General features: G+C 37.2%; 3 protein-coding genes and 1 long non-coding RNA gene across 13 annotated transcripts; 1 reads left to right on the forward strand and 3 right to left on the reverse strand.

Annotated features, from left to right (window-relative positions):
- Positions 1–7,410: 7,410 nt before the first annotated feature.
- Positions 7,411–18,079, reverse strand: aimp1a (aminoacyl tRNA synthetase complex interacting multifunctional protein 1a). Of its 4 annotated transcripts, none has more exons than XM_043240175.1 (7): positions 17,954–18,079; positions 15,640–15,773; positions 14,826–14,939; positions 14,449–14,610; positions 11,183–11,388; positions 9,506–9,674; positions 7,411–7,661 (listed from the first exon to the last, which is right to left on the reverse strand). In XM_043240175.1, coding segments are annotated over exons 1-7 (954 nt in total). In that variant the 5' UTR covers positions 17,956–18,079; the 3' UTR covers positions 7,411–7,494. The 4 variants fall into 4 exon arrangements, with proteins under 4 accessions (XP_043096110.1, XP_043096118.1, XP_043096127.1 ...); XM_043240183.1 differs by having other exon boundaries at positions 17,972–18,060; XM_043240192.1 differs by lacking the exon at positions 17,954–18,079 and adding an exon at positions 17,754–17,929.
- Positions 18,070–57,161, forward strand: tbck (TBC1 domain containing kinase). Its single transcript, XM_043240163.1, has 26 exons — positions 18,070–18,211; positions 18,604–18,822; positions 20,385–20,457; positions 22,252–22,366; positions 22,744–22,817; positions 23,356–23,497; positions 24,544–24,604; positions 24,708–24,769; positions 25,159–25,220; positions 25,990–26,138; positions 26,224–26,362; positions 26,463–26,562; positions 27,275–27,324; positions 27,437–27,566; positions 27,951–28,049; positions 28,338–28,400; positions 28,683–28,809; positions 29,551–29,601; positions 29,724–29,807; positions 30,162–30,247; positions 33,850–33,886; positions 34,610–34,771; positions 45,001–45,176; positions 54,205–54,380; positions 56,602–56,761; positions 56,855–57,161. The coding sequence occupies exons 2-26, from the start codon at positions 18,630–18,632 to the stop codon at positions 56,963–56,965; spliced, it is 2,682 nt and encodes an 893-aa protein (XP_043096098.1). The 5' UTR covers positions 18,070–18,211; positions 18,604–18,629; the 3' UTR covers positions 56,966–57,161.
- Positions 57,162–60,120: 2,959 nt separating this feature from the next.
- npnta (nephronectin a) lies at positions 60,121–105,920 on the reverse strand. 7 transcript variants are annotated; one of them, XM_043241314.1, is made up of 14 exons: positions 105,561–105,920; positions 96,164–96,264; positions 91,302–91,352; positions 86,148–86,240; positions 79,673–79,762; positions 74,800–74,919; positions 71,864–71,983; positions 69,870–70,004; positions 69,241–69,363; positions 65,973–66,398; positions 63,583–63,672; positions 62,141–62,239; positions 61,478–61,737; positions 60,121–61,398 (listed from the first exon to the last, which is right to left on the reverse strand). In XM_043241314.1, exons 1-14 carry the CDS (start codon positions 105,626–105,628, stop codon positions 61,288–61,290), a joined length of 1,887 nt encoding a protein of 628 aa, XP_043097249.1. In that variant the 5' UTR covers positions 105,629–105,920; the 3' UTR covers positions 60,121–61,287. The 7 variants fall into 7 exon arrangements, with proteins under 7 accessions (XP_043097249.1, XP_043097242.1, XP_043097257.1 ...); XM_043241307.1 differs by having other exon boundaries at positions 79,673–79,765; positions 105,561–105,849; XM_043241322.1 differs by lacking the exon at positions 91,302–91,352.
- A 5,603-nt stretch (positions 105,921–111,523) lies between these two features.
- On the reverse strand, positions 111,524–116,576 carry LOC122362739. Its single transcript, XR_006253177.1, has 3 exons — positions 116,546–116,576; positions 114,179–114,248; positions 111,524–112,244 (listed from the first exon to the last, which is right to left on the reverse strand). It is a non-coding gene; the product is annotated as an uncharacterized LOC122362739 (long non-coding RNA).
- Between the last annotated feature and the right edge of the window lie 27,603 nt (positions 116,577–144,179).

Genomic DNA, 144,179 nt, shown 5'->3' on the forward strand with positions numbered 1-144,179 from the left:
ACATGACAAAATTATATTTCCCATGCCATTTGTCACATGTAAACAACATCTTTTTCATGATGGTATATACTTTAACCGTGAGAGTAGTTTGGATGGATTTTAAAAACATATGAAATGGACATTTTTCCTGCCTTGATTTTCTAGTGGCTCAGAAATGGACACATATGTGCCAAACTGTGTGTCAGTGAACAAAGATGGCAGAATTCAAACAGCATACGTCCTTTCATCATTCTCTAGCCAAGCTATCGCCGTTGAGATGAATAGAAATATTAATGGTTGGGTTTCTCCAGGTATTGAAGCTCCTCGCTCCCGTTTCTCCCAGAAGGGATCTGTTTGGGTTTGAGGTCACATTTTGAGAGTTAAAAAGCAAAGAACCTTGAAATACACAAGCTGTAGTTGATTTGTATAGTGTTTGGCTGTGAGACCAGTAGGTCTCTTCTTTTACATGATTTACCAATACATCTGCCATCAGCATGTGGTCTTCATTTGGCTGCACTGTTTGAGGAAGATAAACTGCTAGAAAGCATACTGAAGCGGGCTCTGGAGTGTGTCAAAAGATCTTGATTTTTTTACATTGCATAATTATAATTATAGCTCCAGTGTTGGAAGAGTACTGGAAAAGTACTCCATGTACAAATTCCTCAAAAAAGGAAGCATATTAATATGATTGAAGACTTTAAAATCAGTTACAGATTGTAACAAAACAGAGTCACTTTACTATACGCGTATATAATAGCTCTGTTCCCAAACCTAGTTAGCTGTTTGAAGTCTACTACCTCCATTCTAATTGAAGTGGAACCACAAAGCTGCTGATTGTGAATTTTCTTAAACGTTATACTTGACTGTTCGCAAAGAGATGGCCGATCAGACCAATCAAACTTACCCGACAAACAAATCAGACAGGAGAGTAGTTTAACTTTGGATTTGTCTTTAAGCAGTTGAAATGAAATACCTTTTGAAGCATGTTCATTTCATGCTTTGGGTAAATATTTGACCCTGTAACATTAAACCAATCGCTGGAGTATATTTGTAGCGTTAGCCAACAATAGTGTATGGGTTAAAAGGATAAATTTTTCTTTTATACCAAAAATCATCAGGATATTAAAAATCATGTTCCACAAAGATATTTCTAATGTTAATTTATTGGAGCTTAATTTTTGATTAGTTATATGGACTGCTAAGAACTTAATTTGGACAAGTTTAATGGTAATTTTCTCAATATTTACATTTTTTTTGCACCTTTAGATTCCAGATTTTCAAATAGTTGCATCTCAGCCAAATATTGTCCTATCCTAACAAACCATACATCACTGGAATGCTCATTTATTGATTGACTTATGACTTATCCAGGGTGACATATGACAGGACGATCTGTTTTTGTAATTGAGGAAATACGGTGATCTGTCATGACACAAGAGCCACAAAATGGTATTGTTTGAATTTCTTAAAAAATGACATTCACTAGTTTTGTTAGAATAGAGCTGGTCATACGACATTGTCCTTTCTATACTGAAGCTGTTGAAGACACACCAATGGCAACACTGGCCATGATTTAGCAAGCATGCCGAAAAGGGCAGGTTGAATTCACCCACGTTTTGTCCTTTTCATCAGAGAGGATCACAGGATGATGTAGATTTTCCAATTTTCTTTTAATCATCAGAACTTAATGTACTACAGCTACAGAAACCATAACGGGTCACGACATCTATGACTGTCTGCTTCCTTTCAAACTATCGTCACTCACCGCTACGGAAAGATCAGTGAAAGGACACAGTCTTAAACAGCAAGGATGACTGCTTTCTATTGCTTTGATCACAAATTTCCACAGTCTGTATTCCAGATTCATCACTCCCTTTATCAAGGAGATACAATCAAATCTCAACTGCAATCTAAAGCCCATTAAGAGACTCCAAGATACAGATTTTTGTTCAGAGAATATATCTTCAAATGACTTTTTTTAATATTTTAAGCATAAAAAGTGAGGTTTATGCTTAAAACAAGAAACCCCTCAAAGTCATCTTTAATATAAATATGTATGTATTTAACTTGCTAAGGGGCTTCCCCAAATCATAACAGACAAATTGAAGCAAACAAAGCCATCACTTATGATTTGGCAGTGCAGTGTTGTGGGCATTTATAACTCTGTCTTTGTGTATAGTCAAACCAGATGGGCATAGCAAGTGTAATGTAACACAAAGCTGGATTTACAAGGCAAACTGTACTAATATCACTTACACTTGCCTGCATTATGATAATTGGCCGCAAGCGCATTTGGAAAATGTATTTCATATGTGAAGTATATCTTTGGAAAATCCCGGTAAGAGGCTTCAAACGGTCCTGTAAGAACATAAGACTTCAGGCCATTAGTGCGCTCAAATGTGTCTCAGAATGCTTTTGAGTGATGTACTGAGGTTGTGTGGGTAATACTCAGCAAACCAAAGAATATATCAGGCTAACCAACAGTGTGGTAATTGGCAACCGCACTAAGTGTTGACACAAAAAGGCTCCTTAGACGTCTGGAACCTAAAACTCTAGATTGGTACTGAGTGCTGAAACGACGTTTGTCCAAAGGTGGCTAATATCTGGCCATCAGCCTGGAACTTGCTTGATATCACCTGTGGGACAGTGGAGTGCTTGTCTCGGGCTAATTATGGTCCTCACCTCAAATCTTTCCCCACTGGGATTCCCCATATTCCAAGTCTTCTCAAAATCTGCCCTGTAGTTCTCCTGCGCGCCGCAATCTTGATTCTTGTGACATTTCAGAAACATTGAAATCAGTGTGATTGTGAGTACTGTATGAAATCGAGACATCTTTAAATGAAATTCAAACATCAGCAGATTCGATATATATCGTATTTACCATATGAGACCAATTTGCAGTAGTGTAGCACAGATCTCCTAAGATTTAAGTTGTCCTATTTTAAACAATATTAACTTGAAAAGCCAAAATTAAGTATACATACACACACACACACACACACACACACACACATATATATAAAACAAGCCAATTGTCATACTTTTTTGTGCCATACGTTTCAAGAAAAATAAACTTCAATATGTTCAATAGTTCTTAATAAATTATGTGATTAATTTACCTAGTTAAAATATGCTTGAATATGTTTTTTTTTGTCAACCTGTACCAATTAGGCGGTGCTCTGCTTTGCTTGATTCACCCAGCGCAGTCTTTATTGCAGCAGACACCATTAATGGTTAGGCTCTGCCCTCCTGTGGTCGTCATGGCAACTCTTCATCATCACTCTCACAGGGAACGTGACTGTCAGTGACACACTCACGAGCACAAACCCCACCAAACGCTCTGCCTTCCGTCATGTGCAAAGGACCAGCGACGAGTGTTGACTAATTGAGAAACACTTCCGGATTTGTGTGTGTACACGGGGCAACCGGACCGAATTGCGTTACACAATTGGTCATACCCTCTGCTTTCCAGCTGCGCGACTCCTCTGAAGAGGGTCACTGCAGCACATTCTGTGCTATAGGGCCGGCCAGTGATTCTTTGATTCGCCTCATTCTAAACAGAGACGAATTCAAAAGTGTTATTTAGTGTTTGGATTAGTGAAGCGCAGCAATGTCAAGTCTTTTGTTTCAAGGCATCCCTCTGTTCTCTTGTTTGTTGAGTCTGTCGTTGCAGATCTCATGCAGAGGCGATTTAAAGCCTCTGTTTAACTCGTCATGGTGGCCCCAGGAACGCATGAGCTCCTCACATAACGTCCTGCTGTGAACATGGGCCTGGAATTGAGCAAAGAGTAATTGAAAACTAATTCAACTTTTCGGATCTTTTCTGGATTGTTAAAAACTGTGACTGATAGCAGACTTCAAAATGAAGGCATGTATAGGAAACTTGCCAGGGTTTAACTAGTTTTCTGGTCGGTCTCCTGGTGGTCTCATTCATCGCTCTTTTTCTTGCACGATCTCCCAGTTTGTGAGGACGACCTGCTCGCGAGCACTCATCAGCACCATAATCTATTACTCTATTAAAAAACAAAAACAAAAGAGCTTGTACATCCTATTTACAATTTGGAAATGAATGGGGCTAATACAGAAGAATCAATGCAAGCGCTTTTTTTCTTAATGATTAGTTTCTTATTTCTGCGGAACGCACACACGCAAAAAGAATTTAAAAATGTCACATCGTATGATTTTAATTATGCGGTGAAAGCCATTGGGGTCCAAAATACTGGAGCTCGTCGACATTCACTGTACAGATAAAACACAGCTGAAGCAAATAACTAAAAATATTTAGTTTTCCCTTTAAGCGGTAACTTGTGAAGGCATGTTTAGGATCGCGAAATCCCCCGAAAACGCTAAAGGCACTCCTGTCTTTAAAGGAATAGTTCACCAATAAATGAAAATTTGCTATATGATCAATTACAAATTGTACTGATTCCAAGTAACTACAAAAACTGTAGTTAATAACATAATCTATCTGACCCTCCGTAGACAGTTTTGCGTTGCTAGAATACTAGAAAGCAAAAATAACAGAATTTACTCAACTATTTTTCTCCCCCGAGTTACGTCTTCCACCATTTTAGAGAGCATCATCATATGGTTGAGTAAATTGTCACTTTCGTTTTCTTTACGTTTAAAAAGTATTCTCATAGCATCGCAAAAGTGATGTTGAGCCGCTGTACGTTTCTGAATCAGGGATCATTTCACTTGTGTTGCTGTCTACGGAGGGTCACTGGCTCTCCCATTTCACCAAAAATATCTTTAGTTGTGTTCCAGAGACGAACGAAGGTCTCACGGGTTTGGAACGACATGAGGGTGAGTAATTAATGACAGAATTTTCATTTTGGGGTGAACGAACCCTTTAATCACGAGGAACAATTTGCATATCCTGCATAGGAACAGAATCTCACTCGAACGGATGTTGTCTTTTAAGTAAGTTAAGTAAGGAACAGCGTTGGTTTTTCACATGGCTAATAGATTTCCTATGCTTTCATTGTGTGCTGGTGAACTATGAAAGCAGCAGGCTTCAAACATCTCTTTTAACGGCAGCCAGACACCCAGAGAACGCTCGCCCTGTTGCGTTTTTTTCAGTCTCTCGATAAAGATTATTACTTATAAAGATAATTCCCATGAATAATTTTTTACAGACCCTTCGAAGGCCTTTACAGAGTTTTTATGTGACCATATAGTACATTTCAAGTCAAGTGTGTAGATTTTCATTACTATACGCACATGCAGGCCATTAAACTTTTGTTGGTCTCGAGCTGTTAATTCGCTTTGAAGCGCTGCCTAAAACATCTTTGCGTTCTCACATATACACGTTCATCGATCCGTACAGTATGTATGTCGCAGCTATGCTTTGATGGACAGATGGAGTCCAACATCTTCAGTTTTGCGACTAATTAATTCAATATCATTTTGGGAAAGAGGAATTCCAAACAATGGATTTTGTTTGCTGTTGTTTGTATTGGGTTTTAAAAGTGATATGGAAAATTCTACGTAATTCTAGGATATAGCCTTATTCTGACTGGGTGTTGTCACAACAGTCAACCGCAGAAAGGCACACAAATGTGCAACAAATCTGCGATCAGAGAGCGCTTCATGTTGAGTAAAGGCATCAGAATCCTTGAGATACTTGACGAGCATCCTGAACGTCTGAAAGCCATTTGATGAAAGAAAATGCCTCCTCTTATAACTCGAGAAGTTCATGTCATGAAATCTACGTATAAATAAGTCAGTACGGCTTCAAATAACAAAAAACAGACAATACATTGATTAAAAATGAGCAAAATGCACAAATCACTAAAATAGCAATTCCACAACAACGGTGCAAAACGGCTCCTAAATAGCTTGATTAGTGAAATAATATTTATGTAATAACCTTTATTTCTAACTAGCTAAAAAAAGGTTTCAATAAAAAAAAAACTAAAAAAACTCTTATTTTATTTCAAGAAATATGGTTTTTGTTAACTACCGACCTAGATTTCGGCACATGCCAAATAATACATATTTGTTATTTATTTATCAGATAACTGTGGATCTCGAAGTATTTTTCCTAGAAAGTCTTGTTTCTGGAAATTGTAACCCCTAGGGTAACACTAATAACTGCATGCCATAAATCATCAGGTAAGCAGTAGTAAGTAGTCAGTACATCCTTTATAAAGCATTATTCCCACATTAATAGTCATTAGTAAGCAATTTATAAATGCATCTATAAAATGCCTTGATTTACAAGCATACCCATTACAAAATACATTTAAAGGCTCAGTTATCTTTCTAACAGAACAAAAAATAAGCAAACACAACACATACAGAACTGTTCAAGATTTGAATAGTTTTTTTGTTTTTTGCAATAGAAATATATCCGTGTTCTGTATCCCTCTGTGTTGTGTTTGTTTAACTTTTCAGTTCTCAATCACAGGCCTTTCTCAATCTTTCTCTCAGGGTAGGGCGGGCTCAGTATATAAAACAAACAATCATGAATGCAGCACTCACTCGGATCATTACGCCCCATGCATAAAAGCGTCCATGCCCTGAAGACACGTCACTCTTGACTTCTGAGAGCACCTCAGCAATTCTTTCATTGAAAACCAGTCTTCAGACAAGAAATCTCCTCAGAGACCACCACAAACAAACACAGCTAATTTTAAAAGAACTTTGTTTAATGAACTGTATACTTTACCTGCTTGGTAACACACTTTATGGCTCGCCGTTATTTCAATTACAAAGTATTAAATCAGTCAGCTAGTGTCAATGTTAAAGACGCCATGGCGGAACAAGAGATGCATAACAATGCAAAAGTGAATAGTTATTATTTTTTTTTTTTTTTAGATGACAATGATGTTGAGTTCTACTCATGGAGTTAATTATTTTTTGACAGAATGGGGTTGTATTGACCCATAAATCCATCAGTTTAACAGAACAGAGCAGAATCTGTTCAGCAGGGACACTTCCTCAAAACGCCTGTGATGTTCCCTTTGAGGGACCAATAAAACCCAGCAAATCAAAATGGCTTTAAGAAACAAGCTCAGATAAGATTAATTCAGAGGAAATGAACATGATTCACCAACCTCTTAAAAATAATTATTCCATTCTGGATCTTAACAACCAGACGCCTTATATGAGAACGGAGAAGGAACAGACTAATACATGTTTCTGGGCTGCTGATATCTGACTCGACGCTGCGGTTCAAGCTGTATTGTGTTTCACATTTATTTATATTTTCAGTTTAGATCATTATTAACTTTTTTACATTTTTTTGTAATATACATCTGATCTGATTTTATTGTACTACTTTTAATTGATTTAATGCAAAATGTTGGCGTTTAATGAATGTAGGGTAATCATTATATATATATATATATAAAAATAAGCATCTTCTGACAGGTCAGTGTATAAGCATATTACCAAGAACATGCATATAAAGACGCATCCAAAGAGTAGCATTCAAAAAGACTTTATTCGTCTTAAATGTATCCCTTCATTGAGCGCAGTTAAAGAGGTCCTTCTCACGGAAGGAAGTTTCTATTTGATTCCACTGTTACTCATCGTCTGAGCTTTGCACACTCCTTTGCCGGTGACCTCAAAGGCGGCTCCTTTGTAAGTGGCCACACATTGGTCATCGGTGCGCAAGTCCGGCTGGACCTGCTCCCACACTTTCTTCTTCGGGTTCAGCTCCTTGTCGGGCTCACCTGGAACAATAAACAGAGAAGCGGAGAGTCTGAAGAACTGATTAGTTTTTCTTCCAACAGCTGTAAAATGACTAAAACAAAAATCTACACGTGATCATTAATATCCCCTTCCACAGACCGATCTGCAATGAATTTTAGAACGAGTTTGCATAATTTGTTCGAGCCGAGCCGAAACGAGAAGCTCCGAAACTCAAGAACTCACGAAAAGTCATGTTTTCGCTGCTACCTGCAATAAGCGGTCATAAATCAAACCGAAATGAATTCAAAAGCTTGATTTGAATGCAGACGGGGATCCTGTACCCTTTGCATCCGTTCTACTGCTGACCTTTTCACAACCATCATAACTGCTACAATCCAAATGAGACGAGAAATTCACTTGCGGAGAAAGGACTAAGAAAGGTCGCAGTCTGTCTCCAATACTTTTAATGGCTTAAAAGATGCGTGCAGTAAATACAAAATGAAAAATTTGAAATGCAAAAATAGTCGTCATATGAATCAAAAAGACTTACGGGAGAGAAAATGAAACTATTGCGTAGCAATACATGAAAAACAGTAAAAGTAGAAAAAGGTAATAAAAATAATTTAATATCATAAATTGATGGGACCATTGTTTTGCTGCAACAACTGGAGGAAGTTGGAAAACTGCCTCATTCCTGCTTTTTTTCTTTTAACTGATTAACTTGGAAAAAATGAAGTGGACAGCGTTTTGTTTTTTTTTTTTTTTTTGGCTAAATGAAAAGGTGTAAGAGACATTCCTCTCATTGTGTCCAGTGCAGATGCAGATGGTCCTCATTCACACAATTCCTGGGAATCTCCCTGTTAGTTGCTGTGTTCGACTGACCGCAAAAATATGCTACACTGCTCCAAATGGCCAGATCCAGCATATTGTTTCACAGCATGAAAATAAAATGTGTGTTTGTGAGGTTCCCTTAAGCACTGAGGGTTTTGTTCTTTATTTTTAAAAGGAAAATAATATTAGCTCATATAGTGGAACACAAACAACCAGGTTACAAAAACAAGGAACTTCATACTGTTTATTGAGAGATCTTAAAACTTTAACAGGAAATAGTGGTTATATAACAAAATCTTAAGAACTGGACCCCCAAGAGTCCCATAGCAAGACGTTTGACTACCTGCATGAAGTCTGGTCTACATCACAGATTATTTTATCCTCTAAAAAATGCCCACTTAAACATGAAGACACCTTTTGTAGCACAGGTATATATGTAGAAAGAGCCAACAATACATTGTATGGGTCAAAATGATACATTTCTCTTTTATGCCCCTTTTATTAAGGTGAAGATATTTTGTATTTCCTACCGTAAATATAACAAAACTTATGCATTGCAAATGACTTCATAAACTTTAAAGCGATATTCTCAGTATTTGGATTTTTACTGCGCCCTTAGATTCTACATTTTCAGATAGTTGTATCTTGATTAAATATTGTCCTTTCCTCACAAACCGTCAATTTCAAAAAAATGTACCCTTATGACTAGTTTTGTGGTTCAGGGTCACAACTTTCAAATAGCCATAGTGCATGCATAATTATGGATCAATTTTCATTCAATTGATATGGTGTTTCCTTGTCCACATCTCCTTGTTACCATATGCTTACTTCAGCTTGAACGTTCAACTTAACGTTCTACCAAACTGGTTTCGGAACAACCTGAGGGTGAGTAAATCATAGCAACACTTTGATTTACTAAAAGTCTTTCCTTTAATAAACCAGCATGGTGCACTCAGATTGGCTCCACAAAGCAGATTGTAGATGCCATTATACTGCTGGGCAGAAATATTGTATTTCACTGCGGAACATTTTGTGTATAAATATATAACGTTACCTGGGAAGCCCTGGAAGGTAACCCTGTCTCCAGCCGTGGCTCCACTCGGGGGATCCAGGATTTCAACCTTCTCTGGAGAACTGGCACACATGACCATGGCCTGGGATAAGACGCCTCTCATCTTAGCAGGCTTTAGGTTGCATAGAAGCACAGCCATACGATTTTGCATCTAAAGACGGAAAAAATGAATAGAACTAAATGGGCTGCACGGGAAGCGAATGCAATATTTTTAAGCGCTTGAAGAGAAAATTTAATAAAAACTTATTGCAAGGCAGAATGAGAAGTTATGCAATGGACCAAAAACATCAACAGCATACTATATTACGAGGAACAGCTGGGCAACTTTATAATTGCTGAATTATTTGTTTTTATAACCAAGAACCAGGATGTAGAACAAAACAGACCCTTAAGAAAACTAATAAACTGAATACATGCAATGATCATTCAACTCATCTACTTCCAAATCCTGCACAAAATGAATTGTAGACATTCAGAATTATTGCAACTTTACAAATGAATAACCAAAACATGCTTAAAGCAACTGTGATGTAGTCATAACCAGAGGGGGGAAACCCAACATGATTAAATTAAATGAATGAAGGAAACAGATGCGTTTTATGGGTGTAATTAGAATTTCTGACGAGCTGCTAGGAATCCCCTAAACAAATCGTAAACTCTGGGTTCTGGAAAATAAAGCACAAGAGACTGAGCTGTCTGCATGGAGCAGGTTTATGGACCTGCATGAATCGTAGTAGTGCAGACGTTTTATATGAAACAGTAAAACTGAAATATCCCCCTTCTCAATATTCTGACATATAACACCTAATCAACAAGAGCTGCATTCATTTTATGGCAACAAAGATTGCTCGCAGGTACAGTAGCGAGACATATAGACATCACATTCAGACTAATCCAAAACGTTGTCTAAAAGGGGTGTAATAAAAAAAATATTAAAACATATATATGAATGAATAATTAAATTGTTTTGTAAATTTAAAGTATATATATATATATATATATATATATATATATATATATATATAGGAATACATAAAGAGTTCATTTGCATTTTAATTTTCCAACATCGTGTTTTTTTATTATGTTTTTAATATTTTATTGTGTTAATTGGCTGTATTTTTATAGTTAATTTATAACCTAATCAAAATAATCGAACACAATGAAAAACATGATTTTTGCAAATTGTTAAAAACATTTTAAAAAAAGTTAACATGCTATTGCTAGATTTAAAGGTTTAGAATTAAATAATTCTATAAATCATTCAAAACTTAAATGCATTGATTATAGAATGTACTGTAATATTATAATGAATCTGTAATTCAAGCAATTGCATTATTAAAATGTAATTGCACTTATTAAAAGTAAATGTTAATGTAATTAAAAATACAATTATATAAACAAAAAAGTTTCTAATGTAATTCTAATAATTGCTTCAGGTGATTTATACTTTATAAATCACTAAATATGGGATTCAAAATAAAACGGGAAACAAAATAACAGTATAATTAATTGCAAATACAATAATAATAATAGTTTTTTGTGCTTTGCAAGATCTAAACGAATGCTTTAAATGATTTGTTCCATTTCAGTGATTAGTGATCATTCCTATGACTGTATAAAAAAACTGGACAAAATTAGATAGGTTAGACGGGTCAGTACCTGCTCCAGAGGGATGTGTTTGACCAGGCCACTGACAACAGTGCGTGGGGCAGCTTCACCAACATCCACTTGCTCGACGTAGAGGGAGTCGGCGTCAGGGTGCTTTTCAGCACTGATGATGCGGCCCACTCGCAAATCCAATCGGGACACGTCTACTTTTGCCTCTTCCTGAGGAGGAGCCGCAGGCTTCTTTTCCTTCTTCTCTCCTGGATCAAAAGTGCGTTAGAGATCATTAGATGATGATATTAGTAAAAAGCATAATCTGTGTCTGTGGAGCTGTAAGAGACATTGCATCAACCTCGGCACACCGTGTCATTTAGGGGTTTTATTACGGTACATGTCCAACCTGAGGAAATGTGCCTTTAGTTTGTGAGGTGTTTTTAATGCAACTCTTTGAATTATATTTTTAGCTTGTGCGTATTGTCCCCTAGGGAGCTGTTGGGACACTTTTACAAGTCTACAACTGGAAATTCTGTCGGCTTTTCGTCTGTGTTCGGTTTTTGAATTATTCCCAAAACAATTGTGCCAAAAATGGCTTCAGTATGGTGTTTGTTTCTAATCGCTGCAGTCATTTGAACTTTATCGCTGTTTCCGGACATATGGGGTTTGGGGGAAACCGTTTTGGAACACCACTTCACCCCACCTCTCTGTAGTCTATACAAGTATTAGCACTGAACACAGTGATTTCAGGGCAGAGGAAATCAAAGCACTACAGGTCAGAAGTCTAGGGTCAGTACAGAAATAAAACTTATTCAGCAAGGATGCATTCAAATTAATAGCGGTTTTGCCATCAAGGCAATAAATTACATTTTAAAAATGTGCAGTATTGTAAATACCATAGTACACAATATTCCAATTTCACACTAATTTTGAAGAAATAAAGACAGTCTTGGTGAGCATAAGACATTTTTTAAAAACCTGACTCCAAACATGAATGGTATCCTATGTTTTTCCTGAGTAGATAAATTCACTTTAGTTGAAGAAGGTCAAACATCTGAGAACAAAATGAGATTTTTTCATGCCAAGTTCAATTTTATATTAGCTGTATTTTGTCAAACATACTAATGTATGCCTGTAAAAGGAACACTCCACTTTTTTAAAACATAGGCTCATTCTTGAACTCTCCATTCATAAATTGAGTTTTTGTATCCATTCAGTCGATCTCCGGTTCTGGCGATAACACTTTTAGCATAGCTTAGCATAGATCATTGAATCGGATTAGACCAGAAGCATTTCGAAAATGAACAGTTGTAGTTTTCTAGGAACGATACTCTCATTCCGGTGCAATAATCAAGAAAGTTTGCTGCCGTACCATGGCTTCAGTAGGCGCAGTGAATAAGAGTATAGTTCTTAATCATATCTGCCTAGAAAACCTCAACTTTTCATTTTCCGTCGGGCTTAGAACATGATATAAGAAGAGAAGAAGAGTTTTAAATGGGAAAAATAACAAAACCCTTTGGTCATTTTTAAATGAGATGCTTCTGGTCTAATCAGGTTCATGATCTATGCCAAGCTATGCTACAAGTGCTATCGCCAGCCCCGAAGATAAGCCGAATGGATAGAAAAATGGTAAAACTCAACTTTTTAACTTTGGGGGAGTTGGAGAATGAGCCTATTTTCAAAAAAGTGGAGTGTTCCTTTAATACTTGTAGTCATAGGGTACCAAACTGCACTGCATGTGAAAAGCACCAGTCCTATTTCCTTTCATAAACGTTCATTTTCACACACCACTGCAAGGTGGTCGGGTCAAAACTTTATTTTCTCAGAGTTTTTGGTAAAGTTGTCAATAGCTGTTAAATTTGCTTTGCATTTCAAACATTTAATAAGGAAAAAATTGTGTAGTAGACAACCCTTCACTTTGAAGCATGCGGTGCATGCAGACTACGTGTCTAAGGGATTCAATCAGCCTTTTGTGTTTTAATAAGCACACATGGGTAATGTGAATTCAGTGGTGAATTTGATTAATCACACAGCTCCGAGTTAAGAAAATGTTGGTAAAAATGTTCCAAGAGTCCTCAAAAACTTCGACATGTGAGAAATCAAGAGGTTCTGCCAAGAATAGATACACATGAACTTCAAGGGTTCTAAATCCACACCAAAACGCAGCATTCATCAACAATACAGGAAAAGAGACCTATTTGAAAGTTATGAAAAGTGCCCCTATATTATGGCTAATGAAAGGTTCATATTTAGGTTTTGGGAATCCCCAACAACAGGTTTATTATAATATGCATTTATGTTTACATTATTTGCTCAACAACTCCCAAACAATTCGCTAAATTATAAATTTTTGCACTAATATGCTGTGATTGGTCAATTGGTTTCATTTTCATTTGATCATACCCGTAAGGCCTAATAAAGCAGCGTTTGTGAGCACAGTGTTGATTTTGTGTTTGGCGTCAACATGAAACGGCTTAGGATTCCTTTAAAAATGACTTGCCTCAATGACTCAGATTTAAAGTCAACAATAACTTCATACACGGTTCACTTTCAGATTTAAAACTGAAGAATGTTTTCATTGAGCTGTGTTACGCACCGCTTGAAAGGTCATTTTCAAAAACCCTTAATAGGTGCACTTTAACATCTGGCCCAAAGAAAACACACAAGCTAACTTGTTTTTCCTCAGTCTATAAATGCACAAAAACAATCTGCGATCTGCAATCTAGATACGAACAGAGTGTTCCCAAGTTGAAGGGATTTAAGTGATTGGAAATGAAAATCATTTTCATAATAAATAACCATGAAAGGAAATCAGAGCCATTTCAAACGCTCTATTCTGTAGGGCAGGAATACTTAGAAATGAAACCCCCAGAAGACATCAGTGAGGTCTTTAAATCTGGTTTGCTTTCAGATCTGGTTGTAACCCAAATGAGTTTGACCTGCATCCACAGCTTACATTCACTCATGGCCTCTTCTCAAACTCTAGCAAGCTTCAAATGCATTCATTATGCAGCAATGTTTATAAGAGCGGGACTGTGCATTGCATTAGTCAAATGTTTTTCTCGTTTGTGTTCCTATTTGTAACTGAAGTGAAAATCAATCACAGATTCCAAAAAATTCAATTAACCCCTGGACATGACACAGCCTATCGACAATTTCTTCTTCTGATTGCAATTTACAGCATAATTAGATATGAAAGTTTTATATGCAGCTTAATTTCATTCAGTGGGAGTAAATTTTGATTCTGACAAACGTATTGGACAAAAAAACGCTGCAAACTTCGCCACGGCAGACATGAACTCTTATAGCCTCAGAAGTATGCTTACCCTTCTTCTCGGCTTTCACCTTCTTGCTGTCATCGTTGTTTTTGGCTGGTGGGTTTTTTGCGGCTGGAGCAGAAGGGGCTGCTGGGGCAGGTGGTGCTGAGGCTGTGGGTTTAGAGACACACTGGATGCTGGGCTCTGCTGAAGGCACGGACACATCTTTCACTGTAAAGAATAGAAAAAAAGTTTTGTAAAACTTTACTACTGTTTTTGTGAACGCCAATTGGTCAACACAATGTGAACTTCATGGGATTTTCAAGCCAATTTTTAACACAAAGTGAAGGACTATAGGCATTTTGAAATGTTTTCAAGTAGCATCTTAGTATTTAATTATTTCAAAAACATCAGCTACAATACAGTATGTTGTATTTTTATTATACCTCCTCTACTCTTTTCCATTTCCAGAAGTTGTTTCTTCATTTCCTCAATGTCCATCCTGAGCTTGGCGTTCTCCACCATTAGTTTCTTTTGCTCTTTCACTGTGGCCTGCACAACTACACCAAACATTACAGCCATGAAAACAAGACAAGCACATTGATTCAGAACTTCTCAACTCAACTGTCTACTTTTTTTATATTTCTTTAAAATTACAAAATATACAACACTGTTCAAGTTTAGTGCCTATTTGTGTTGAAAAAAAGTCCCTTACACTCACCAAAGCTTGATTGCCTAGTGTGAACTATTACTATGATTTTAAATAGCTGTTTTCTATTTTAATATTTATTTTTAATTTAGATTTATATTTTAATGTTTTAAAGAGGCAAAGCTACATTTTCATCATCATTAATCCAGTCTTCAGTGTCCTTCGGAAATCATTCTAACATGCTGATTTGCCGCTCAAAAAACATTTCCTAATATTATAAATGTTTTTAAATATTAATTTCAATACATTTGATGCATCCTTGCAGCATGAAAGCATTTATGTCTTTCAAAGCAAGAAATTACTGACCCCAACCTTTTGAAAGGTTGTGTCAAAATAAAATTTAAATATCTATTAATAACACATACATAATATTTTTTTCCTTCTGAAATTAATACTGTTTTGGTAGCAATGGTATAAATGTTTGAAACGTCTATGAATGCATTCATGTAGATTAATAAAATATTGCTCTTTCTACTTTTCATCCTCTCAGACAGCCTCATTGGTCATTGACCCGTGATCAGCACACATGCACGCCTCACGCATCCACTTACTGGCTTTCTCCTTCAGCAGCTGGACCTGCTGCTTGAGATATTCGATGATCTGGTCAGCCTCCGCGGCCTTCTGTTCCAGTCTCAAGAGCGAGGGTGTGTGGCCTGACATCTTGAACAGGGATCGTAACAGGAACCTGAAAAACAAGCCAAAGGAAAAGATCAAACGAGGTAGGAACTCTTAGTCACTCATAAACATGTTTTAAAAAAAAAGAGGATCCACAGAGACATCCTATCCGTGTTTGGGAACATGCGAGACTTGAGAGCACGACCTCTTTAAATGAGATCTTTTTAGATCTTTGGCGCACGTAAACATGAGGTGTTTTGGCAAACTTTACACGGTGCTTTAATTTGTAATTTATACCGATGTGTGGCCAAGTTTCTGTCCTAATCCCGTTCCATGAAGGAGAATTATAATGAAACATCTGACACCAGCCAGATGCTCAACAATAGATCGGCTAGACGCCAAACAACATGCGAAAACCTCATCAAAGCGCACATTCTCCATCGTAAACCCTGCTTTGGGTTCGCACTTCAGTACCGTTTGAATCGCCTCGCCACGTCCAGGTCAACTGCAATATGAGGAAGCGGATGGAGTCAAACCATATGGCAAAGAAATGCGTGCGTTCTCGTGTCCACGAAAAGACATGTACTGCGTAATTGCATCACTGTCCTCTACGCTCTGTGTTTTGATTGAGGAATCCTCTTTGGCTCCACGACGGATCAAACAACGGTTCCCATTCAATCGAAAGACAGCTGGTGAAGAAACATGGACACGTTACACATTTGGCTGGGGCTCATCCACAGCAAAAGGACTAAGGGAATTTTTACAAGGCGTAGGAAAAGAGAAGAACACATCATAACACATAGTGCAGGGTGGTGCTGGAAAACAACAGCTGGCTTGGGATGAAAACAAAGAGTTCAGATGAGGAAATTAGAAACACAAAAAAGCTGGAGTTGATAATATCGTGGATCAAAGTCTCTTGTTTTTGAAGTTCTTGAACTGCTTTAAATGGGCCTGTGGTGGAAGAATTTATGAGCACCATGACAGGACTGTTTTCATTTGCATAACCCCTGAAAACGAGTCCCGGAGCCCAAACACTTCCAAAAAAAAAAAATGTAAAATTCCCCAAAAGCACTGAGCTGTCACCGTTTTTCCCAAAATGCCCTTCAGCACTGGTCATCGACGTCATATGACAGCTTATAAACATGAGCGCTAGCCATGCAACGGATATAAAATTTCTGAAACGCAACCAAAAAACGACGGCTCCTGTGAAAGAAACCTTAAAAATGTTCACATTTGAGGCCAACTGACACCAGTGAATGTAACACTTGCTGAAGCAGCTGTCACTGTCATGCAAGTCTGAACATTGACGAGATAATGACCCCACATTAGTCAGTGCTTCCATTGGTTGAGCGTCTGTCAAATCACAGTACACTTCATTCTCTTCTATTCATCTTCAAGAAATCCTAAATGATCGTAAATACTTGCATCCCACAGGGATGTTTTTATGTAACCTAAATGTCCCTCAAATAACTGCAGGGGGACCCAAAATAAAAGCACATGCTCTATCAACATCTACACTATTTTGGTACACAATTATTTAGTTTTAGTTAAATGTATAATGATTATGCATTTATTCATTATTTAAAAACTTAGGATTTAGGTCTAAGGTCTGTAAAACAAACATTTGACCATTTTATGATGACAGAACTGGAGAAATTATTATTTTATCAGCATGTCAGTTATGTCTTACAAACAAATTAAACAAGATTAATGCTTGTGTGTGTGTGTGTGTGAGGCCTAAGAAAATACACTAATTATGCAATTTGATAACAATAAAGCAAGCATGGTGGCATTTTTATCTGTTGACATGAACCTGCTTGACAGACCTCATACTGCGTAAGTGAAACTAAAAGAAAGACAGCAGTTCTTTAAAGAATGAAGCATCTCAAAGGTACATTTCCATATATGTTTAGATAATCATTAAGGGAGAAATATCAATATATCATAATCATTGATGTATTCTTTTCCTCAAAAAATGTCAAATAAATTCACATTTGAAGTATTTAAATCAATTTGTCTACGCAAGGACAGACATTTAACCATACTGTACCCTAATACGATGTTTTTCAGTAGTGATATTCATACAGCAGCTGACTCATGATGATATTTTTAACTTATTATAGATACAGTGTTAACTGTCACTTGACATGTCAGTCGTCATAGCACACCTGTCCTTTTACATCTTTTCCTAACTCACAGACAAACTGACAATACTCGTACATTAAAGCCTCAACGAGCTCTACTACTCACATAAAACTGCAAACGTACGTTTCTCTCCTACAAAGCCACACGCTACACTCGTCTCTCGCCGGCGGCGCAAAATGATGACGCCACGGTCACGCGGCGTTCAGCTGCTCGCTGGCGCGGGATAGACACGTCATCGCGCGCTTCTGCTGTTTACAGTCGCCGGAAGACTAAACTGATCTCTCAAAATCACAAATATATATCAGTGATATTATCAATGGACACGTGAATCAAATGGAGCAGTCTTTCGTTTCAGACAACCGGGTACGTCGCTGGTTTTATTTTGCCTCTGTAAAGCACGAACATGTGTGTACAGCATATTTAAATTAAATATTGTAAATATTATGCAATTTAGTTTATGTCGTATCCCTGTCGGATACAACATCGAGTTACGCTGCAAAATAAAGTATGCACGTTTTAGCGTTATGCTTAAACTAGATTATCTTATTTTTTTTGTATAATATCATATGACACACCTAATGAGTATGAACCACAATCTTGCCGTTGTAACATTAATTACTGTGACTGTTAATGCTGTTTTTATTGTATAGTATCCATGAGATCATTTACAGAAATACTTTTATACAATTTAAAATTTTACAACAACATATCCAATATAATTATATGTTCTGAATGCTATATATTGCCCATGTCAGTGTGTTTGCTGAGCATCAGGGACACCATGCAGCCCCTCAGAGATGCGGAGCTGGGGGCCTCCACCTTCTTCGCCTCTCCTCTTCCTCATGACGTGTGTGGCAGCAACGGGCTTCCTCTCACCCCCAACTCCATCAAAATCCTGGGACGCTTTCAGATCCTTAAGACCATCACCCATCCCAGACTGTGCCAATATGTGGACATCACCAGAGGGAAGCACGGTACGATGGCTTTAATACTTTGTTATGATGTGTTTCTCACTGAATGGCTGGCAAATCATCGGATGCTCAAGTAGCCTAGTCAAGTCAATGGTTCAGCTTCACAGTATTAAACAGGGGTGAATTAATCCAAGCCAGTGATGCAAACTACACAAATGAGAAATGGGAAGCAGCTTTGCATGACAATAGTTTCAGTCAGTTCAGTGTTGGTTCAGTTAAATAAATTCATTGTGAAACTCGAATCAGTTCGGTGTTTATTCAGTTTGGTTCAGTAACAGTGTCCATGTTGCAAATTGAATTCAATTTATTTCATCTTTAAACAAGAAGACAGCATTGTTCAGCTGAAATTCAGTTCAGACTCAAGAGTCAGTGCCGTTAAATCAATAATGTACTGAATATTAAGTTTCTTTTAAGGGTGACAGTTTAAAAACCTAATATCCATTGATAAATTGCAGTAAATGTCGAGGCGTCTAATGGCTATCTAGTCAATTTGTCACAAAATGTTTCAAAATTGTGAAAATGCATTTTTTTCAGAAATGCTTATTGTAGTAATGTTGAACCTTGTAAACCATTTTGATACCTAAAGATTCATAATTGACACAGTTACTGAATTTTATTTGAATCTAATTGAAACTGAATCTGAGCATTCACCAGTGACACTGTTCTTTTTCTGTTTATTTCTGTGAAGCTGCTTTGATAAAAATCATCCAATCGTATTAGAGCTTGTCAGATCCAGAGTTTTTCGTGCAATATTCTTGCGGTTTAATACTGTTTATTGAACACTTTCACTGGAGACCTGAACATCAAAAGAAGTGCGCAGGCCGTCTTTATATTATCATTACACTTGTTTTTATTTTTGCAAAGTCATAAAGTTGAAATGTGTGCTTTTTCTTTTCTTTCGAATACCTCACCGAGTCTGTTTTGGTTTTCTGGTGCTCTTCGGGGTTTTATTGTCTTTTATCTAAGTGATTTTTATCTTTGTGCTTTAATGACATCATTCGTGTGCAGATTCTGCCTGTGAGAATCTTTCTTTTTATCTTTGGTTGCTTTATGACTGCTAGCTCAGTATTTATCGCGCATCTCCTATGAGAAAACTCTCCGAGATCCGTGCATGCGTATGCAAACACATGTGTTTGAAGTCCTTATGACATTTATGCAGATTTATTAGAGTTATAACTTACTTTCATGTCTGAGAAACGACCTTGAATGCAGGTCATCATCTCGCTGGAGGGAATAGTCATTTCTGAAGATAATGACTGGGTTATTAAAGCCAATTTTTAAAAAGCTCATCTTTAGTTTTTGTCTTCTCTATGTGATTCAAATGGGAATAGAATGAATGTTGTACATTTTGGAGTGATTTTGCAAAACAATAGCTTTTTTTTTTTTGAAGATGCTGTGACTTTGTTTTCTGGATGTTGAATGCAGAACGGCACAAATCAAATATAGCATAAATAAATCACAGATACATTTACATGAGATGCTAAATGTTCGGCCAAGAATGGCGCTTGAAGCACCAGGATTGTCGGATGGATTCCCACGAACTCCTAATTACTGACTTTTTGCAGAGCGCCTGGTTATTGTAGCTGAGCACTATGAAAAAAGCTTGAAGGACCTTCTGAAGCAAGGGAAACCGGTCAGGTAATACATGCATATGGAATATAACTGATTGCACATGGTTTTTTTTTTTACATAAGGTTGCCGCTAGAGAGGAATTCTTTAATAAAAAAATGAATCAGCCCATTTTTGCTCAGTTGTAGGCAACACAAATAAATAAAAGCATCAGTTTATTTAAACGACATGGACATTTTTCAGTATTTCGAAAGGTGTATTTGAACAGCTCATACTCTTCACTCAGTGATTACCGTTTTTAATCTGTTCTACAGCATCAGGTCAGCAGACTCATTGCTTTAATATTTATGCCAGTGCTTTTTTTTTGTTACCGCCCTGACATCCATTAGCGGTTTGTATCTTCTCATGTGGAAGCCATTGACACCATCGTCAAATTCTTCATGTGGACAGTTTTTTTTTTGAAAGCATTTGATCGTCGTGTGTGTTATTCTTGGCCTGCATCATTAGGGACGATGTGTTGTATTAATATCGACACAATCTGGATCAGAGTGTAAGAAAATGATCAGTGTTAATAGCAGTTGTGAACTGGGCCAGTTCACTATCACAGACTGTAGACTGACGTGGTATTTTACTGAGTCAATGTTACTAAAAATTGCTTGAAAAGGACAAAAACAACTTTTCAAGACCGGTAAAGCTTTTATTTTATTTTTTAGACAGTGTATAAAGCATTGAGTCACAGTTTCCAATCAGACCTGTCACGTCTAGCAATATTTTCACCACCCCAATTACATATCCAGATTTTTCCAAAGAAAAGTGTTTTCCAACATCCAGACCTGTCTACATGTTTCTGGTCTTAGTCAGAATGTACTGTTTATAATATTTCACTGATAAGAAAACGTCGGTTTCCTGCAAAAGTGCACGAGGAGCACTTTATTCAACACCCTGGTTAAAATTGTTCATTAAATGCAATCATCTTTACTTTATACGTTTTATATTTCAGTTTCAGGATAAGTATGTATTGATTGTAAAACTTCAAAAAGCCTCCAAAAAAGCACTCAAACGACAAATTCACCGAACACCATCCCGCTTTTCTTCATTAAGTGACGTGAACTTTTATATCCAAGAGGGATTTGTTTTTGAGGTCAGACTCACCCAGCAGCCTGAGTTTGCACAGACCGTTTGTCTTAAATTAATAGCAGACGAATGCGATGCCTTTTACTTTCAGCTCATTTTTTTTGTCCGGTTTAATGTTATTAACCACAGAAATACTGTAGCTGTCTTAGCAGAAAACCCATCTAAACCAGTGATGTATTACCAATAACTGATTGATTTTTAGCCGTGACTGAACAGCTTACATTGCGAATTTATGCTACTCTTGTTCTGCCATCTACTGTCTAAATCAGACAATATCAGACAAATTAATAAAAAAAAAAAATTTGATTTTCTGACATGTACTATTAGATTATGCCTTTTATTTGACCCAACAGAACCTGTATAATTATATATATATATATATATATATACATATATATATATATATATATATATGTGTGTGTGTGTGTGTGTGTGTGTGTATAATATATATATATATATATATATATATATATATATATATATATATATATATATATATGTATATGTAAATGTTGTTTTTAGACTATAATAACCTATAAAACTTTACAATTTTAGGATTGTTAAAAAAATACCAATTTCTATACAAAAATCCGTGATTGATCATCCATAACCAGGTTATTATTCGAGTAGATGTGATGAGTAGTTTAACACAGGTATATACGGTGTGTTTGTGATATCATTTAATAAGTTTCATTTTTTACGATTTTAAGATGTCTGTGTGTCTTTTAGTCCAGAGAAGGTGCTACAGGTTGCATATGAAGTGCTGGAAGGTTTGGAGTTCATGAATAAACATGGCATGGTGCACCGGGCCTTGACTTCCAGCAATGTTCTCCTGGACCGTGAGGTGTGTAAAAAAAACCCAAAACAAAACACAGATGGGTATCAAGAACTCACGGATAAGTTGCATGATGTAAAAAATGAGTTTACTTTTATTTTCTTTACTTTTAAACATTTTTGGAGGGCTGACAAATTCCTTAAGTTGCATTTTAATTCAATTTTGCTTTTTGTTTAGATCTAAACCCGTAATCGCTTTTGCTCAAACATTTGATAAAACGTCACAGTTTAAATAAAAAACCTTTTATAGTGAATGTACTGAATTCTGCACGTCACTTTTCGAATTTGTTAAGTCGTCAGAACGATGTCAGGATGAGTGTCTTGCTGTAACACGCTTTCAGCTCGCTGTTAACGCTCTTTCGAAAATGTTCTTTTACGAATCAACAGGGTAAAGTGAAGCTGGCCAAATTCGGCCTGTATCATATGACCGACCACGGAGCAGATGTTGACTTTCCTATTGGGTACGTCGTTCGGCTATAATGTTTTCCATTTGTTTCCTGATCTAACATATTCCTCAAAATGAAACTCACGTGCTTTGGAGTCTGTATAAGGGTACAGATAACATCTCGGCATCGTTATTGCGGAGCAGAAAGTCAGGGCGAGCTTTAAATCTTGTGCGCCTTCTTTTTAAGATGCATCGCGGCTCCGAATCGAAGCGTCAGCCTTTCATGGAACAAAAAAAGATCAATGAGTCACGCTGTGCTCTCATAATAAAGAAAGATGAACTAACATTAGAAGTGCATCAATGTGGCCCATCTTTTTTTTGATCAAAAGCAGATCCTGGATATCAAAGCGGCTTCCTTATGCGCTATCATAAATAACATAGCTGAGTGGCACAACTAGGAACCCTCATGTTCCCAGGAGCCCGTCTTATAATATCCGGTTGTGATTTGGGTTTTGTGGGACACGTCTTTTGTTATCTGTCATCACAACGACCACATCTGCACTCGGCGAGACCTTTTCGACGCCCATGTCTTCTGTTGCTCTGTTTTTCTGTAGGTATCCATCTTACCTGCCTCCAGAGGTTATTGCTCAAGGCTGTTTTTATTCCAGCGGCCCCTCGATCATTGAGGCCCCTCTTCCTTCAGGGCCCAAAACAGACGTTTGGTCTCTCGGGGTGCTTCTGTTTGAACTCTGTGTGGTACGCTTTCAGGGTTTTCGTTGATTTAGCTCAACAAGGACTGAACTGAATTTTACATGAATGCAAATTATTTCTTTTCCAAGATATGAATAATTTATGATGTTAGTGTACGTATATTGTAGGCTTAAACAAAATCACGTCCCCAAGGTTTTACCTACAGGTTACATTTTAAGCATGTTTATATATCAAAGACAGTAAAGTTTATAAATGTTTCTCCTTAAATAATCCATTGGTTATAAATGTGGTTGATGGCAAAATTTCATGAAGGTGATTTTTTTTTTCAAGTGTGCTGAATAACTTTTCCAAATAAAAATAATATAGGAAATAGTATACTTAGTCTAATTATAAATATTCAATAAACTACACAACATAGTTTTTTTTTTTTTTTTTTTTGCTAATTCAGTTTTCATATATATATATATATATATATATATATATATATATATATATATATATATATATATATATATATATATATACACAGTTTTATTATCATTTTTTATCAATTTAGAATCAATTTAATGTATTTTATATTTTTTATATTACTGTTTTTTTCCAGTTTTATTTAAAGATATTTTATTTTCAGCATTTTATGTGGTTATTTTTAAATTTAAACTGTACAAAAACTAATTGGACTTTTACATTTTTTTAAATAACACTAATAGCGTTATAAATATATTTATTTACTTTAATATTTCTTTAAATGTTATTTTTTAAGCTAATATTTTTTTTTTATAGTTGAAATGAATAGTTCAACTTAATTTTAATTGAGTTTATTCATTTTAGTTTTAGTGAATGCTAATAACCGCTCCAGGCCAGAATAAAAAAAAAAGTTTTTAAAAAGAGTTATACAAGGTCAAATCAGGCACAGTGCATTATGGGTTACAGCATCGCATTTAGTATGCTCTGTTATATATTGCACATTTGGCAAATGAAGATGAAAATTAGGCTTAGAAAATATGCATACTGCAAAAATATTCAGACTTTTTAACTGAATGATTTTAACACTAACCATTTGATGTCGTGTGACTTGCCTTGTCCAATAGGGAAGGCAGATACTCCAAAACATTGCTATTAATGAGAGAATGAAGTTCATCATCACCTTAGGCAAGTTCATGCTAATGGGACACAGTTTATCTATTCACACCACATTATTATGTCTATATTCTGTTGTAATGCCTTATTGTTAAATGCTTTATTGTCTCTACAGGATGCATGGATGACATAATTACTGTCCTTGCCGAGGAACACGGGTGCTTAGATACGGTGAAGGTAAGTCGGCTCATCATAATGGATATGCTTTTCTTCTTTGTACTTTGCATTCCTTGCACAGATATTTGATTATGTTTACTTTTTTTGTAAACCTTTTACTGCCGGACAGAAAAATACACAACCAGTCTCATGGTAGGGAATGCTTTATCTCAGTGGTTTCATCTCAAAGGAATTCTACTTTAAAAGGTTTACTTTGAAACCTCTCAGATAAACTCTTCTTAGCTTGACACTGAAGGCCCACCGATCGCATGGCTAACGTTTTCCAAATGTCCTCATAAAACCTCACTTTTCAGTGGAGTTTATGGCATGAATGACACGGAGCGCTGATTTATCAGAGTTTGGCTGGGTTTGATGCTTTACTAATATTTTTGTCTCCGTCTTTTTCCCAGGAGCTGCCTGAAAATGTGCAGGCTTTATTGAGGAAATGCTTGACGTTTCTCCCTTCAAAAAGGTTAACTACAATATTTAGCCCTGTATAGTTTCTTTATTGGGTAAAAACTCTCTCTTATCTTTCATGAAGGTGCAGTTTGGCTTTATACCATGAAATCTCTTGAGCAGGGACTTATTTTACCAATAACTGTATTGTTTAAATCCTTTGCAGGAATGGTTATAGTTATGAAATTGATATTATTCATTTATATTGAATCCCAATATTTGTATTTTTTTAAAGGCACTTCAGAAAGTAGATATGTAGCAGAGATACTATTGTGGCTTTTTATTTATATTTTGAAAAGGTCTTTTATATTTTCAGTTCAGTTTCACTTCATTTTAGTATATGTTACTAAAAAACAAAAATTTTAAATATCATTTTTAGTTATTTTAGGGAAATTTAGTCCGATTTTGTATCAATATTTTTATTGTTTTTCATTTTTTTAAATCACTATTTAGGTTTAATTTACTAAATTATATCGAGAGTTTAATTTAATAATAAAAAAAAGTTGTTAACATTTATTTTATTTTTTTGTTTGACTTAGCTGCAATAATTAATTAATCTATAAAGCAATAAAACATTTTTATGCAGGAAATTTTCCCTACTAAAATATTCCATGTTTGTTTGTTCTGGTCTTATTGCGCACATTAAATCATTTTTTAAATCGATGCACTACTTAATATTAATACTAATAATAATTATTAATACATAGAGCGTGTGAGCAAATGGAGAGGACGAAACCTATGCTTAATTAATAATGACCGAGTGACAGACTGTACTCGTCTTTCAGACCCACTCCAGCCGAGCTTCTGGGAGACTCTGTGTTCGAGAGCATTTCCAGTCAGTACACATCCTTCCAGAGCCCCGTGCGTCTGTTTGCTGCGTCCCCGCGCTGTGCTCATTTACAGCTTCCCGAGGACATCCGTGAACTCTGTAAAGGTTCGGGCGCCCAGATCTCACGCTGTGGAAAAAGTTTGAATGACTCTAAAAATAGCGTTAATGAGCATGCTGCTGTGTTGTGCAGATGATGGAGAGAACTACCTGGCGGAGAGAGCCATAGATGAGGTGTATCATCTGTGGTGTCTGGCAGGAGGAGACCTGGAGAAAGAGTTGACCAATCAAGAGATCATTCAGTCGAAACCTCCCATCTGCACCCTTCCCAAGTACTCGCATCAACACGCAGAGACAGTTTCAGAAGCAGAATAAATCAGCTGCTTGCATTCGTTTAGCTCATCACCATGCTCAAATGTGTTTGTTCTCCAGGTTCATGTTGGAGGATGGCGAGTCTTTTGGCCAAGGCCGGGACAGAAGTTTTCTGCTCGATGACACGACCGTGACTCTTTCTCTTAATCAGCTGAAAAATGTAAGGGTGTTTGATAGTGTAGGCTGCCAAAGCGAAAATGTAAAAAAAAAAAAAAAAAAATATATATATATATATGGGTCAAAGACGATTGCATTAAAAGAAATGAACAAAAATTGTTATGTTCTTAGACAGCACATTAAATGTAAGTGAATTGTCTGAATAGGTTTTAAATATGTTTTTGGATAATAAAATTTCAAAATGTGGTGTAAAGTGGCATTCAGTATAAATAATAATATTCATTTAAAGCATAGTACATAATGAAATATATAAAAGAATAAGGAAGCGATTAAAATTTTTATGTTTTAAATTAGTAAAAAAATCTTACTGATAATGGGCAAAACCTAGGATAGCGGCAAATTATTATTTTTTTTAATTAATTAATATTTTGAAGTAATTATTTAGTATATAGTATTTATTTTTGGCTCCAAAAAGCTAAAAAAATACAAGAAATTTAAACAGAAAACATTTGACTTTTTTTTTTTTTAGGGAAAAACAAATTTTTAAAGCAATATTACACTTTTTTTAATATTTTAATTTCTATATTTATATAGATATAAACATATTAATATATCATATGTAATGATTAATTACAATATATAAATGTATATTTAAATGTCTGTTTACAAATTCAGTTGAAGTTGAAATCTGGACAATATTTGGCAGTGTTTTTTAACATTTGACATTATAAAATATGGCTAATCTCTCATTCCAGAGGCTGAAGGATGTCGCAGGAGAGACCTATTATCCATTACTAGAAGATGAGTAAGAAATCATCTCTTATTCATTAAGTCTCATTTAGTGTTCAGTATTCTGGTGTGTTTGGCAGGAGTCAGTGTGTGTCTGATGCTATAGAAATGTCCCGTGTGTCCCGCAGGCAATCCAGCCTGCCTCAGTCTAACAGCAGTAATGAACTGTCTGCCACCGTCACACTGCCCCTCATTATCCGGGAGAGAGACACCGAGTACCAGCTCACCCGCATTGTCCTCTTCGACAGACTGCTCAAGGTCCTTCACACACACACATACGCTCGCACTTTCTGAAAATGACCACATAAAAATAGCTGATGAAATCACCTCGTGATGGATGTCCACCCACAGAAAAAATGGCTCATAAAGACTCAAAATTATGTGCTGAGTTTTGCCTGAAAATGCCAAAAAGTTGTTTTTGAGGTTTCGGGTTTGAACTTCTTGACATTTTCAAAAAAGACAAATCATTATTGTTGATTTACCGGTCCGTTTGAAGCACTTTTTCGATCGCGGAGCCCTTGGCGTTGAGCGATAATTCGTAGTATATCGCTTTTAACGGACTTCACCAGCTCATAAAACGAGTTTTAACGAACTGCTATTGCTCTAAATAATTCCATAAATCTGTTTCGCATTAATTTCTAGGCGTACCCCTACAAGAAGAACCAGGTCTGGAAGGAGGCGAGGGTTGATATTCCTCCTCTTCTGAGGGGTCTGGCCTGGGCGGCTTTATTAGGAGTTGAGGTACACACAAACACTGAATATAATACAGCGGGGAATATATTGTAATTGCTCAGCAATAGATGTTTTATGACCTTTTTTATAGGAAACCGTGGGCTGATTTGGCAACTAAAAAGCACGCCTGGCGTTTTCTGGTCATTAATGGACTATTGACGCATGAAGTGTGCAATCAATCAAATTTTGACAAATTCGATGCTCATTTCGCTTCACAGCGATACATTTATTCTGCTTTAATATTAAACATGCCTTTCAGTGCAACCCTCCCGCATTCAAATCAATGTGCGCCCGCAGGGGGACATCCAATCAAAATACGACGGCATCGATAAGGACACGCCCATCCCCACTGACAGACAGGTGAGATCGTTTTCCGTGTGTTTAATAGTCTTCACACTGATTGGGGTTATTGAAAAGCTGAATAATTCATCGGGCCTGTTGAATAATTCACTTTGTTTGTCAAGTGCCTGTCTTCACCTTTAAGCCTTGTTAAGATTTGACTAGCCACCGCTGAATATTTCAAGCGATCCCGGAGCAAACCGCGCCGGCGGAGACACGTCGCCCACCTAGCCGCTCGTAGGAGTTCATTCAAGGCTGCAGATTGTACGCGCATCAGCAACTTCGTTATCGTTTGTCGCGCAGATCGAAGTGGACATCCCTCGCTGTCACCAGTACGACGAGCTGCTGTCGTCTCCTCAGGGTCACGTCAAGTTTCGGCGGGTGCTCAAGGCTTGGGTGGTGTCTCATCCTGATCTGGTGTACTGGCAAGGTGATGGAGGGACGCCTGGGTGGGGTCATACGCGCGGTTCCACTTCCTGCCACTAGGTGGCACCAGAGACTCGCAGGGTTTCTGTTGTACAGCCGCTGTTTGATAAAGATGGCAGATGAAATCTTGCTCGCGTGATTGAAGTTTTGAGAAAGCTGTCAAGAACACACCTGGGTCGGGTTTCATCCCAAAGTATCAAGCAGATCTATTTTTATATAGAAAATTCAACTTCTTGTTAGGAATATCAAGGTGTTTTTTTTATTCGATTATCATTAACAATACACATTTTCCACCAAAATTATAACTGTAATGCCATGCAGTTGTTCTCAGTGGTGATTCATTTAGCCTGATTTATTTTTAAACACAACTCACAGCAGTTCGTACAAGTGAATAAATGAACGCCGCAATAAATAGGTGACTGTAGGGACCGTCATATTTTACAGTTTAAATAACAACCCGTCCTTTGCTTAAAGAAAATTGGGTTTTCAAACTCATTTTCACACCGGAATTACTGTAATTCATTATTTGTTTTAATAACCGTCATTACAGACAATACAATAAATAATATCGAAATAGAATTGAAATCGTTTCTTTCTCTCTTTTTATTTACATCTTTCTTGATGTTATGGAAATCGTGTCACAATAGAAAAATCTGATTTATAAATTTATTGTGAAATTTGACATGGGCTTTCCTTTTGGACAGGTCTCATGTGATTGTGTGTTGATTTGATGTTTTTGCTGTAGGCTTGGATTCGCTTTGCGCACCTTTCCTCTATCTAAATTTCAACAACGAAGGTGAGGTTTCCGGCCAATTTGTTCAGTCTTTATTTATTTCTTTTTTTGCCATTCTTCCTGATATTAGCGCCTCCAGCTGAACTAACTCAGTCTTGTTATTATTTTTTTTTTTTTCGTCTCAGCTCTTGCATATGCATGCATGTCGGCCTTCATACCCAAATATCTGTACAATTTCTTCCTGAAGGACAACTCGCATGTGATACAAGGTAAGGTTACTTTCTGTTCCTCCGCAAAGAATAGAACTACTTTATTATATTGAAAAAAAAAGTAAGCACATTTAATCAATTTACAGCATGCCTGATTTGTGTGGCGGTTTGCGTTGCAGCTGTTTCTTAAAAAAGTGTTACACTGCTGTGATTAAAGCCATAAACAATTACAGGATTTCTGTAGCCATGTTTGTTGTTACGTTTGCTAGCTCAGCTGTCAGCACTTCAGGAGCAGAATTGCTTTGTTTTGCGGCCTGACTGAGCTTTAAGCAAAGTGTTTGTCCCGCCATGGGTAAAACGTGGTTATGGGCGCGAGTATAAACACCTGAATGCTCTTACTCTTCACTTCTCCAGAATACCTGACCGTCTTCTCGCAGATGATCGCGTTCCACGACCCCGAGCTCAGCAACCACCTGAACGAGATTGGGTTCATACCTGATGTAAGTGTAAATATTTCAAAGACGCATGAGATCACATCAACATCAAATCAAAACTGCGAGCATCCAGGCCATTTCTGGTAGCTTTGTTTACTCAGAAGAGTGGCTTTCATTGGCAGAACAAAAAAGTAATTGGAAATATTGGGAAATGTTAACCTTTTGTTGTATTTAAAGCTACTTTTCAGTGTTTTTTTGAAAAGTTTTGGAAAATTATTTTCATGTTCTGGTTTGTATTTTAGTTAAGTAGTCTTTGTGTGTGTGTGTGTGTGTGTGTGTGGGTTGGCAATTGTGGTTTATGAGGACACAAATTTGTTTAATAACATGGGTGAAAATCTAAAAATGCCTGTAGTTTCCTGTAAGGGGTAGGTTTAGGTGTAGGGTTGGTGTAGGGCACATACATTTTGTACAGCATAAAAACCATTACCTCTATAGAGAGTCCTCATAAACCACAAAGGCCAACGTGTGTGTGTGTGTGTGTGAATGAATTAAAAATTAATTGAGATTGTTTGAAACTTTCCAGTTTTCAAACTCTGAACCCTTTACATTTAGAAAACATATTCATGCATTTGTTCCCCGTTAAGTAATGTCTCAAATTATATTTAATTGGTCTTTAAAAGTCCTAAATTTACCTAAAACTTGCAGAAACACAGAATTTAATATAATTAAACATTGTTTGTAATTTGATTATATTTACTTCAGTAATGAGTTACTACGTTTGCTAATTTTATTTGCTTAGGTTATTTTCTGCTTTCGTTTGACTTTTTATTTATTATCTTGTTTTTTTTTAAACATTTAACTTTGATATTCTTGTATCAGACTGATAGGATAGTTAGCACACTCAATTCTGAGCCTGTATTAATATTATCGTCTCGTACTAGGATGTTTAAAAATGAATAAATGTAAAAGGTAACATGCTTTCTATTGCATATATACAGCAAAGTTTTGTTTTTGACAGCAGATGCTCTCTAGAGTGATTAAGCGCATCTATGCATTCAAGTCCTGTCACACGTCAGATCCACTGCGGCTCGTGTCATTGATAGGGGGCTCACACACACACACACACACACACACACACACTGCTGACCCTGAGATTTGATCGCTGGCCAAGTTTTCCTCGAGCACGCACACACACGCCGGAACATTCAGCGATTCACAAACGCTCCCTCTTTATTTTTTTAAAATGCCAAGATGATGTCTCTCTACACTGATGGATAGGTGACCTCCACAGACAAATCCACCCACAGCTCTGCGATTGAGGGTCCAAATAAATGATGAGTTGAGGGAATCAACACGGAATTGGTCTTTGATGCAGGAGGAGAGATCCGGCGTCGAGTTCGGCCTCTGCACAGCTGCTGTTATGGTTTCGACCGCATGAATCAAAAGAAGACTCACGAGAGGATGTAACCGCTGCTGAACTGGAGTCTCTGAGAAGACCATTATATACACTTAACCCTGCCAAGATTCCCAATGCATTCGATCTGGAAGTGTATGCTTTCTTGTCAACGCAATCTCAAAGTCACCTTGCGCTCTTTTTAAGGAGCCGTGGTAGTGGAATAGATTTTTTTTTTCCTTTGAAACAAGGTGGACCTTGTTAACGTGGGCCAGAATACCCTAGCAACCGTCTGGTCACGCCCTAGAAACCACCCAAAACACCCCGTTCACATGAAATCTAGTCCATCACCAGATGCTCTTGCGCTGTTTGCTTGATGGCTGTTTGTTCCCACAGTTGTTGTCATTTTAATTTTCACTCTAGTTGGGATAATATTTGATCTTGACTTGACTTATCTTATTATTATCAAACTGTCTTTAAGGCATGAATACATCTTGGCTGATGTTAGTGGAGGATTTGGCTCGGTTCAGTAAAGTCTGCGTGAGTGCTATTATATTTGGCAGCACAAGGCCTGAAATTCACAGCAAAGTGACCTAGTTTTGTGTCCTGCTTCATGTTGGTATTCTGACAATGTTGGATAGGCCAACTTTTTTTGCCAAAGCTAACCGCTTTTGTTTTGATTTCCTTTCATGTCATTCATTGAATTGCTTGGACAAACGTAATTGTGGATGATGCAATCAAGGGTGACGTTCTGTTTCTTTAGAAGGACATTAAAGTGCAACTATTACAGATAATGAAAGGTTCATATTTTAGTAGTGCCCAACAACAGGTTGACATGCATGCAAGGTCAAAAACCACTTTCATTGTCGTGCATGTTTTTGTATTATTGACTCCTAAACGATTCGCTCAACGATACATTTTTTCAAACCCCGCAAATATGCGGTGATTTGTCGATTGGTCTCATTTTAATTTCATCGTGCCTTTAATAGCTGATAAAGCAGTATTTGTTAGCTTTTGTTTTGAGAGTTTCTTGTGCATTGACGTTAACAGATATTTTACCGTTCGAACAGCGGCACCTAGTGGCAAAAAAAGAATGTGCATTTTCATTGAGAATAGTATAATAGTAGGCAGGTAGTTTTGGCAGTCGTCTCTATTGTGGTTACACGCTCACATGGTGTTACTGTGCCATGTTCTCTCCAAAGCGTTTGTTTGCCTATATTTTTAAGCATTGCTGTTTAAAAACAAGTGATTTTTGGGTAGCTCTTAAAGCGACAGCACTCCTACAGTTTTGAAGAACATGAAAAACATGCTGCAGGAATATGGTCTGTCGTTCATATTAATCAAAAGTGCTGCCACAGTGAAGAATCACGGTTTAATCAATGTATGTAGCATTTCTTGTTTTATTGTATTCCTATGTTTACTTTTCTCCAGTGAGTTTTTCTCTCTTTTTTTTTCTGTGGTATCAAATATATTGATGCCATAAAGCCATTAGGTCACAAAAATAACTATATTGTGATATATATTATTACCGTGAATGTCTACCGTGATAAAAGATATTGGTAATATCACCCAGCCCTGTTTCGAATGAAAACTTTGTAATCATATTTCACAATATCGCATCAATATAAATGCAGCCTTGGTGAGCATAAGAGACTTTCAAAAGCATTGAAAACGAACCCAACGCGAACGTTTTGAACGTCACTGTGTATATTGTTTCTGACACCGTCTGCATCGGGTGCCGGGGTGTCACTGGGCCTCGTCCCATCACGCACGGCTCCTCGTTGCCTCTAATAATTCCGACTCCTGTCATGTTTAGCAGCGGTCAGTCTGTCTCAGTCGGAGATGGAGCTCTTCCCAGCAGGGAGCTGATTTGGCTAGACCGCAGCCTGTCTCGCGCTCGTCCTCTCATTTCTCCCTAAACCCCTCTGAGGCCGAGCCACCAATCAACTGCTGAAATGGATTATACATCCTACCCAACCGCAACCGAGCAGAACCATGGGAAAAGAGTCAGTGTTGGAACAGGTGCTGGAGGGAGACGGCAGGGATGTTGGCTGTTCATTACACTCCCACACACGTCCTCTTGTTTCGCAGAAGGCTGTGAAGCAAAGGCCTGAATTACAAATGCAGGTTTCCTCTGATGAATTTAGCAATCGCTGAGGTGTTTTATTGGGAATCATGAAAGGGCCCGTGCTGTTTATTCATATTAATCACATTGCCGCTCATGTAAAAATGGCTTTTTGCGAGAGTGAATGCTCTTTCTTTCTGTTCTTTTCAGCTGTATGCGATCCCGTGGTTCCTCACGATGTTCACACGTAAGTATCAGCGAGTCATTAGCAAGATCGCTAATTTCATAATTATTTTCCAGACGGATTGCACCTAATGCACTAAAGAATAATAAAAGCAGGACCTTACTATGAAGCATTACCGTCCCTTTTCCTCCTAGAGTTGACTGGTTCCTTTTGTTCAGCTTTGTGGAATAAAACATCTTCAGATTAATGTTCAAAAACTGTATTAAGATGATCCAGTTGGTAAAACTATAGGGATGTACAAGCGGGGCAGTAATTACAGTGATTACAGTGAGCGCTGTAGTAATTTATGGCACTTAGTTTGGCGTGTTGAATTGTTCTGATTACATTTTTGATGATTTGTTCTTTTTGTATTTACAAAACAATAAGTACTGATAGACTAATTGTTCATTGTTTAACCATACATTATGTAATGTGTTGTATGTTATGGTAAAACAATAATAACAATAGCTGTCCTTCGATGGTCATGCAACGACAAAAAAGGTTTTTTTATGAGCACAATTTTCTTTAAACGGACAAAAATGTTTTTTTTTATACTTGAATGAATTACTTATTTATTCTCACTTTTTAAAATAACAACAATATATTTATATGCCGTCAGAAATTTTACAATAAAGCAACAGCCAGGATACAGCAGGCCCGCTGACCATATTAATGCGCAGCTGTTACAGTGCAAAGGCTGCAAAACGCACTCGTAATAAGTCATTTCTTGTCCCATTTCCTCCGCAGATGTGTTCCCCCTGCACAAGATCTTCCACCTGTGGGACACTCTGCTTTTGGGAAACTCCTCTTTCCCCTTCTGCATCGGTGTAGCTATACTACAGCAGCTGAGGGACCGTCTGCTGGCCAACGGCTTCAACGAGTGCATCCTGCTCTTCTCGGACCTGCCTGGTAAGAGGAGCACCACAAGACTTTTTTTCATTTACACATTCTGTCGTGGCGTTGTTTCAGTACTACAGTCCATCTGTATTGGTACTTGTAGCGATTTAGTTTCCCGTGACTGTTTTTGACCCGACAAGCTGTTGTTGCTGCACCTTTAAGACTTTGGTATGTAAATGACACTTTATGTTTAGTTAACCCCTGTGCGCCAGTATAGTTCTGACTATTCAACAGGCCAAGTTGCTGAATAATAAATAGGCATTGATATATCAACGGTGATGGTTGCATGCTGATGATAGGTTCTAAATTACTTGTTTTGCTGTTTGGTTAGCATAAATTTGCATTGTGGATTAATATTTCTGCATAGTACACTGAGCTTTCTTTTTGAAAAGCTTAATTTTTTGGAAAAATCCCATTCGACCTCTTCAACCGAGTAAAGGTCCGGTCACATTTTACATAATTTTGCAGTTTTTTATTTACGAAGCACAGTTCACACAGAAATCATAATTTTTAAACTAAGCAGCGTATTATTAATTCATATTATCAACATGAATGCGAGCAAAATATAAGTGATAAAATATAAATGCATTGTGAAAATGCTGCACAAAGGGTAGTAATATTTTTTTTTTACATTTACAAAAACATATTCATAAAAATTATTTAATATTTTTAGAACATTTAATATTTTTGCTATGTATGTTATGTTGAAATACTAGAATTTCTAAAATTTCAAATAAACATAAGTTAAATAGAAATATAACAGAAAACCCTGATACATAATTTTTTAAAAGGCACGCAACAAAACAGATCATGTGGTTTCCTGATGAAATGGCAAAGATAAATATGACCAGTATATGCTGGAATCATGCAGAGCAGGTGCATTGTTGGTAAATCCCCTGTAGGCTATAAAAACGCCCGTGTTTCCAGACCTGGAAGTGATGCACACTTGTCTGGTTAGACGCACCTCTGTCAAACAATGTGCTTTATTCCCCGTAAGCTTCCTGACGCCGGGGCTCAGTTGGGACTTGTTTGCGATGAGCTCAGGATAAGTTGTGCGGCTTATGCCGTTCTTTCGCTGTGGTATGCTGGGAAAGGCAGCTGGCACCGGCGTGGCCTGACGAGTGGCGTTCTGGTCGGGACAGCTTCGTGTGTTTCCTCTGGCATCTGCTTGCTACTATTCCCCGAGGTTGCTGTCAACACGGAGCTGCGTGGCATGGCTGAAGTGATGGACGATGATTGAGTCTAATGTGAGGGAATTAGCTGGGAGCGTTGAGCGCTGCAGAAGCGCCAGTGGTGTGTACACTCAGCCACAATGCAGGGATTACTTCCCAAAATAATGTGGAAAATATCACGTTACCGTGGCAGTTGAAAGCAGGACAATTTCTGAAAGTTGTCGCCGTGTCTTTAAGGCTAAAACACACTGCCGGAAACAAAGGTTAGGGTTAAAAAAAAAAAAAAACCCACTCTGCCTTTAAAAGCGTATTTGAAAAGAAAGGTTTAAAACCATATTTAAAGGGGTAGGACACAACACAAAAACTAAGTTAAAAATAAAATTACAATACAATACAATACAAAATTATCAATTTAGGAAATAAAAAAAAATTTAAATGGGAAAAAAAAAAAAAAAAAAAAAAAAAAATATATATATATATATATATATATATATATATATATATATATATACACCCATACAAAACACAAAATATAGTTACAGAAATAACTATAAAAAAGATAAAAATGCAACAAAAGCACATAAAACTTAAACTAAAATGAAAATAAAAATAAAAATATGAATAAATACTGTTTTAGCATATAAAACAATAACAGTCATATCAGTGACATACAAATAATTTTTTTCTGAAATACACATTTAAATCTACTAATTCTGGCAAACATGTCGTGATCACATGGCCACCTTATTTTTGCATTCATCCAAGCTAAAGAACTGAAAAACCTCAGGGTCTGATCTCAGGTCAGGATCTGACCATGTTGTTACATTAGTGTTTTAGGGAGATGAATATGAAACATAGACACTACTTATTGCACCTTTTTAAAGCTGTAACGTACAGCAAAAGCGACTTGTAACAGACAGTCCATTCAAATGCTTTTTTTTTTTGGTGTTTCCATAGATTATAACTGTCACAAAGACAAGTATGATTTAGCAGGATGCCTGATTTTGTGGTGTCTGTCAGGTGCCAGGGGATGACGCCCCAAAAATAGCAAAAGAAATGCAGAATTGTAAAGAAATCATCTTTTAACATCATAAAAACCATTCCACCAGCAATCACATAGAAAGCTGTGGCAGGGATGTTCAACAGAAGCCCGTGAGACACGCCATTACTCCGTCCTGTCAGGAGACAAATATCCAGCTGGAAGCAAAGCACAAATCACATTTTGACAAAAAGAGGATCTGACTACAAGTGGCTAATAAGCATCTGTCACTGACAAGTCTGGAAATAGCTTCAGAGGGTTTACATGAGGGTCAGATATCGCTGAAACTTGATGGAAGCAGAGAATGCGAGGGATACGCTATGATCAGTTTCTCAAGCCAGATTAACTAGTAGTGCTGTTTCTGAGTCGTCCAACTGTGTCAAAAGCTGTTTCTCAGTGTTATATCATGTAAATCTACTGGCCTGTAGGAGTAGTCTAACACCCAGCCTGCATGTAGCTGACTGGATTATTAGGAATAAGCTGTCTGGGTATGTTTTTTTTATATAAATAATCCATTATAAATGGACTAAATCAGCTCAGACATCCATCATCCATCGTAAATCTGTGCTGTCGGATATTTTCGACTTTGAAAAAGAGTGCTGTACATACTGTTTGATCTCGCATTTTGTAATATTTGTTTTATTTTTGTTGCAATGACATTTTATTACCTCCTCAGGCTAACGCTGTCTCGCTTATTTATTTATTTGTTTAACATGCAGATGATTTTTGATTCTGCCTGTTCTTTCTGTAGTCAAATAAGGATATACAAAAATATGAGAAGGGGAATTTGTTTGCAAATCTAATTTAAAAACTATTTAAAATGTTTGAGCAGTACTAATGAATATATATATATATATATATATATATATATATATATATATATATATATATATATATATATATATATATATATATATATATATATATATATATATATATATATATATATATATATATATTGCAAGGAGAAAAAGTTGCATTAATTGAACGCAATGAAGTAGGCAACTCAAAAAACTTTATTACCATCCGTAGAGTCTCACACCACCTCGTTAAAAATATCAAAATGAATTTTAAATCAGAATCAGGTGTTTTCCAATAATTGCAGTCTGTATTAATTGCATTTTTAATGTAACATCATAGAAGAAAAGGTTATCATCATTGATCCGTGTGTTATCTTCCCTAGCTGTTAAATACCTTGCTTTTAGCACAACTGTTAAGCATGCTACCACGGAAATAGCAACGGTGTGGGACGTGTCCTGGCATAACCTTTGTTTTTTGGGATTTAACATGCTAGCACCATAGTGTTCTTTGATGTTTTTGGGGGGTATTAATGTCATAGCTATAAAAATCACAAAATAGCGCGGCATGCGCTAATCTACGACGACTGTGTCACGGTACAGCCGCAGAACTTCTGCAAGGCTCAGCTAGTTGTCTAGGTGGGATTTTGAACTTCAGAGGAAGGCTTTGTGAGAATTATTTACAAACACGTCACATTATTTCTCTCGGGGAAGTCTGTAAATGTTGCCTGGGGTTTTTGGGGCATATGCAAAGCGTCTGTATTCACAAAACGGGGGATTCGTTTCAAAGCGAAACTTTTGTCAGCTCACAGTAACATTACGCTGCAAAAACCCACGAACACACGAGCTCTCCGAGAATTAAACGGCTTTGAAAGTTTCGCTTTTGAAGCCGAGGAGGGGGCTTACTTTTTTTTTTTTTTTTTGTAGGTTGAACGGAGGTCTCGAGGGATTGTCGTCTGTTCTCTTTTCTGTCTGTAATTGTGACAGCGGTGTAATTAGCACCGCGTGGGGCGGTGTTTCCCGGCGAACGCGGATGAACATGCACGCACTTCTGTTTGAGAAGGTCACGCTTGTCGTTTCTTCCACCACATGCTGTCGGGTTCTCTAATGCATGCCTCGAATGCCTCGTTTTACCCCGCGTGCAACTGGATCTCGCTGGCGGGCGTCCACGATGTGGGCCGTTATCTCGCATCTTGAGATTGTTTCACTTCGTTTGTCTCCAAATCGCTCGTTTTAAATGGCCATTTCCTCGTCGCAGAGGAGCGAGTGGCATTAAACATTTAAAAGCCATTGGAAGGAGACTGGCGTTTCCAAATGGGGTGCAGGTCGATGCTGCTGAGATTTAGGGATTTCATTTTTCTGTTTTGTTTTTTTTTTTGAAGCTAGAGTTGAGGAGAGAACTCCTTTTATAGGTAAAATATGTATCCTCGCTGCTTACCGGCTTCTTCTTGGTTTGCTGCAGCCTTTCAGACTCGTGCATTTCACGTGTTATAGAGGAGCTTTTGGTAACACTTTAGAGCAGGTAACACTTCACTATTAACTATGACTTTTCCCTCAATAAATTCTTAATTTGCTGCTTATTAATAGTCGGTAAGGTAGTTGTTAAGTTTAGGTATTGGGTAAGATTAGGGATGTAGAATAAGTTTATGTAGAATAGGGTATTAATATGTGCTTAATTAGTACTAATAAATGCCTGATATTCTAGTAATATGCATGCTAATGAGAGTTTTTATGCAAAATGATTAAACTCTAAATCTACTGTATTAACAGGCTTCAAGTTAACAGTTAAAGCAAAACATTACTTTATTAATAAAATGTGGTCTTTCTAAGTTAAACCACAAAACCTGCTCACAAATAGTAATCAGCAGCACTTGTTCATCCATTGAGATGTTACATTTTTCCAGACATCCAGCCAACATTTAACAAATATGTCATTGCAAAGAATGATTTGTTCATAAGTCATAAATTTGGGGGTAGGAGGAAAAAAAATATATATATATATAAATAAATAATATATATATATATATATATATATATATATATATATATATATATATATATATATATATATATATATATAATTTTAATTTTTTTTACATTTGCGTTCTCTCGCAAAGTTATTTGCATTCCATTGCAAATTTTTTGCATTCTCTATAATAACCAGTTGAGCTCAGATAAACACTCCTTGTTTACTTCCAGTGGTTCAGACAGCTCTGTACATTCATAATGGAGTGGTTTATAGAGTTTTATTTTGAACTTGGACTGCAGTATAAAGAAATAAGGTCAGTACTTAGATCAAGGCACGGATTTGACATCAGTCAAAGACACCCGAAAAGGATATTAGGCGAAAAAAAAGATTGTCTGTATGGATGCCAACAAAAGCGCGAAGACTCACGCAGACGCCTCTCACAAGAACGCGTGTCCAGAGAGAGCACAACAGGTTTTTGCGAGAGAACGCAAATATCTATGCTAGAGAAGGCAAAGTTTCTCTGGGAATCGCTAAAGTTTTTTGCGAGAGTTTTCAAAAACGTTTTTTTCCTGCGCCATGTCCCTCAAGGGGCTCCCTATGATCCCAAGTGTAAGCAACACTGTTGTAATAAAGGTACTTGCCATGTAGAAGCAGCTTAGTTGTAGCTATATTGCTTCCCAGAATCTCATTTTACATCGTACTCTTTAAAGTGCATTATTTATTTATGCCCACAGCATTCAATAAGGCATTTTTCTATTGAGATGTTTAAGCGCCGTCATCACATTCCTCTGTCCTAACGTGTTTGTTTGACCCACTTGTTGCTACATGAATGTGTTTACTTTACACACTGTTAGCACTAAATATAGAGTCGGTGAATCAGTTCCTTGCAATCCCTGCCTCCTGTACACAAACGTCTCAACTTGTTAATGACATGTTACCATTTTTTGTATTTTTATGCTGTCTCTCAGGTTACTAATTAAACCATAGGGTTTGTGTATCTCTCAGCTTTTTGTTTTGGCCGCAAATGCAGACATCCTTTCCGTTCGCGCAAAAGTTATATTTTATTAGAGAAAAGTCGTGGAGGTGAATTTTCCTCCGCTGTCTTTTTTTTATTCCCTCATAAAGAGGTATTAGCTAACTATCACCTCTATCAAGGGCATTTTTTTCTTCCCTTCTCATGTCTTTAGGAAACTGTGGGCTGTAAAACGGTGGCAGTGATGAAATGTATTCATGAGCCGATAGGTGTTAAATGGCCCAGGTTCACTCTCTTTGCGCTTTGTCATTATTTTGTAGATCCTGAATAGACATGCTAACATTAATCCGTTCTGTCAAGAGAAGCGATGAAGCTCTGGGTGACGTTCGGTGTAGGCCGCTCGGCTGATTTTTAAAGGTCCTTACTGGTGTTGTTATCTATAAAGGAGTGTGGCTGTTATAATGATGACAGGAAAAATAATGTATGTTTGTAATCAAACGTTTCAGCAACAAGCTTTCGTCAGTGAATCATACAATAACAGGAAATTGAGGAAAGTGATCATGAAAATGGATATCTAGGAGTATCAAAAAATGTGAATCTCTAGGATAAGCAGTTAATTTGAAGGTGAAATTAGAGTCCATCTGTTCTTTCATTCAGTGGAATGACTATCAGGTGTTATCCTGTTTTAAAGAACTGGGATCTATCCAAGTATGATCATGTGTGCGGAAGTGAATCATGGCACGAACAAAAGGCGCTCTTCTCGACATTGCTCATCAGGTTACAAAGCCAACACTAAAGAGTTTAGACTCCACGAACCCGCAGTCAAACCGACTGTGTACAAATGGAAGAAGTCCAAGATCACTGTTAACTTCCCCAGTAGTGGACCACCAACTAAGATAACTCCAAAAGCCAGGCCTGTGATGGTCTTCAAGGTTGTGAAAGCAACTAGAAGCCTTTCTCGCGTTGGCTGATGTTAATGTTCGTGAGTTTATTATCGGGAGCACACTGAACAACCATGGCGTGCGTGGCAGATGTGGACAAGACAGAGGGCTGTTGGCGAAATGTTAAATGGACGGATGAGACCAAAATAGAAAGAAACGTGTCCCATCTGTGAAACGTGGTGGTGGTGGTAATACGATAGTTTGGGCCTGCATCTGGGCCAGGACGGCTCGCTGTTATTGATGGAACAATGAATTTTGAGCTATACCAGCAAATTCCGAAAGAAAATGTCAGGACATCTGTCCCAGAACTAAGTCTCAAGAGAAAGTGGGCCATGCAGCAAGACAAGGACCCCGGGCAAACAAGTTGTTTCAGAACGGCCAAGGAGAGCTTAATCCATTTGAAATGTTGTGGAAGGAGCTGAAGCAAGCGGTTCATAAGAGGAAACTCCTGCTAACATCAGAGCTGAAGTGGTTCTGTGCTGAGAAATGGGCTTAAATACCTACTGAATGTTGTCCAGGACTGATCAGTCACGAGGAATGTATAGATGCAGTTGTTCCTACAAAAAGGGGTCATACAAGATACTGAAAGCGAAGATTCACATGCTTTTGCAACACACAGATATGAAGCGCTGCCTTATTTGTTTGATCGAGTTTGCCTGCTTTCAATACAAATGTGAAAATCTGATGACGTTTTGGGTCATGTTTATACAGGAAAAATCTAAAGGGTTCACAGAATTTCGAGCAGTGCATTCTTTTATCAATGAAATATCATATTCGGAATATATATTTTATTATACATTGTAGTTTTCTCTCTCTTTGCCATTTATATTGTTTTGTAAGGATGCATTAAGTTGATCAAAAGTGACTGTTTAGATAATCTATTTAAAAAATAATTTTCCACAAAAATATTAAGCAGCACAACGGTTTTCAGCATTGATAATAACAATAAATTGAGCTTGAAGTGTCATAGGGTAGCGATGCTGAAAATTCAGTTTTTGCTTACAAGAATAGATTACATTTTAAAATATATTTAAATAGAAAATGGTCTCCTTAAATTTTAATAATAAATATCATAGTTGCTACAATTATTATGATTACAAGCATAATAATAACGTATATTTCATACCCATATAGGGCTGATTTCACTCCTCCAACCGTATCAGATGACTTTAGTAGTGTGTCATTTAGTTCACTAAATCTAGAAGAATCCTTCATGCATGTATTTTTCATGCCATCTGAAAGTCTGAATACCGTCTGCAGCTAATACTGTGATGAAAGCTGTGTGTACAAAGACGGGATGTGGAATGCATAGCCAAATCTGTCTTTCGATTACATGATATTTGTCTTGGCTACACTGGGAATTCTGTGCCGGAAGGTGCTGGGGTTTCGTGCAACATCCATGCAATGTGACTGAATGTCTTTACTCATTCCCCCCCCGTGCCACTGCGTGGGGCTGGGACTCGAGAGCGGTGTGGATTGAATGTGGGACACACATGTGGGATGTCAAGGACCCCCGGTGCCTGCCCTGTTCGGTTCGATTAGGAGGATGTTATATTAGAGTTATGGCAGAGGTGACGAGGCTCTGTAATTATGATGTGTGCGTGTCTCGAACCTTCGGATCCCTCTGTCGTTCTTCATCTCTGCCTGTAGATTTGGGTCAGTGGAAGGCGGGACGGGGAGGTGATGGTTGGAGGAGAGGTGGATCGTCTGTCACAGTCTCTAATGCACTGACTGATTGGTGCCTCATCTCTCATGCTGTTTGCATTCATTCTCCTCCTCCTCTCTCTGTTCTAAAGCCTCGCTTGCCATCTTAACTGGAAAAGAGGCTCATAGGCGGTGGATTTTAAACACATCACAGACACAATATCTGAGTGCCACACGAATAGCAATTCTGAAACAAAGCACACTCAAACAAAGCATTTCTAGTTGTAACAATCACATCATGTTTTTGCATTGAGTTTTTTTTATTTGTATGCAAATTTTAAGTCAGACTGAACATGAACACTGATATTCAACAGTAATGATAAATAAAGGGCAGTTTTTTATATTATTTTAAACTTCATCTTCATCCAAAAAATATGTATCATGGCTTCCACAAACCATGTTTTCAACTTTGATTATAATATTATTCCTGATTTGTTTTTGTGTGTGTGTGTGTGTGTGTGTGTGCTCTTTATATGTACACACACACACACACAATAAATATATAGAGCACACACACACATATATATATATAAATTTATGTAAACAAAATCAAAAGCTTTCACATTTGCTATAATGCCGTTAAATGCTTTCTAAGTAGCACACTTGTTTTTTGTTTTTTTTAACAGAGCTTCTCTTTCTCTGTATTGCCTTTATTACTTCAGAGGACAGTAATCACAGCCTCTCTGAAAGTCCAGTGTTTATAATCCAGTATTCAGATCATATCCTCTTAAATAAAATGAAACTGTCACACTCGGCTTGATTTAAATAGTAGGCCAAGCATGCTAAAGCACTTCATTAGGGAGACTCTTTTTTTCACTAACAGGATAGAAAGTGAGTGAGATAGCGAGGAAAGGATTCCTGATTTGTTTATATCCATGTGAATCCCTGTTACTTTAATCTCCGGTTTAAGGCTCATGGCTCAAGAGAACTGGCTTTTCATTTGAAGGAAGCTGCTGAATCTCCTCTTCTTCTCTTCATCTGTGGCTGGGAGAGCGAGAATGAAGTGTCGGTGTCTTCACCGAGTTTGTTTGTGACTGAATGATGCATTGGCAGGGAGTCAGAGACTTTGGATCGGCTGGAGGGCAACTCTCTGGAGAGGCTTTCCAAGGTCATCCAAGGTTAATTAGACAGAAGACTGTGATTCTCTTGCGGCTTTGCCAAATGAGCATAAAGTAGCTGTTCTTAGCTCTCTTAAGATATTAACATTTTTCCGTAACTGCAAGTACTAGATTCAATAGCTTAAGACTTGCTTGTCATAATGAAATAACTGTCACCGTCTTAAAGCACAATTTATGCTTAGTTTCATTACAGATGCATTTAGTTTCAAGCAGCGCAATTTTTTTACATTGATAATAGTTAATGTTTCTTAAGTGTCAAATCAGCATATTAGAAAGATTTCTTAGGGATCGTGTGACACTGAAGACTGTTGTAATGGAAAATTCAACATTGCATTGCAGGAATAAATTACATTTTAAAACGTATTAAAGGAGGAAACGGTTATTTTAAATTGTATTAAATGTATTTTAATCAAATAAAAGCATAAGAGACTTCTTTCAAATGCATTTTTTTAATTTAACCAACCAACCCCAAACGTGTGACTGGTGGTTTGTGTAGTAACGTTTCTCTCTTCTCTGTTTTGCTTTCAGAGATCGACATTGAGCGCTGTGTCCGGGAATCCATCAACCTCTTCTGCTGGACTCCTAAAAGTGCCACTTATCGTCAGCATGCCCAGCCAAACAAACCTGCCAGTGACAGCAACAGCTTCGGGAAAACGCCTTCCTATTACACTTCAGAATATCAAGACCTAACCAAAACGGACCTGGTAAGTGTCCCGAATTGACCTTCATAAGCAGAGGTGCTCGTAACCTTCATCTCAGGAAGAAGGCTGGCTTATAGCATTGGGATACGCTTCGGAAAATTATTTAACGTGACTGAAGCTTGTAGCTGAGAAGGACCAACAAATAACTTCCTCGTAAGAGTTAAGGAGAAAGCTTCTTCTCTCTCATATTACTGTCTGGAGAGTAGTTGCTATCGAAGATGTAAAGGTAAAAACCCTAAACAACAGCGTGACCTTTATTACAGTAATCGCCTTGGACATCTTGCTGAGTTCCTTTTGCCCTTTTGGACTTTTAAAGATTGCAGCTGCGAGAGCTGATGTCAGAGAGTATGAAGGATGGAGCCAATTACCCACTGCTAATCAAATGATCCATGAAGGTTCGCGGTCAAAAGAGTGGTGAATTTAGCCACTGATGATTTCAGCTGCCTAATGTTCATTTCCTAATGAGACGATTTAGCTCGCTGCTAGTAAACAACACTCCAGAGCGAGGGGAAACTGGAAGACCTTAAATAATCAAAAATGAGAGGTTTTATTTCCAATAGGTCTAAATAACATGAAACTATGGGATATATTGCAAAATAGTGCAATTTTCTCAATTTTTATTGTTGTCTTTTATTGATATCTGGGAAAAACTGACCTACATTGCAGTTCACCCAGTAATGAAAATTCAGTTATTATTTTCTCATCTCCCACTGGCGTTACAAACCTGTGCAATTACATTTTTATATAAAACACAAAAGAAGATATTTTTAAAAATATGTCCATACATTGGAAGTGTTCTGCTGATAATCTCTATGATGAGTAAATGAGTACAGACTGGGTAGACTGTGTACAGACTAGAATAGGTCATAGAAAGGAATGAATGCATCCTTCAGGTGTTGAATAAGACGAAAATTTGAAGGTCATAGTTCAGATTTCAGCTCAGTTTCTTTATCGTTTCCAACATTTTAATGCAGGAATATCAGCTGCATTTGCTCTGGCTGTCTGCAGTTTCTTTCTGCTGAAAACTCGCATGTAGGCTACAGGCATCAGTTGACCTCAATTGGCTCGAATGCCGCCATTAATTTGTCAAAGTATGTCATAATGCATGTGAGAGTTCAGCCTTTACCCATAAATATTCCATCCTCTGCTCTCACCCAACCTTTCCGGTGACCTAACCTTCTGATTGTGCTCGTTATTCTTCCTGTCATGTTATGAAAATCTCCTGGATGACATATACTAAAGACCAAAGGTAATGCGAAGACTTTTCATATTCTTATCATAAGCTACTTTTAAACACATATGGCTACTATGTAAGCACTATCATTGAAAAATATCTCTCTCTATAATGTGTGTGTGTGTGTGTGTGTGTGTGTATATATATATATATATGTATATATATATATATATATATATATATATATATATATATATATATATATATATATATATATATATATATATATATATATATATGTATGTTCAATTTATTAAGAATATTTAATATTAATTATTATTAACCTTAATTTAATAATATTTTTAGTAATATGTAGTTAAAAATTTTAATGCAGTTAATATAATTTCAATTATTATTTTTGTACTTTGTTTCACGTTTTGCCTATTTCATACATAATGGAGAAATATTAATAGTAAAGATTAAGCACTGGGCCTTCACATACTTAACATTTAATTGGTGCTTCTGCACAACCAGGATAATAATGAGCAGTTGATAATAATCAGATTGCCAACACTTAATAACCATAATAATCCAGCCAGATAATTAAAACGCTTACTTCAGAAGCATTGCTATATTAACTTATTTATTTATTTTACAGGATGACTTGTAATCATTAAATAACTGATATTAACACTTCTGAAGAACAGTGTGCGTCTTTATTTAGAAAATGCATTTCGTAGCACTGTTATGTATCATGAGGATGTGAGATGTATTTCAAGCCACACACTGAGAGCATCTATCTAACCTTTTACCTTCTTTGCGTTTGGCTCTCAGTTTGAGATTCATCAGTGATGGGCCCAAGGCAGTGCAGAGCTTCACAAACACTCATCTGTTGACCTAATCTCTTTCTATTCTCTGACTGAACACAGCGTGATCTCTGGAAATGCACTGCTTCAGCGATATCTAGCCGCATCCGTATCTGTGAAAGGCTGAGAAACGCTCGTGGTTTCGCATGCCCACGCACTCACATAAACATTTACATTTAATCATCCTGCCGAATGCATTTTTGCATAAGCAATTAACCACAAAGTGTAGAGGGTACACAACTGGGTAGAAAGGGTCTCAAGTGCGCTGTATCTTAAAGGCATAGATAACCCAAATAAAAATGAGCTGGAAATGTAGTCATCGACAGCCAATCTTAAGTTATAGATGAGTTCGTTTCTTCATCAGAACAAGATTTGGAAGGATCCTCTGCTGTGAATGGGTGCCGTCAGATTGAGAGTCCAAACAGCTAATAAAAACATCACAGTAGTAATCCACACCTTTAGAGTCAATCTGTTAACATCTTGTGAAGCAAAAAGCTGCATGTTTATAAAAAATAAGTCCATCATCAACTTTAAAATATAAGTCCTCTGTATTGCTTTCTCATCTAAATCAGGAGATTTTAGGGAAATTTTCTTTTTTGAGATATTTTAATGGTCATGACAGATTATTATTATTGTTTTTAGTATTCACATCACTTTGCACCTCAGATCCAAGACGAGCTGTTTTTGAAGCTTGATTAGATAAGTGTTTGGTTTATAATAAGGAGGGCGTTTTAAGCTATGAAAACCGCACAAAGACCACTTATATGCTAAAAGATCAAGACGAATCTGATTTCTTTTCCCTTTTAAGATTTGCAAAATTTTACACAGCAGCTTAGAAACTAGGATGTCTGTCCAGAATCTCTTAGTATTGTCCTAGCTATGCATTTAAAACAAGCGACTAAATAGTCTTTAGTACGTAGTTTTAAACCCTTTCTTTTGTGTCATATAAGACCGTTTGAGTCCTTATTTCTTTTCCATTCGTTGTACTATTTATTCATCCTTTGTCATGCATTTTTCTCTGTGCAGAATGGCTTGTTTTTTTGTCTAGCTGTGCTCCGGGAGGTAAATGGTGCGGTTAGGCCTGCTGTTGATTGTCATCTCCTGGTCATTAGAGCATGATGTGTCTGCTGAACAAGCTTTCTGCTCTCTCTCTTTTTGTCGGCCATCTGACAGGCGCCGTCACTAAAGCCTGACTCCAACAAGTCGGAACTTGCAGCCAAACCTTCTGTCATCAGCCGTGCGTGCTGCGCGCGTGTGTGTGTGTGTGTGATAGAGATGATGATACCAGTGCCTTGAGCTGCTTCAGAGAAACATCATGTGTACATGGCTGAATGCGTTTTTGAGGAACGCTAAGTAGTTGTAGATGGTCGCGCTCTGAAATTACTGTCATGATGAACGGTAATAACCACAACGTGCCTTTTTATTGCGACTGCAATAAAGTATAATCAAACGGTCATACCTGATAGGGATGCGTAACACACTGAAATGCGTTATGTAAAATAGCGACAGATTTCTGTGATTGAATTCACGTTTCCCATTCGGTGCGAGATGAAAATTTCAATTTAGTAATATAAATTGGCTTAGCCATTCTCTGCACTTGTCTTAACGTTTCATTTAAACATAAATGTCTGTAATTTGCAAAATTGGAATCTATTATCTGAACTGGACTGATATGTTGATGTAAAGCTAGAGAAATGATCATTTCTGCTGTGCATTTCAACCGCCGTTAATAGGTTTGAAATTGCGTTCTCATTCGTCAGTTGTGCTATCATAACGGGTCTGTGCAATTTAGAAGTACTGAGATTGTAAGTATTTTTTATTTTTACAGAGGCTCGGAAAGGCTGCATTTATTTGAGCAAATATACAGTAACAAAAGTAACACTGCAATAATGAATTGCATCCAAAACAGAAGCTGGGTAACACTTAATTTTAAGGTGTCCATAATACAGAGTAAATATCTAGTAAGTACTTAGTAGTAGCCGTTGTAACTAAGTATGTTACCGAGTATGTTACACAGCTACTTATATAACCAAAATATTGTCTTGTATGTGTTGCAGACTTTATTCAATGTAATTCAATTACACAGACAAAAGCTACTTAAAGTGTATCAAGTTTGTACTTAAGTGTACTTTATGTGTATCTATACTGTACACCTTATCCAGTTGCACCTTAGTTCGATTTAACTTATTAGTACACAGCTTAAATACAGGTAATACCTTTCTAATTACATTAAAATGACAGAATATTACACAGGGATGAGCTATTTAAAGTAAAGTGTATCAAGACTGTATTTAAGTAACATTTACGTAATTGCAAACTGTAATTACAGGCTGTTCCGTAACGTAGTTACACAATAATATACATGAGTTATAAGTTGGCATTTGTATCGTGAGGCGTTATTTCGAACAAATCTTTAATTTTTTTAAAACATATTACTGGCCCCAGGCTTTTTAACAATAGTGTGTTTGCATATTATCAGCTACTCTTGATAACTGTTGCACCAAATATTTAATGTTATTATTTAAGATCCATATAGATTTACAAAGGATCCCTGATGCCGTTTGAGCTCTCCTCCTTTCTGAGGTCAAGTTCTTCCACTCTTTCAGACTGTTCTAGCAATTGTTGATTAAAGTCTCTGTCGTTAAACACACAGTAATGTCAGTCCATTTTCTGGAGAATCCACCTCCATTAGTTGGGCTTTACTAGATGCTTTTAAAGGCTATTTATGGCCCGTTAAGTGAATAAGCTAGTTTACTCAATAACTCAATAACAAGGTTCTCAATAACACGCCACTCTAACACAAAGAGCCGAAGAACTGTGGGTAATCCTCTTAAAAACATTCCTTTTGGGCTGTGTACATGGCCTATGTGTCAGCCGGTTAATGATCGATGTTTGGAACGACAAAGTGCAAATGACTTCTCTGGGAACTGAGGTCATTGTCACAACCAAAAACCTTGAAGCGAGTGGACTTGTGCTTTAGTCTCAAATAGTATTGTAGTGGACCCTTTTCAATTAGTTTTGCTGTTCATTTTTGTTGTGTGTATTGGTATATCGGTTACATGACATGTGGCATTAATGCTGTCCATTAATTTCTGGTTGTTTCATGTCATGGTGTTTCGTGTGTTGGATAGGAGCCTGACAACTGTAATGAAGTATATAATCTTCCAGCTCTGTAGAAATTACAAAAAAAAAAAAAAAAACAGCGACAGAAAAAAAAAATTGCAACAAACCACCAAAACTCCCACTGTGTTGTTATTGATATTAGATGTTTATTCTACAGAAAAAATGCATTTTAATAAAAACAAATAATTCTGGACGTTTGTTTGTGAGGAAAGAACATTATCATCTCCGTGTTGTTTGTTTTTTATTTACTAGTTTTATGGCACAATTTTTTGTGAAACTGGTTTGGAATATTTTTAATGAAGAGAGATTATATGTATTCAAATATATTTGAATTTAATAAAAAATGTTTTTATATTCTAATAGGTAGAAAAAACAATACACTGCTCGTCACTTATATTTCTATATACATTTAAATACAAAATAATAAATGTTTTAAATACAAAATATTTATTTATTAAACTTAACTTAATTTTATCCATTTACTGTACATGGAAATATACGGCTGCTTTTATCTTTTAGGAAGGATAGGATTATCATTATAATATATTCATATTTGTGGGTACTGAACATTTTGAAAATACTCTACGCACATTGTTAGGCGTGATCTAATAATATCGACCCAAATATAATGGCAGTGTATCTGGGCAACGTAATTATTTCGCATGCAACGAAATTCATGGTTTTCTTTTTTTAGTGATATATTCCAGCTTTGAGGTGGCATGTGACGCTAGGCTCTGATTGGTCAGGAGAAGTGAAGTAAGCGCACCAGTCTGTCTCAGTCTTAGATCTATATTATTATTCCGGTTCCAGACTTTCCAGACTCTCTGATGTGCAGCAGCCTAAACGTATCACCTGTTCCAGCGCAGCCAGATGTTGGATGGTTAAATGCCTCTCACGCACCACAGGGCATCGTCAGACGACTGAATTTATGCCAGATCTCCATCTTTCATCAATTTTGATAGAAGACAGCATATATCTTTTGACAGCTCCTGTCATGTAGATGTTAAGCCTTTCAAACAAAAGCTTGTTTTCAGATTTGCACTGGTAATCCTTTTCAGACCGTAAATACCCACTGGAATGTTTGCATGGATTTGGTTATTTCTCCATTTTTAAAGCCAGCTCCTTTAAGCTTTGAGACGAGACATTTACCGCTTCGAACCGATCAGACCAGCTCAGTGGCTTTCGAATCTCTTGCCGTTCTCTGAAACCACAGAGCATCCAAACGGGCAAGTTTATGGCCTATTGAAATGTCACCACTGATAATAAAAGGTCAAGACTCTTGCCTGCATTTAGAGCATCTGAACCAGGGCACAAGGGCCTCCTTTAGGCAATGATGAGAATGCCATGGGCCATGCGGATCTAATGCACTTTAATACCAGAATCCATTGGACATCAGCCGCCCTCCGTTCCTCAAACTTACCTCCATTGCTAAGGTGACCTCATAGGTAATTGGCTGCACTCTGTGGGAGGCTGGTACTCCGTGACTGATTGGACTGATTTCATGGGCTACTGAACATTGACATTTACGAGATATCCCCCCACCTAGCTGCCCTTTCCTGTGCCGTTGCCCTTTGTTTCAGAGTCCTGCTCTGAGAAGTGAGGAATTCAGCGATAATGCACATAGTTATTAGGGTTTTTACCGTTTATTCCACGTGGCTTACAATCATAAGATGTCCCTAAGCAATTGCACAGTTCAATGGTTGTTTTGTGGGGAGTCTTCTTCGTAGTAGTACACACTTGTTGCAATTTATAGACAGTTTTCCATCACTGTTGGTGCTTTTTACAGTCATAAGATGTCTCTAAACATTTGGATTTATCAGTTTGCTTTATATATACTGTATTGCTCTGCGGCATTGCTTATACAAGCTAACAGTGAAAATACTTGATAGTAATTGCAATCTGGCAAAGGACAATATAAATATGAATATTAAGCTAAAGTAGCACTACGCTATGATTGGGTCTCTTTTTAAATTTAAATGCCAGTCATGAATATGGAAATAATATTAAAGTTGTTTAAATCTGTAGAGAGTTTGCTATACCGTTCACACTGCGATAGATTAATTCAAGATTCGTTTCTCTGAACTTGCATGCTTATAAATTTGTCTGATCCTGTGAAGTTTTGATTGTCAAGTGTGGCATTATGTAATTTTTCACAGACATTTCAAGTCCCGACAAATGTTCACTGGGCAATACAATTTTTTGGTCATCTAAAGAAGCTTTTTTTTTCCTTTATAAAGAATCTTTTGTGCAATGGAAAGATTTTGTGCAGTGGAAAGACTTTTAAAGTTCTTTTTGGTACCATACAGTACTTGAGCCAATAAAGAACATTATTTTTAACAGTGGCAATCAAACCCACAACCTCAGTTTGATCTTGTGTTTGAGCTCCAGAATGCAGTAAGAGATGGGTAGCTCTTTCTACTTAGAAACAAAACCTTTTTTTTTTTTTTTTTTGTAAATTTACACGTTACACATATTAGACTGGCCATACTGCCCACCCCTCTTTATAATTCACTGGCTGTCGGTGGTTACTGTAGATGATTTGCTTGGTAATTTGGCCAGTGTTGAGGTGTAGAGAGGATGAACAGGAACAGTGATTGTTATCCACGCATACTGTGCCTATTAAATCGGTCCTTTCTGATAAAGATCTAATGTGCCTGAACCTGAAGTGCCAATTAGAGCTAGGATATTGCTGTATTGCTTTTCAGTCGAGTGGGAGAAATGATATTTATGTGAGAATGAGTGGTTTTCATTTTGAGTTCAACTGGACCATTTGCTGCTCTGTTAATAGTTGGGATGTGGCACAGATGGAGAAATTTCCAGACAGGTGGGCTCCTTACATGTAGAGGCTAGATGAAGCTAATTGCCCAGACTGGATTTTGGAAAAATGGTTAGATAATGAGTTTAAGATAGCAGGGGCCCAGGACATCGGCTGCAATGGAAGTGGTTTTCGATTCAGGCAAGTTTGTGCACTCTATGTATACTTCAGAAAAGAAGAGTGAGGAGTTCTGACAAGATTTTCTAACGATTATATTAAGCAGCAGTTTTTTAGATACCCTTGAGGGGTCACGTGGCACATCCAGGTAAAAAAACACTAATCTTGTAGAACTTTTAAGGAAAAGATCATCGGACTGACATCAAAACATCATTTAACACAGTTTGTATCTACCTGTGGTTTAGGGTCTGGTGAATAGTCCCAGCTTCCTCTATCCTGGAAAAAAGTTTTAACGAGAAGTTGAGGTCAAGGAAGAGGTTTTTTTTTTTCTTCTTCTTCTGGAGTTGTGCGTCATAATGCCATAAGACTGTGTGATTGCTGTGATGTGTTCACTGAATGCAGGCTGGTCATCTATGCTGTTATCTAGGGCTTTTATTCACCTCAAGGTAACTGCTGTGCTTGAGAGTCAGAAGCCATCTTAAGAGCAGCTCAGTCTTGACAGGTTGAGCTCGAGGTGTTGATTATTCATTCAGGTTGAGATGTCAGAGAGATATGAGATCACAGAGGTGAAAACAGATAGAGGCATGAAAAGGAGCCCTGATTTTTGTCGACATGGTAGTGAAATAGAAAAGCCATGCATTCGGATGAGAGACTCAAGCGATCTGGTATAAATGGAGAATGGTATAGGACCAAGTAGAGATCCTTGAGGAATACCGATATATCATCAGGGTGCAGGATGCAGGGATTGAACATATGTGTGTTTTCATTAAATGTACTCCATGACTCTTAAGTGTTTTTTTTGCTTAACACTAACTGGCTAATGTTTAATTGTCTTACTTTCAACCCACTCAACACTTGCTCTTACACTTTTTTTTAAAATACAGCTCAGTCCTGCTCAAAATTTGTTGTTTTACCACTTATTTCTTGCACCCTCAGAGCCGCGAGCCACTCAAGCTGAGCGAGCTGAAAGCAGAAGTGTCTCCTCGCATCTCTGTGGAAGACCTCATTGACCTGTGTGAGCTCAGCGGACCGGCTTGCTTTAAAACTCCTGTCAAGAGAGCCAGGACTGGGAAGCCTAAGATTTTAGCAGTGGACATCCGGAGCCTTGAAGAGTATCCTTTCAGTTTTAATGATACTGCAAATAGAATTCTCACACAGCCAAAAAAAAAATCTATTTTCTTTTCTTTAGTCCCTCAGTCTCACCAAGGCTGCATTCATTGATTGAAAACACAGTTTAAATAAACCCTTTGAAATATTATTATAATTTAACTCTTTTATTTACACCTGTCTTCAGTGTCACAAGATCCGTCAGAAGTCATTCTGATATGCAAGATTTCTGGTTAAGAAACGTAACTTCACGTAAGTTCACTACTTGATATGTTTTTTCCGGATCCTTAGATAAATAGAAAGCAACAAGAAATCACTTGTAATCGTTTGCGTTCTGTATGACTCGTGTGGGCTCCAACTAGACCTCAGAACATTAGAAACATCGGAAACTGGTCACATCGGTGAGACCGAAGACTCCAAGAACAAAGGAGGCTTTTTTATAAAAGCACTTGCAGAGTTGCCATCGTTGTGCTTTGTTGTTTGCAAGCTATAATGCAGGAGTTGGCTGTAGTATTAAGTAAATGATTTAAAAGTCAGATCAGTTGAAACTAAAAACTCAAACCTGTGCACAGATTGATGTATGTTTATAATAGTGAGAGTCCAGTGTGGGAATGTGTGGGAGAGCTTTAGTGGTTCATTTGTTGTTTTAAGTAGATGTAAGGGAGCGCATAAGAGCATCCATAATACATGTATACAAGGCTTTCAGGGAAATTAAGCTGCCGCCTAGTAAATATAATGTAAAAGCTGTAGGGCTGGTATATGGATGTGAATATTCATCGTCCTCTCGTTCTGTATTCTGCACCATTTATGACCGTATCAATATTTGATATGAATGTTAGACAAAGACCTTTCTGTTTTAATGCCTGTATAAAGCCTGCATGAACTAAAGATTAATGTGAGCATTTTCTCATCCTCTTGAGAAACGGAGAAAGGTCTTGTTAAATGTTTCAGAAAAGTTCAGCTCCCAATCATATTTGTTGAAAGATGCAGCGCAAAATACCACAGATTGTAACTTTATCTATAGAGGAAGGCAGTTAAGAAGAGTTATTATTCAATTACACTATGCACTCTTTCTCTTTTCTCATCTCATCTTTCACTCCGCTCACCTGCCGCGTTTCATTCAGAGCTCGTCTTTGAGACGCTGCTCTTTGCGCGCACACGTCTTGGTCATATTCGGTCGATGTCCCAGGGGACTCGTTTTATTTTATCTTGTCCTGCACACTTTGTTCTCTTGTCTCTTTTCTTCTGTAGTGCTGCAGTGGATGGAGTTGGACGGTTTCCACAAAGCCGGTGGATCTATGTGGAGTTTGTTCTGTAAATCCTGTGAACTTCACCTGACACAATTACAAACGGCCAGCTCAAGAGCTTACAAGAGATCGCAACGCTGCTTAGATGTCTTACCAGAACATGCGTTCACCAAAGTACCTCTGGGTGCTCGCGTAATTCACCGTGGAGTAGAGCTGATCGTAAATGACCTCCACCTTTTAATGAGGCAAAACCGTAGCAAAATTTAAAGAGGAAATTGTTTTCGGGAAAGTATGAGATTTTCAATTGAATTTAGAGTTTTTAATAGTTTTAAAATATCAAAAGATTAGTTTATTTGCATAGCTCAAGTTAATACACGCAAGTGCTTCACAAAAGTAGCTAAACAGGATATAAAATCACATCAATGTACACAAATAGGAGTCCAGATCCCTTTATAGAGATATTAGAAGATACGATTTTAGCATTGATTTAAGAGGAAGCTATTTAGGACCATCTCAGGAACCCTTTGTTAAGGCTCTGTTACCCTTAGGTTTATATTTTGTCCTGTTAACACAGAATATGCTGAAGATTTGAACCCTGTGAGCTTTGCCATGCTAACTACTACTGCGATGGATAATACAAAATATGGCTTTTCATATATACACAGTTCCGCTACTGTTCAAACGTTTGGGGTCAGTAAGATGTTTTAAAAGAAATCCATATTTTGTTCAGCAAGTATGTGAAACAATAAAAGAATCCTGAAGAAATCCACAAACATATTAAGCAGCACAACTGTTTTCATATTAAAAAAAATGAATATCAGAACGATTCATGTGACACTGAAGACTGGAGCAATGATGCTGAAACTTCAGCTTTGAATCACGGAAAATAAATGACATGTAAAAATAGAAAACGGCTTTCAAATTGCAACTGTATTTTACAATATTACTGTTTTTGGCCCTTGACCATAAATGCGACCAGCTTCAGTCGAGGTCACATCCCAGGCAGCATTAACATCCCGTACAGCTCCACGTTTGGGCCGGAGGGAGAGTTGCTCCAGTGTCCCGCCACCAGCACCCTGACCGGATACAGATTTCGTGTCATTGTGATCCTCAGCAGCATCATGAAGAACGCCACCACGGTAAAGTTATTTGATATTCCTATCAATGTTTGCAGAAAACACAAATGCACCGTCAAATGCATTAATAAGACCAATTATTCTCTTCTCCTGTAGTTTGCAGCTCACCTGGTGAAGGTAAATTTCCCTCGCGTTTGTGTCTTGGATGGTGGCATGAACAAGATGAAGTCCACTGGGCTGTTAACCGTCCCGTCCCCGCAGATATAGCGGGATGCGCTTCTGTTAAAGGGAAAATTTCTAAACTTCTTACATGGTGATAAAGCGAATACGTTGCTTTTCTTCGAAACTATGTTAAGAGTTCCTTAAAGGCATTATGCATGTCAGCACTGAAAAGTTTGAACTTGAAAGTGAATAAAACTTCTGGGACCAAACAAATTAACAAAATAAAGGGTTTTTTACAATAGCTGTTGGCAAAATTATTTGAAAATTTTCTATTATTTTTTGAAAGTTGCAATTCACATTCTAGTATTTATTAAAATTCAAAATTCAAATTATTGTAGAAATGTATTCTCAGCTTGCTCAAAATCAGTTTGATCTTTTTTTCAAAACGGCTTTGCTTTTCCGTTATTGAGCAATGCTGACCAATAGTCAAATATCTTGAATGTTGATTCAATCAATGGAAAGATTGCAGTCTGAAACCCTGTGGGGGGAAAAAACCCCTTTAAACAGGGTTTAATAGTTACATTTTCAAAAACCTCCATAGAAAGTTATGATAAACAGTGGACAGTGTTCTGTGGGTGAGAACGCGTAATGTCTAAACCAATCAAACCTGGCAGAAAGGTCCGGGAAGATTTATATAACCACATTAGCGTGCAAGGGCCTTCTGCAAATGCATTGCGCTGCTTTCACTTCTGTAGGTTGAAAACAGGATGAGGAACTATAAAAAAATGCATAACTGGGCTGGCAAATAGTGTAGTATATGTGCTTATATACAGTAGCTTCATTTCATGGATGCATCATGTTAGATCTAGATGGTGAAATAATGATGGGACGTTCTTGGCAGACATTTAGCACCTTAAATAGGAAAATAACATGCTGTCGTCATTTATTCCCTCTCATGTCGATCCAAACCTGTATGGCTTTTTATTCTGAAGAACAAAAAAGATGTTTGGCAGAATTTGCTCAACTTTAGTTTGGCATTCAGTGCGAGTGATGGGGACTGAAGCTGTTTGTTCATGGAACAGACCGACTGAAATTTGAATCATTATTAGCTGAAAATCTCCTCATTTGCATCTCATTCACATTCAAATATGTTGCCTCAAGATGCATCTTTTCTTTAACGCATAAAAGCGGCGGGACATTCTGCGTGGACTCTTTTGTGCTTCCCGAATAAAAGAAAATCACATGGGTTTGGAAAGAAACGAGTGTGAGTCAGGGATGCATTTTTTATTTATGGTAAACTATTTCTATAATAACCATTTTTTGAAAGCGTGGATGCATTTAGGGGGTAGAGTGGTGTCAGACCTTCACATTATCAATCACGTTACAAAGTAGCTTCCGTGGACACTGGCGGTCCTCAAGGAAAAGATGCAAAAGACATCCTGGCGCAGTGTTTTCCGGGCTGTGCTGGAGGCGAAAGATGGAGTTAATAAGACTACAGTAGGTAAGTGCACCAAATAAAGTTGCCGCTGCAAGTATATACTTCACCTCACGCACAATACACAGCCGTGTCTCTAGAGGTTTCAACAGCAGGTTTAGAGTCAAATGTGCTTATTTTTACTATTTCCCCTTGGGGATCAATAAAATTGATATTTTAGAGTCGAACCTCATTGCTACCCAGCCCAGAGCGTACAGGAGAATATAAAAATACACTCATCATTCACTCCTGCTGGCTGTAATGTTGTGCCTTCAGAGGAACACAACTCTACTCTGACTAATCTTCCGCAAAGGCTTTTTTCAAACAGCCTTGTGTTTTTAAAAGGCAAAATATTCTATATGAATATATAGCACACAGACACACGCACATAAAATAATACAAATAAATTTATAATTTAAAAAAATAAAAATATATAAAATGTTTCCTAAATTACAAAATGTACCAACTAAAACATCATTCAGTGTAAGAGTCTTGTCAAGCACCTAAAAAAAATTAATTTCAGAAACATTTTTAAATATTTGAACTTTTTTTTTTTACCCCTCGGTCAGTAACATACGCATTTAAATGTATTTTAATATGTACAAGTCGGAATAAGCTTGTTTGAATTTTTAAGTGATATTGTGCTACACTGAATTACGATGTAACATTATTTCAACCAAATGTTATTTTCCAAAAATGTATTTAAAAACTTAAAATAGACACTTTACTTGCATTTAATGTGTTCTTTCACGTTTGTCTTTTGATTTGGACATCTTGTGTGTGTGTGTGTGTGTGTGTGTGTATATATATATATATATATATATATATATATATATATATATATATATATATATATATATACACACATTTAAATACCTTCATTTTCATTAATACTATATGTCCATTATTCATTAATGACAATTTCATCAATAATATAAAACATTTGCTACTGATTTACATCAGAAGACCCTTATTTCAGATATGTCCATATAAGCAACAGTCACCTGGATTCAGGCAAAGGTCAAACGAGGCACGATTGTCCTTGAATACTTGAAGAATGCATTTCTTTATGAAAATTACACTTCATTGTACCAAGGTTAAAGCCGAACAGCTCAAAACCGCCACTTCAAAACAATATATTTTTAAAAAATTGCTTACAACGCGACTTGAATTTCTTGTACAGGGAGTTTCACAGATTTCGATCAAGGCTGTGCGATGGTAATAAACGGACCTCGTTCATGCGAGGAAAACGCAAGCAAGAGAAAAATTCCGTGCGAATCATTATTGAGTTGAACGCAATGATTTTACACAAGAAAGCGCTTTTGAACGATTAACACGATTGCGCCGCACGTTTCGTGAATGAGGCCCGATGCTGGTTTTCAGACAGGCTTGTTCTGGCACAAAAAGCAGTGTCTGAAAACGATCTGATAAGATCAATTTGTATAATTGACTCAAAAACAAGCGGATGAATGGCATTCAACTAACCCCTTTTTTTTGCCGATGATGTTTGAGATTAATCATAATAATGCATATTATAAAAAAAGACAGCATATAGTGCCGTGCAGCGATATACAAATAATTTAATTGTCCCGGCCGAACAGGTTCACTAATTGAATTTGACTTTCCAAGACGGGATAGTTTTTGGAGAGCTGCTTATTAATTATTGCTTCTGCTTGCTAAACCGTAAAGCTGTGTGTGCAAAACATGAAACATTTCCCATTCGTTACTGGCTTCTCTGACCTGCTGTCACGCATTCTTAAAAGATCAAGAAAATACAAGACATTTATTTTATGTTCACACCTTTTAATGTCTGGAGATCGTTGCTTCGTCTGAATATTAAACCGAGAGCTTTCATATTCAACACACAGTCTTAAAGGGTAACATGGTTGTGGTGATCACACAGAATGGCTGATACAGCCATTAATAAGTAAAACTCAGAACGGTTTACTGGTTTGTACTTAATATACGTCAATAAAATACTCAAAACTGGGATTGTGTGATGTAAACATTGTCCTGCATCACTTATAGAATTCACGTACATATGCAGCTACAAAGCATATTTGAAATATATTTATATATATATATACACACACACATGTATGAATACATTTACAATAATACACCAAAAATAGTTCGTCACTCGGATTAGCCGGTTAACAAATCACGTGGGCCGAATTTAAAAAAGGCAAATAAACTGGGCAACTTGCATTTACAATGGCGTGACACTTCGACACAAATATTAGAAGTGGGAGACAAACTTTGTATCTACAAAATTAAAATATACAAAAGTATATTTTCCGACCTTTTAGACATCTCGTCCAATAGAGCGCTGCAGTTTTGTATTTTTGTAGGCCGGCCTGTAAACAAACGCGCTGCAACCGTTACCCTTCTTAGTAACACTTTATGATTTGTTTAAAAGACATTTTCCCTGAAAGTTTGATCTAAAATAGTTTAAGAGTGCCATTAAAAACTCAAGGCTGCTAAAGCGACATATGAGTGTTTACCTGCTTAGCGCGATGACGTAACGTCCCTGACAACCGCTACAGACCTGTTCTGCCGCTTAGCAACTGCCTTTTCAAGACGCGTAAGGGCTAAAAAACCACACAAACAATGGGTTTTTACTGATGTATGTTATGCTTTAGGATAAAATGTGAAAATATTTTGAGCTTGCGTTTATTAATAAAAAGCCATCGACTTCAGGACAACGGAAACCGGAGTGCTAAAACGCGCATTCGTTTCCAGGATTTGGCCTACAAAAAAAATATGACATCTCTGCAGCGCTGTATTAAACAGGAACATGCACTTGTAGCCACCGAGGAAGGCCAGAGGAAGCGCACCGTAACCGTGCCGGGACCGACCGGAAGCCACGTCCCTTTCTGTGAGGTGTCCGTCTTCCCAGAGTCCCGTGAGTAAAGCTGGCATTAAAAGTCTCTTGTTGACGGCGTCGTTGGTGTTAAAGTCTCCTCAGATTGTGCTCTTCCTGACAGGAACCCCGTTTGAGACTCATGTCGTCCAGAGCTATTTCGCCTTTACGGCCTCTCCGCCGCTCGCCCTTCACAACCACCTGTAATCACATAAATCACAACGGTGTCTGGTTTCCAGCCGATCCGCTCTCGAATGGTGATGCGAGTGCTGACACTTACGCTTTCTAGCCCGTTGCCCCAGATGGTGATCTGCGTCGATCTCCAGCCGTTTCCTCCCGTTCGACCCCAGACGGCGGGACTGTGCTGCCGTCCCTTCTGGACGAACACCTGCAGCATGCCCACGTGGTGCCCCGCCATGTTGTGTCTGAAGGCCAGGCACAGGTTCCCCTCGTTCCAGGGCGTGGTCAGTGGGAGGATCAGCTGAGCGCCACGCCCGCCTCGCTTCTCTCCGCCCTCCGAAATCGTCAGGTACCGCCCACCTTTTAATGGCACGTCAAGGTTGATACGAAAACAATATTCATGATATTTGAAAAAAAAAAAAAAAAAAAAAAAAATATATATATATATATATATATATATATATATATATATATATATATATATATATATATATATATATATATATATAATTTATATAAAATAATATAAAAAAACCTTGAAGATAATTATACCAAATATTTACCAAAGTTGACCTTTTTAGATTTATTAAAACTTTTTACCGAACTTGACCTTTTTAGATTTATTAAATGAAACGTGAAACATGAATGCTAGGATTGCAGGAACTTTTTAATTATTTTTTTCTTTTTAGGATCTGAGACTTCCTCATTTGTCATTGACCCAAAACCTTTTATAAAAACAATAAATAAATAATAAGATCTGTACCTGAAGGATCTGCTGTTGTCTCCCAGTGAAGGTCTCCCTCTCGGTGCTGGATCCATGCACAGAGGCCGTGGTCAAAAGAGCAGCTCAGATGTCCAGCCTCTGTCGAATATCACACAGTGGAGCAAAACACAGCTGACAACAATTTTAGAAATAATTTTAAATACGAAAAAAAAAATATTAATTTTATATATATTAAAATAATTATTTGATTTAGAAATCTAATTTAAAGTATTGCATAAGAATGGCTGTCAATAAAGCACATTTCATTTTGTTTGTGTAAATTACTTAAACTGAGTTACAAACATATTTCCAGATACATTATAAATAAATAAATGTTTAAAATGTCTGCAAACTGTATTGATTTTTTGTACATTAAACAAATTGTACTTTGGAATAATTAAATTTTATGGAATAAAGAATATTTGTAACACATTACAATAACCTAACAGATCACTTTCGATTTAAAAAAATGATAACTAATGTAAAGTTGACTGTAAAGTGTTACCAAATATACAATTTTCTAATAAAATCTAACCTTAATACTTTTGTACTGCACATTATTTACACACAAGGGGCATATTAGTATTTATATGGCAAACATTTGTAATGTTTGAAAAGAGACGTTCCAGTGACAGCTTTTTTGTAAAAGTCTGTTAGTTTTGAGGAATATGTCTTCAGAATTAAAGTAATTCAGAAATATAAAGTCTTAAAAATAAGGGATAAGGTTCCACAAAAAAACCTTTACCATACATTTAACCTTTTCATTCCACAAAAGGTTCTTTGCAGTAGTAAAATGTTCTATAGATTATCAAAATCTTCTTCATTTATAAAAGGTTCTTTGGGGAACCAACACCGGAAACTCTTTAGAGTCTAAATATATATATATATATGCTTCCAATCAGTTGCCTGTCTTGACTGTGTCTTATAGGTCACCCTCCACAATGCTAGATAAAAATAAAGCATGTGGCTGGTGGCGAGTGTTAATTTCACACCCTGTTTGCAAACAATCAAAACACTGGTTAAGGCTCTAAGCTGCTATTCCCAAAGTTACGGGATCGATTCAAGATGCCCATTAACTGAGATCCTCTATTATCATCATGGCCCTGAGTAACACACCGAACAGATCGCTCCAGGGGAACTGCCCTTGCAAGCCACGTAAGTGAAACTGCTAAATGAAAAGTAACTCAAAACTGCTATTCCTGAATTTCCCACAGGGTTCGGCGAAGCGTGGGTATTTCATGAAGGCCAATAAAAGCTGCTCACCTCACACGGCTGAGCCAATTCATCTGGAGTCACATCATAGTAAGTCAAGATTAATAACTACAAGATGCCTGTGAGGTAATTGCAAATATAGACTAATATATCTACAGACTACAGCAAACATCAAGCGCTCTGAAAATCCATCCGCAGCTTCAGTTAAAATAAAAGCAGTCGTCTCCTACCTGGGTCATCGCTCAGCTCATCTCCGGTGTTGCCCAGTTCAATCTCTAAATCGGTATGAAACATATTGTTCTGGACAGGTTTTCGTGGCACTAGAAGGGAGAAATAAAAGCAAAATTTAGACTACAGCGAGTAGTACAGTATAATGAGCAAATGATTAAAATGCAAAAAAAAAAGATGCAAAAGATGTCTTGTTTCTAGCCAAAATATCTCAACATACTTAAATCAAGAAGAATTTTATAGAGAAGTAAAAATATTGTCTTGTTTTCAGAAAAAAGAAGTCAAAATGAAGTGACTTTTTGCTTAGAACAAGCTGAATAATCTGCCAATGGCCAATTCAATTCAAACAGACAACAAGTTTATTTTGCTTGTCCCATTGGCCTATTATTTTGCTTGTTTTTAAGTAAGAACAAGTTTTTCTTTAAAGAATTTGTTCTTGTCTCAAAAATCCTTCTGGATTTAGGAATTTTTAGATATTTTGGCTTAAAACAAGACAAAAAATCTAGGCGAGAAAAGGTGTTTTTAATAAATAATACATAGTATTTCATTTATGAATTTTTTATATACACTAGAACTAAATGGCATTGCTTAAGTGTTGGTAACTGCATCAGTAAGACAGTGCAGTATATTGTGAATCTAGCAATGGATAAAGCCTCTTGTACGTTATGACTTAGTTGAAACAAATAAATGTTGTGTACAAGACTATTATCCCATCAATTCTTTAACCTATAACCAAAATAACCGACTTAATGGAGTATGGGTGACAAGTTAGAGGGTGTACATCAAATATATGGCAGGATAACAGCTGGATGGAAGTCAAGTGTGTGATTAGTTTATTGATTTCAATTATCCCTCAAGTCTTTGCTTGTGAAAGCACAATGTACAGCCTGTCCTCGAACCTAATAAGAACATATAATAAACCAACTTCACCTCAGGGTTTATTCTGAACACTGCAGGTGTTCATGTTGGGCTGTTCAACTTTGACATGCTTGTTAGTGTTTCTAATTGATCAAGGAGACGTAATTATACTTCATCCCTAGGAGTCTATTTGCTTTATTTCCCCACTGTTATTTTCAGAGGCATCATTATTTATTAGGCCTATTTGAGCCCTCGAAGGCAGTGCAGGGTAACTGATTTATGTCCTGAGGCAGGGCCGACTGCTAATGTAATCTCTCTAGGTGTCTTCTGTTTTCATTAGGTGCTGTCATCTGGATAGGAGGCTTTGGGGTGCAATTTGCTTCCCTGAAAAATATGCCTTGTGGGAAGCCCAGGAGATGCCCAAAAAAAGCTTATGAACACGAAGGAAACAACATAGTCCGTTGGGCTTAGAAGTGGTTTTCTTGGACAGATCCAAAGGCCTTCATGGCTCAGTCCCAAATGATGCACTCAGCGGTTCTCCTCTGAATTCACGCACTGGTTACAAAAAAGCACACTGTTGCGTAGACTAGTGCGAGCTCAGCAAGGAGTGCACTGAAGCGGCGTTTGGGGAGCATGTTTCTGAATCATAAATGACATGGGCTTTAAAGGAACTCTCCACTTTTTTTCGGAAATAGGATCAATCGATCGGGCGATTTTAGCATAGCTTAGCATAGATCATTGAATCCAATTAGACCAGTAGCATCATGTTCAAAAAGAACCAAAGAGTTTCAATATTTTTCCTATTTAAAACTTGACTGTTCTGTAGTTATATTGTGTAGTAAGACCTGCCGATTTGACTAGGATCTATACTCTCATTCCGGCCTAATAATTAAGACAGTTTGCTGCCGTAACATGGCCGCAGCAGGCGTGGTGATAAAGAGCAGTGCCTGTGGAAAATAGTCCCCGGCTTCCAAGACACGCTCCCTGAGCAAATAAAGAGTGTCGGGCTGCTTTCATGTGCTGCGTGATATCACTGCACCTACTGCGGCTTGTTGGACATAGCAAAAGTAACTAGGGAGGTGGGTCTTTTCAGGCTCCAAAGACTTTCAGGCTGGTTCCAATGCAGGGGTGTACAATCTTGCTCTTGGAGGTCCACTGTCCTTCAGAGTTCAGCTCCAAACATAATTTTACCTGAATCAAAGCAGTCAAGGTCTTCAGACTCATTAAAATCTTCCAGGCAGGTGTGTTGACTTTTAAGAACATTGGCCCTCACAGACCAGAACTGGACACCTCTGGTTCACCTTCAATCCTAATTAAAGACCTGAACCATTAAATCATGTTTCAGATTACTAGAAACGTCAAGGAAAGTGTGTGAAGGCAGTTCTAAGCAAAACCTTTTAGGACACTGGTGCACCAGCAACGGGACTGGACACCCCTGCACAGTCACGTTTATTTCAAAGCCCAGTCATTTCAATTGCAATTCAAGTGATTAGGATTGTGAGAAACTGAATATCATTGAAGCAGATTTACTTACTGTGACCGTCCCCTCTATGTTTCTGGGTAATATCTTTAATGCTGTTGTCAACTGGCGTCACAAAGGGGATGAAAGGTCTGCGTGTCGGTATAAAGGGAACCACCGCTGTAACCACCGGGGCTTTTGTGGTCGGCTGCTGACGGGCCGGGAGCCTAGGTTTGGTTGTGACCACCACAGGGCGTTTTGTGGGGATGAGAGGCCTACGGGTGGTGGTCGTTGGGATTCTCGCTGGGGGGGTGGTTTTTTTGGTTGGAGGAGGTTTAGGGGTTGTTGTAGGTGTGATCCGTTTAGCCGTCACAGGTGGTCTGATTGTTGTGGTGGTTCTCTTTTGGTCTGAGCCTGGAATTTTATTGCCCCCTTTGTTGTTATTGTTGCTCGGCGTGGTCTTTCCAGGTCGTGGTGGGTCAATTACCACCTTTGGGATGGCTAAAAGGAGAAAAACGAGGATTCTTAGTTTAACTGGAAGTAAAAACCATGTGTTTTTTTCAATGCATAGGTGTAAATCTGGCATAGCTGACATTTAGATGGTTTACATGGTTGTCAAGTTGGTCTCCGAGCCTGATCAGAAGAATAATGCACAAAATGTAATTATAAGTAATATAAATACAATAATGATAAAACTAGACTAACCTGTTAAAAAACAGCTGGTTTAGGCTGCATTTTATTATTATTTGCATATTTTTCAAAACCATTCATTTATTTATTTTGCACATTTTTTTTGGTTGTATCTTTGCTGTTAATCTAGCATTGTAATTCAACATTATTATGTCAAATAAAAATTCTAATCAAAGTAAAAGACTTCATGAAGTTAGGCTACAATAGAAATTTTACCATTAATTTTACTTAAAAATAAAAAGGATGGTTTCAGCTCATGTGCGAAATGAATGCACGAAAGCCATCCATCACATTCGACATGAATACAAGAAGCGTAAACCTTCATGCTTGTGCCGTCTTTAACACTAAAGGAATGAATGTGACAATGCTTTCTCAGGTTTCACAGGAGCTTTGATATGCGATGCCAAAAAAAGCAGTAATTCTACCCTTTCAGGGCGTCTGAGTCACTCTTGGCTGAAAGTATCTAGACCAGATGCTGAGGTCCAGTCTGCCTCACCGGTTTAACGTTAATCAAAGCAAATCTCAGACTCAAAAAAACAGTATGTTTGTCCGCTTAACAAATAATAACAAGATCGATAATTACACATGGACTACAGCAGTGGACTGAACCGCTGACAGTGGTGTGTAAAAGCAGTGGAGGGATGTCACCTGACGCTCACGGTGAGCCTCTCTTTGTTCACGAAGATTAAAAACATGGCAGCTATCAACCTCAAGTCACTCCTGACTAAAGCCACAGCAGACAAAAGCATTCCAGACGGAGACGATTCGCGAGACGGAGAACTTCTTTAACAGATCTTAAGCATTACTACAACAAGTCCCCTCAGCCGCATACTTTAAGACTCAATTAATCACCAGGAAATTATCGGCAGCAATTGTTTTTGAGTTTTCTATACCAAATTCACCCAGGAGCGCATTTCTTATTTCCAGTAAATCATATTATTAAAAGTAAACTAATGTATATGGTTTAAGTGTAAACACACACGCATTTAAAACTTTCTATTCATGAACAAAAATCACAGTTTCTACAAAAATATTAAACAGCACAACTGTACTGATGACGATAAGAAATGTTTTTGAGCAGCAAGTCAGCTCATGTGATATTAAATGGAAATTCAGCATTGCATCACATAAATTGCTTAATTACATTTTATGTTAAATATATAAAAAAGTTATTTTTACAATATTACTGTTTTTACTGTAGTTTTGATTACTGCCTTGGTAAGCATAGGAGACAAGAAAATCTTACCAATTCTAAACCACTAAACAATATTGTATATTTTTTCATATATAATTTCTTAGCTTCTATCCCTCGTTCATTGTTATCTACGTGGACATGCATTGCAACCATTAACGGACTGCCCAGCTTAATTCACTCCAAAGGTTTTCAGAATAAGACGTCGTCACTCGTGGACATTGTCTTTACTCTGTTGCTTTTGTGCTATGGGATATTATCACGCTGAAAGCCTGTCTACAGTCTACCTGCGTTCAACTTCCTGGCTGAGGCTGCGGCTTTAACCGAGATTTTGCACCATCCATCTTCTCTTCTTTAGTGACAAGTGCACCAATTCAAGGAAAGGGCAAAATATCTACAAAAAGGACACATTTACCACAGTGCTCCGGCTGCATTTAATGGTCTACTGCAAGACCCCACAGGAGAAAAAAATATTATAACTAGGAGATATCAACATACTTCCCCAGTTGATTAATCGCAGCAAATTAAGACGACTGTTTTTCTATTACAAGCTTCCTGAAATTGTAAATATGCAAATAATAGATTATGCACTACTTTGCATGAATAATGCCAGGTTCGAAATGATTGTTTTGTTGTTGACGTGCTAGAGTTTTCACACAGGGGATTTTGGATATCTCTTTTTATCACATAAATCTGCAGATACTACCAACAGCCGAGAACGTTCAGAAAATAAACGTGTAATAAACACCTAAGCATGAAAGAAGACGTAACATTGAGGATACAGTAGTTTGCCGCTAGATCATCAACTTTTTAAAAATGTCATTATTTTGTTGTCACCCTCTCACAGAAGACAGATCAGTGTTTGGCAGAGAAGTGTCCTTCAAAGTCCGTCAATCTCCTGCCAGCGTCTGTGATCAGCCTTTTGCTTGGTTATCTCGACCGTATGCCTTCCACCTCTTAATGATAACCTTGCCTCAGCTCTTGTGCTTGAAAGCCTTTATACTAATGACGCCTGACTTAAGCCTTTCCAAACCGTTATCTTGAAGTGCTTTTGAAAGCACCGTTCCACCTTATTTTACTTCATACAGCTGCTTTTAATCCAAATTAATCAAAATCACCGCAACTGAGAACAGATGGGGGACCAATTAAATTGTTGCCTGAGCTGTAATGTGATTAGTTTATGCATGGAGTGTGTTCGTTTATCCAAATTAGATGTTTTTATTGTCGTGATATTAATTTTGATTCTCCGTTCGGATTTCTGTATCCACTGTAGCCTTGCGGATTGTGCGAGATATTTGCTCAGTGATTTTTTTTTTCTTAGTCTGAAGAACGTTTTAAGAACCTAAAGGATTGTTTTGTGGAACGGATCTGATGTTGTTCTTTATCGACCCTTAGATGCCTATAAAAGCTTTATTTCTAGTTATGATCCAGTTGCAGTAATTCTTGGGTCTGCATACTCACGTTTGCAGTCGTAGCCCACTCCTCTGTAGTCATCCTTACACTTGCACTTGTATGAACCAGGTGTGTTATAGCAGGTGGCGTAAGGACTGCACTGGTGTTGGTTTGAAGAGCATTCATTCACATCTACAATACATAAATAATTGGGATTGTGGATGAACAATATGGTCGTGCAAAAAAGGTGCTTTATATGTACTAATAAACAGATAACAGGCATTTTTTTCTCTTTGCATTAGGAGAATACGTCCAATCGTTTCTTAAAGCCGATGCAAGGTTGCCAATGCTTTTTTTTTCCTGACTTTTTGAAAGCAAACCTATGAGACCAAAAACATGCCTCCTAAGTTTTGGAACAGAACGGATCTTGTTACCTATTTATAAAACAGAAAAACATGAAATGTTGCTTAAAACAATTGCCACTGTATTATTTAAAACCCGTACTTGGCACAAAACGTATGCCGTTGGCAGCAGCGTGAAAAACATTTTTGAGAGTTAAGTTCTAGACAAAAGCAAAGCTATCAGCATTCCAGAATCTTCGAATTAAAAAAATATGACTAATTCGCGTTGTTTGAAAGGTTTTTGGCTCGCAGTGAACGTAAAGACGAACAGCCCTGTGTTTGCTCAAAAGGGCTCACCCGTGCATTGATATTTCCCGTTGATGTACTGCAGGTCGAATCCATCGTGGCACTTGCAGATGTAACTCCCAAACGTGTTGATGCACTTACGGAAACGTGGACAAACCGCTTGACCTGTGGCGCATTCATCCACATCTGCGGAACAAAACACACCGATCCGTCACTTTTCTCTGCATTTTACAAGCGTATAATAGTGAATTAAAGTCTGGTTCTTTTAGGTTTGTCAGTCATATTCAAACCGCGCGATCCGTCAGTGCATATGTTGCTGCCGTCAGGGTTCATTTTCACTGGCTCTCTGTGCATTACTCTTTATATATATATACTTTAATATTTTCTGTTGGCGTATGCTGCATTTACGGTTTAGCTAAATTGCCGTATGCATCAAGCAGCGTGCGGCAAACTCGACACTTTTTGTGTGCATGTACAGACATCCGTCTAACACGAGCTGCCCTCCTCGGAGCAATAAAAGCCCTCTGCTGAAATACCTGAAGAGTTGAACACCTGTGCTGTGAAACATTAAGATGGTCAGTCTCTGATTGATGGTCCTCTTTTAAAAAGCTCACGCTGCTTTCTGCGCTCCCCTCCTTATAGCCTCCAGAAAAAGGCAGAAAGGTGGGGAAAATGTAAAGAGCAGAGCCGTACGTGTTTGTAGAAGAGCCAGGGGTTAACTGACTCAATTTGTCGCGTTCTGTTTGTGATTTAGTGAACGGCGCGGTTAAGATGGGCTTCTCAAAGAGGTGTACGTAAGATGCGGTCTCTGAGACTGTGGCATGTCATTAATGCCGTCGTTAACAAATGCCACAATGAAATTTCCAAGCACTTACGGCATAATTACCGGATCTAAAGACAGAAGCCCAGCTCTGTTGTCAAGGAGTATTGCGATCGCTACGGTTTTGGAAGCAGGAACGCAGCCGCGAATGAAAGCGACTGTTTTGTGTGATACGAACGTAATAGCAAAATTGTGTCATCTCGTCTGACAGCCACAACAACAACAAAAAAAAAAGTCTAGATCGTGTCACATGTTCAAAAGATGACGAGAGCACAAAGAGATTGCACTCTCTTTTCTTTTGACTTAAAGGGGTCATATAGCTTTTTATTCAATTTTTTTTTTCTGAAGTCTACATCAATTTACTGTGATGCAAATTAACAGATTCTTTCATGCAAGGCAATTACTGGAAAGGCCTGGACATGGCATTTCTGGCATATATATATATATATATAATTTTATTAAAGCGTAAAAAATAGCAAATAATAATAGCAAATGAAAAAATCTTTTTTAAAATAATTTTGTACTATTGCATCCACAATAAAATTGTGTATGTATACTGTGTATATTTATTTTGTATATATTAATACACACACATACAGTAAATATTTAGAAAATATTTACTTTTATACATTTATATATATTCATATTCTTGTTGTATATTTATATAAAAATATATTTGTTTTATAAACATAACATATTTTCTTGAATTTGTTTGCATTTATATATATATATATATATATATATATATATATATATATATATATATATATATATATATATAAATAAACACACACACACATAAACCATATTAAATCAACCATTAAAATGTTCAATAAATAAAATAAAAATATATTCATAAAGAAATATAGACATTTTATTAAATGTAACAAACATTTTAAATCACTATTATGCAAGTTCTTTTCTTAATGGTGACATTGCTAATTTTAACAGCTGGAGGATTAAAAAGTATTAATATTAAATAATCAATAATAAATACTACCAAATAAAGAGCTGAACGTGTAATGTTAATTTATAAATAATACATATATAAAAATTCTCTGTATTATCCACTGTTCATACAGTTAAATGACACTTTTCATAACCGTTTGAATAACAGATGATTCTTTTACCAGCAAAATAAGAGTGAATGTTATTTCTGAAGCTCAAGGAAAGCCAGTGAATTGAGATCAGCTGCTGCAGAAATGCATGACCCACGAACACATACCCACACAGGTCCTGGCGTCTGGAGCCAGCTGCAGGCCTGGAGAAGGGCACTGGCAGCGAACCTCTCCTTTCATTACTTCACAGCCGTACTGGCAGTTGGCCATGCTGCATGTCCGGGCATCTGACAGAAACAGATTCAGCGCTTACCATACGTTCACATATCTCCGGCGCTTCCAGCGCAACACAAAAGCGCCTGCTGCAAGTATAAGAGACATACGTGAAAAGCAAAATGCACCTATAGATGTTCCGTAAGCAGACGAGCACATGAGCATAGACCAAAGATGAATCACCGCTAAACGGGGTGCGAGGCCACAGGTCAGAGGAGGGAACACACCGTTCCGCATTTAGCTCCACGGCCTTGAAGGAAACGGGCGCCGGAGCAGATAACCTCGTGTTATTAGATTGTGCAGCGATCTATTAGCCCTGCGGAGAAACACCACTCCACACTCTCTTCTGGTGTCGAGGGGCTCGTCACGGTACTACCCGTTTTTCATGAGACAGAGAGGTAAAAACGGCGCGTTGTTCCTGCTAATGCAGGTGGAAAAACTCAAATAAAACTCCATTATTCCCTAAAGCCTCGACTAAATGAGAAGGGAACGGGTGGATGCGCCACAAAATCTCTAGTACTAGATCAATATACTGGCCCGGGATGGAAATCTGAAATATAGACAATATTAAAATGCAATCAAAATGGCTGTCTGAAGTAAGTGTGAATCACTGTGTCTTAACATAAATGTTTGACAGTTATTTTAAGCAACATTTACTCAAAACTATCTTTAGACTGCCATTATAATTGCATTTTAATTACAATATCTTTTTTTTGGATGCTGTTTTATTTTAAATATCTATTTATTTTAGATATTTCATTCTAGTCTAGTATATTCATTTATTTATATTATTTATTCTCAGCAACTTGGTTTATATCTTGAACAATGACAAGAACAACAACATATTATATTACATATTATTATAATTATTAATTGATATTATAAAATGGTAGTTGACCCAAAATTTTTCTACATTTTCATTGCCCATACCACATTTTATTACTATTGTTATTAATAATATAAATAACAACAATATATATCATAAAATATATTAATATTTTGTAAATTAATTGCTATTAATTATTTTATTACAGGTGAATTATTCTTCTTATTAGAAGTAGTAGTAGTAGTAGTATTAATTTAAATAATAAAATAGATTTTTATTAATATTGTTTTCATTGCTCATACCACGTTTTATTGTTGTTGTTAGTATTATTAATAGTTTTATTATTATAATAATATAAATAACAATAATTGATATAAAAATATAAATAGTTTTCAAATTCGTTTTTAAATATTTTTGCAGGTGAATAATAATAATAATTATTATTATTATCATTATTATAGGAGTGTATTTTAAACAACAATTTGAATAATAACAAAAAATAATACATATGTAAAAAATAATCAGCATGTAAAATAAACAAAAGTCAGCATGTTTGACACTTATATGGTGTTAAGAGCTGAAGCCGATTTTTTTTCATCTAATGACTTGAAGTCCTGAATAAATTGAGTCAGGCACGTAGACCCGTTCAGGCTCTTTATCAGACCAGCACCCAACCTTTCTAAACTATGCAATAATCTGCGATCCCAGCGCTGACAACCACTGTACCACCCACGTCACACTTTGATTAACTCTGTGATTCAGTGCTGTTTGCTGAAGTGTGAGCTGCGGGGAGGTGAGAAAATATTTATCACAGAGTGGAATCTCCAGGCCTCTGGAAGCACATTTAGCGACGGGCAAGCACAGGCACGGGCCACTTGCTGTAGTGAGAATCGCTCAAGGCCAGCAATAAGACTTAGCCTTTACTGGCAGGGTTGAAGTTCACAGCTTTCTCATATTTTTTGTGAGTCATCTGCAAACTCTCTGCAGGGGTGAAGGGACGCCCTGAGCTCTAAGAGTGATTTGTGTATGGCAGAAGAGGCTACAAAAAAAAAATATCGCGGAAAATTGTGATTTTTGTTTTACAGGGAAAAAAAAAAAACCTTTTTAAATGCATGCGTGACCCTCTCTGCGAAATCCTGGATAAAGTCTCCAATTCTAATCATGAGATCAACAAGCAGTTTTGCGTCGTTTAATTTGTGTGTGGAAAAATAAATAAAATAAAATAAATGTTCTTATGTTTTCTTCTCTAAATGAAAAAAAGAACTTTGCTGTCAGCATTACAGAAATATTACATGTTCAGAATATATTAGGGAGAAAATAAAGGCAGTGTTCTTTGTTCTCTTGTCTAAATTAAACATTGCAAATATATATAAAAAAAAATATATATATATATATATATATATATATATATATATATATATATATATATATATATATATATTTTTTTTTTTTTTTTAGAATAGAATAGTTTTTATTTTCAACATGCAATTTTTTGTTATACATCTATGAAAAATTTTATTATTTTGGAAGACCATACTGCTCTTTTTTAACATCTAAATGAAACTCTAAAACTATTTTTTTAACAAGAATGATTAAAACATGGGAAAATACCTTTTAAATGCATCTTCGAACAATGTCTTCTCTACATGAAACTATAAAAACAAAAGCATTTTTTTTTACCAAGAATATTTTTTTTTCCCTACAGTCAATTTTTTTTTTTTTTTAGTATGCTACTTTTTGTTCTCCCCTAATGAAATTTTCCATAAAAACACATACACTAGAAAAAGAAATAAATAAAAACTAGTGTGACCGTACGATACCGCGCTGTACATGTTTCCTTTGTAAAGCTGTTTTGGAACAACATGCAGAAAAGCCAGTGTAAAGCGTTCTGGGGAAACAGTACACACACATGCTGGGAAGCGCCATCATACGTGATGAGCTATTGAACGAGATGGCGATGGACGCAGCTGGACACCACGTGCAAAACAAGGAGACGCGACTCACTTCCACAGCTCCCGTCGGGCAGCAGCATGTAGCCGTTTAGACAGTAGCATTTGTAGCTCCCGTACGTGTTCATGCACCTGTGTTTACACGGACGAGGCTTCAGGCCACACTCGTTCAGGTCTGAGGACAGAAGAACAGAGAGAGGTTAGGACATCCTGGAGCGAACGGGGCGCGAGCTAGGCTTAAACCAGAGGTCAGGTCTGAGAGGTCAATCCTTTCGAAGCTGTGAGGGGTGTCTGCGGGAAGAAGGTGTCTGGACAGGCCCACCTCAGCGCAACACACAAACCTGCCTTCAGCTTCCCACTGACGCGCACAAACAGAACGGCTCGCAAAGGTCAACTTCGCACTCATTTGCAGACTTTTAATATTTAATAATATTCTAAACTTGGAAGCTGTTGACCTATTTTTATCCTTACTGCCATACAGTCGCAACTTCAGTCACAACCATCTTTAAAACAGAACTGAATGAGTGCCAGCGCAGACGGGTGAATCCAAAAATAAATTTGAAAAATCGATATGAAAATTAAAAAAGCAATTACGGATGACATCAAATCTGCCGTAATTTATTTGGTTAATTCTGTCGAAATGAAACTAATAAAAATGAAACTAAAATACTTAAAAGTAGATTTCACGAATAAATCGACAAAATAGAAATAAGTCTCTTTGGCGGCTAAGTGAAAAAAATACTAAAATTGCCGAAGTTAAAAATAAAAAGATGTAATAAAAATTAAGAAAAAAATAAAACAAAATTAAAGCAGAAAATACAACAATAAAAGGATCATTTACATTATTAAAGAACAATAATAATAATACTGTGCTGTATTGTAAAAATTTTATCATTTAAGATTAATAACTAAAAATAAAATGAAAGCAGAAAATATGTAAATAAAAGTACATGTAAATTATTACATAATAATAATAATAATAATGTGTTAAACTAATAAAGTCATTTTATAAGAATATAAGTCCTTATATTCTATTCTAACACAAAATTGTGTGCCATCAAAAAAAGCATGATTTTAAATGTGATTAAATAAACATTCAAAATAAATAAATGAGAGTTTAAGTTTAATTAAATTCATATATTTTATTTACTTTTTTCCATCTATTTATTCTCAATATTAGGTGATAGTTTAATGTTAATAGCTAAAAACACGAATGAATGAATGAATGAATGAATATTCGACAGATTTATTATTTGACCAAGCACAAGGGTCGTATAGTTCGGAGCGCAGAGCTCAACCGTACATCCAAAAGGTCACGTGGGTCATCAGCAGGGCTGCGTATCACTTAGATCTCAATATCGTAAGGTACACAGTCAGGTTTATAGGCCAGACACGTAGCGTGATGCCTGCAGTCTCATTTGCACTGGACTGAAAATAGCTTCTCCTGGCTGCCGTACATGAGTGTCTTTGGCATGGCCCAGTTCTGAGAGAATGGCGCCATCTTTAGCGGTGGGTTATGCAGGGAACGCGGTCTATATTTGACAGGTGGAACGGATTTAAATAGATGAATGGCACAGTGTATATTAACGGTAATTGGCAGCGGTGGGAGGTCAGCCGGCTGAGGTGGGTGAAGACAGCTACAATCACTTCCCAAATCACCTTAGCAAGATTCCACTATTACATCCGAAACAAAGACGACGTAAATCTCTCCGTTTCAAAGTTAAACCGCTTTAGCACAATGGAAAGCTACGCATGGGGAGAAAATGCATGGGCCGAGTCTAACGCCTTCTCGAAACCACGCGGCGTTTCTTTGCAAAACCGCTGAAGCTGTGATTACGCACTCTGGCTGAATTTAAATTCACAATTAGGCGGCAATTTCGTGATGATTGGGGACGTAATTGACTGGCGCTGACCTTGCGTGACACAGTCTTTTCTTGCCGCTTCGGTCTGGCCGCTTGCAACGCTTTGTTGTTAATAGACGCAAGTAGAAATAATTAAAAATGGGGCTACTGCAATTAGTCAAATCGTTAATAACAGTGCAGTCAAATGATCCATCAAAATTAATCGCATCCAAAAGTATTTGTGTGTGCTGTGTGTATTTATCATATATATAAATACACACACATACGGTATATATATATTTAAAATATTCTAAAAATCTATATTTATATTAATATATTATATATATATATATATATATATATATATATATATATAATATATATATATATATATATTATATAAACAATATATTTTTCTGAAATATATATATATATATATATATATATATATATATATATATATATATATACATATATATATATACTTATATGTGTATATGTTTGTATATCATAAATATACACAGCATGCATATAATATGTAAACAAAAACTTTTTATATTTTGAATGCTATTAATCGTCATTATTAAAATTAATTGTTTGACAGCACTATTAAATAATGCACTAATATTAAAGTATTTAATATGAATCATTCTTATATAATAATGCTGATAATGCTGATATTAACACAGTATGAAAATATAGCTTAAAAAGGTTCTGTCACCACTGATGTTACCAGCCATTTCCTATGTACTGTATACGCGTGATGAATAGGGATGTCAGGGAAGCAAACATGATTCAAACAACCTATGCGATGCACACCGAGTCTTCCAAAGACATAAGATGAATTGAATTGAAACACTTGAAGGATTAGAGGTAATTCACACAGCTCCAGTCGATCAAAATATGTCGCTTCTGGCTAAAATTTATAGTCCGTAAAAAAAAGTCCATAATACATTATAAGGCTTCCTACAATAAAAAAGTCCATCCTTTGTTGTCCTCTCACATCAAAGTCCACCTACACATTTATTTAGGACTAGCAAATGGTTCTTGATCCGCGCATATTTCTCTCCTAATTCAGACGAGATAACTTATTCACCGGTAAAAGCAATGTTATGTATTGAGTTATATATATTACAAACGTGCGGCTTTTATAGACTGGAGTGGTGTGGATTACTTTTGGATTGTGATGTTTTTATCAGCTGACGGCACCCATTCACTGCAGAGGATCCATTGGTGAGTAATGCTAAGATTGATGCGATGAAGGAAAAAACTCATTTACATCTTGGATTTACATCAGTTTTAAGCAAATGCTAATTTTGGTGACGTATTCCTTTAAACATCTGCTGTTATTTTCACGAAGATGGGTTGAAATGATGGAGAGTGAATAATAATTTTAAGGTGAACTATACCTTTAAGAAATAACTATTTAGCATGCCGTTTCTAAAAACTATTTAATCAGACACTATATCTCAGAAGTGCATCTACATCTCCACCTTGACTTTTTTTTATTTCTCTTCTACGGTTTTGTGAAGTGTCAGTGTTTCTGGCAGTAACTCAGCTCTCTGAACAGCATGTAGACAAATTCATCTCAGAAAGAGGCTTAGAAAAGCAACTTGTGCTTCTGTCAAGAGAGGTGAAGCGGAGACTAACCCATCACTGAAGACTCATTGGCCCTTTGCTCGCTCAAATAAAGCTGAAAACAGCAGAAATGAAATGTCATATTCCCAGAATAGCCGTACTTGACAAGAGACAGCTCGGAGCAGCAACACATAGTCAACTAACTAATGATATGAAATAAAAAAAAAAATTGGTCTGGTCTGAAGGGAGAAAACGGAGGGTAGGAGGTGTGAAGGTGCTGAAAACCCAGAACAGAGAGCAGGTAGAGGAATAAATTCGCACCGTATGGAAAGTGTGACCACAGACTATTCTGAGCGCTGCACTTAAAAAGAGTGAAGAAACATTTAAAACAGTGATTACAGAGATTATTTACCAGCCATCACGCAAGCCTTAAAAGATTCACCATGGTAACCAATGTGTGAGTCGGATACAACACTTATTGTTAATACTGTAAAAGCAAAAATATATACATTTTTGAAGAAAAGGTGGTGTGAATTAATGTAAAAGTCATTTCTACAATGTTCTGCATGGTGGCTAAGGTAATATTAATCATAATGGTATATAAATTGAATTATAATTATTATATAATTTTAATAGTATTACAATTATGACTTTTTCTTATTACATTTATGCATTACACATACTGTATATATTATACTAATAAAAATCCTCCCCATATATCTGCAATCTGTATATGTATATATATATATATATATATATATATATATATATATATATATATATATATATATATATATATATATATATAACTACACAATACAATCAAATAAAATAAAAACATGAATTAGAAACATAATTTAAAGATATCTTAATATAATAAAACCACAACTAAAAAAAAGTTTCAGCATCACAATGACTTTGAAAACTTTGGAAATTTGGCTACTTTTAGCATGGTCTATTCACTTAAAACTGACAACCTATACTGCAGGTCTGAGTGAAAAAACACGAACAGAGGCAGAAAACAACAGCAATAACACCACAGACACTTTTTGAACGACAGGATATTTGTTTAGCGATTGGAGATGGGCCTGAGATTGACGAGACAGGCAGAAGGTTAAAGAGAAAGAGAGCAGCCGGGCAGCCACTTGAATGCTCGCAGATGAAAGATGCCCTGCTTTAGAAGTTCAGAGGAACTGACAGACACAGACAGGATGTGTGTGTGTGTGTGTGTGTGTGTGAAGGAGAAAGAGAGCAGGGTGAAACAGAACAGCCTCTTATAGGCTTTATGTGTGTGTGTTTCTGCCAAGGCATGCATGGCTTTCTCCGTGTCATTCCGGCCATGCCTGTGGAGGCTTTGGGGATCTGCTGAAGGGAAAGTATTGACTCTCGCTGGGCTAAGCAGACTGCGCCATGCACGTGGGCCAGAGGGGTGGCGCTTGGGGGGGGGGACGCAGGCGTCATCCGGTAAGCAGTCTTACAAGAAAAATCACACACAGAGGATTAGCTCACCCTCCGAAGGCACCGCAATCGGCCGGTGGTCCATGGGAACAAAAACGGGAGGGCGGCTGTGCCATAATGGGGGGCTAACATAGCCCTGCTCTTCTTTAGGAGTGAGGAAAACAGATAACAGATAACAGCACACAGTGGACAAAAACATTTATAAAACACACCTTTGAGCTGTCCTCATTCCTGTAGAGGAGAATAATAACATTATTCGGTAGAGATTATATGCAAATGGGTAGACAAAATGAAACGGCGCTGGCGGTGCTTTTGACTCCGGCGTATGTAGAACTAAAACAGGGCTTGATTGTGAATGCAGGCTATGAAAAAATTCGTTCATATTTTCCCCACCCACACTGCCTTGATCACATCAGAAGGGAATCATTTCGGATGTGGGAAAAAGTCATTTTGCTAAAAAATAAATAAATATACAAATATAAAATAAATGCATATTTTTTAATAATGTTTAATGGAGTTATCTGTTTTTGCAAATAATGTAAATATGTGTATATATATATATATATATATATATATATATATATATATATATATATATATATATATATATATATATATATATCTGTATACTTTCCACCCACCTGTCATATAAAGAGCCATCTTCCCAATTATTCAATTTTCTGATGGATAAGATAAAAACTTTCTTCTCAAATTTCCCGTTTCACTCAAAAATAAAATGTAAATGGGCTGCCAGTGCTGTTTCAGACTGAAAGCACAAGTCAATTTGCTTTCATGATTTCTTTGAAGGAAAAGGTCACATTGCAGGTCTGTAGAAAATGGATAGTACGGATGCTGATCAGATGATTTTTTTCCTTTTGGAGAAATTATAAAAAGTGCATAATTACATGGTGAGCACCGACCATCGTGACTGGAAAAATCTGACCCCTTTTAATTCTGGAGCAGCTGACATTATTATAGGCAATTACCAATAAGACAAAACCCCAAAATAGTGGCGCTTGGTATTTAGTGTTTATAGTCTTCAGCTTTCAAAAAATATCTAGAACGGTGTTCTGTGATTGACACTGGAAAAAGATGAGAAGAGGGAACGTCAGTGTTACAAAACAACGCCGGCGCTTTACAGTTTAATTATATGATGACATGCAAAGAATCCCATATAATCCCTTCAGCTGTGCTTGGCTTTCCGACTCCTAAATAATACACGGAAATGAAGAGTGTTTTTCAAAACACAAAACAACTTTAACCATTATTATGCCCCTGGCATGCCGAAAATCAAACATTTACGATGCAGACTGTCAACTTTTGAGACCTGTGCGTCCATACGGTGGTGAGTTTTATGGTTTTATAACGAGAAGGCAACAAGGAAAACATTAAAGAGACTATTTTACACTTTTTACTTTATGTTTGCCCTGAAGACTACATATAAAGTTAGTCAAGGTTTCTTGCATCAAAAAAGTCATAGTTTAGCTTTACATGATGTTTTTATGCTTTCTACGAGCAGAACTTTAAGACTTAGATCTACATTTATTTATACCTGAATAAGGCGTTCAGAAGGTGCGTCATATAACATTAATATGAACAAAGCAGGTTTAAACTGGTCTCTCAGCCTAAACCAAAAGAAAATACCTTAAATCAGCCAGAATTCAGATCAAACTAAATGATATATAGTAGATTTTTTATATGCGCCAGTGATTACATTATCTTACAATTTTGCCAAATGATTTAAAGTTTGACAAGAGACTATGCTGGAACATCTATTTTAGTTATATCTGTCAGGTAGTCATGACAATTTGTGCATGATATTAAAAATAATCGCTAACAGCACTAGCTCCATGACATGCTCTTTTTAAAGCGATAGTTCACTTAAAAATAAAAACATCTATCATTGTTTGTTACTCCCAACTTGCTTTAAACCTGCTGAGCACAGAGGTAGACATTTTGAAACTGTTAGTAACCAACCAGTAGACATTCCCATTGCTTCGTGGTATTTTTTTTTATACAATGGAAGTCAATGGCTACATATGGCTTTTCATATAATGAAAATCTGACTTTTTCCGTGTTTAAATTATTATTATCTACCAACCCAGAAAACTTTCCCAAAAACAGCCTTTCCTAACCCCAAAACAGCCTTTCTCTGGTGAAATAAATGAGCTGCTCAGATTTCACTCCCCCTTGATCTTATTATAATATTACTGCCCCTGAATCTGCACGTTTCAACCCACAGCGCTGCCATTTTGTTTCACAAGCGACAGCAGTGTACCAGTTCTAACACCACGGTGAAGGTTCAAGCTAATCATGCTATCTGTTCTGTCTTTGGCTGCGCTGACCAGCATAGAACACTGTTTAGAATCCCAGAGGAGACAAGAGAGCAGTGTATTTATTGATTTATTTACTGTATATTACTCTGCTGCCACACAGATCTAATATAAACGTGCCGTTTCTTTCCCAGCTGTTTACCTTCACAGACATAACCGGCTGTTTTTGTAACTCCTGCATGTTTTTACCAAAACCTTGTGTGTATTTGACTAGCACAATAAAACATAAAAGAGACCTTAGCTCAGTGCTCACGTGACAGCCACTTTCTGCGTGTTTGCTTCGGATGTGTGAGCTCAGTATAACTATATCAGAAGTTTAAAATGATATGGTTTAAAACTCACGGTTTCAGCGCGATAGGCGCGATAAGATGTTTCTTGGCAGAGTATCTGAAGTGCTAGCTGTAAAGTCAGCCCTATTCTGGAAAAAGGGGCGGGGAGCAACAGCTCATTTGCATTTAAAGAGACGTGCATAAAAACATAATTAGTCGAAGGTACAGTCAAAATTATGTAATAAATTATCTTTGCGGTATTTGCTGAAACTTCACAGACACATTCTAATCTGGGGTCACCTGAGACTTAAAAAAAATGTAAAAAAGAGGGGGATAATATCTCAATCAAAATGTCTTCTTTCGCGTTCAACAGCTGAAATAAATTCATACAGGTTTACAGCAACTCAACGATGACTAAATGAGAATACATTTTTTCTTTTTATTTACAATGGGCATACATCAACACTGACTATAAAGAGAATGACACATTATTAGATGTGCGTTCACCAAACATTCTTCCTATCTAAAAGTATTTTACGATATTTTTTCCCTGTAATGGATTTCTGTCAGGCCTTGGGAACAGCAGGTAAGCAGATTCTCATTTACAGAGACCCCCGCTGAAAATTAGCATCTTATTAAATTGATTTGATCCACGGAGAGCCGAATGCAGCTCTGTGTCACTTCACTCCTAAATGGATTAGCGCTTTAATGAGTTTATTTGTTCTGGGCAAAGATGCCCATCTGCCTCCTATCATCTCCATGACAGTGATGTTACAATGAAGAACAACTGCTGAAAAAATCGAGCGGATCAAAGGAGCCGAATGCTCATCTAATTGCAAAAAAAAAATATATTATAAATTATATATATGATTTTTATTTGAAATTCCACATATAATTTGACTCATCCAATCAGCAGTCAAACCTACATCATTTTATTAAACCTTTTGTGGCTTCCTGGCATTTTGAAGACTAATAGTTACATGAACTGCTGTCCTACATGTCACCAGGGAAATATGTGTCTGTGAAGATCAGGACGACAAATGTCAGCCAGAAACGTCTTCACAATGCATTTCTATCAAATATACAATATAACTTAAAGGTAAAGTGTGTAACCAGCGAAACCTGATTTGGATAAACAAATAGTTTTGCCCCAAACGTATGCTATTAACGTTTCCAACCTGGTCTCATTAAAATATGTGCACTTTTTGTGCAACTCCGTTTTTACGTACCTTACACGCAGAGTTTCAAAGAGAAAGGACCACAGAGTGGCACTAAAACACAGGTTCAATACGTAAACCCTGGCACATTTTGGCACATTTTTTTAATGTTGATCTATGTATGCATTGCGGACCACCTATACCAAATCCAACCCTAAACCTGCCTGATAGTGTTAGAAAATGCAAAACTGATATAAAAATGCATTTGTTGGTCAGCCATTTCAACTTCCTTTAATGCAGACTTGAACTGTTTTGTTGAACCGTAATTACACGGGATTAAAACTGGAGCTCTCCGTGAGCTACCGAACAAACCTATTGTCTATAAAGCATCAGTTTTCACATATTCCAGCATATTAATATTGTTTTGAAGTCACATGACATTCTTCAAGTTATTAATAGAAACTGTAAATTGTTGTGAAAAGGAATAAAAGCTGTCAGAGTTTTACTGCCTCTAGTGTTTATTTCTTTTGGAAACTGCAGTGATATGTACTCGTTGGTACGTATTTTGTGTTTCACTAAAAAAGGCACCAAGGCGAGTTAATCCCATTAGACCAGGTAGCACAGTTCTCTGTCATGTCGATAATTTTATATTTATTATTAACATATGACATTTTAATAGGACTACAGAGCCCAGTGTTTGCACTTTTGGACCGAAAATAAACCTAAAAATTACAAACTTGTCTTTGCATGTTAAACCAGGAAGGGTGAAAGCATTTTAAGATGGAAACAATGACATGCATCACCTTTAAATCCCGATTTGGTTATTTAACTTTGTGGGTGTTATCCCACCTCATTGCCATGGATTTAGCACTAAGCTCTTTATCATTATTTCTGTTCAGCTCTCCTCGTGGTTTATCTGCACACTAATCACTCATGGCGGATCCTTTTAGCACTGAGACCCTGGTTTATGTATGAAATGTGCAAGTTTCATAGCGCATAAAAGAAAATAAAAGAAAAACATATTTTAAATATAACAAAAAATGTCTTATCTATCTATCTATCTATCTATCTATCTATCTATCTATATATATATATATATATATATATATATATATATATATATATATATATATATATATATATATATATATAATTTTTATTTAATTAGATATTTTTTTAAAAATATTTCAAATAATACATTTCTTTTAAGGATTAAACAATTTATTTAATTTTAGTTTCAGTTTTAGTTATTAATAACCCCGCATCTTAACATGGAAAATCCAACCTATTTCTATGGGTTATTTTTTGCCTGACTAATTTATACTAAATCGCACATAAAATGTATTCATGTAATCTGCTGCAAGCAATTGTGCTCTTAATAAATCAGGTCCGAGTGTGCACTTCCATTTATATTGGTATTTTAACTATATAGATATTATACCGTATGCGAACCACAAACTAGAAATGCTTGTTCTGGAGAGCTTTCAGTAATCATTGCATAGGACCAAACGTCGCAAAGTATCGACTATGATTTCACACAGGATTAAAAAAAAGAATTATGAATAATATTAGCAATTGTTAGATAAGCTCATGAAGTACAAGTGATTGGGCATATTGTGCGCTATAATTGAATTTGCATGCTGATTGTTTTGCTGCAGATAATTGCAATAAACAAAAAGTTGAAAAAAACGTTTCAGTCAGTCACACTGAAAATGAAAGGCTTGATTATTTGCGCTGATGATTTTAATATGCCACCCAGGTGTCCGCGCTAACCAGCACCTGTCAAAGTTTTAAACATGCAAGGCAATAAGCCCTCGGCACGACAATCATCTGTCATTACCTCTAAAAACCATCTGATTCTTTTAATCGCTCTTGCCACGGGAGCCCGCCGAAGCTGATAGAAACGCGCGGAGAAAGAAAACATTTCCACCCGGTGAAGCAAGGCAAAAGAGGTCTCATCGACCTGACATGAAACCATGACGCAAGGGAAAATCGAAAAGATTCTATTCCACATTCCAGAGGGGATTGTTTTGCCTTTCCTTCCCGTCTTTTAATTACACCTTCTCCCTTTGCCTTCCAAGGGCACAGACTCCTCTGTGTAAGTCTCCCAGCCTTCTCCTCTCAAATGGAAATGCGCTGTTTTAAATCAGGGGTTATCTCAGACGCCAGCGTTCTTCTGATGAGACAACTTCAGACAGAATTTAGTCCCCCGGCTCCGTTTTATTTTCGGTGCGGGGTTCTTAGGGCAGTAATTGAGATATTATCTGCTTAAGGGAAACCTCACATCCTGAATCACTATACGACTCAATACAAAAGCCCATTAGTGCCAATACATTGTTCTGTCTAGAGCCAAAGGGTGACATCTACATCCATAGGCTTTTAAATAATGCAAGTGACAAATTGTCGCTTTGTAATCGAGAGGCCGATTTAACCCCTGTATCACGCTGCGGGACAATTTGAGTTGTTGAATAAAAATTTTGTGACAATTTCTCATTTAAGATCATGCATGTTTTTGAATCGATTTTAACACAATTTTAACACGCGATATCAAGGTTAACGGCAGCTGCACAGACCGGAAATAAAATATATATATAAATATATATAAAATATCTATTAATGCTCTACTGCTTATATTTCACGAAAGCACTCGCACACTCACAAAAGAAAAAAAACTAATAAAAACTAAATAAAGTGCTTTTTGTAATATTCTCCCCTTTTTTACATCACATTTTCAAACGTTTATTTTTTTTACTGTTTTAGCACTCACCTTGGTTGCACGTTTTTCCTGTGTAACCTGGATGGCACTTGCATTTGTTGGGTCCTACGCATTCTCCGTGTTTGCATCCGTGCTGACATACGGCTGTAGGCGAAAAGATCATCAGTATCACTTTACACCAAATGTCAGAGTCTATGCAGTAGACATGAAAACGCGTAACAAAAAAGCCTTTAGTTTTCGTGCTAAGAAAAACCCCCAAAAACAACAGGCGTTCTTGCTGTGGGAAATAAGTGTCCGTACAATTAGACCTTGAGGATATTGTGGCGAGATATCCACAAAAACATTATTTTGGAGCGCTCGGCCCCTACATCAATAATTCATTGTTTGCCTTGGTCATTTTAATGAACCTGGGACATGCCGAGTGTACGGTCCACCTCACTTCTGCTTTATGACTCATTAAATCTCACATTTGGATTGGGAAACAGCCCAGAGCTGTGCAGCATCTGAAACCTTTGAGATCTAGGCTGGGGGAAAACATCCTCGGAGTTGATATGGGGTAGATTTAGGATCTGCCGTTTGCAAAATAGAGGCAAACTATGAAAGAAAAGAGCTCAATCCCTTCTCATACGACTACGTTTCCTAACAGTATCGTGAGGAGTCTGTGTTTAAGGCTCTGCTGCTAATTAATGGCGCAGGAAATGGATCTGTGTTATATAGTATACCAGATTAGGATTAAAGCAAAGTAAATCAAATTAAATTGAATGTTGCACACTATAAAAAATAAACCATCATGGTAACACACGACGCTAAAATAATGCAATAAACAACATGTCTAATATAAAACCCTAGTGTACATAATTGAAAACAAAAACTAACATTACCATCAAATAAGATAACTTTGTTTTTACTTCCAAAATATGAACATTTAACAGCATTTTTTTTACTGTAAAACAGGGTAAAATGGGCTAAATAAGGTTGTAGCATCATATCTCAATTTTTTTCGTTTTACAGAATAAATGTACATAATAATACATATTACATGTAACAATCATGTTTTAAGGCAGATAATTGTTTTGAGTTTTTTTTTAAGGCAGACAGGGCAGAGTGTTACATGAAGCTCGTCTGAGAAATTGTAAGGAAACTGAGCCGTAGTAAATTTCATTCATCGCTAATAAGAGTACTTAAGCAATTATAAGTAAGCTTAGCAAGAAAGCAAAGGTGTATGAACATGTCAAAACAGACATGCTCTTTAAATAAAAAGGTTTCATTTATAAAAGAATCTTAAATTTTTGTGAAAAATATCATTTAAGGTATAAATAGCTGGTTAGGCTAAAACTCGCCCACGGTTTTCAGCTAAAATGGGCTGCATACGAGTTACACACAAACACACACTTTTAGACAGAAATTGATGGTAAAAATAGGGTTACAGGTCTAGATATGTATCCATACAAAATGAGTTTATCAAAAGATACAAGCAAACACACACATGCACACAAAAGAGGCCAATGCATGGAAACAAACACTCATACAACACGATCAGTTCATTTCTATTTGCATTGCTTAATTAAATATCCATTCAACTTTCAATTTAATGAAATACATTTATGTATTGTTGCTATGGCACAGTAAAGACAATAGTGTCAATTTTTGTTTTGTTCTCTCTTCTTATATCAGCCCGTTTTAGCTGAATGTTGTGCTGTGGCCCAAGAAGGTATAAGAATACCACTAGATCTCATGTATTCTCTTATATGACGTTATTATAAGTCATTCACCAAAACTTATATATATGTGTGTATATATATATATATATATATATATATATATATATATATATATATATATATATATACACATTTTATTTCAATGATAGGTTAGAAGTTAAAGTTAAAGTTAGTTTGTTAGGTTTTTTTAACATTTTTGTAAAAACTGGGATAAATTTTATATATTTCAATATCTACTGTGCTAGTGCTAGAACTTTTCAAATACGGTTATTATTATAATTATATAATCTAAAATTGTATTTATTTTTTGTACTTTTTTTATTGAAATATATACAATTTATCAGTTTACACAAAAATATGAATCAGCAAAAGCTAACTTTAGTATTGTCAATTATAAGAAATATTAAAATTAAGTACTAATACACCATAAAACATAATTATTACACATTTAATTACACAATTAAAAAAAGGTTTCCTATACAGCCAAGCTAGTTTATCGCCTGCAGTGCAGCACATATTTTCCAGACTTATTTGCAGTGTCAGTCTGTTGGGACTGAGCGTGCACAGTTTGATCTGTTCCCTGCCACACAAAGCAGCAGCCGCTGTACGCCTGTGACATTAGACCGGACCGGACCAGGCTTACAGCACAACACTCAGCACTGCTTCAGAGCCGAGTCTGCAGTCGGCTGAGACTAATTTTCATTCAAAGCTTCATTGAGTCTCCAATTATGGAGGCCTATCAGAGCTGTTAATTTTCCTCACTGGTGCCATTCTCGCAATGAGAGAGGAGCTAAGAATACACCGCAAACATATGACGATACGACTAAGACGTCTTTTCGCAACCTGTGCGCTTTTTGTGGAACACCGTTTTCATGTTCCTTACTGCGTCAAAGAGAAATGTCCACTGGGTGGCGCTGAAACACAGCTTCAATACGTGAACCCTGGCACGTTTTGACATAGTTATGTATTGCGGCGATTCAGAACTGAAACATTTGCGGACTGCCGCTAAATTTTAACGCTCTATCATGCTGTAAATATGCAGTATAAAATCCTGCTCGATTGAGTTGACGAATGCAAAACTGATATAAAAATGCATTTGCTGATGCAACCGTACCATATTAACTATCTTTTTTTTAATGTGTGAAAAGGAATATAAGACTAAAATAAAAGTGTTCGTTTCTTTTGGATACTGCAGTAATATGTTCTTGTTGGTACATATTTTGTGTCTAGCTAAAAAGGTGAGTTTACGCCATGAGACCGGGTAGTCTTTTCAGCTCAAAACCCACTGGACCCCAGATGGTGAATGCAAGACTAGATCCCGCTGGTGTGTACAGTAGATTAAAGACACACACATATCTGCTTTCAATCGGTTCAAACCGCATGAAGGCGGAAAGGCCACTTTGGCAAAAAAAATAGCGCGATAAGAATCAACCCGTCTCATTCTACCTTATTAGACTGAGTAAGCGAATCAAAGGTACACGTTCACCTCGGTTTTAACCTGCGTTATTTAATATGGAGGTATTGCGGTAAGATCAAACCCTGAGGTTAAAACACAAAAGGACAAACACGGGCCCTAATTTGACGGTAAAGCCTAAGCTGGCAGGAGACAAACAAGGAAAGCTGCAAAGTTCTCTGACATTGAGAGTTTATCCGGGCGGCTGCCTTATCTCGGCGGCCAGACAGTTATCAAATGTGATGAAATCGTGGATTAATCCAGGTGGGACGCCGTGTGATCGCAGGCATTGGTTATATTTTTAAGTGCTGACGAATGAAGAGCTTAAGGAAGGGGTTTTAAATGGAAACCTATATCTGCTGCGGTCCGGTTCAGTGAATGCCGGCACTTGGAACGCAAACCACAGGCGAAATGGGCCAAGGGAAGTACCCGTTATTGACAAACCACATCAAACGGTCCCGCTGGCTTCAAAACGTTCAGCACAAGTGCTGCTCCATCCCCGGAAGACTTTCATTCTCGGCATAGCATACCTATCAGTCCATGCGCTCTGATGACGCACGAGAGGACGGCAGCTTCAAAGAGACACGCCAGAATAAGAGTAATTGGAGAATTTTTATGAAAATAAGATTTCCGAATAAGTGGCACTAAGAATTTGTAAGGCTAATAATGATTTTTCTGAGCATGAAATATCAATAAACTTTGCAAAGCCCTAGCCTGGTGGTTTGTGCCATACCTGTAATGTCACCTCCAGATATATGAGTCATTTTAAATGTTGGTATATATATATATATATATATATATATATATATATATATATATTATTCATGAATAAATGAACTGATTGATTATATATTTTGTTTATATAATATATATATATATATATAAATATATATATATATATATATATATATATATATATATATATATTTATATTCTTATATAACATATAACATAATGTTTCTTAAATTTAGAAATGGATGTGTTTGTATTTTATATACACATCACAAATGTACACAGTATACACATAAATTATGTCAACAAAAACTTATTTTGGATGCAATTACTCACAATAGTTTAGTAATATATATTATATATACAATATACGCACTATATACGAATGAGACAACAATATATTTTTTTAAATATACGCTGTATGTGTGTATATTAATTTATAATGTTAACAAAAACTTTTATCTTGGATGCGATTCATCTTTTGACAGCGCTAATAATTAAATGGTTTAATTAAATTGCACTATTTTACTACAAAGAAACATTCTAAAGTATGTATATAAATAAATAAAACATAAACAGACATAAAATAAATAAGAATGTACAGACATGAATAAATATATGTGCATGTGCAATACATATATAATTCAGTCATATTTTTAAATTATATATATATATATATATATATATATATATATATATATATATATATATATATATATACAGTATGTATTATATATTTTTCTTTTTTCCATATAATTAACTTTCATGTTAAGAAAATTCACTACAAAATCTTAATCTTAATCTTCTTTGCAGAACAAATGAGTATTTTCCCCCTCTTCTTCTTCTTCTTGCTTTTGCTGTGGTCATGTGTTATCCATTCTAAGTTACCCACAAAAAATAGATGGATGAAATTTAGCTGGTCTATGGGTGATGCAAGTTTAAATTTGGCTTGCAAAAATTCCTGTTTCCATTCTCCATTTCCCGTCCCCTCTCTCTCTCCTGCTCTAAATAAAAGCATTAAACCGGTCGAAAACACTCTTGATGCGAGATCCCTTGAGGTTTTACGTTGGGGAGCAAACAAATAAGTGAATGTAAACAGTGATATCCAAACATCCTAGAGGGTCCAGATATTCAAATGGTAGCAGGAGCAGGTGTGAAGTGTTCACAGGATATCAGGATATTCTCAAAGGGGCGCGTGTGGAGAACTATAAATAAATGGGAACTCGGGATTCAGCGGATGCATGCTCTGAATGACGCTCGGGCGAGATGATTGCAAAGGAAATATGATGTGGTGCTAACCTTGGGGTTGGCACCTTATCCCGATTACTCTGCGGGTTAAGACGTAGAGAGCTGCAAAACAAACGGCCAGACAAAAAAAAGAAAAAAAAAGAAGCTTGGTCTAAATGTGAGATGAAAACATCGTATGGGAGCCATGCTGATGATGGACAAGTGTTACAAATGCGAAACATACAATAACACGCGCGAAAAGCCTCATGTCACTCACATTTCACATGTTCTCATGCTGTATCCATGTATATGTCTGTGTCTGTATCTCTCTCTCGCTCTCTTTTAAACATTGCACTCGCCAAAAAATCTTTAATAAATAAATAAATGAAAAATATTAAGCAGCACGGCTTGTTATTTATAACGATAAGAAATGTTTCTTGAGCAGCAATTCAGCATGATTTAGTAACCATGCTTAAATTCAGCTTTGCAGCAAAGAACGACTTACTTTTCACAAAATGTGACCCCGGACCACAAAACCAAGCATAAACAGTTTTATGACGATTTTTGAAATTGAGAATCAATCGTCGTCTGAAAATTGAATAAGGAAGCTTTCTATTGATGGTTTTTTTTGGGATGAGAGCATATTTGGCCGAGATATTTGAAAATCTGTAATCTGAGGGAATCACTTTTAAAGTCGTCCAAATAAAGTTCTAATCTGATCATATTAATAATCAAAAAATTATGTTTTAATATATACATATATAAAATGTATACATGGAATAATGATTTTTGGCATAATTTTGATGTATTGTTGGCTATTGCCACAAATATACCCCAGTGACTTAAGACTCCAGGGTCACATATAAATAGAAAACAGTTATTTTAACTTGTAATAATATTTTCCTAATATTACTGTATTTTTAAGCTTTATTAGAGATTTCTTATTAGAGATATTCAGACCCATAAAAAGTACATATTTCATATAATTAATTAAATGCATAATACTGTATCAAAGCACTGTCCAACAGTGTTCAAACTGTTTCCAAAACTTAAAAAAAGGTCTTCAAAGCTAGATTCATTAGTCCACGAAACCGAGTTGCGCTCCTCTAGTTTCTATGTTCTCTTGCCCAAGCGGGACTGCCTCGGTAACAAAGGTTTCTTTGCAGCTCCTCACTCCCCTGCGAACCACTGATGCTCAAGCATTTGAGTAATACTTTGCTGAGCTGGCATTTTAGGAGAAGCTTAGGAACAGTGTAGTTGGTTTTGCAGATGTTTAATTCTTAAGTCCTGCTCTCAGATACTATCCCCCTCCTTGTCCCGCGTGACCTCACCGGTCCTCACGAGGGCCAATTATTTCTAATTAACTGATGCGCTTGGCAACAGCAGCGATGGCCACTCCCACAGCTTACATTAGTGTTGAAAAGATACCACAGTACTTTGATATATGCCGTGTTACTGAATGATTACCATTATTTGGTAATGGAGCTCCAATATGGATTCAACTACTTTAATTGTGAGAAAAGATGTTCGGATAACACGCACTAGCACAATTTTTTCTGTTAAAAAAGGCCCTTTTTGATTTGGGATTACTTTTCTAGGTGGAAGAATTACAAGTGAATTACCAGATTTAGTGATTTAGATGCATGGTTTGTAATATTAGAAATACAATTAAATGAAAAGTTAAAATCTGAGGGTGCGAAAATAAATAAATAAATAAATACATAAAAAATAAAAGTTGTCCAAATGACACTCTTAGCAATGCATATTATTATTTAAAAATTATTTTTTATATATTTACAGTGTGAAATTTACAAAATACCATTATGGAACATGATCTTTACTTAATATCCTAATGATTTTTGGCATTAAAAAAAAGAAAACCGATGATTGTTGGCTATTGCTACAAATATACCCATGCTACTTATGACTGGTTTTGTGATACAGGGTCACATATCTGATTAAATCATGCATTAAAAACGGTAATAATTGGAAACATCATTGCAACTAAAATATCTGTTGTCTGTGTTAATATACTTTGAAATTGAAATAGATTTCTGTGATGCAAAGCAGAATTTTCAGCATCATTACTCTTTTGTTTAGTGAAATCATGAAATGATATGCTTATTTCAAGAAATATTTCTGATTATTATCAGTGTTATCAGTGAAACTGTAATGCATATTATTCAGGATTCCTCGATTAAATATTTGAAAAGGGTAATTGTCTTTAACATCACTTTTAATCAACTGAAAAAAAAAAAAAAATACCCCAAACTGATTATATATGTATTTTAATGTAGACTGTCCTTATTGACGTCCGGTGTAACTATGATTTTTGCTCTTTTTCAACCTGAGGCACGAGTTGAAATGATCTTCTTTGGTAATCCACATTATGCCACGAGAGCCGTTGATAGAGCTTAACTAAAATCCAGCTTTTAGACACAGAATGAGAGAGAGATCACAGTCCAAGATGTCCTAACGCCTTTTTCCTTCAGATATTTCACCACGCAGTATTTCTCTCGTTCCTCTCGAAGGAACTTCATCAAAATTCATCCTCAGCTTGAGATCTTGTTAACTCTAGATGATTAGGGTGTTATGAGTGGGGAATCTAATTTCAGCTGCGCGAGGTTTAATCTTAATCACCAATTCAGCCCACGAAACCCAGGGCTGCCCCCCAAACCAGCTGTTCGGAGAAAGTCAAATATTGCAGCTCCACGTTCCTGTTATCGCGGTGTGAACGGAGCCGGAGATGACTAGCGAAACCTTTGACTGGATGAATATTTGAAAAGCATTTCGGAGCCGAGCACTCCACTCCACTTTCCCAGAGGAGTCCGCGTTCGGGGATGCATTCATTACGGCCTTCATTCTCGATGTGTATCTTCGCCCCGCATGATCGCCGACCGGCCAAAACAAACCGCAGCAATTTCATCAAAGATGCGAGATGCAGCGATCCCGTAATCAGTCATGATGGAGCCCTCGACGTCCCCCCGCGCACTTTCTATTCTCTGCCAAAATTGCGAGTTCAACCGCTGGCAGCCTCGCCGTCCGTGATTGAGGATAGCATCGGTCGCTTCGCCGCCCATTGTGCATATTTATTTACTTACAATTACCATTCTCAGCCATCTGTGTCAGGCGTACTCATATTATACAGTCTTTGTTGGGCGAAGAATACCAAATTTTTTACGAAAGCGGATACCTCGGTCATGTGAAGTGTGAGAGACATTTGCACACAGTCGCGCATTGCTTCACGTTACAAAATACGGTCGAAACGATGGCAATCTTCAAGCATCGAAGCATCAGCGTTAGCTTTCTGAGGCCCTCGGCATGCGGACCCCAGAACAAGCGGCGAAGGCAACAGCTGGGCTATCAAGTGCACAAGCCATGCAGAGAATCTCGCATTTGTCAGGCTGCCCAAGACATTGTCCCGCTAATATCGTCATGCATCACGGAATAGCCCATGAATCATCACTAGGCTGCTTCCATTCGGTGATACGGTCAAACATTCGGCTCAGAAGCATGCTGTATCATTTTTAGATTTGTGGCAAACATATGGAGGCTGATAAATGAAGCAGGAGACGCTGTTAATATGAGCAGGGGAAGCACATCCTCTGATTCCATGATAACGCAATAAAACGAGCTAATCCGTACTTGAAAATCATTATGTGATTAATGCGGTGTACGATTTGAGAGGCCTCATCACTTCTAGTGTGAGATGAATGCACTTTTTTTGGGGGGATCTCACATTACGGATCTGGCACAAACCACGCTGGCTCCAACTTAGGGCACTATGGGTAATGCAATCCTAAAAAAATCATACTTTAACTTGAATAAAAATGAAAGCAGCAACAAAACAAAAAAAAAAAAAAAATGTATATATATATATATATATATATATATATATATATATATATATATATATATATATATATATATAAATAAATAATAATAATGCTGTTGTTATTTTGCATTTACATTTTTGTTAATAATACTAATTCATTTTTTTATAATTTTTAGTAATTGCTTTAGGGAATCACAAACAACATTTAACTTATACAACAGTAATTATAATGTTATTCTTTTAAATAATAATAATAATAATAATACTGCTGTTTTTTGTATTTACATTTTGGTTAATAATAATAATGTGATCTTTTTAATCATTTTGAATTATTTAATTATAGGTAATGCAGTCACAAACAACATTTAACTTATATAATAAGAATAAGAACAAAAATAATGCTTTTTTATGTATGTTTTGCTAAATAACAATAATAGTAATAATAATAATAATGATCTGAACACTTTTAGCAGTTTTAATTATCTTACTTACTTTTCTTAGTTTTTGCTTAGTGTTGTTTTTAAATGCGTTTTTTCCCCCCTCATCAATACATGAGTGGACTTCCATGTCTTTCTTCGACCTCAAACTAATCCTGCAGGAATGTGCTGCTGTTGCAGCAACTGCTCATTGTACCTTTTAATTATTCCAAATGACTGAACCACATAATATTCGGTGTCATGCAGAATATATCAGAAACAAAGCGGACAACTGGCAGGTATTTTCTTACGGCTTACCCAGTTAGTTAGCATGAAATTCAGAAGTGTTATGTCCCGGGAAGTAGTTTTGCTTATTTTCAGCCATGTGACCTGACCTTGCAGCTATCACTTGAGTGATGGCATTACAAGTCACCAATTCATTCTGCAGTATGTGTCGAAATCACATGCATCCTGTAAATCGATATGTTAAACATTTATGCCAAACTTAGGACAGAATACTGTCCATAAATGTTTTGTTAAGCCAATCAAATGTATTTCAAATATGGCAACCGGTGACTTGCTGTGCTGTTGTTAAGTGGCTAAAAGAAGGCATCATGGAAGTCTAGAAGCACCCTAGCTGGCCCCCCACAGCACTCTTCACCCTTAAAGCAGCAGTTACTCACGCTGGCACTGGCCCCAGGAGACACGTGTCCAACCCCAGCAGCAGTCGATGCGGCCGCCGTACCGACACAGCCCATTGGACGAGGCCATCTGTCTGGGCCACCTGTCAGGACACAGTTTGATCAGACCTTGACCAATCACTGCACAGAAATCAGTTACATGGGAATAACACTGCAGAACAATTACCATCCAGTCCTCCAAATACTTGAAAAGTTCCAACATTTTAAGAGATGATTGATTTTTGAATTAAAAGTCAGTTTATTGACCTCATAAGATGAACTGGTAAGTTTTGAACTTTCGTGCAGTACATAGCTATAAGTGAATGAAAACATCCTGCAGTTTTAAATCTGAAAGTGCGCCATTATTGTCTCTCAAAAGAAAGAGTACATTGAAACACATCATCTTTTAGCTTTTTGGCTCTTTCATGTTGATGTCAACATGAAACATTAGCATATTCTCAGCCTACTTTTTCCCTGGTAATGCTGTACACCAAGCAGCACTGCATTCACAAACACTGCTTTATCAGTCATTACAGGCATGATGAGATGAAAATGAGACCAATCGAACCAATCACCGCTCAAAACAAAGGAATGTTTTGGGAAAAATGTATTGTTGAGAAAATCTATGCTCATATACTTGTGGGAAGAATCGCTGAAACTTCAGTAAAGGGTTAAATAAAACAAAACAAAGCAATTCTATACACAATATCAAACAACTTAAAAATGTTTTAAATATATTTAACCAGCTCAGTCAATTTTCTGTCTTGTTTTGTCTTCTCCGTTTAAAAACAGTCAGGCATATTAAGCAGAAGTTTAATTTTAGGCCGTGTGCTGTGCTTTCCCTGTATCTATTACCCATGATCCATTTACGTTACGTCATTTGACCAGTGTCCATTCCCTTTTGCTTATTTTCACAGACCTTAAAAGGTTTTACTTCTTCACAAAAACATTTAGAGCGCTGGAAAAAAAAAGAAATCAGTAATCCCGGTGTGCACTGCCAAGAAACTCTCAGATTCAAAAGCACTTCAGCTGTACCCTTTTTTTCCCCATTTTAAGGGAAATCGGTTTTAAACAGCCTTTCGCTGTTGTTTCCAAGAACGATGTTTTCCAAAAACCTGTCTCGTTCACTCGCATTGTTAGGTCATGTAACATATCTCGTTCTAAGATCATCGTTCTTATTTTCCATAACGTCCCTCTAGCTATAGGCAGCAGGAGCACAGACAGACTTCATCTTATCAGTGCTCTGTGTGTGTGCATCCAGCATCAACATACGAGAACATCTGCCTCTGGTGTGGTACAGCACAATGATAACTCACAGTGGTCTTATCTGCAGCACCTGTGTCACTGAGTACAACGGAAGCTTTGTGAATATAGATAAAACCTCACTGGCTGACTGATGCAATGGATAAGACAACAGCAACAATAGAAGTTACATCATGACTTGCAAATGTGCTAGAATGTGCCAAATTTACAACCGCAGGCAGACAGACAGACAAACAGATAGTTAGATAGACAGACAGACAGACAGAAAGATAGACGGACAGATAGACAGACAGACAGATAGATAGTTAGACAGACAGATAGATAGACGGACAGATAGACAGACAGACAGATAGATAGTTAGACAGACAGAAAGATAGACGGACAGATAGACAGACAGACAGATAGATAGTTAGACAGACAGATAGATAGACGGACAGATAGACAGACAGACAGATAGATAGATAGATAGATAGATAGATAGATAGATAGATAGATAGATAGATAGATAGATAGAAATACAGATAGATAGATAGACAGACAGACAGATAGACATACAGATAGATAAATAGACACACAGATAGGCAAATAGATAGACAGATAGACACAGACAGACAGACAGATGATAGACAGACAGACAGACAGACAGACAGACAGATAGATAAATAGACAGACAGATAGGCAAATAGATAGACAGATAAAAACAGACAGACAGACAGACAGACAGACAGATAGATAGATAGATAGATAGATAGATAGATAGATAGATAGATAGATAGATAGATAGATAGATAGAAATACAGATAGATAGATAGACAGACAGACAGATAGACATACAGATAGATAAATAGACACACAGATAGGCAAATAGATAGACAGATAGACACAGACAGACAGACAGATGATAGACAGACAGACAGACAGACAGACAGACAGACAGACAGACAGACAGACAGATAGATAGATAGATAGATAGATAGATAGATAGATAGATAGATAGATAGATAGATAGATAGATAGATAGCACTTTGAGATAGATAGATAGATAGACAGACAGACAGACAGACAGACAGACAGACAGACAGATAGATAGATAGATAGATAGATAGATAGATAGATAGATAGATAGATAGATAGATAGATAGATAGATAGATAGATAGTCTACTGGGCATTCTTACATATTTTTAAATAATCACACAACATCACTCAGCTCTAAATGTAGCATGTGTTGCACAATGTGAGACAGGAATTGAACTGGGAATTTTGCCCACATGCTGCATCGGCTTTGGTTACTCTGGATGGCAAGGCAGTGAAAATGCTAATGCAGGCCGTACCACTGCCAGTCACTCCAGTAAGACACTGTGATGGTGGCACTAAATGAGAGTGACAGGCTGAAGGGAAAATGTTTGCGTGTGCAGCTCAGAGAGGGAGAGGAGACTTCAGAACGCCTCTAAAGACACAGCGCGCATGTTAAGAGGATTGAGTCCGGGCTCCTGCCTGTCACTCCACTATATCTCACCTGAAACATACATTTAATCACACACACACACACACACACACACACACACACACACACACGTACCAACACATAATCTCCTCTGAGTGTATTAAAAACATCACTTCTAACTGACTGCAAACGTGCAAGGCAGTGGGTGAACAATGTCATATATTGCAACAGTTCCTAGGGGTACACATGCATTTTAATTATATTTTGTATACACTATATTCAATTCTCTGTCAAATGTAAGAAAATAAATAAAATATATATATATATATATATATATATATATATATATATATATATATATATATATAGGTTGATGTCAATCTGTGTCAATTGCACACACAACAGGACATATGTACATAAAGACCCCATACATGCATCTTTACTCATTTCATTCTCATTTCTCCACAATACAAAGCTCTTTGCGATTTTTTTTTCCACGAAAACATTAAAATAAACGCAGTTAGAAAATCAACAGAGGTTCTCAAAGTGCTTCAATCTGAGTAGAAACTAATTGGTGTCTATTTTCACCCACAGCATTGCATGTTTTTAAACATGGTGCTTGGAATAATGGCCATTTTAATTATAATTAGAATGCTAAAGGATATTCAGTGTAAATATGAATTGCAAACACATTTATGAGGATTATTATTTCATACATATTTATGAGGACTGGTTTGGTGTTGATGAAAGGGTATTTGAACCTTACTGACAAGGCTATTTAAAGGTACACAAGAGTGAGAAAAGGTAAAGGTAGGAAACTACTATAAAATAAGCTGTTTCTTCTGCAGGTTTTTTTACGTTGGACAAGGCAACGTAATATTAAAACTGTTTACTGTATAAAAGAAAAAAAGATGTTGAAGTAGCTTACTTCAAAACAGTTTTACTGTTTACATAAAAATAATAAGCCATACACTTGTGTTCCCAATGGTGATAATAATAAGAAATGTTTTATTATTCATTATAATGAAACCAGCATATTAGAATCATTTCTGAAGGATCATGTGACACTGAAGATGGGAACAATGATGCTAAAAATATTATTGGGAATATATTACACGCTAAAATATACTAAAATATAAAACAGTTATTTGAAATTGTAATACTATGTCTTAATGGTTTACCTTTATTCTTTTTAATCAGATAAATGTAGCTTTGCATCTATCACGGACATTGAAAAAATCGTTGAAAAAAAAGTGTACAGGCAAAAAAATAAAACAATATGAACAATTGTCAATCACAGAAGAAGTTTCTATTTGCATTTAGCTGACCATGACCCTATCAGAACAGCCATTAGTTGAGAATCACCGATATAAAGAATGACTGTCTAGAAAAATAATGAGCATGACAGAGCGGGGTCTCGATGCATACTATCATTCACGGTTGGCCTCTAGATGGGCACCAAATACGTTCCGACTGGCTGAGATTTTGCCTTTTCACAAGATATATCTGACTTTCAGGGAGGACAGAAAGATTGCTTGATGGAGGGATTTTCAGGACACCGTGTTACAATAATAAGGCCGCGTCTGACAATAGAAGCTGATTCACGTAACCTTCAGTGCTTAATGCAGAAAAGCAAGCGAGCAAGAGAGAAGAGAAGTTGGGACAATAAGAGAAAGACAAATCTCCCTATGTGCAGCACTTGCTCCACCAGAGACAAGCGATTGCGTGCCAGTCAGCAATCTGCAAACTTTGGGCCCGATCCAAAGAGACACCAAACTGAGAGAGAGAGAGAGAGAGAGAGAGTCGCCCAGTGAGAAACCAGCACCCGCGCTCACTGAGGTAACAAGGCTGTCACAACAAATCCCTCGTTCACCTGAGAAAGTGTCTTTCCTCACCTTGTTAAAGATGCAGCTATTACACAGTTTCAATTTCCAGTTCAGTCTGGCATTAGCGGATTAAACAAACGACAAATATCTACATAATGCAATTCTGGCCCGGCTGCTCGAAGGAGGCAACCGGGTCACGAATATTAGCGGTAGATGCCTTTATCACTGCGCGCTGGCACATTAAAGTCATGAAACATTCATATTTCTATTTGTCTGGGGCAGCCTGGCACTCTTCGTGCGGTTCGGTAGTGAGTCTGCACATGTATATGAATGATGACATGCAGCCAGGCTCGGGTGCAAGTATAGGGGGGTTTAATTACAACCCTTCACATTCCTCCGCCACCTCCACAGGCTGCCAGACAATTAGACACGCGCCTTTGAAACGCGCGCTTGAGAGTTGAGCTGTCTTCATTCGCCAGACTCAATATAGAATACGTGCCTCTGCAGACTGACACACCGGTCAAGCAAAGTCCATCGCGTTCGGAGCTAAGCAGCAATCAGACGCAGCAGGTACAAGTCTGAAATAAATGCACCTCTGTGGCTGAAGGGACGGATTTATGAATCTCCCACAGTTTTTGAGACGTTTAAAAGCATTTGAAGACAATTGCGCTCAACCGATATGAGTTTTACGACGGTCAGTGCGGTTATACAGACGGCGGTCTAGCTGTTGGAGAAAGACAGCAACTGTGACATTCTAAAGTAAGTGCAGTAACTTTAGACTTTGCTCAGTATATATGCATGCGGTAGCAAGCAGAGAGGAAATGCAGGCCAAAGTGCCAAAGTTTCAACTCTGACCTGTAAATCTGCATGAAGGTTCACCACGGTTGACGATAAACATCTCAGTAAAAAGAATGCAAATATCAGTGTCGAATACGTTTAAATGTTAAAAATTGAACTTGCAGCCAGAGCAGTGCAAACACTGAAAGCAACTTGACTACAGATCTAGTGACCAATGCACTTTCGATCAAATGCACATCCATTGGTCACGGCAGCCAACTTCAGGAATGGGGCCAAATTCTTCTCTCTAAGACAATTCAAATGATGAAATCAACAGAAAGACCACAAGGAGGGCCAACCGGACATGTGGACTATTTTTAAGCCCTCTAAACTGGCAATTGTTGTAGTATCCCAAGACAAAGAGAGGGAGTAACGAGGCACTGTTGACAAAATATATTACAATTCACGATGCGGGGATTTTACATTCTACTTCAGTGAGTCATAGAAACCTGCTGCTCGGCCGTCCAAAACCCCAAGTTGGAAAGAGTCGAAAAAGTTGGACACTTTAATGAGTCTGTCTGAAATTGATTACTCTTGTTATCATGTCAGCAAATGACAAGTTGGCGGTTTAGCGGCGAGTCGTCCCTCAGGTGTAGCATAAGCCATTAGACAGGAGCTTAACGGCCCCTGCTAAGGGCCTGCAGATAATGAATGGGCCCCTCACAGAGCGCTCGTGCGCTATATCCTCTCTATGAATTTAGATCGGGGCAGTGAAGCAGGTTTATAAGCAGGGCAAATTGGCAAATAATGGCCCTGGTGACAAGCGAACTCCATCACGACTGAAATTAATAACGTACGCCAGCAGGTTAATGTACACGTTCATTACAGTGGGCAGCTCCCGCTCCCGAAATGCCAGCGCAAGCCATGCCCTGCGGAAGAAGCATCAATATTGCGTCTGTGAGTTACACAAACATTAAGCACATGACGTATGGGACGACACAGAGAAGTTAGAATGTATAGAAAGCAATGAATTCCGCAGTCTTGACTAAATGAGTGCGCTAAGGTCATTTGGAAAAATATAGATGACAAACAAATATGCATTAGTTATTCATAATGTCTCTAAAAGAGCGCCGGTAACGTCGTACCAAAAGCCCATTATTAATGTCCCCCTAACTGTGTACGGATGTGTTCGCGAAAGCGCATCATGGTTGTGCTCTGCCTCTGGGCAACTGGCAATGATAAATATGGGAAATATGAAGAAGCAAAAGAACCAAGCTTGAATTTTAACACGGAAAGTACTTCTGCCAGTGAATAAATTTCCAGTCCATTTAGAAGGACAGCTATTGCTCATCTTGCCAAAAGGACAAAATGCTTCCCAGCGGAGTAGAAGACAAAAGATGCCATAAAGATCACCGCAGGAGTTGCATTCACAAGTCCAAACTTGGGTGGCCGGCCTGTGGGAACCGGCTGACTGTAACAATGTAAAGCCATGTGTTTTCAACAATGACGTAATTAGGCAGTGCATGCTTAAAACCTGACGTAATTAGTCGAAGCAAAATTAATAAATTGTGTAATTAAACTATGCATACTGAATACGTGGCGTAATTAGGCGATGCATACTTACTACATGACATAAGTAGGCGATGCATAATTAATAAGCGGTGCAGGTAGGCTATGCATACTTAATACATTGCATAATTAGGTGATGCAAGCTGAGTAGTTGACGTGATCAGGCAGTTCATTTTGAATACATTACGCAATTAAGCAGCATATTTAAATGACATAATTAAGAGATGCATTCTTAACACATGACGCAATTAAGCGACATTTATTTAAATGACATAATTAGGCGATGCATACTTAATACATGACGCAAGCAGGCGATGCGTTCTTAACACAAGGTTCAATTAGGCGATGCATGCTTAATACATGGCGTAATTAAACAAAGCATACAGAATAAATGAAAATGCAATTAGTTAATGCACACTTAATAAATTATGAAATTAGTCGAAGCATAAATTATGCATACATTAAATTACATAATTAGATGATGCATTCTGAATACAATATGTAATCAAGCAACATATTTAAATGACTTAATGAAGCGATGCATGCTTAATAATAGACATAATTAGGGGATGCATACTGAATAAATTACGTAATTTGATGATGCATTCTGAATACATGACCTTAAGCAGCATATATTTAAATTTACGTAATTAAGCAATGCATAGTTAGCGGCGCGTTTCCACTACGGCATTAAATCTTGCAAAATGCATAAATGTTGAAATGCTATTCGAAAGCAGTTTTATTTCCGTGAGGTGTACAACCTAATGAAAAAGGATAGTTTACACAAAAATTTTCGCTCTCAAAGAAGCATTCTGAAGTACGAAATGAAAGTCAGCGGGATCCAAAACACATTACTTTCAGTTTCAAAATATATTTGCTTGTGTTCCACAGAGAAAAGAAATTCATACTGGTTTGGAAAGACATGATGGAGTTTTTTTATTTTTTGAGTTAACCATTTTTTTTATAAGAGTACAATCATAGGGCAGGAAAAAATAAGATGTGTTCATATTAAAACCAAAGATGTGCATCAGAAAATTAAACGGATATTATTTTGCGTTGCCTTTATGTGAATTGTTATATACTTTGCTATGCAGCGTACATACATATAATGTATTATGAAGTGTTCCTTTCATATGTAATGAGTAGGCCTATTTAAATAATGCATTCTTTAATGAGATAATTAAGCATTGCATAATAAATAATGTGATTCAGCGATGCATACTTAATAAAAGATGAGTCATAATAAGCTGACAGTTGGCACTTAGAACTTGCTTTAAAAGCAGTTACACAATGTGACAGGAGAGATCAATGAACCCCTGTAATAATCTCCCCGCAGCCATCCGTTCTTGAAATCTCTTTTATTTAGCACATCTAATTCAACTCTCGTCTCAGCAGCTTGAGGGATTCATAAACTACCCTGGGTGTGTCGGCTCAGAGAGACCCCTAGAATGTGCAGCGCAGGTGGGCCTGCAGGAACGGACCGAGAAACCTTGCCCTAAGGTGCAGCGAGATACCTCTGCCGAAGCACATGGTTGATCCCGAGCATGGATACACGATCCCCTTTAATCTCAATGAAGCTTTAAGCAGATCTGAATCTTTGGCACGTTTCTGTTCACCGCATATTTCACGTTACATGTCGGGGCACGAAACAACCCCGGGAACGCGTGCGCTGACTGTCCAAGAGGGAGAATAGATGATTCTCAAACACGCACGTTTTGCAAACCGCCGTCGGTTTGTGTATTCCAAAACTACTGATGGAGCTAAAGGACGAATGGCGGAAAATTCGCACTTGTGAAGATCTTTGAGGGCAGCCGTGGATGGATGGGAGCTCACAGGTCCGCTTTTTGATCGGCAACGCAGTAACAGCACAAACTTTCACGCTGGTTATGCTTTACAGTATCGTTTCATGCAAACTGTGACTTCTGTACGAACAGATCTGGAGCATTGGCGTAAACGGTGACTTTACACGTGGAAAAACTTTCCTTCATGAGGATGCCTGTGGATGCTTCGGGTTTTGTTATCCATCGCCCCTTTAGCTCTTATTAATAGATATTTAAAACAGCATTATACTTTCAGAACGTGAAGCCTTCAAGTACCTCCTTGATTTGTATCAGGTTATCTGTGAGGCTTTTCAAGGGATGCCACTCAACCATGTTATCATGATTTCTTTCATTATACAACTGCTTATTCAAAACCCTGTTTCAATAAACATCAGTAAATCCTTCCAATAAGCACCTTTGAGTGTTTTGACCTTGCATACCAATGCATAGTACTTGCGCATACTTGCATAGTAATGCCTTATATATATATTAAATATATTGTAAAACTGTCAACCACTTACATCTAAACAGGGCATAGTCTATTAAAATTTTCACATTTAACCTGGGACGATACATGCATCATTCCCTGCCTGACAGGATGTTTAAAATCTTAAGATAGTTTACTTCAAAGCCAAAAGAAATTGAAGAAACTAAAGAGCACGCTGGTTCAGTGGTCCACACGTTTAAACTGAGGTCTCACCTGCCATCGAAGTCCGCGCTCACTCCGATCCAGCAGGTCCAAACCAACGCGAACTTTACGATCCACATCCCCGTGCTCGCGCGGTGCGTAAATCCAAACGTCGCCGCTGCTCTCCTGCGTTCGGAAGGGAACGACGGCGAGCTTTTAGATCCGTCAGTGCTCGAAGCTTCGAAGCGGGTCGAACAGAGAGCGCCGAGAGCCGTCCGTGTGCGAGAGACCGGTGCGCGCTCCGCTCCTCTCCTCCGCTGGAGAGCCGTGGACTGGACTGGAGCGCTCCTCTGAGTGAGTCTCTCTCTCTCTCTCTCCACTCCCTCTCCACGAGCGCTGCGCCCAATAAGGAGAGACGGGAGCGCTTCTTCCACGTACCCCATTACTGCCATGAAACGACATATTATGCGCGCGTGTGCGCTATTTAATGATACTGCGTAAAATACGCTTTTACTTTTTGCGTAACGTAAACTAAATGCACTGTTATTAACGAACATATAGCCTATATTTGATTAAAACTGGAAGTGCACGGCTGTTTGTGAAATTTACTAGTTATCTGCGCAAAAATGGTCAAATGTCACACATTTTGTAAAATAAACCAACGGCAATATGACAGTATGGATAACGTTTATGCTTGAGGTATGTGAAAAAATATATTATTTATTATATATAAATAATAGGTTATGATACGTTCTTTCCATTGCCAAAAATGTATATTTATATATATGTGTGTGTGTGTGTGTGTGTGTTAGAGTTCATTTGTAAAGACTGACAACTTAAAAACCTTTTAGGTTACTCTCAAAGATCTTTTTTCCCCACGAACACATACACAAGTATACATATACATACATCCATACATTATGCACACACACACACACACACACACACACACACACACACACACACACACACACACACACACACATATATATATATATATATATATTATATTATATTATATATATATATATATATATCTTGTAGTACTAATTTTACAGCATTTTACTTATGATCCTTGCTCTTTCACCTTGCTCCGAGCTCAAAGCGTTCAGTCACCGCTCCGGGAGTCCGCTCCGTGTTTTGTCGCATCTATCTGTGATCACACTGTGTTCAGGAAGGTCGGGGGTGAACAGCTAGATGCGCTGCAGTCCACGACGGCGAAGCGGCTCATCCGCTGGATTACTTTTGGAAGTTTGTTTTTGTGTATCTAAATAAATAAGTACACTCCCTCGGTGTTCGAAAAGTGCTAACAACTAATCATAATGAATCTAATCAAATGAGTGCACCCGATCAGATCTAATACAGCACAACGATTTGCTGTTGTCGGCACACTTTGTAGAAGAAAGAGACAGCTAAAGGCAGTTCAACATAGCAAACATTAAAGATCCAGTAAGACAGAAGGAAATCATCATCATAGAATATTAAGCAGTTTGCCCTCCATTAAATTTTTTCTATTAAATATATTTCCCATTACTCATACCATTAATCTAACCTATTTATATTTTATTAAAACAATATGAATAGGCCTTTAATAGAAATGTTGTAATATAGCTGTGTGTGTGTGTATATATATATATATATATATATATATATATATATATATATATATATATATATATATATTGTACAGTAAAAAAAAAACAATTAAAAATCCTAAAGAAGTCTCTTCTGCTCACCAATTATGCATTTATTTGATTCACTTTTAAACAAATCGAAAGCATTTTTGCTAAATAAAAGTATTCATTCCTATAATTTCTTTCCTGAATGGTTATAGTGTATAAATGCTGATCTTTGGATATTTTTATTCACCAAAGAATCTTGAAAAAAAAATTCTCCTCAACTTTTAAACACTGAAAAATATTTTTAAAACAATTAAAAATCTAACCGTTCAAAAACGTTTGACTGTTACAACTAGTTGTAATAACAAGCACCCACACCCTCAGTGGCCCTTTTTTTTTGGTTTTAAGTCACTTGTCCAGTGTGGCTATTAAGAAATCACCAGTATTTTATATATTTATTTTTATTTGTTGATTTATTTATTCATTCATTTTCCAGACGGGAGACAGGAGGGCACCTGCGTTTGTCACGTAAAACTGCAGCAATGAAGATTTACGGTCCTAACTCATCACTTGAGTTTCAGGTCTCAAAGAGTCGTGTGCAGGGTTACGTCTCATTTTCAGTTTCCCCATATCTTTGGTCAGAGGGCATATGAAATAAGCCTCCGTTTCGACTCCATTTTCATTGGGTGAAGACTTAGACATGCAAGTACGCCGGACAGCATCTATATCTGGTCCGGTCGAAAAGCGGTCCAGCGTCATATTCAAGCTCTAAACTTTTAACAAAGATACTATATTGCACAAAAATTGCAAGGTAACAGCTCATATTGCAGCGGAGTAGGAAGATATTGGAAACTGTACACAACCTGGCTGCAACCTGGCTGCATTCCCATTCCCATTTTCTGCTTAAATATAACTTTGTAAAATTGTTCATGCAAGCTGTTGAACAAGCGATCCACAACAGCACTGGTCCTTTTCTTCTTCGCTGTAAATCATGAACATTTATTACTATCATCATTATTATTATTATCATGATAGAACAAGAATAATACAAAGAAAATACACCTGAACATTGTCACATTTTATAAATTTCCTATTTATTTCCACGTATAAAAAGTGACCCAGATCGGAAGTGAAAATGTCAGATTCAATGCAATTTTTCTCACACGAGAGCAGGGGGGACAGATTTGGGCTACATTCAGCAGGGCTAGAGTACGGTACCGTAAAATCAGCTCGCTTTCAAATAATATATTTTTGCAGCCGTCTAAACTGAACAGAAGATTCCTGCACGGAAAATGCAGCATACATCCTTCCTTTCCAAAGAAAGTGAAACATGCTGTTATTTTTAAGCTAAAGTTCAAACATTCAGTATGTGAAAAACCACTCGTGTGGTATTATTGGAAAATGTAATTTTTTCAAATCAAATGCACATAAATAATTCTTAAAATCGTTATTTTTTTACGAAGCAAAGAGCAAGATCAAAAAGCGTTTAATAAAGCTGCCTTTAAACCTCTGATTTACTAATATTTAGTGTAATTGTTCAATACGCGTGTGAAATTATTCAGCATTACGGCTACATCGACCCGGCGTACAGCGCTGCTTTATTATACAGCAGAGCTTTAGATCCGTAATGCCCAGCAGAGTTTGTTATCGGTGTCAAAGAGAAATGTGCTTCATGTGTATTTTCAGTCCGAGTGAACATGAACTACAGAGTGACATTTCAAGATATGTTAAGAAAAGACACGGTCACTATAAATTCATGGAGATCCGTCCACAGCCTCTATGAATGGTGACACTGGAGAAAACTCATTTTCAACCTCTTCAGAACTGGAGAGCCTGCCGCGCTTTCTGATTAGGTTTTGTCACAGATGAATTTAAGGCGGATTGCGGCTTGATTTGCTCATGAATTTTGCGGCCTGCCATAGGTGAAATTGCACATTGCTCTTCTGATATTTCCAAAAGGAGCTGACTTCCCTGTCGGAGAGGTAGTGAGGAAACGGGAGATACTGTAAAGGAGGCAATAGCACAGTCTGTGCTTGTCATCAGAGAAGCGCTTTCAGTGCCCTTGATGCATCTTTTTTACCTCTTGGGTTCTTAGCTACACAAGCAGAGTTTAATTAGCATTGTAGAAAGCGTGTGAAGAGCTGTGGATATAAAAATTAAATTTTTACGTCTTCTGCAGCAAGCGAATCTCACTGGGTGTTGTGGGAGCTTGCCAGGACACCGTTATACGGTTGATAAGGTGTTGAGTGGGTTTTCGGCTCATTATTATGCGGTTGCTAGGGGTTTTGGGCAGTTGCTAGGTGGTTGATTACTGATCCAAGCCGAATGCCCACCTCCAAGTCTATACGATATTCGCATGGGGCCCCTTTTCAACTCGAGCTATAAAGGACTCTTTCCATATGTTGTACTGTCGGTCACGTGAAATAAGCATAAAGAAGCAGTGCGATTTAGGCCGAAGCAGCTGGGTTTCTGAAGGAAACGCTCCATTTTGTTCAGCAGGGAGACTGATTTGAATATTTTCCAAGTTCTGAGGTTGCTAATTGATGGTACACGTTTTGTTTTGCCGCTCTCCGGAGCATTTTCGCGTTTGAAGGCCGAAATTCACGGCGAAAACTACATTATCCATAATGCTGCGCAGACAGTTCCACCAATCAGGGAGTTGCAATGCGAGCAAAACCTGACAAAATCCTCATGTTGTTCTAAACCTGTGTGAGTTTTGTTCTTATGTTGAACGCAGAAGACATTTTGACGTTAAAATAGTATTTTTTTTTTCACTGTACTGTGGAAGTCAATGGCTATCGTCAACTCTACCAACGTACTGTACGTTCCTGGAACGACACGAGGGTGAGTGAGTAAACTATCCATTTTGACCCTGAAGTACACAGCCTTGCACCTTTTCCTTTTTTTTTGGCTTTGAATAAAAACAATTATGCGATTCATGCGGCTTGGTTCCTGGCTTACAGCGCTTTGAAAATAACTCTCTGTGAAAAAAAAAAACTTTTGGAACCAAAGCTGCTGAAAAACGGACAGGCACTAATGCATTTAGTTCACTTGTGTTTCATAAATAGTATGGAAAAAGTTATGTGCTAAAGTTTAAGGACCGTTTCGCCCACAGATGCAGTTCTTAAGCAAAGCAGCAGCATAACTGCTTTACCTTGACAATGTGTCTGTTGTGTAACCCAGCTTCCTGCAGTAAGTAGTGATTTCTGGGTTACAGCGTTCGGTATTTCTTTTTATAAAGCAGAATGGTTGCTGGGAGCTCATAACTGAGAGTCAAATTTGCATACAGAGAAAGACCATACTTACAAATTACAATTAAATTGGAAAAATATCGAAACCCACGTTGTCTGAATTCAGAAAGGTTTACTTTGCATCGTGTCCAATAGATGCCTTTTTCATACAACAAGCGATTGGTTTACTTTATTACATTAAATCACTCTATAAGCGCTTATCCTGCAAAAGGCTATTAAGTAGTTTTACATACAGTAATACTTCGCCTGTTCCAATCAAGGGAAATCAGCTCAACAAGCTCAGCAACTCTATAAAAAAACAACCTTCCGGTATCTTCATGTCAGCATTACAATAATGCAGTTATATCTAGCTTCATTCTATCCTTTACTGTATGTGTTTGTTTTTCCATGTACGTTTAGTCAGGGCCCAGAGCCAATCCCCGAGGAAAGCAGCGTTTCCCATTGAAACGATTCCAGCTCTTTGGAAGGTGCCCCTGTCTCCGGTCTTTCACACTCAGAGAGATTGGCTCCGCTAGCAGAATTCAGATGAGCTTTGCTAGCCGGGCTCCTCAAAGCTTAAAGGTTGCGCACCTCCTCACGGCGGAGGAACAGATCTCATCTTTATATCACAAACGTGACAGTCCGCGGCTCTTCTGTAGCGAGCAATCCGGAGCGGTGTTTGATGACGCTACGGCTCCAAACACAGCAAAGTAAAGCTGAGGGAATAGTTCATATATCAGTGTGCGCTGCAGACCGATGCCAAGCTTTGACATTTGTGCAAGCCGTGGCCTAATCGAATATTCATAACCGTGGTCAGATTAATCCATGTGCTATTTCATAAATATTAACCCCTCCATTCCTCCCGCCCCAAACACAAGGGAATCGTGATAAATACCTCCTTGTGTTTACTTTCAATACTTTTAATCAAACACTCTGAGACAAAAGCTCGAGAGCTACGTCTCTGCTTTCTTGCAAGGGAGATGAGCAAATTACAATGAATAATTTTACATTGGTAATAACTTTAGAAAAGCAGGCTTTTGAGACTCTTTTGTTTCGTGCATAATACACGATAACGGCGGAGGAGAGGGTGCAAGGTGGTTTTTACACAATTCAATGTGTCTGATTTGCAAATGGCATTTGAAATCATGTTTAATTTATTGAGAGGCGTGCAGCTTTTCGTCTATACTTTTTGTTTTGTTTTCTTTCACGAACAATCCCTGGGCACGCAACTCCAGCAAGAAAGTACAGATTTGTGAAAGACGCTGCTGAAATAAAAAAGCACTCTAATTGTTTACATGAAGTCAAGTCTTTAAAAAATCTGAAATAAAAAAAACGAATATACCAATTGCGTAATTACATCCAAGCACGAATCAAGTGTGCCTGCGCACATCAAAAGAATAGTTCCCCCAATTATTAAAATCTTGTCGTAATACCAATGTGATTCAATGGTGGCATTACATAGTTTCTTCTGTCGTATGTAAAAATCTCAGAGCTTCTGCATTAAAGGAAAGATGGTACAAAAAGCACCATGTTCAAAGCGCGCTTTATACTTTTCTCATAGGAAGCATTTTAGTGTTAGTTTAAATCAACATCCACTTTTGCTGTATTGAAAACAGTGACTATAAATGAGGTCGGAATGATGCACAAATTGTAATATTTGGGTGAGCTATCTCTTCTTACAAATATAAAATGTTCAAGGTAACATGAAAGAAAACACGGAGGTATTGATAGTCCTGACATGGCGCGGGTATTTGTCGTGAGTCAGTGTTATCTTATCGGTTTCCCCACCAGCATATTGTTCTTAGGCGAGCAGCCCTCGGGGACCATGGTCATCACCCTCACTGAATACCCATGATTCTCGGCGGCCCAACTGCGGTCCAAGTCCACCAGTCCCATACAGCGCTTCCCTGGTGATTGAGGGAGACAAGGTTTGGAAATGAGACTAATTAGGAAACGTTATAGTTAATGAGCACAGGCCGGAAATCTCTGCTAAAGACATTACTCAGGTTAATTATGGTCAAGAAAAAGACTTTACTTTAAGATTTTACTGAAACATAAATGTGTTTTTAACCGTTTTATCAGGCTTCAAACTAAAATTAATGTGGTGGTTTTACCAAAGACTTTTTAACCTTGAATCCGAAAAAAAAAAAAAAAAACACACACAATGAGAGTCTATAGGGCAAGACATAAAAAGTTCAAAAGCATTAATGTGTAGCTCACATTTTTAATAAATAGCTTATATTAAGCAATTAGTACAAATGCGTGTTAAATGAGCTGTAAAAGTTGTCTAAATTGTCCTTAAAGTTGTATTTTTCAAGGTGGATGAACAAGCTATTTCTGGTATCCTTGCACATAATGTAAATTGGGTTGCATCAGTTTGCAACATTTTGGTAGGTGTTTTTTTTTTTTTTTTTTCCAGAAATCCTTCAAATATGCTGATTTGATTCTCAGGAAACATTACTTATCATTATCAATGTCTAAAACAGTTCCCGCTTCTTGACACAGAAACCATAATACATTTTTTTCTTCCAAAATTAATTGATAAGAAAGCTCTTGCGCATTTAATAAATGAATTCTGAAACTTTTTCCAAAGTGGAATTTCAAAGCGACTTTAATAACAGACATTTCTTTAAAGAGGCTCCGTTATCGCAGGGATAAAACAGTCTAATTTAAGCAGGCCCTTTTTTGAAAACATACTAAAGACTTTAAAACAAACTTTTTCATCTTATCAATCTGTAATTAACAGCTCATCTGAACTCAAAGATATAGCAGGGCCTTTGAAAGCCTTTGACACGGCAGAGGCATCGGCGCTGGTTAGCATGTGTTTTGTGAAGAGGCTGAGAGGCTGTCATCTCGCCAGCTATAAAAGATGGCCAGTGGAAGGAAAGATGACAGTGGCGTCAGATTTATGTGAGAGTGTGATGAGACTGAATGTGTGTGCTGAGAAAATTTGTGGAGAGAGAGGTCACAGAGCGGGAAGATGGGTCTGAACTCACTACATCGTTAGAGATTCACCAGTTATACTAAACAGAAATGCTTTGTAAGGGCTTACTGGTAACCTATCAAGTGCCTTTGGTCCAGAGAAACATTTACAAAGTTTTTAATATGTCCAGCGGGAAATGCAAACAATTAACCATGCTGCCATTTATCAACTAGTGTTTTGTGTCACTGAACCATTATGCTCGTCTTTGGTGCAACAAAAGCGATGCTGAGCAGTGCTATTTTAGCATCACTGATATGCTGTTTTGATTTGTATTAATATATATTTTTAAATAAATTGTTGGAGTGTATGTTTTGTTGATTCCCCATCCGGGTTGCCAGTTAGTGGGAAACACAGCGTACTGCATCATGGAAGGGTGGAAACAAACTGGGTCAAAACTGAGATTCTACTGAACCTAAAAAAGGCTTCAGTCTAAAACCTCCATGTCTAGTGGCATATAAAAGCACGGATAAACCATCCCATCGGTTTGTTCCCATTGCATGTCCTCAATCTGGCAACCCAGACATTTTTAATCTGAGAAGGTGGGGCTACACGACATTATGTAATTTTTTATTTATTTATTAAAGTTAGGTCATATTTTCTCCAGTTTTTGCACTGTTCTTGGTTGCGGCAGTCATTAGTGAGTTGCGCATTGTTAGTAAACCACTATTTTTATATATAAAATGATAACAGTCTCACACACAGCCAAACTTTTGATCAGTCTCTTTAACCTGAACCTAACCCTCGCCTTAAAACAAATCTAGCCAGATGGACGATCTCTATTAGGAATTTCCTCTCCTAAAAAAAACAAAAAACAGGCACAACAACACTGACCACCTGTTAAAAACACAAGCATCTTACCGATTAATCGTCGTTCTGGGGGTAAACTGACAGCCGTCTGGTCTGCAAACCTGCACAGGATCATATGCTCCTGTGGAAACCATAACACGTTTACATACCGAACACATGCACACATCAATAAACACACTTGCATCTAAATGTACACGCACGAAGATATCTGAAAAACAGCACGCATGCTGCCCGGCTAGCGTAAATTGCAGAAAAACATCGATGCATCAGATCGTTAGGGTTGTGGTGAGGAACAGACCATTTATCAACCCTTTACAACCAGCCATTAAAAGGAAACACAGAGGAAAGCGGCACCTAGTTCATTTTATATTAATCAATATACTCTTAATTGCATTTTTTTTGCAAGGAACGTTGCAAGGAATTGCTGCAAAATGACTTCCTCTGCTTTTGATGACCAACGATGGCTTCAAGCAACCATTATTCTGCATTAACTGAGTGAAACAAGTGCTGATGGAAAGGAACGTAACAGCCCTGGCAGATTGATTCCTCCTATCAAGTTTAATCCTCTGGGCTAATAGCTGCGATCAATGGTATAACTCAGTATAACGTCTCAAAAACAGGTTTTAGCTCAGTAAAGTGTTTCTAGAGCATTTTTAGCATTCATGCCGATGAGAAACACTCTGTTGATTATCCTAGTTTGGGAAGAAGCATAAAGAAGAAAATCTATCTTTTTAAATTTCATTTTAAACAAATCAAACTCAAATTAAGTCCTAACAATTAAAATAGATTTTTTTTCCTGTGGGGAATTTCAATGCATTGAAATCATCTTATCAATGCATTTAAGTGCACTGTGCTCTTTAAATCACAACGCAATGAATACCCAGTCAAATTTAACTAACCAGAAAGAAAAGTATTTGTATCTAAACTGCGTGTAGATCACATTTTGAGTGGTATTTTCCATTGCTAAAGTTGGTAGGGTGTTATGGGCGGTTGCCAGGTTTGCTATGTAATATTACACCTGCAGTATCCTCAACAAGTCCAAACAGCTTAATTCATAATTCAGTTTGTTCAAATTCCAATAGTCATAGCCAGATTATGAATCACTGATTCAAATGACCACCATCAACTGACCACTATCATATATACATATATATATATATATATATATATATATATATATATATATATATATATATATATATATATATAGATAGATAGATAGATAGATAGATATTTATTTAAAAAAAATTCTTGTTTGTTTTATTGCAGGAATTATAAGGGCATTCTAACTGCATTCATCAATCAGTGAATGTCTTTGGACTGTTAAAAGACTCTCAAATTTCATAATCCAAAGGGGACGGTGGGTTTGGGGATGCTTTTGGTCATTTTTTCAACCAGGATGCCATCCCGCTTGAGCCTGGTTATAGCAAAAGCAATGTTTGTTTTGACAAACACCACTAATTAAACGTCTGTTTGCTCTAGATCTACGCTCGGGCAACTGCCTGTTTCTCGTAGGCCCCTATTGTAGGTGATATCTCTGCCGGGGCCGTGAACGCAGCAGCGTAAGAGAGTCAAGCGAACACGGGTGACTGTGAGATACGACTGATTAACCTCATCCATTACTCACACTTCTGCCTCACTGTTCCATCGGTGCCTGGAGATAAGACTGGGAAAAATACAATGTGCAACTGCAGCACACGGGCACTCTATTCCCAGGAATACCCTACTTCGCCAGAGCTTGAGAAAATCAACAGTGAAGAGAAGGAAAAACATTGGCTTATGGACAGATGTTTTCAGCTCCTCAGGATCTGTGGCGTGTTCCTGTACTGTAACATTTTCACAAAGCTACTGCTTATAGCAAAGAGCTTCTGTTTTTTTCCATTAAATTTTGGTTGATATTATAATTTTTTCAGATTAGGAAACTCTACTAACTATTGTCTCTTAAACTGGCTGCTTATTAGTATGCAAATTGCATATTGGCTGTTTATGTATACTTAAACTTTAATGACTTATTTAAAATGAAATATTAAAATGTATTTAGCAAAAATTACTGAAACTAAAATGAAAACAAAACAAAAAAAATATTTAACAATTAATAAACACTATAATAGTATAGAAATAATACTAAAATAACAATTGGCAAAGAGCATTAGCATTTAGTTTTTTTTTTTTTATGCAAGGGTCCTAAGAGCAGTCTGCTTGTATATCAGGATCTGTTCTATTACCAGGCTAGCAAGTACCTCTTGTCCGTCATGAGCTGAACATGACTAAACACTGCTCTTCACATACATGAGGCATATTATGAGGCTCTCCTGTGGAGTTTTCCCAGAAGAGTCTCGCACTCAGAAGCAGGCAGTGTGACGTCCCACACGTGTAGGCGCTAATGAAAAGAGTGAAAGCGAGGGCTGAAACACTTACCTTATAGCTCAAAGTCTCCACAAACCTCGCTGTGAAGAGAGACGAAGGGGGCAGACTTAATGAACTCACGCACACACACTGAGGCGCGAATGAAAAATGACACGAGTTAAAGAAAGAACAAGTTTAAGGAGAGGACAGTGTATCCGGATCAAGGAGACATTGAAAACATTCTCTACGAACAAAAAAAGCATGCGGCGGTTCGGTTGCAGAAATAAGTCGTGTGTAAACACAGGCGGATGTCTCACGTAACGCTTGCATGATAAAGAAAAACTGTGGAGATTGCGTGTGTGTGGTAGGTAATGTTTGCTACATTAACCGTCTGTCATCAGGTCGCCCTTTTTGGCCTACTGTCGAATGCCACGAATGACAAATCACTGTCATGGCAACACCGTGAACATAACCACGGAAAAATAATTTCCTGCGCTCCCTGCTCCTGCCACCCCGACGCTCACGCCCCGCGGCAAAATTCCTGCCTGAGATCAAATGAAAGTTTCGCCAGATTTGGGAAGCGATAGCTTTCGATTGAGGAAAAAACCGATGACTGTTTGAAAGCCAGTCGTGAACTGCTCGCTCTCCATTTTACCTCATTTTAACACGTCCTTGCCAAGATTAAACGAGGCTCAGCTGCGATTGTTGATACAGGACATTCAATTCTGAGAGCGTTAATAGGAAGACAGGAATAGACACAATAATGAACGCTTATCACGGTCGGCTATTTTCGATCGTCCTAATAAATCACTCGTTCTTGTTGGTTTCATTTCAGAGTATGCCGAGCTTAACATTTAATACCGTGGATTATTGCAGATCTACACTGTCGTTGTGTACTGTGGAATTAAGCGAACAAATGAAAAGAGAAGCGGCGAGCGAAAAAGTCAGGGAGACGGAGGAGACGTGGTTTTTCACCTCTTGGGAAAGTTGAATTTGAGCGTGTTTTGAATGAAGCCGTAGCAGCAAGGGGCTAATCACAAATCCGCCCGCGCCTGGAGGCAGCGATCCAACACCATGTCTGTCGCTACGCCGCTGCGCATGCAGGGCCACCTGAAATAGACACAAGACACCAGTCACGCTACTTCAAGATATTAAAGAGCTCTTAAGCCAAAGCTGGTAACAAACTACCACAATTGTTGATATATTGATCAAATTTCCCCTTACAATTACACTACCGTTTAATAGTTTGGGGTCAGATTTTTAAGTTTTTAAAAGTTTTAAAAGTCTTTTATACTCATCAAGGCTTTTATTTGATCAACTAAAAACTATAATATTGTGAAATATTACTATAAATTCAAATTACCATTTTCAGTTAGAATTAGTGCTGTCAAAATTTATTGCAGTGAATCATGTGAATCAAATTTTTGTTGTTTTATATATATATATATATATATATATATATATATATATATATATATATATATATATATATATAAACATATTTCTCAAATATATACACACATATGCACACACACACACACACACACACACACACACACACACACACACACACATGTAATAAATAGTTAATAGAAAGAAAAATGTGGGTCTACTTTGTTTTAGGATCAATTCTCTCTATTAACAAACTATTAATTACAACATTTTCATTAACTAACTCCTAATTTGCAGTTTATTAATAGTTAGTAAGGTAGCTAGTTAGGTGTATTGGATAGCAGGTTAAATACGGGCATGCAGAATATGTGCTTTAATAAACAGCCAATATGTTAATAACAGGCACGCTAATGAGCAACTAGTTAATAGTGAAAACTGGTCCCTATGCTGAAGTATTACTAAAGGTGTATGGGAAACTTTTATTTACTTACTTGGGTAACACTTTATTTCGATAGTCCTCTTTGTAAATTTTAGTAACATTAAGTATCTTTGCAATAACATGTCAATTATCAGCCATTAGAGAATTAGAAACTTACTGTTTCACCTAAACCCACCTAACGGTCTACTCTGAGAGTTAATAGACATGCGGTTGTGAATGAATGAGAATTAGTTGACAAGTAGTTACTTATATTTGTCTAAAGTGGACTAAAATAAAGTGTAACCTTACTTGATAGTTACAGAACTTTATTCAATGAATTAAAAAAAGTATGAAGTGATTAAAACATGGCCGCCCGCATGAAAGATTCAAATAGAATGAGTTATACCATCATAAATGTGTATATTAGACTATTTTCCAGTGCTCAGGGTGGCGTGAATCAATGCATGACAACTAAAAACCAGTTAAACTCTTCACGCTGCTTTCCGCCTGTCCTTGACCACATTTCACACATCATCTCAAAGCTCTTCCCACCTTTCTGTGTCTAGCCGTGTTTTCTTATTGATCTGTTAGTGGCTCAGGCACAGAGCGAGAGAAGAGACAGAGTCATAGCCCGCCGCTGTGACACCGCATGACAGCAGGCGTCTCTCTGCCTATTAGCAGGAAAAGTGGATCGAACAGCTTGATGGAGGTAAAGAAAAGTCTTAGATGTCCTCTCAGAAGCTCAACTGAAGATCAAGCGTTCGGCGACGGCTCACGGACCACTGCCTGTATCCGTCACCGTTAGGGTGAGAAACTGGAACAAATAATGCAAACTGTTGTCTCAGTGAGAGTGTGCGCGCGCGCAGCCGACCAAATCCACGGATTAACACCCTTCAAATCCCCATAAGAAGTTTTCCGGAAATGTGGCCAAATCTCAGAGGATTCGCTCTACACGCCGTTTGGAGTTGCCATAGAAGAGGAAACATGGTCTGTGAACTCCGTGTTGGAAAACACGCAGCCTTAGCTGACATTTTATAAGCGAGACGGAATAAATTAGGAAAAAGCAATATTGGCAAAGCGTCCAGTGTGGATTGTAATTAAGTTCTCGAGCGCTAATTAGACCGAAATGATTCATAATGTCTTTTAACAGGATCTGGAGTAAAGCCATTCAAAAAACCCGGGCAGGTGTTTGAGTATTCAAGGAGCCACCCTTATGTACTAATCAGAATCCATTAGCGCAGGGTTTGGGCTCTTTGAAGTAGACTACAGTCTCATAATGGGGCCATCCGTTCATGTCTGAAGCCAACAACAGAGCGCGCATCACCACAACAAGCAAAATCGACCGTGAAAACCTGGCGCTTTGAAGGCGTCAGCTGGTGAATTTATAAAGTTAACAATGATGCAACAAGGCGACAATACTACTGATAGCGTTTCTTAAGAGACACTTTCAGAAGAGGTTTAGTAAAGAAATACGACTTTTAATGACCATTAAAAAAGAAAAAACCGACAACGATGGACAAGAACCTTTAAATAGCAAATCACGAGAATTTTTATTTTTCGCAATATGAAAAGAATAAAATATAGAAAAAAAAAAAAATCACAGACTGAACTATTCACATCAAAAAATGTTTTTTTTCAAAAGGATTCTGGCAGATGCCTTAAAGGAATAGTTCACCTTAAAATGAATCATAATAATAATTTACTACTTCCTAAGCCATCCTAGGTGTATATGACTTTCTTCTTTCAGATGAGTGATTTGAGTCATATTTTTAAAAACAGAAATACTTTTGTTACAAAACCCTTCGACCTGCTTCAAAAGACACGCGTTGACCACCCGGGCGTATAGGTTAGTTTCACAATGGCTATATCCGAATTATTCAAAATAATGGCCGCTAATCCACCAGCATTACCAAGCTTGGAAGAGCCAGGGTACATTTTTAAAAAACTCTGACTGTGTTCGAAAGAAGAAAGTCATATACACCTAGGATGGCTTGAGAAGCGAGTTAAAAATTAGGTTCCTTTAATGCAAGATATAGCTGGGGGAAAAAGATATTACTCACTTTAACACAAAATACAAGATCTGATCAAATATATTACTTTTAAGTAGATATATAGTGATAGGATAATAGAGCAAACCGTTCAAAACCAAGGATAAAAGCACAACCAAAACAAAAGCATGCGTTATATGAACGATCCAAACCAATAAAAAAGAAAATGATCAACATATTCATTTGAAAAATGTTGCTTGTTAATATTTGCAGATAAATGTTCATTCTTGGTAGTAAAGCAATTACGCTCAGAGTTTGACGTGATGAAATCGCTCTTGGCATTCTTTTGGTACAGCGATTAGGCCAGAATCTATTTCTTACAAAGAGGTTGAAAAGCGCATCACAATCATTCCAAGTCTTTCATCGGAACGTCCGGATGCTCCGTCTCTAGAACGAATTTACAGTCATAATGAGACAAAGCTGGTGGGCCGTCTCCCAAGAGATCAGATGAATGTTGTTTAGCATGGGAAAGAAGCAGCGTCACAAAGCTCAAGTTTGTTTTTTCTTATAAGCAAATAAAGTGGAATTCAGCGTCGGTTTTGTGTGGTCTCTCGTACTAAAGGATCCGACAAACAATATAAATGAAGGTTTTCTGAAAGCGCTGGAAATACAAGACATTGACAAAGAGCGTAACGTCAACCTCGATGCTAGTTTTTCCTCGTGTAAATTATTCAGCATCGGATGGCAAAATAATAAAGCGTGCTGCAAAAGCATATTTCTTTATTAGATTTTTTTTTTTAAAGCAGGATTTCATTTTTGCTGATGATATTTCTTTTCTTCCCTTCAATGGGGTAAAAAACTTTTCTGTCTTTATAATTAAGTAGTTTGCCCGAGGTGTGGGAAGGCACAGCCTCACGACTACAACGCGAGTTCATTATTCACAGTAGTGCGCTTGTTTCACCATCATTCAACAGGTACAACAAATCAAGTTTGAGCAAACAGCCCATAACTTCTCTTTTCACATCATTACCCACGTTTAGTCATTTTTTATCCCCCGGTGTAGCTACAAGCCTTATTACAGACTGTCTTAAAAAAGGAATAGTAGCTATTTTCACATACATCTAACCCTCTGGGAAACAATATGCATCCGTTTACAAACAGTTCTGGCTGTGCTGCTTTGTAAGCAAAGCCTTTTAATCACTTATGCTAATGAAAGCGTGAAGCGATGCAAGATCAGGTAAAAGTTACGAGTTCTTCTGTAATTCTGTGGTGAGGATTATTATTATTATTTGATTTATTTTCAATTGTAATATTTTAGAAAAGAGGACAGGTAAATGTAACAACCTCTATCGTTAGTTTGATACGGATACGTTTTGTACTAATTTAGCATTTTTGTTTTAAGGCATATATATATATATATATATATATATATATTATATATATATAAAGTATATATATAAGGTATATATATATATATATATATATATGCATACTTATATGAAATTTTGTATAAGGACTGCACGCTTTTGAAGTAAGTGTTTGTTAAATTGATATTGAGCTTAGTATTATGCATGCATCAATTTTTTAAGCGTGATGAGTAATAACATTAGCTTGTATGATTTTTTTGTTTTGTTTTCTTGAGCACTGCTAATGATACGAAAGCAACGTATCGCTATCTGATACAGTTAGCAATGTACCAAAGTAATCACAAAGGGATTTTCATATTTAGTAGGTCAAACTTCATAAAGAAACATCAGGTTTTCGAGGAATTAAATAAACAACAATAAGCAAAAAACAGTGCAGTTTAAAGAGATAGTTCTGTTTCTGCTTAATTTGTGCACCAAAGATGAAAAACAACTAACACACGCACACAACAAATTGTCCTATCGCTGCACAGGCACTAAAAGAGTCAGCTACAGCTGATAGAAGTCGAAGGCGCTTCATTTCCACGTGAAAAAAAAAAACAGATAAAGTCAGAATGGTAAATTTGAAACAGCTTTTAGGTGACTGTTCGATATGAATCTTGCATGTTTTTATTTTTATGATTGTGCTAATAGCCCAAAAAGAAGCTCTACACGGAGATACAGGTATGTGTTAGGAAACAGTGAAGGTTTGATAAAGCTCTTTGTGTGTGCAGCTGATAATCCCTAACTTCCCCACGCCACGTGTGAAGCTCAATACTGCAGCCGCTCTCTCTGGGAGATGAGGCCAGGGCTGCAGGCCCAAACATCTCATTACTGCCAGAAACAAACAAGATCTGCAGTAAGCACATACTTCTCATTTATTACAGACACAACAGCGTCCCTCAAAGATTACACAAAAAAAAAATTACTTTATTAATCCGTATTTTTATAGATACAATTTTCAGATACATTCATTCACTTTTTTTTTTTTTTTTTAACCCCACGGGCAAACTTTTGGAGATTTCTGCTAGCTGAAATGTAACAAAACTACTTACCAGTGCCTTACGGAAAAAAAAAAAAAAAAATCTGTAATAATATTTTACTCATAGCAAACATATTTCTGTCAGAGGTCAGAGATTGCTTTACACTGCTAAAATCCATCTATATTCTGTAACAAAAACCTGCCGTCTCATTTATAACATGTTTGTAATTCACAACGCTTATGCTTGTGTTGGATAGACTCATGTCGATGAGTCCGTTTCATCACTCAGAGCATGAAATGAGAAACCCACTCACTTCTGGAAACAAGCGTAAAGGGGTAAACCGCATAGTGTCTGGAAGGTAGGTAGAATCAAACAAGCTGCAACGACAGAGCACCTTTTTCAATCCTTTTTAAAAGGCTTTACAAATGCAAATGAAGAAATACCTGTACCTTCTGCAAAAAGTATATTTCTCCATGCGAAATTATTAAAATTGCTTGAGCGAAACAAATGTTGTACACAAACATTAACAAAAGCAATTATCTATCAAAAGGCTTTAAGTGAGGCCCAAATGTCTGAGATTGCACTGAAAATAAAAGATTCAAACATTCAAACAAAGATTTTGAAAAAATGCAACAAAAAGGAACACTATGAAATATTTAACCTTCATATTCAAACAGAAACAATGATTGCAATCAATTTTTACATGACGTTATGATTCACTCAGCTCACGACGCCAATGATTTTTTCACTTTAAGACAAACTATAAATGAAAAGATGTTTTATTATTGCTTGGACAGAATGCTATTTTTTTTTAATTTTGAAACAAAGCCCAATTCAAATATTTTCATATGAGCAAACTAAGGCTTTGCCTGTGCTTTCAATTTAAAATAAGAGCAACTACTGCATTTTTATTTATGATCAAGCACTTTGCAGCATAAGCACTTTTTAATCTAAATTGAATTAATTGTTTATACTAAACTATGGAGCGTCAGCGCATACAAAGCTGTTTTTAAAAATCATATGCTTGTCAGTTATGCTCAGGATCTGTTAGGCCTTTGCCGACATTTCACCTGATTTGTTCTCCTTATTGTCAGCCTACTGCAAGCTAACTCTATCCCTTTAGTGGCTCGCGTTATTTTATTTTAACAGGTTATTTTCTATACAGGTGCAGCCCATTCCTGCACTTCACATCCCCTGCACAGCCTGGGCGTAACATTTATTTCCCTGATCTCCGCTTTCGCTATTGTCTTCGCTTGTTTCTTCACGATACCTGCAGAACTTCTGATGGTTTCGGCGCTGGCTCATTCAGTCTTTTTGAGAAACATTGGTGTTTGAGGCATTTCCATGTACACAATGTCGGTTATTAATTAACTATGCTGAGTATATAGTTTTATATTCCACAGCACCTTTAAATCATCACAATTTACATCCCTATTAATCATTAAGAAAATCTGCATCATATAAGCAAAAGAAAGAATTTGAACCAATACTGTATTACATTCATTGACATAGTATGATTTATGACAAGAACATAAATTCTAGATAGAAACCACTTCTACACACACACTAAAACATTACACCCAACACGATTTTGGTCTTATTCTTTACAGACAAACATCATGCATCTGTACAACAAAAATGTTGCTTACCCCAATGTTAAAGTTTCCCAGTGAAATAGTCAAGGTTTGTCTGGATGAAGCCAATGTTTGTCAATCCAAGCTGGCGCGCCGGTCTCTGGCCTGACCAGTGACTCCTCTTTATTTTCAATAAGAATAACCTGATTGATAACAAAAAGGAGACATTTTCACCATATCTTTTACAGTTTACTGGTTCATTGCCAAAATTGCTCAGTGATTCTCAAACTGCTCTTCTCTGAAAAAGCCTTTTTATCAGAAGGAAAGCAAATCAGGAGAGAAAGCGAAGTACTAAATGACTACCTAATAATCCACTGAACCATCAAAGGTGTATTGGTGCTCAAGAAGTATTCTAATGCAGAGCTGATTTTCCCATTAGCGCTAGTTAAAGTACAATCTTCCCAACAAGGTCTTTTGGGAAAAAAAAACCCAACAACAGTGTGGAATCAGTTTATTTTTCCAATGTCTACAAATGAGGTCACCAGGGAGAAGACAGATTTAGTTTCTCTTCTTTGACTCCTTTAACTTGAACTTGCTACACTTGAACAAATCAGAAAGTCTTACCTGACATTTTAGGAAGTGTGTGCACCAAAACAATCCCAACGTGCCCCTAAGAAAACAAACAAAAAAGCTGCTGCAGAAGATCTTGGAGAAGCAGACTTTCAAAAAGAGCTCATCAGATCAAAGTCTGCTGGACGAGAACACAGGCGCCCATCAGAATATTGACCTGTTGCTGCATGGGAGCTTATATATGGCGCAGAATAACAAGCACTCCCTAACATTACACGAGGTGACAAGGGAGGAGAACAGATGCTTACTGACACACATGCTGAGCTCTCGTAAGAAAACAGAAACAAGTCCAAGACGTTTTTAAAATGTCAGAAAGGCAACACCCCCGCTGCAGAAATCCACCACCGTGTGCCGTGGCGGGCCTGCTCCATCACCATAGCAACCAGGTTGTTGAGCTGCTGTTGTTTTGCACGCCGGCGTCTGACATCTACCTGGAGAAAAAGTGAATGTTAAGACTGCATGCACGCACTAAAACTTAACAAAAAGCCACAATTAAAATGAGTGTCGCGTTAGAAATATTAGAGTAAGCTTTAGATACATTGGTAATGTACAGTTAGCAGGTTATCATAAAATAAACCCATGCATGGTAATTTTTAGAGGGTTTTTGACACTCATCTGGTCAGGTTGGGGAGACCAGCTAAACTAGTTAGCGAAACCAGTTAGGTCAGTCAACCATTTAGGCTGGTTTCAGCTGTTTTTTTTTTTTTTACAGCAGAAAATGTTTTAAGTTTCTATAGTTTTTAATATAAGAAATGAAAAGGTGGAAGGATTATAGAGACAAGTAAAGATATGTAGAGAAACAAATATAATAGATGCAAGCAAGGGGTACAACGGATCATAGATGATCAGTCCACACACGTGATTTATGATTAACTGTTAACTTTTAACTCTATGATGGTAGAAATTATTTTGGATAAAGCGTCTGCTAAATGACTAAATGGAAATGGAAGTGTTTTGCATTGCCGTCAAATTGGGACTCACCACCCGATAGATAGAGAAAGAAAAATGGATGAATTGAGAGAAGAGAGATGGATAGATAGACTAATGATGGATGGATGGGCAGAAAGATAGAAGGACAGATCAACGGATGGACAGACAGAAAGAAAAATGGATGAATTGAGAAAAGAGAGATGGATGATTAGAGAAAAAAGAGAGATGGATGAAGAGAAAAAGAGAGATGGATGAATTCGAGAAAAAAGAGATGGATGGATTGAGAAAAAAGAGAGATGGATGAATTGAGAAAAAGAGAGATGGATGGATGGATGAGATATTTCACACAGTTATGTGAAAATGCCTGTTTTGGACAGTTTTTGGTAAACACAGTAGGTTATATCCATGTCATCAGCTGTTAATTAAGCTGTGATGAATCAGTATTTAACTTGTGTGTAAGCGTTACACTGTTTTACACTCTATTACACTTCTAGCATTACAGAAAACTACTGTTACTGTCTTTATACAGTATAGCCTATAATTTTATGTTGTAGGCTGTTCATCTCGCTATATGTAATGTGTGCAATTGCTCTTGTTGTATTACTGACTTTAGGCGTTCAGCTAGTACTTTCTGCTGGGGTATAGAAATCCTTAAAGTAAGGTTATAAATGTAAAAGCAACTTTTTTGTTGATCCTAGAAATGATCAATCCGTCCTCAAAATCCGTAGTATGATCTGAAACCTGGGAGTTTTGCGATCCGTCGCACCTTTTACAATATACTAAACAACAACTGAAAAAATCATTGTATATTTATTATGCATATTCACTAAAAACTAAACATGAAATGCATTGTTATTGAACACATAAAGGGTCAAAGGTAGGGTATGTTTGTGTTAGGAATCATAAAAACTGCTAATAAATACTAATGTGGATGTCTTGTAATGAGAAGCATTCACTTGTTACTTTGTTTGTCTTGTCCATCACATCAGTATAAACAAGCTAATGAATACCTAAAAATGCCATTGGCTACATTTAGCATTCATACACAGTTGACAAACTGAACAGAGAACCGCCACGCACCACTTTCAGCTGTGTGATTAAATGGATTGAATTATTTCAACGGCTGTGAGAAACGTTAAAAGCACTCGAAAAATACATTTTTACACCTTTTTCCTAGCCACTCAAGTCGTCTCAAACTTTAATTGGAGTTGAAGGCTGTTTTTCACACAGCCACACTCTGCTGCCACGGGAATAAATTTGCAGCAGATTTCCTGTTTGAAGCGAGTGCTCAGCTGCGTTGAAGAAACACCATCAATGTAATATAAATCACAGACGCGTCTGCTGTGCACCGCTGCGCTCATTTTATGTACAACTCTCAGATGAGAGCGGAAGTGCTACCTGGAGCCAAATAGGAAACAAACCACAAAACAGCCTAACAAAGCTTTGTACCATTTTGTTTTATCATGCTTAATATGTTATCAACGCCTGATAATTAACGCCTATGATTCTGACGGCAACAAAGAATCAATCAGGCTCAGGTAAGGAAGATAAGACAAACAGGCCGATTTGTTTGCAAAAAAGCGCCTATAGAATTTGAATGTGTTGTCTTTCTCTAACGGATTGAGTGCTATCAGAGTGCAGCAGATACGTGGTATGCAGTGAAGATGTAACTCATTAACCGAGCAGTCTCTGAGAGGCAGAAATCCAGAGGAATGTCGGCGGGCCGTCAAAAAAACCATCTCTCGCATACATCAAGAGGATCAAATGCTTCTGAAAACCTGCAATCCTTCGATTAACAAATTATATATATATATATATATATATATATATATATATATATATATATATATATATATATATATATATATATAGATTAGAATATCTTAGATTATGGTATTGTGATGGTATTGTGATATGATTATTGTAATTTATTAAAAGCACATCCAGATTAGCTATTTAGCTTATACAAGTCCAAAAGAAGCTCATTAAAATTTACAGTGACTGGGACAGAAAAGTAGAGAATTGAATAAATAAAAAAGTGGCTTATGTCCACATATTTATATTAGCTATAAACCCATCCACTGGCTCACAGTCCATAGCGATCCATTTTACAAATGAGACTGTCATTTTCCTCATCACATCTCATTTTCAATAACATGCTGTCCTCACGCCAGTCAAAAAAAGGCAAAAAGGATAAAAAAATAAATAAGCAAATCTTCAAATTTTAGACTTTTAGTACAACAGCTTGTCCCTGGAACAGTTTCGTTAAAAGGGCGTATTTTCTTTTAATGATACTGCCCGGAAACACAAGCTGTTGTACCTAAACATTTAAACCATGTTTCTGTGTGTAACTGTATTAAATGAAAAACTAATTACAGTAAGCAACATATACAATCATAAACCAACAAAGACAAAGAAACCAAGATAGAAAAGAATGAAACACTACACCAAAAATGTAACTCTGAAAAAAAACATACTGATTAAATTATACAAAAGCTGCATTCTGCGTAGATAGAAAACTCTGGCTGGAGGGATGGATGAAGGAGAGAAACCAAGCAGAAAGACGTTCATCGAATAATGAGATATATTGATCAGGCAGGATTTTTAATTTACGAGATAGCCAGGTTTGGTTTACAACCCCCTGCGGTCCTTTGAGACAAACAGACATTGATGATTGAGACGGACGTATAAAGCAATGGTGTCTGCCGCAGTATGTTGGATAGAGAAAGGGTGAAACAAATAAGAGAAAGACCATGAGGTCCAATCAGAGCTGCACTGATACAATCATACACCAGTATTGCAATTCTTCTCCTCAAGATATTGCTTTTTCACTAGATTTTAAATCCATGTTTATTTATGTGCCTTTTCATATATTATGTGACAGTTCAATTAATAAAGGAACAGACTGTTTCAATAAACTGACTTTTCTCACCTATATCCTACCTGTGAATGATATCACCAACAACAACCACAACCACAACCATAATGCACAATAATTTATTGATCTTTAGGATGGTTTATCAGCTACCTTACAATGCTGGTTTAAGAGACCAACTTTTCCCACAAAACTAAACCGTAGGAGATAATATAAGAAGAAAACATACTTAAGTGTTATTGAATCAATGCAATGTTGAAAGATATAATAATATCAAATCTAAAATTAAATAAAATGTAATTTACTTGGTTTTAAAAAGGCATACTATGGTCACCAAGGCTACATTTATTTGTAGAAAGAAATCTTACAGATCCAAAACTTTTTAAACAGCAGTGAATCAATATGTGATTCAGAACAGCAAATTATTGCAGCGTGGCGCTCCCACTGAACCAGCATTTTGAAAACCGACAGAACAGAGGAAGGGAAAATGAAAAACAGCATCTCTCTTTTTCAACATAACTCAGCTTATAAGAGTCTTCCAATAGCCTTCCAGCCAGCGAACTGACAGGAGAATATTTTCCAGCAATCCAGACCTCAATTTCCTTCCTTTCTGTTGTAAAGTGTGAATGTGTGCTCAGCAAGCAGGGGAGGGGAAGACACAAAAGTAGACGCTAAAAACAGGCCCCTGGGAGTGGACGATCAAATAGATGTTTAGAGGCTACATCTGTGTTTGCAGAGATGAGAAGAGGCCTGAATGGAAGGGCTATTGGCAAGAATTGTTCAGGAGGACATCCTCAAGGCTGCTTTCTCTGCTAACTCATTCACAGTCTACACAGATTCGTGAGCAAATACAGGAGTTGGAACAAAATATACAGAGTTAATACATAAAAGGCAGAAGTCCATGTCCTCAGATCCCTTGAAAGGAAAATGTGGTCATGCATCAATCACTGCTTTCCAAATCCATGTTTCATGAACTATAAAAGAAGCACCTTATTGGTGGGCCTCGTCTACATCAATTAGTATTATAACTTAAAAAGCAGTTCACCTAAAATTACCCTATATTTTACTCAACCCAAAGCCATCCTAGGTGTATATGACTTTTCTTCTTCAGACAAAAAAAAAAAACAAAAATGTATCCTGGCTCTTCCAAGCTTGGTAATGTGGGTGGATAGCGCCGTGAAATCAGATATATCCAGCAAGGACTGTAACATAAAACTATACGCCTCGCCTTTATCCCATATCCTCTGAAGCAGATCGTAATGGGTTTTGTAACATAAAAAATATTTATAAAAAAGAATAGAATGAAATACATTTTTTAAAACCTCTGTGTTTGTCTGAAAAAAGAAAGTCATATACACCTAGTAGTATGGCTTTCTCGGGTGAGTAAAATATGAGGTAATTTTCATTTTGGGTGAACTATTCCTTTAACGTATTATGCTGCTAATGCAGTTTTAGTTTGTTTTTCTTCATTCTATTCTTCATAATATATGCCAACACACTGTAATACATAAATGAGAACACACACACTAATTAGGGGAAGTGTAATTAGGCAGTAATAAGAACTCTAAAGCATTAAAGAACTAAGAGGATTTCAACACAAGCCACAGTTTGCTCACATTCTGGCATCTCAGCCTATAAATCCTTTCATACAAAAAGGGGCGTATGTGCCATTTTTTTGCTTGAATATACAGGATTTGTACTTTCCCAGAGAACTGAGCCAAACCCTCAAAGACTTGAGCTCAATTGGCATTTTTCTCATTTACGAAACAAATGTTTTGTTCTTGTTGTTCTGGATACTATGCCATGGCACAAAACAGTGAAATCTGAGCTCTAAGATGGAATGCTGCAAGATGGAAAGTAACAGAGCCACGAGGAGGTTAGAAACAGGTCAAATTTGTATTAATTGCTTTTTTGACATTTTATCTTCTCACAACTAAAAAAAAACACTTCTACTTGCTCAAATACTGACACATTGAGGTCAATCGCATACAAGGTTAATTCTCAAAGTAGGCAAACAAGAGTTTGAAAGCATATTTGCATTATCCAGCGTCTGTGAGACACCTCCAGGAAGACATCATGACGCTGGGCTCTGTTAAATTAAAGTCTAAAAGATTAACCACACAAACATCTGCATTGTAAAACACAAGCCATGATACTGAAAGGGAAAAAAGATATCATCAAAAAGTAATTTTGGAAAACTCAAATAGTCAAAAACTATGTTTAAAAATAAAACAAATGAACAAATACAGAAATTATAAAATTAAAATACAGCTGCCTAAATATTTAAACATTTATATTTTTTAAGAAATTGATACTTTTCATTCAGCAAGAACATTACTCTGAAACTTTCTACCATCATAAAAAAAAATCATAAAATAGTTTATGTAGAACTTCTTTTGTTACTGGACTAGGCATGGACTACCTATACTTCAAGTGACTAAACAAGGTTTTGATGCGGTGATATTTGATAAAAAAGAGAGCAAAAGCAAATTATGTATACCCACAAAACATCAAATGATTCTGCCAAGTCAACCCAGACAAAAGAAAACCGAGATACAAAAATGAGCATTAGTTATTGAATGCTTACTTAGCCTCAGTGGTCATTTTCCAGGAATGCAGAGATGTTTTCTTTAACTGAACCATCTAACGGCCTTTTAACGACCCTTAGTGATTTCAAAGAGAACGCATACATGAAGTATGACAGGAAGGCTGTTTTCTGACAAACTGAACGCTGCGCGCCCACGATTACATTGTTCAGAGAGGAAACTGGAAGAGCTGGGGACGGAGGCAGGCATTAGCCGGCACCCTCCCCAGCCCTGAGCTCTCGTTTGGAGACAGACACATTTGCTGAGAGAGAAAAACAACAGCCGTATGGCGAACACGTCCATAATAAAGCATGAGCGGCAGCGCATGGTGCAGCCCATCTGGCTGAGCTCACACGTTCCCAGGAGCCCACGGGATTGTGTGGGAAGGCTGTGTGGGAAGTTAACGGAAGCTCGAGCCGCTTCTCCCATCAAGTGACTCTATGAGGTTAACCAATATAGGAGACTCATTATCGTAAAGATGGCAGCATGATTAGTGCAACCTGTTATTGACTTAGCAGCTTTTTGTGGAAGGCAACGCGAAATAAAAAGGGTAATAAAGGAATACGGAACCTTCATTCACGGTGACAACGAGCAATTAGAGTCAGGGTTTATCTCCGCTCACGTACTGCACTTGGCGAGGTGTCTGCTTTTTGTTTTCCCTCCAAACACTTCAGATCGTCCTCGTGGAACTCGGCCACAGGTCAGTCTGTCCTCACAGAGGCACAGGATTTACACAGAAACCTCAGCAATAAAACAAACAGAAGAAACCTGCAAGGAAAAGCTGTCAAAGGATAAGTGAGCAAAGTTTGGTCCTGCTGAGCAAATCTATTCAAAACTCTTCCTTGCTCTATATGCTGAAGGTCTCTTATCAGGCATCCATCAGTAATGCTTTGTGCTGCGGACGACAATATCTCGGAGATCACAATGTAAACAGGATGCCTTTGTTGAAACTTGAGTTCCAGAACATTCTTTAAGCTCTCAGACAAAGCAAGATGGGCCCATTTGTGCCTTAAAAAAAAACAAAACAATGTTTAATACCATTAGGGATCTCTTTGAAAGTACTTATCAAATAAGAATGCGTTTAGGAAATGAGGTAAAATATAGAGAAATGATGAAAGAATTTACACTATCTATATACATTATTTAGTAAATAGGAAATTTCCAATGTCTTGAAATCCTAAAGAATCATTGAAAATAAAATTGAATTAAAAATTAAATACTATACAATCAAGCTCTAAAATATTTACCGTGGATACTGATTCTTTTCTAGAAGTTTAAAATTAATAAAGTTAAAGAAAATCACAAAATACTGGTACTGATATTCAGTTATTGAAACTTTTGTAATTAGACATCTTAATTATTTAAAATACATTTATTTAATTGTTAATATACTACTAGTTTCTGCAAAATGAAGCACATTTGAATACTTCAGTAGCTTTGAGTTTAAATACTAAAAATAAATATTAAGAGACACTGCCATACAGTAATGCAATGTATAGTGTTGGGTTCTAAGTCCAAGTCTAACCAATCGAGAGACGAGTCCGAAGTCGGAGACAAGCTTGACAGCCAAGTCCAACAAAACTATTATTTATTGGTAACTTAACATTGTTTTAATCCTTACAACTACAAAGACACAATGTCCATCTTTAAATGTAACAAATCGCAAACATATATTGCATCTCGCCATTTAAATTTTTGATTAATAATTAGTCTCCTTCTTTGTTTAGCAAACTTAAAGTCATTTAACAGAAGTTATGGCTGAATTGATTTATGTATTGTGACATATTTCAGAGTGAAACAGGTTTTAGAATGTCAAGAAAGTAGAAAAGGACAGGCTGAGATAGATCAAATACTCCCAACTCTTTTAAGTTCATTTAAAACAAAACCGTAATGCATTTACACGAATAGTCTCCAAGACTGGCATTTGCAGTGCAGTAACTTTTTGTAAAGCGGTGTGTCTGAGCCTATGGCAAGTCTGAGCTCTTTTAAGAAAAAAAAGTACTTGGGACTGGACTTGAGTACGCAGAACTACGGCAGAGTAATCTCAACTCTACCAATATATAATTCATATATAAGTATTTTGTTTAAGTTTGAACACTGGTGCTGGAATCTAAAATTCTCTCAAAGTGCATGTTAACCAGTTTGTAAGCCACATATGACATACTGAGAGATTTAAAGCCATAAAGCTTCTACAGTCAATTCCAAATGCAGTTACAAGGAGATTTCATGGACTCATAAAACGCACTCTAATTATGCTGACCATCTCAAAACTGCAAACACATTCCATCGCAAATTTACAGGCAGAGACGTCGTAAAAACTTAAGCCTGTGCTCACAGAACAGATAAAACTCTTACAGAACTGAAGAAAAAGTTTTCACTTATAATTTAACCTTCAGCAGGAAACGTATTCAGAAGGAAAGACTCACGATGATCGAGATCAGACATTGTTGACGCTCTTCGTTCCGACTTCTTCAGGTGGTTGTGGAAAGAAAAGTGTTTCACATCCTAACATGATGTCTGACCGGGCCGCTTCTGAGGGCAAACCAAAATCACTGCAGAGTTTCTGAAGAGAGCCAAAATAACTGCAAACTCCTCAATCTCAAATTGCTCTTGGGCAACTGGAGAGAATTTTCTTTTTTTTCCCCAACACAATTTGCTCTTACAAGAACATTGCGTGAAAAGAGGGAAACTGCCTTCTCTCGCTGCTTCACAGTAAACTTAAACAAAAAGCAGCTCGGGATTATGGTAAGATCAAAAATCAGGTTGCAGCATGATTTTGTGTAAGCTTACATATAAACCATTTCTTGCATTACAGTAGGTGTTTTCAAATGCTCAATTTGCTTTTTGAAGGCTCTGGAAAGGAAAGAATGTCTATCCTTGTCTGCAGTTTTTGACGCCTCTGCTCAGGATAGTTGCTTGAAAGGTCACAATCACATACTTCTACGGGTTCCAACACCAGCTTTCACCTGCTATTATGGACCTTCTTGGTTTTGATGGACGTGGCGCTTCATTCTTTCTCAAAGACATTAAGAAGGAGAAGAGTGACGCTGAAAGAAAGAAAAAGTAGACTCCATCTTCAGGCAGTCTGTTGTCAGATAGAGAATCGGTTTATTAGGTGAACCGGAAAGCCAGACAGAACAGCCATTAGGCAAGAGCGAGAAGAGGGAATACACGTGATGTGCGTAACCCTTCATTCTCTCCAAAGACTTTTTGCAACTTCATTTCACTGCACACATCTGAAATGTCAAGACAAGGCCCGATTCTTATTTGACAAAAACGCTTCAAAGTGAGATTCCACTCTGGTAGCTGAATGCAGAAGCAAGAATGAGCAAAAGCCTGCTGGGATTTATGCCCTTTCAGCCAGAATGATTCCAGTTCTGACAGGAACCATCCGATCGAGAAAATGTTTTACTCTCACAGAGAGATGTGCATCGGGAGCAGAGAAGCCTCCAGCTTTAAGTCAGGATTTAAGGGAGGCCTGGGAAATGATCTCCATCTGAGAAAGAAAACAGAATCTTTATAGACGCTAGAGCCTAGGTATTCCAAGAGCCACATGGGACGGCTTTTTACGGATAGCGCCTGTGGCTGAAAAAATCTCACTTCACCCCAGAGAAAATTGTTCTCCTACAGCAAGTTTTTGACAAAGGCTTTTCAGTTTGCTGACGAAAGTTGTTAAAATTATTGCAAACTTCCTACATTTGTCAAATTAGCAGGAATAATAGTTACATTTTATCCAAGAGCAGTGTCTGAAGGAAATATGTTCTATATGAATTTAATTGTAACAGAATGACAGACAAAACAAACCACAGAATCCCAGTCTGAATTACACTTGGCAATTATTTGAATTATGTAGAAGCAAAAAGACAGATTGAACGACTTTACTCAACTGGCCTTATAATGGATTTTAATGAATAATGAAAGGACTTTTGAATTTATTAAACTAATGACTCCATAAAATATAAATGTAATTCACATGAATTTAAATCAGAAGACAACATATATGTTAAATTACACACCTAAAAGAATTACAGTATATATACAAATTGCCTTTAGAAAATAAAAGATTTTTAATAAAACAGATTTAATATGGATCATGGACGCTTCACCCAACAAATAATTTAGGTTCATTACACCTCAAAACTATTCAGATCGACTAGGAATAAATCAGTCAAATGCTGATTTTTAGATGTGAGGTCAAGATAACATCTACATCCACATCTACAGACAAGAAAAAATGTATGGCAGCTGTAATATAACAAAACGCCCCTTCTAGAATATTTTCTCGAAAATGCTCCTTTCTTTTTTATTTTCACAAAAAAAAAGAACACACTGCGTATTTTTTTATCTTTATAGAATGGGATGTGTACGCGCATGCATATTCAAACAACTTATGAAGTGAATTTTGCATCTGATGACTATTTTAAATCTTTGCTTTCAACTCTAAATAAATTGCCAGTTTGGTTGAAGAGTGTGCCATAAAAGCTAAGATACGCTAGGTGTTACGGTAGTTGCAGTTATTTGGGAACACTCCATACACTCATAGCATCAACAAACACTACACCATTTCCCAGGAACAATCTGTATTTAACACCAATCCAACACCACTATGATAACACCGATGTCCTCATGCGTACTTCAGTATGTGGGCTCATGTCGACAAAGACGCCGCCAAAACATACACATGCCTAGTCTGAGACATGTAAATACAGCCTTCTGAAACTGAACACCGCTCTACGCTACCTTCTAACAACATCGTCAGAGATTACATTGTTCCACAGCACGCACACAGTTGTTCTGTTTGTCTAACACATTCCGCTTCATACCAGAGAGTTTCATGATTCAAGAATTCTCGAGTTGTGAGGGTAAGCAAAACAGACGCGGTTGACTTCCTCAAGAAGACATGTCTGTAAGATGCCAAGTGAGACACTTACAAAGCGGTGGAGGAGTAACGCACCAGATGCTTACGCTCCGCTTCATCTCCATAAATCATCATGGGGACTCTACTTACCTTTGGTGCAAAAGTTTTGTTCAAAGTGTGATATAGGAATAAAAACTCAGAGGAACTGAAATTGAGGCATCTATCTTGCCTTTACCATCAAGTGTTCATTCAACAGAGAACTTCAGGTGAAGCACTGGCTCTCTGAACTGACGTTGATGGATGTTTGAACTCCAGGAAATAGCTGTCACACCTGAAGACAGTGCAAATACACTCTGCACATTCCCAAGAATGACCTACATCCATCTTTTTCGCAGACCTGCATTACAGATGTAGACAAAAAAATGGTGCAATTCGCTGACTGCAACGCATTCGGAAAAATCTTAGATAAATCTGCTGTGGTAGATAAAACTGGTGCTGGCCCTGAAAAAGATTATAGCAGTCATCGCATGGCTTGTAAAGAAGAATTCTGTCAGGAAGGAAGGAAAAGTGGAAGATTCTGAAGCATTCTGTCAATTCAACAAGAGTGCTGGTAAACAAGGACGCTGCTCTTTCTGGGCCATGCTTTAAACATAATGAGGCCCAGTATCACACCACTCAGGAAATGTCAGTACAAGGCTATAGCATATGAAAAAAAGGACATAAATTTACTAAAACCTCTAGAACACAAGCAGCTTTATTTTTGAAGAGCTGAACAACATTGCCCCATATTGCTAAGTGACCAAATAACTCTTTTCACACCATAGATCAATAATCCGAACAGGTCTTGATAAGACTCTTCACAGCCTCCTTAGAAGGAATAGGTGGTAATTAGGTGCTTTTTTGCAGTTTAACACATGCATCTTTAGTGGAAAATAAAGGAAGTGAGAAAAGCAAGAATTTGAATGACTACTGCAGGTGTTCTTGTAAACAGACTTGCCTGAATTTATATGTAAACTTGGTTTTATTAAGTCTTCAGCACAAATGGAATAAAAATTAAAAAACCTTGAAAGCAAATCATTTGAGAGCAGAAATGCAGAGGCCCAAGTGACATTCAGGAAAAAAAAAAACAAATCTGACAGCTAGACAGGAGTTACAGAAGAGGTCAGCATCTGAAGGATGATGGCTAACTACAGACACCAAAGCAGATGAAATGGGAATCCGAAAGAGAAGAGAAAAAAAGAGAGAAAACGCAGAGAAGAGCAAGACATGAGAAGGTGAAAAAATGCAACAATACTTGTAATTTATGTTCTTTGTTGCCTGATCCAATGTATTATTCAGGATAACAATAGAACAACACGGGCGTGAAAATTCACCGGGTGACGATTCCAACGCTGGAGAAGAGGAGCAAAAGAGATGCTTGAGCCATTACTGTAACCAGGCTGCAAGTTATAACACTGGCATAAATTAAATTAACTATCAACTATTGGTACCAGCACTGGTACTGATAGATATTTGTAATTATATAAAAACCCCAAACTGGCTTTTATATAGTGAGAAAATCAATAACATCACCAGGTTAAGAAAATTGATACACATGAATATTCATTAGATGGCATTTTAAAGATAAAAAACTGCTGTATTGCACTCAAATTCATGACTCAAACATTTCATCAATTAGTAAAACTCATTTAAAGCTCTCAGGAGAAGGGCCTATATTGAAACTGCTACTGCTGAAAAAGTGCTGATGAATCTCCAGTTGGGACCAACAGAACTGCAAGCCAGCTTTGACAGCAACATTTATCTGGGTATTGGATTAATCGAACCAATCTAATCAAGAAATAGAGGCTCAATTAATCAAACTGAACAAAATATCGGCTCCTGAAGCGTGGTGCAAGTGGCCATTTGTAGCTGGCACATGCATGGGGGTGGGGTGGATTCACATCTTTTAATTATTCGTGAATACAGATAATTTTCCGAATCAAAGACTACTTTTCAGTCCAGAAGTGTGAATTTGAACTGAATTGGCCACAATCCACAAAGTGGAATGATAGTGGAGGAAGAACCTTCGGAAATGCAACTATTAATAAAGGTAATGCATCTAGGTAAGATTACAGTATTGCAGGTTAATGGCATTTTCTAAATCTAAGTAATCATCCTTTATCCCCTTGTTAGTGGGGACTCTGGAGTGAGCAGAGCATATGTCTGTCATTATTTAGCCGCTAAAATGCACTTTGTTAAAAGGGACAATTGAATTTCTATCTTGTCTTCAACTGCGTATGTTTCTGGAACAACAAACGAAGACGATGTGCATCGTTAAAAGATGTCACTGTTATAATGTCAAAATATCTTTTATTAAGTTGTTAGCATAACTGTTGGAATATACTTTTTTATTTTAAAAAAATTTTTTAAACATTTATTGTTAAAATTAGTTACTTAATTTCAATTCATTTCAATTTACATTCTGATATTCAAACTGGATTTACATCATGTTTGTAATTTTAAATTTAAGAGCTGAAGTGAACTTAAAAGGCATTCTTCAATTCAACTCTGAATGGTGCTTGAGAAGTGAGGAGCAACGATAATTGACTAATTCAGGTATGTGTCAAGCTACACAGCAATTTTTCACAATGCTTCTAAATGTGTTAATACAAGCAAAGCCACTCAAAGTGAGCAATAATGGGCAAAGCAGCATGCAATCTTTGCCTCAGACTGCACTGCCACAGACTGCCTGATGCAAATTACACACACACACACACACACACACACAAAAACCTGGCAAGAACAGATTGAAATCTAACTGCTTCTACAGTTTCCAAGTCTCAAGGTGCAGGTTATTTTGAGTTACCAAGAAAACAAAGTCATGTCTGCAAAGGTTACTGCAGGGTTGCATGCCAGCCTCTGTACTGTGCTGATCACTTTATAAGTCAGCCAAGAAGGTCTCTCCTGCCTAAAAACCAGTATCAGACTCTCAAACGCTTGCCAACCGTCAAATTCCTAGCTCTCAAGATAAAACAGCATGTGCCTTTTTGAGGTTTATAGTTACTAAGTCATTCAACTTGCGTGACTGAGCAATAATGCTTTCAGCGTTTGGAGGCTTTATTTGACCTTCCTCCCCATGGCTATAAACTGTCTATGAGGTGAAGCATATCAGACAAGCGGTTGCCAAAACAGGCAGACGCGATCTGGAATGCACCTCCCATGTAAACGCCACCTTCACACAAACACACTGGAGTGTCTTAATGCTCACCAGGGCCGGTGGGCGACAGTGGAAACACTCACACTGGCAGCACCACTGCCAACCACGTTTCAGGTGGCCCCGTGGGCTTTTTCTTCTTGCCTCCAGTAGTGGTGACAGCGAATTCAGTTCTTCTCCTGCTCTCGACAAACTGCATAATAGACACCCTTGGCGATGCATCCTCTCCCCACAGACTGCTCCCCAATTCTAAAACAATATTTATCAGCACTCTGGGAGGTGGTTTGCAAAATGGGTGGTATTTTTATGTAGTCTGTAAACGCTTTAAATATTAGCTGTGCTGGCTCCCAAAGAAATCGGCCAATAAATAAATCTATTTGCAAGTATTTTAGGAAGGAGCAGCATGCCACCTCTAAACTGAGTGCGCCGGCTTTTCAATCTTCTCGAATATAACAGGACTCGTAATCTTGTCCATAATGCATAGCTCCACTATATATAGGCAGGTGCCCACGCACTCAACATCTTATCCAATGACGCAGACATTGAAACCAATACACCCTGAAAACAACTAACTGTGGGTAAATATTAGATAATTCTCAGAATGTTCTATAGGAACATGGTGTTATCGCTATTGAAGACGCATAGTCGAAATATGCAAGGATGTTTAGTCCACCAATGGCGTTTAAAACGAGCTCTCTATGGCACCTTCTGTACACTATCTTCTAGTTTGGAGCCCTACTGACTAGTGCTAATCTTGTAAACATCAGGAGACTATGTTTTCTTTGTGTGGGAAGACAGGGATCTGCTGACTGTACATCTAAATGTCTGTTTGAGTAATCTGGTTTTAAAGTTAAGATGCAACAAAATCAAGAGTCAGAGTGCCTGAAGTACAGGCAGACTGCTGACACTTTCCCCAACAGTTGCTGTGGGATCATGACAACTAATAACAATGGAGCCTGGCCCTTCACCCAAGGTAACCTGACTGTTGAAAAAGACGACAGAAGTGACAGGGTGGAGCGCCTGTATGACAGAGGATTCAGAATAAAACAGCAGTGGGACAAACAGGCCTCTGTTTTTACACCTTCTCTGCTGTAGCTGCTCATGAATCTGCGCACTCTGAAAACATTACTAGAGGGAGGTAGCATGTGGCTAAAGGACAGACAGAGCTACTATAGTGAAGGGAAAAGATGGTACTGTAAATAAAAGCAACACATACTTTTGCATGTGGGGGTTCACCTATGTCTATGTTCAGAGTGTCTTGTTCTCAGAACAAGTTTTCTCTGAAGGGCCCTGCATTAAAACACTAGAAAATCTACGGCACAGGCAACATGACTTCATGAACCATCAAAATATCCAGGAATTGGTTCTGCAAAGATGGCAGACAATCATTATGCTCTTTGGAGTTCTCTGAAACGGAGTTTTAAAAGAAATGAAACTAACCAATAGAATCCTCATTACAGACTGACTAAACAGATGAAAATCTCCTAAAAGCCTCAGATAATAAGTAATGATAATGTGCAAGTGGATGCTATTCACATACTTTGATAAAAAGTAAAAAATCATGAAACTCCCTTCGACCCTTCTGGCCTACGCAGGAAAAAAACTTACAGTACAATATACAGTATAATAGCTAAGTATGGGCTAAAAAGGTACTCATGTGAAACCACTAATTAGCAAAGACAAGTGAAACCCCACTCCCAGCAGCACTGGTTATTGTTCACACTTAAGATCACAAAAACACTCCAGAAATGGGTGTGTAAAACTGTGAAAAGTGATGAAGGTAGAGGCTGGGAACAGTACAGAAAACGGAGATCTGCACATACCCATACAGACTGATGAATATTAAAAGATCTTTAAAATAGAGGGCAAAGAATAAAGACAGTCACTTATTGTTTTCTTTTCACTTACAGGTTATATATATAATTTTTTTGGAATGTAGCTACAGTAATCCATTGCATCATGATCAGATATACCGCTTTATTGGTGCATACTTTTTATTTGAGAGAGACACGGCCATGTAAAAGTAACACAGGAGCACAGGAGTTCAGAGCACGAAGGATTATAAATAAATGCAGAAAAAGTACTCAAAGATGAGGATATAGATACGCCATATCTCCGCCCCACAGCCTATCGGCCAACACACCTGAGGGTCGTTCTCTGAACTCGCCATGGCAACCCAGAAGAACTAAATGCCCAGCAAAATGAAAAATATAACCAAATTCCTACCTCATTGATAAATATTTAGAGTGCTATTAGTGTCTTAATAGTTTAGTCTGTAAAATATGTTTACAGCTCCAAAAAAAAGAAAAAATTATATATATATATATATATATATATATATATATATATATATATATATATATATATACAATTCTTTTGTATAAGGAGTGACTAAAATGTAAGTATAATCTTTGTTGTTAAGTTTATCTGCAATAAATATGAAAAATAATAAATTAAAACAATAATAAAAAAAGAAAGAAAGAAATGAGGATATAGGATTGAAAGACTAGCTGAAACAAATTTTAAAAATGTTTAAAATGAACACATTTAAAATTCGTGTAAGTAATTTTTTTTCTTATAATACATTTTTTGCATTTGGTTTCTTTATTTTATTTTAGTTTGACAAAATCATTCCTAAACGCATACAATTTGAATGATATTTCTAAGATAAACCTCACAGCATCCTCGATTTTTATTTTTGTAATTCATTTGTTTCTTTTTTACCACCCAGAATTGTATGTAGTCTTTTGACTCAAGTAAATTATGCTCTCAGGTGTGGTCGATGAGGATTGTCTCCTAGACTTTAAACGTGAACTGATTTCTGTCGCTCACAGAGCTCACTCGAGTTATTCCGTGAGGTGATTGCAGCATCTCAGTCATTCCTGGTGAAAAACAGCTGTCTGCTACTCGAGGCTGAAGTTAAGACTCCCAGAGCACATGACACAGGACAGTCAAGTGAATATTCTCGCCCGGAAACACATTTCTACAGGTATGGCAATAATTGACTTAAAAAGACAATGCGATGCAGATGTAAGAGAAAGATAAAAACGCTCCCGAACAGTTTAGATGACTCATCTTGTGCCCATCAATCCTAAAAAGAGATTAACTCTGGTCACTACATCAATTATGCTGAAATCAAATCAAAGCTACATCCTTTGTAGGCACTGTGTGAAGCAGCAACAGTTGAAAATGAAATCATGAAACCAAGGAAGAGCAGAAATACTGTTATTTCTTTGACAAATATATTACCTGTCAGGCATAGTGGATTACAATTTCAAATGCTTAAAAGAAAAAGTTTAAAAACTATTCTCAACGTCCTTATAGGATTGGCCGATAGAAATAAGATTTAGATTTTATTGACACGCGAAATAGAGAGAGACTTATGAATAAATGAGAAAAAAGGGGAAAACGCTCTCTGCGTATCGGTAAAATAGTTTTGTTTAAATGCATCTGCTGCATGACTACTGAAATGGCAGCAATATTTCAATATTATATATGAATCAAAAAAGATGCTTATCACAAATTGACATGTTAAGAGTGAAAGGCTGCTTTGTACCTCTTGTGTGGAAAATACACTCAAGGTTACCTTCAGTGGGGCTGACAGCCGCTTGGTGGGGCTTTTCCAATCAACTGTCCATGAAGGGGCAAGGGTGAGCGGTATAAACAGTCTATCCTACTTCTCCTGCAGGACAAAAAGAACACAGTATAAACACAGGTTTAACCACAAACTACCTACAGAAGCCCTCTCCAGGCAACAGCTTTTACTGAAGGACCACTTTTTCACACTTCCTCAGAACACCTGAGTCAAGGTGGTAATTAAATCAGCAACCTGTTACGGAGCAGTTCAACGACAATAGAAACTCCTTTAAAGGTTGAAGTCCTGTAATTGATTTCTTTACATTTTTCCTAGTTACTTAATCATCAAAGAGACTCACAGGAATGGGTAAATGTGTACTATTTTGATTATTCCAAACGGAAAACATGAGATGTAAACTCAAATAATAATACATGCACAATAGAGAGACAGAAGTAAATATATGGTGTTAAATATATTGACTTATAATGTTTGTTTTTGTGAAAGTAAATGAGAGATTTTTCCCAGTCTGGCAAGATGAAAATAACCTGACCTACCAAAAACAAACTAATCTGGAACGTGTGAAGACAGAACATACATGGCAATAAGTAATTAAACAAATAGTTCAACTATTCAGTTGAAAAAACGAAAAGAAGACTAAAGAGTCAGACTCAAAGAAAAAGACTGCATCTTGAAACTAAACACTGTAAAAATTTTTTTTTTTTTATAAAAATCTTTCATTGGTTAACTACGTGCTTAACTACATTACAAGAAACACTTTAAATGATTTAACATGGCATCTATTACACTGCAAAAATTATGGTGGATAACAGTAAAAGGACATTCACACATACAGACAGATGACAAAAGCAAATTTGACTCATATGACTCCAAACATGATCACAATATTTTTACTTAAACCACTAGATTTTTATTACAATGTAACCATATATTTATATAAAATTATCCATTGGCTGCATTTCCTTCTATCTATACTAAAACATTAATTTATCATACAAAGACTATTTATGTCTACATACAAAAGTCAAGAATTACATAATAAAGTGAAAGACACAAAAAAAAAAATCAATGTACAAAAACAAAAACCCAGTCTAATAACAATGGACTGTTTTCTAATACCCTGCAAATTTCCTCATTAGAATTTATAGAATTAGTTTCCTTCTTCTGCAACGCAGGCGCATTTTTTAATTTATCTGAAATACAATAAGCATTTAAGAATTCTGCACTATTCAAAAAATTATTCAACACGGTCCCAAAACAAAATTGTAAAATGGATGTTCCA

The sequence above is a fragment of the Puntigrus tetrazona genome, chromosome 1 (assembly GCF_018831695.1).
Source record: "Puntigrus tetrazona isolate hp1 chromosome 1, ASM1883169v1, whole genome shotgun sequence".
Classification (NCBI taxonomy): Eukaryota; Metazoa; Chordata; class Actinopteri; order Cypriniformes; family Cyprinidae; genus Puntigrus; species Puntigrus tetrazona.

What these genes read in the sequence shown, in the direction of transcription:
- aimp1a (XM_043240175.1), bottom strand. An exon ending in GCTGCTGAAGGAGAAAGCCA is followed by an intron (nt 14,940 to 15,639) that starts GTAAGTGGATGC and finishes TGTTTGGTGTAG; the next exon opens with TTGTGCAGGCCACAGTGAAA. An exon ending in AATGGAAAAGAGTAGAGGAG is followed by an intron (nt 14,611 to 14,825) that starts GTATAATAAAAA and finishes TATTCTTTACAG; the next exon opens with TGAAAGATGTGTCCGTGCCT.
- tbck (XM_043240163.1), top strand. Translation starts at nt 18,630, where the DNA reads ATGCAGCCCCTCAGAGATGCGGAGCTGGGGGCCTCCACCTTCTTCGCC. An exon ending in ATGTTCTCCTGGACCGTGAG is followed by an intron (nt 22,367 to 22,743) that starts GTGTGTAAAAAA and finishes ACGAATCAACAG; the next exon opens with GGTAAAGTGAAGCTGGCCAA. An exon ending in CAACTCGCATGTGATACAAG is followed by an intron (nt 29,808 to 30,161) that starts GTAAGGTTACTT and finishes TCACTTCTCCAG; the next exon opens with AATACCTGACCGTCTTCTCG.
- npnta (XM_043241307.1), bottom strand. Translation starts at nt 105,628, where the DNA reads ATGTGGATCGTAAAGTTCGCGTTGGTTTGGACCTGCTGGATCGGAGTG. An exon ending in AGCGCGGACTTCGATGGCAG is followed by an intron (nt 96,265 to 105,560) that starts GTGAGACCTCAG and finishes GTGTCCTGACAG; the next exon opens with GTGGCCCAGACAGATGGCCT. An exon ending in TGAGCTGAGCGATGACCCAG is followed by an intron (nt 62,240 to 63,582) that starts GTAGGAGACGAC and finishes GATATTCGACAG; the next exon opens with AGGCTGGACATCTGAGCTGC.